Source organism: Hydra vulgaris, chromosome 13 (genome assembly GCF_038396675.1).
Source record: "Hydra vulgaris chromosome 13, alternate assembly HydraT2T_AEP".
NCBI classification, from domain to species: domain Eukaryota; kingdom Metazoa; phylum Cnidaria; class Hydrozoa; order Anthoathecata; family Hydridae; genus Hydra; species Hydra vulgaris.
The window spans coordinates 48,149,096-48,293,274 of NC_088932.1; the positions used below are offsets into that span (position 1 = coordinate 48,149,096).

At 27.8% G+C, this 144,179-nt stretch overlaps 5 protein-coding genes across 9 annotated transcripts; 3 read left to right on the forward strand and 2 right to left on the reverse strand.

Annotated features, from left to right (window-relative positions):
* Positions 1–8,744: 8,744 nt before the first annotated feature.
* Positions 8,745–11,164, reverse strand: LOC136089955 (zinc finger MYM-type protein 1-like). The gene is made up of 4 exons (XM_065816057.1): positions 11,004–11,164; positions 10,599–10,928; positions 10,390–10,495; positions 8,745–10,214 (listed from the first exon to the last, which is right to left on the reverse strand). The coding sequence occupies exons 1-4, from the start codon at positions 11,162–11,164 to the stop codon at positions 8,745–8,747; spliced, it is 2,067 nt and encodes a 688-aa protein (XP_065672129.1).
* Positions 11,165–34,583: 23,419 nt separating this feature from the next.
* On the reverse strand, positions 34,584–35,733 carry LOC105845567 (GTP-binding protein Di-Ras1). The gene has a single exon (XM_065816427.1). The coding sequence runs from the start codon at positions 35,464–35,466 to the stop codon at positions 34,645–34,647; it is 822 nt and encodes a 273-aa protein (XP_065672499.1). The 5' UTR covers positions 35,467–35,733; the 3' UTR covers positions 34,584–34,644.
* A 6,476-nt stretch (positions 35,734–42,209) lies between these two features.
* LOC136089956 (uncharacterized) lies at positions 42,210–44,915 on the forward strand. Its single transcript, XM_065816058.1, has one exon. The coding sequence runs from the start codon at positions 42,210–42,212 to the stop codon at positions 44,913–44,915; it is 2,706 nt and encodes a 901-aa protein (XP_065672130.1).
* A 406-nt stretch (positions 44,916–45,321) lies between these two features.
* Positions 45,322–47,951, forward strand: LOC136090228 (uncharacterized). 4 transcript variants are annotated; one of them, XM_065816434.1, is made up of 7 exons: positions 45,326–45,637; positions 45,733–45,828; positions 45,924–46,491; positions 46,850–47,092; positions 47,231–47,291; positions 47,428–47,596; positions 47,736–47,951. In XM_065816434.1, exons 1-3 carry the CDS (start codon positions 45,439–45,441, stop codon positions 46,205–46,207), a joined length of 579 nt encoding a protein of 192 aa, XP_065672506.1. In that variant the 5' UTR covers positions 45,326–45,438; the 3' UTR covers positions 46,208–46,491; positions 46,850–47,092; positions 47,231–47,291; positions 47,428–47,596; positions 47,736–47,951. The 4 variants fall into 4 exon arrangements, with proteins under 4 accessions (XP_065672507.1, XP_065672506.1, XP_065672505.1 ...); XM_065816433.1 differs by having other exon boundaries at positions 46,850–46,987; XM_065816432.1 differs by lacking the exons at positions 45,326–45,637; positions 45,733–45,828 and having other exon boundaries at positions 46,301–46,491.
* A 16,419-nt stretch (positions 47,952–64,370) lies between these two features.
* LOC100200075 (asparagine--tRNA ligase, cytoplasmic) lies at positions 64,371–112,109 on the forward strand. 2 transcript variants are annotated; one of them, XM_065816436.1, is made up of 18 exons: positions 64,427–64,574; positions 76,815–77,002; positions 78,139–78,389; positions 83,862–83,951; positions 84,957–85,035; positions 87,718–87,875; positions 87,985–88,071; positions 88,932–88,988; positions 89,182–89,222; positions 94,552–94,788; positions 102,730–102,799; positions 103,764–103,829; positions 103,989–104,017; positions 104,090–104,174; positions 111,137–111,184; positions 111,285–111,368; positions 111,457–111,519; positions 111,632–112,109. In XM_065816436.1, the coding sequence occupies exons 2-18, from the start codon at positions 76,828–76,830 to the stop codon at positions 111,830–111,832; spliced, it is 1,821 nt and encodes a 606-aa protein (XP_065672508.1). In that variant the 5' UTR covers positions 64,427–64,574; positions 76,815–76,827; the 3' UTR covers positions 111,833–112,109. The 2 variants fall into 2 exon arrangements, with proteins under 2 accessions (XP_065672509.1, XP_065672508.1); XM_065816437.1 differs by lacking the exon at positions 76,815–77,002 and having other exon boundaries at positions 64,371–64,574.
* The last annotated feature ends 32,070 nt before the right edge of the window (positions 112,110–144,179 follow it).

Genomic DNA, 144,179 nt, shown 5'->3' on the forward strand with positions numbered 1-144,179 from the left:
TAGTACAAAAGTAGTTAGTAGAAAATATGGTAGAAAATAAGGTAACTCCAATAGTATGAGAAATATAAATCTTGCCTGATAAGTCGAAAAGTAGCTATCACACAAAACAGACTCAGATAAATTAAGAAATGATTCGCCAGAGATAAAAAAATGCAGACATAATCAGTAGGCAGAGAATAGTAAGAAAATAAACAGATAAAACAATAAATGAGATTTTTTACTAATAGCTTATAACCACTGAAAATGTAACGTTAAAAACCAACATTGTTGACAAAACGACCAAAAGAATGTTAGTGAACACTGTGTAGTGCAAACCACAACAAACTAACTTAGCAACGTCAGATCAAGAAAACTAGGTAGAAACAAAAAACCTAATGAGATTGTGATATGTCTAAACTTATCTAGTAGTATAGTTCAGTACATTCCAACCAAGAACACATTTGTTATAAAAATACGCCCATACGTATTTTTGTGGAAAATTTTGGCGCTGTTATGCTTCTCACAAATATACGGTCTTATTCACACATTATAACACAAATCTGAATAAACATACAAGGATAAGGTCAAAAAAAGAATATGAACAAAAGTGTATAACAAAGAACAAATATTTGATTTACTGATTTTAGAGAATATTGATGTCTACAAGTGTGATAGTGTTGTGCATTAGTATGTACCGTTTGGTCGTCTCGTATGGTCACGTTATGTTTTCGTTCACTTTCAAATCGGGTGAATAGAAAGCTAAACATAAATAGAAAGCTATCACTGCGCCACGGCTGCTCTAACTTTTATTAAATGTGGGTAAAACAAAAGTTATCTTTTTCTATAAATTAGATAGAACCACTATCATCCCATTGAAATCCAAGTCTTACTACAGATAAAAGTATTATTAAAAGAAAATCATCAGTAAACATTTTAGATAATATATAAATATGTAATATAAGTAATAACTTCTGGCAGAAAACGAAGTGAAATGAAATGACGTTTATACATGTTAATTCACTCCTAAAAAGTCTCCAAGCATCCAATATTAAGTTGAGAGTTACTAGAAAACGAAGAAAAAGAAGAAAAGAGAGAGGAAACGGTTGACAGAAGACTTAAAAAGTTTAAGGTTAAGTAGGAACGAAGTAAAAATACGTCATTTTTCAAGGAACAGTGCTAGTAGTAGCATAATTTTCAATTAAATACCGCGTAGTTATCATAATTTTAAGCTAAGCAATCACAGAGCCGTAACCATAATTTTGATATTAGGGGGGCCTTTAATTCTTTTAAAGGAGGGAGGGGATAAAATTTTTTTGTTAAAAATTTTTTACCTATATATTTTTCCCTATTAATTATAATTTTTTGGGGGCCACAGCCCCCCTGGATCCCATCTCTCCCTTCTTCTTTCGGTGTTTACGGGTCTGAATCACATTCAATTTATAAAAAAGTTATCCAATGATATTTTTCAAAACGCCATATGCATGCAAAAGATCGCAAATAAAGGAAGGAAGTTTAGAAAAATTCGCAAGCAATTACGTCGTATGCATGCAAAACATCGCAAACAAATGATGAAAGTTAAGAAAAATTCGCAAGTCATTTTTTTATGTTGAGCTTTTTGAACGACTAATGAAAAATTTCTAGACTAAAATTAAATTTTTAATTTTTCCAGATTTACAAAAGGTATTTCATATCTCAATATTCAAAGGCGCTACTGCAGTTTCTCTCTGCTGATTGAACTTCATCTCTGTTGAACTTCATTAACCACTCAATAGACCATTCCATTAATACGTCTATATCTTGTTGAAGTTCAATTATTTCATTATCATTTTTTATTGCTCTAAGGATTTTCGTGTCATCAGCAAAGAGTTTACAGCTTGATTTTATTTTATTAGAGATATCATTGATATAGGTTACAAATAATAGTGGTCCTAGCACTGATCCTTGCGGTACTCCACTCGAAACTTCTTCCCATTCAGATGTATTATCTCCTATCACCACTCTTTGAAGTCTGTTTTTTAAAGATCCTTGGCACCAATCCAATAACTATGATTTAAAACCAAGAGCATCCAGTTTTAACAATAATCTTTCATGATTAACCAAATCAAACGCTTTGGCGAAATCTAAAAACAAAACGATCACATCCCAACCATTGTCTACACAGTAAATAAAAAAAACCGGTATATTTTTAAAAAACATAACGGGAGTTTTCTTCGCACATAACGGTTAATTGCCGTTATGTTTAATACTTAATATGTTTGAAAATATCATAACCGTTTTAGCGTTATGTTTTTTCATAGCAAAATTGTTTTGAACGTAACGTTTACATAACGCCAATTAGCCGTTATGTGAGAAGAAAACTTCCGTTATATAACGCGTATTTTACCGTTATGTTTAAAACCTGATATAATGGGTATTTATCCGTTATGTTACCCGTTATGTCAAATTATAATTATTTATTTTAAAGAAGGTTTGTTTTTTGAAACGCATGATTAATAGCAGAAACTGCTAAATAAACAAACTAACCTTGAACATTTTTTATGTTTATAAAAGTTAAATTGAAAAATAAAACAAACTTATGCAGTTTAATTTCCTAATATATTTATTTTAAATTATGTTTCATCGTGAAAATTATTTACAAAATAATTGAAGAAATTAATTTATTAACATTTATTAATTCAAAAATACTTTACATTGCTGTGAAAAGATTGCAAAAGGACAATGTACTTTTTAGATAGTAAAACCAAATTGTCCAAAGCCGCAAATATCTTACAAACAACCCAGAAGCTGCCCAAAACAAGAAGGATATGTCAAATCTAGCAAATAATTAATGGCCATCAAAACAACCACCATTTCATATGTACTGATCAAGGGCTGAACATCCATCTCGACACCTCTACAACTCCTTACTCCATAAGAGTGCCAAGGTTGTATGGTCCACAAGTTATCTATAATAATAAGTAACACAAGTTATCTATAATAATAAGTCCACAAGTTATCTATAATAAAACTCCGTTTTATTATAGATAACTTGTGGACCATACAACCTTGGCACTCTTAAGTATTCATGAATTGAATCACACTTAAATATTATAAATACAAAATAAGTATTGCAACCATAAAAAAAACAACTATTATTAATACATTAAATGGATTTGAATCAATGTTAAGTTTATATTTTATAGAACTGACTTAATACCAAATAAAAAAAAAAAAAAAAACTTACATCAAATTTCATAAACAACTTATCAGTTGTCTTCTTAGAAATAAGTGATTTCTGGAGCACATTAAACTTTCAGTTTGGGTTTGCGAATCAAGAGAAATCCAAACCAACATCTTTTGAATCTTAAGAGACGAATCTTTAAAAATAGGATACAAATGAATCGCTTCTTCCAGCAATAATCCAGGAGCATATGTGACTCTTTTTGGAAAAACACTGAAAGTCTCGTTATTAAAAAGATGTCTGTTTAGAATAGACAGTGTTGAAAGCAGCCGTGGCGTGGTGGTTAGAGTTCTGGCTTAGAACCCAGAGGTCCGAGGTTCGACGCCGGCTCTAGCCCAATAAGCGACATTGGTAAGGAAGGAGGCGTGAACTTCCAGTTAAATGCTCTCCCGCGGTGTTTTGTGATAAGACCTTACGGACTTCTGGGAGCACCTAAATAACCAAAAAAAAAAAAAAAAAAAAAAAAAAAAAAAGCGATGGCTTTTTCTTATTAAATTCATTCTAGGTGAAAGAAAGAGTTATATACATTCTTTATTTTATAGCTATTTAATAAAATAAAGTAACGAGCTGACAATTAATATTAATTATAATATTTCTAAATTTTTTGCATCTAAGTTTACTTAATTAGACTATAATTTCTGATATTAGAAATCATTTTTATACAAAAATTAATAAACACAGAAAAAATCTTACTACAACATCTTGTAATAGCTATGATTTAACTACAACTAATTCGGACAAAATTGGATTTACTACTCGACGGCTATTATTGATGGAACTATTTACAACAGAAAAATGAGGAAATCGCTTTACCTTTAAACTATGACATTTACTAAATTGTCTTTGTCGATGATTATTAGGCAACTTTTTAAACAAGAAAACCTAATAGAAAATTAAATAAATTGAATCAAACAATTTACGTATGCAGCAGCAAATTTGAAAATCTAAAGTAAGATATAAAAACGATGGAAAAGGAAGGAGACCAAAAAAGTATATCAAAATAATAAATATTACAAATTTTAATAAAAAAAAATATTATAGTATTAAAGACGTGATTCTTACCCATTTATGGCTGTAAGAAGGATATAAAGAAATGGAAGTAGACTTTAACTTTGCAAAAAATATTTTTCGTAACAATATTCTATTTTTGATATTACTATGGTAAGGCACATGCGAACAACAAAAAGCTAATTAACAAGACATTAGCTCTCTAGATATCACCTTATCTTCAATAAAAAACTTGCTGCTCAGAAATAGTTTTATGTGAGGTTTTACTTGTATTTCTTTAATAATATAAGCAGAAGATTGAAAACCATCATGAAACCATAAAGACGATTCAGGACAATATTTAATACCATTAATCCGGATGCAGGTATCAATATTTTTTTTTAAAGTAACTTTTTTTTTTTTTAGATTATTCACCTACCCAAGGCCCGAGGGGGGCCACTACAGTCGAGGTGGCTACTCATTTTTTTGTGTGTTTTTTTTTAGATGTTATTCGTGGTGCAACCCTCTCTCAACTCTTAAACTCCGAAACACGAACCTTGCCGAGCAAGACCGCTGCGCGGAGAAACTAAGTTGAGCGCGGTACTTCCAGGGACGTGTTGGGAGTCGAACTCAGAACCTCTCGCTTACAAAGCTAGCGCTCTTACCACTACACCGCTACCGCATGATTTAACTCACAAAGAACTCCATTAATAATATCTCCAAAAGGATTATAAAAAGATGAAACAGTGTTTAAAACCATACTCTTCATAGCACTATAAGGCATATTTTTGAAGTTAAAATGCCTAATATTTTTTATTACTTGGTGTTTCCTCTCAAAAGTCATACACATGTGGTATCATAGTGGACCAAATTGCCTGGATTGCTTAGGATATTGAATAAGAAAATGAAGCTTTGGTATAAACTTATCTGGATATAAATTCATAAAAAGAGTATGATGGGCTGCAACTGCTTCTTCTAAAGACACATTTGAAGAATACACAGCAGCTTAACAAGACACAATAAATGACAATCAATAGTGATACTTCTTAAAAACATTGATAAAATACGACAAATAGAAAGAACTTGAGCACTGCCATATTTCCCCTTAATAACCAAATCTACTATTACAGGTGGTTTTTCACTGTCTTTTAGGTATTGAAACAATTTTACAAAATTGTTTAAGCTATCTATTGTAAAAAAACCTTTCAAAACCCCATGATTCAAGTAAAGTTCTATCTGCAAAGGTACTACACCTTCTAACAAATCATGCATTGGATCAAAAAGAACTTGCTTTGTCACATCAAATTCCTTAATTTCAGATAAACTACTGTTAGATTGAACGCCATATAGTTTTGACCATTTTAAACGTTCAACTCTGGGAAGACTAGCGTTATCTAGTTCTTTGACTCCTATCTTGTGTTCCTCTAAACTCTTTACTTTACACTGAGAATGTTTATTATAAACTAACATTTCTGACCTGCTCGAATTACAAACTCAACAACACCTCAAAACTTTCTTGCTAAAACCCTCTTTAAAACCAGCAATTGCATTGCAAGTTAATGAATTACTAATAAAGTGTTTTAACTTTACAATAAATTTTTTACTGTTAGCATTAGTTAAAGTTGAGCAATCAATAAATGATAGTTTATTTAGAGATTGTACCAAGTCAAGAAGAAGAGATTTCATAAAGCTTTTTACCTTAACAGATTTAGAACCAGTTATTGCTAAAAGGAATATTGAGAAAGATTTACTTAAACAGCCTTGCGGAATGTTTAACAACTGAAAATATAAAACCCACAACTTGTGTTTTCCTCTAGATTTGCCCATTGGATTCGTTACACCTAAATCATCTGAATATATGAGATATTTCTGAAGAATACTCTAGAAACTTATCATATTCATTTGATGTAAAAATAAACTGAAGTATTTCTTTAAATGGAATAAAACATCCATGTAAACTATTTTGGATACTAACTGAATTTGTGGCAGTTTGCAAATATCTTGTTCTAAGATATTCCGTTGATAGTTGTTTACAAATTGTAGAAATGTTTTTGTTTTGTACTTTATTATTAAAAATATTTTGCAAGTTTCAAAAAATAATGTTGACCACATTTTCAGAGCATCGGTATTTTCGCAAATGAAGAGCTAATGCAGCAAGTTGATTTTTTCTATTCTCGTTCAAAAATTGAAAATCTGGTTTTTCAATATTAAAATCAATATTATTATTAATTACTTCAATTTCAGAATCAAAAGGAGCAAAAAAGTTTTTATTGTGAAGTTTAAAACCTTTAACACTTTAAAATTTTGAAAAACAGTTTTCACATATAACTGAACCTTCCTGACCATGTAATTTAAGATGTGATCATTACATATTGTTTACTTGTTTGAAAACTACAATTAGAACAAGATAAAATTACTTTTTGAGATGCAGGCGGTTCAGCACTTGATTTTGGTGGTTTAGCAACTTGCGCAGCAGTTGATAATAAACTTGAATTTTGCAATTTTGAAGACACACCTAAATCCTCAAGTACATCTTCTTCATAATTGGAGTCTTGGTATAATGTAGATTCAGTTGGAAGTTGAGGAATAATGGATTGTTGGTTGTGAAAATCGAATGAAACAGGATCAGAGTGACTATCTACAGCAGAAAAAACAGCTTTAACAGGAGAAAATCCCTTTAAACTTTGAAAAAAAGTGCTAAACTCATTATTTTTTGCTAAGAATACAACTTCCACTTCCAGATTTTGTTCATTTAAAATGGCAACAAATGTTTCAGAATGGACTTCACATCCATTCCACATGATGCTACTTATATCACTGTCACCAAACTTCTTAGAAGCTAAAAAAGTATAATTTTGAATTAAATAGCTCAACCTATGTAATATTTTGAATATTATGAAGGCAAAAATGAACTGTGAAGAACTTGAAGATTGATTAAAAAAATGAAGATTGAATAAGCAAAGAATGTGCATTAAAAAATAAGCTTACCATTAGTTAAAAAGTCTGCAACATTGCTATTACTAGCAAGAACAATTTTTCTTTCACCAAGATACTTGACAATAACAGCCTTTATCATTTTGAACTATTAATTATTGTAGAAATCAGTAATGCAGTTATTATTACTTAGAAAGCTTAAATTGTACAAATAGTATATTTAACATTATCTAACACTTGTAATATAAAATAAAATTAATTTTAAGAATACATATATATATATATGTATACATATATATATATATTTATGTATATATATATATATATATATATATATATATATATATATATATATATATATATATATATATATATATATATATATATATATATATATATATATAAGTATATATATATATATAAGTATATATATATATATAAATATATATATATATATTTATATATATATATTATTATCACTAATTACTAAATAATAATAACATAAATACAAAATACTAATCATTAACAACCCAAATGTCGTTTAAATGCTTGAGAAAATAAAATTAGAAAACTAAAATAGTACAGATCTTATAAACAAAAATTGCAAAGATTCTTTAGATTCGCGCTATTTTTTACTGATAAAATAATCTGTTTAACATAACGGTTAAACATAACGTTTAAGCATATATCTATAAACATAACGGTTACAAATATAATATATTCTAAATCATTAGTATGGTAATATAATAATATTACCATACTAATGATTTAGGCGTTATAACACTTTCAACATAATTTTAAGTTAACATAACGGTTAACATAACGTCAAAATTTTCGTTTACCGTTATAGTCTGGACGCTACGTGTAATTTTTTCTTGGAAATGAAGTGGCGATTACAAAAACTAACTAAATAGTTTAAAGTTGATGTCTTCAATGAGAAAAACTTTACGTGCCTTTCTGAATGTGCTTAAAGGGTCAAATTTGGGCCCTTATTTTGTACTGATGACGTCACGGTAATTTATATTTTTTTTATCAAAGTAAAAAATACAGATTTACGTCAAACGTTAGACATCCTCTTGAGAAAACCTTATAATAAATAACAACATTTTGAAAAAAAACTTACGAGCAATTCTAAAAGTGCTTACAGGGTCAAATTTGGGCCTTTATTTTGTACGTCACGCTGATGTATATTTTTTTATCAAACTAAAAATTACATGTTTATGCCAAACGTTGGACAACCTTTTGAGAAATCCTTTTAATAAATAACAACATCTAAAGAAAAACTTACGAGCAGTTCTGAAAGTGCTTAAAGGATCAAATATGGGCCTTTATTTGGTACTGATGACGTCACGTTAATAACTTTTTTCAAATATATATATATATATATATATATATATATATATATATATATATATATATATATATATATATATATATATATACATGGGCGTAGAGTACTCTAGTTTTTAAGGGGGGCAAAAAGTTGAAGGTTCAATTTTTTTGAGCAATTTACGTTAACTGTCCAGTTTTAATTGTTATTTATATAGAGATAAAAAATAACAACTTTTTCTATCAAAATTTTGGTTAACTAGCATCAAGAAATATAGAAATATATGTAGAGAATTTACTTGGTTTCCAAATAAAACATTCTTCGGCGCGTTTCGTTTTTTTCAATAAACCTATCTAACAAAAAATCCATTTTAATACTCCGGGTAATTTCTTTATGGGTATTTATTAGAGAAACAGCATTCAGCCTTTCTTGGCTTATGGTCGATCGAAGAAAAGTTTTTAGTCTACGCAGACTACTAAATGATCGTTCTGCTGTACAAGTTGACACTGGCTGGACCAAAATAATCTTTATAAAACGGACAATTTCCGAGACAATGCTTCTCAATCCAATTTGTTCTTTAGCACGGATAAAATCTAGAGCTGATTGAAAATCTACTAACTGGACTTTTTTTCTCATAGCTTCGTCAATGAAAAGGTCCCGGTGAAGCTGTAGTCTTTGATAATTTGTAAAATCGTCCTTGTAGAAGTTTTTTATGTAGTCAATACTGCATTCAGTATTATTTGATCCAATAACAAACTCTTCGACTCTTGTTAAATGGTGAGTGGTTTCAGTTGATTCAAATCTATCGGTTAGGCTAACTAAAACTGCATCTAGACTGATAAAGTACAAGTTCTTGTACATCTCTTTTGGGTCATTTGGCTGGTAATAAGTATCCCTGAAACCAACTTCAATTTTTGCAGGTACTTTCCTTTTCCTGGGCAGAGCTGGTTCGTCGAAATCCATTATTTTAGCAGATTCAGTTGCCGCATCGAAAAGTGTTTTAAAACGTGACTCAGTACGCAAAGATCTCAATATTTGTTTCAGGGTCTGAATGATGGATTCAGCCTTACTAAAGTTTAGTTGGCTTCCCTGAAGTTGAATGCTTGAATCTTCTAGGATGGTAAAAATGATTCGAAGAAATTCCAACTTAAAAAAGGTGTCAAAAACCTGAAAAGAAGACAAAAAAGCCATTGCTTCCACTCGGCATTTGGTAAAGTCAGGGTTGGTGGTAAGGTCTTCCAGCCAAACCAAAAGTGATCTGTAGTTACTGGTAATAGATATTAGTGATGGCTTGCGCATTATCCATCTGGTTGGGCAAAAAGGTCTAAATGATGTTCCATTTTGGTGTCCGTCTTCGCATCCATTTTGATCTTTTAGGCTTGAAAACCAAGCGAGCCTCTTTGGTGAGCCTCTGGTAAAAGCGATAAACTTTTGAACGAGTGACATGATGTTTTCTATATCAGGGATGTTTTTTATTTCATCTTGTATTACCAAATTTAAGTTGTGAGCTCTGCAATGAACATAAAGGGCACTGCTTTCTTGTTGAAGAACAAGTTTTTGCAAGCCAGCTATTTCAGAAGACATAGCAGCAGCTCCATCGTAGCACTGTCCCCGACAGTTCTCGAGCCTTAAGTTGGAGCGAAGAAGGACGTCTTTTATAATCAAAAACAAATTCTTGCTTTTAGTTGTGGCTGTCTCATAAAATCCACAAAAATCCTCATTAATTTGGAACTCATCGTCCACAGTACGGAAGGATATCGATACCTATAAAATTTAAAGCTTTTAAAAATTATTAAAAGAAAAAAATTAGGTTCATTTAATTATTGATTTGGCTAATAATACCTGCTCTTTTCCCGTAATATCGGACGATTCATCCATCATGAATCCAAAAAAATCCCTCTTTTTTATCGTGTTTGATAATTCACGTTGGATAACTAACGAAATATCCAACACAATTTAATTTGTGACATCTGGTGATATCCACTTGTACTTCTCTGGTCGATTCATCCATTTTTTCAAGACTGGTACATCCATAGACCTCAGTTCTAAGAGTTCAAACTAGAAAAAATATGATCAAGTGCTTTTCTTGCGTCCTTCATATCTTGTAGATGTTGAGTGGAAAGTTTACTGGAAACTGTAGAATCTTACGTGCTTGTCAAAATCATTTCGTTAGCAGCTCGGTGAAAATGGCTAGCTTCATGACGGCGAAACTTCTCATGAGCTTTCTTCCAATTATTAAATCCATTTATAACAAATCCCAGAGCGGATTTTTTTTCTCTTGATTCAGTAGGCAGCGGAAGCTTCATATTAGTAGCTTTGACACACGAGGAACAAAAGGCTTTTTCTTTAACAGCGTCATAGTTAATCCACTTGAATTCGTCTTCCCAGCTAAAAAGATATCGACGAATATTTTTTTCCAACCTTTTTCCGTTTGCACCTTGTGTTGAATTTGATTTGGATAAAGAGGAGTAGGGAATTCTGTAAAGAAAAAATCTCTTATTTTAAGTTGTTATTTAAAATCTATTATAAGTTATTAAGGAGGTTGGCTGGTACCTTTTTTGTTGGTCCTCACTATTATCACCAACAAAATCTGAACTGTTTGCTTGTAACTTCAACTTATTGTCGGAAAACGATGATACTTGTAAGGCAGATGAAATAGGCACATTGGCATTATTAGAATCATTCTTCTTAGTTCGAATGATAAACTTATCCATGCTGTAAGTTCTTCACACACAAAAGATTTCTAGTTTTTTAACTTTAATTAATTATTTCTTAATTAATGGAAATAATTAATCATTTTTTATAAGTAATCTACAATAATTTGTAATTGACACAAATAATAATGTAAATAAAAAATTATAGCAATAATTGAATTGCGAAAGCAAAAAACAATAGCAATAATTGTACTCATGTAAAAAGTGCTGTATTTGTAAAATCACACATAATATTTACACAAGTAAAAGTAAAGAACTGTTAATTAAAATTTTATTTAAAGTAAAAGTTACTTTTTTAACAGCTGTTGTCCGCTATTCTTAAAGTTTTTTTATAATACTTTGTATGAAAATGTTAACTTAGTAAAAATTCGATTTAAATTTTCTTTTAAAATTTAAATAAGAAAGACTAAAATTCGAAACTTCAGTGACGGAAGTGTTTGAAGTCTTTATAACTTCTTTAAGTTATTGTCAAGCGAATTCACTGGTACTTTGAAATTTGCATAAAATAAGCTTCATTACCGTTAAGTCAAGTTCACCAAGGTACCTTGTCTGACTGGCTTTCTTTAAAGATTTTTTAATTTGTACTTTCTTTTTAACTTATATAAAATCCATTTAAAAACAAAAACGTCGTTACAAAAATTACTTTAATACACTAGGTGGAGCGTGTTTAAAGCATGTATACCTGCGAAAAAATTTTAATTTAAGATCAAAAGACCATTTGAAGTTATTCGAAAAAACGCATTTTTTAGCTGAAAAAAAAGATTTCCTCGATCAATAAGTTTTCCAAGTTTTTATTTAAAAAAAGGGGGTACGTTTATAGCAATGGATTGTTAATTTCTTCGCTTATTTCGGAAAAAACTTGATTTCTTTCTCTGTTTAAAAATAATAAATTGAAATAATATTTATTTTAAGAATGGATAAAATTTCAAGGGGGGCAAACGAAATTTCAAGGGGGGCAAAGTTGACTCAAGGGGGGCAGCCTGCCCCCGTTGCACAGCATACTTTACGCCTATGTATATATATATATATATATATATATATATATATATATATATATATATATATATATATATATATATATATATATATATATATATATATATATATATACATATATATATATATATATATATATATATATATATATATATATATATATATATATATATATATAAATATATATATATATATATATATGCAGCGTGCTTAGAGCACAAGAATACTTTTGTATCAGCCTCTTCGTGACTTGTGTGCAGTGATACAACTTCCTCGCTGGAACCCTTTATGCATTATATGATTTTATAAAATACGCTACAAAAACAGAAAAAACCAAGTAAATAAATAAAAACAAAGTACTAGTTTATTAGCTAAACTGACCGCCAACCTCGCATGTCAATTTATAAAATTGTGACTGGTAGTTTACAAAGAAAACATATCCGGTAAGCTGTGATGCAAATCTTTCCGTATGTGACCATTGTTTTAGTAGGAATGAAATAAGCTCGGTCTTGTTGGTAGCATCCTGCAAATACTTTTGCCTTACAATGTCTTGCTTGTTCTCTCCACTGAATCTTAAAATTTAGAGATCCTTATAGTCTTCTTCGAGCATGTTCGAATGATTTTATCGAGCCAGATTGGCATTGGTCTGTCACAAAATATATTGTGGATCCTTTCAGAATTAGATTTAAAATAAATTCTAAAATATCTCCTAAAGTTTTGAGTTTAATGTTAGCAAGCTGTTGCAGAATTGTCATTTCATCAAAAATATGTGCAGCACTTTGAGGAACCTTTAAAACAAATTCCTCATAGTGCTCTCGATCCACTGGAGTTTCTATTGCTCCTTAAAGTTGCTAAAATTACTAAACTTATACTGAAAATGTTACCTTAATACTAAAATTTAGTATTTAGGTAGTATTTATTAATTATTTTAGAATGACTAATATGTTTTTAACAAACGAACAATTTCTCAATTTTTAATTAGTATCAAAGCTCTCTCTACACATCCGTTGTGGAAATATTTTCTTAATGGTTTTAGATCTTTTGGTGTTTGTTTTTTGGTTGTGATTCCCATGTCATTTTTTAAAATTGAAATACATTTTGAAACAGTATGATTTGTATGTATCCAGCGTTGAATGGTTTCTTCAGACGTACTATAACCTTTTAACCCCCTTAGCATTTCTGATCACGATTAATTGCTTGTTCAATGGATTGATCAGATGGAACTTTGTTAAATGTACCGCTCGTTCTTCTAACGGAGAAGTTTCCATCCCTATTTTCAAAAAGATAATAAATTATAAAGATTTAATTTGAAGCTATTTTTAAGACTAAAACTTGTTGAAATCCGAACAAAATATTTTGGAGTATTCTGTGCCCGATATACTAGCAATGAGTCGAGGGATGCCAGCTTTACTTCCAGCGTTTTCTTTTAACATGTTTGCTGCACTTTCCGTTACGCATTTTATAAGCATTTCACTCCGTTCCTATCTTTATTAGTCTTTTTGCGATAGTAAATGCAACATTCTTCATCCGCAATAATTTTTACTAAAACAGGAAATTATTTTAACTTTGAACTAGCACATAAAACAATAAATAACGTGAAAACTGAGGGTAATTTTCTTTGTTTGCATTTCCCACCCAAGGGTTTTTTAATTTACGTGATCTATCTCTTTTCGATGAGGATGCATCATCAACGACTACACTGACTTTTCCTGCTATATTTTTCCGATGTTATAGAATGTTTAATATTTTTATATTTACATACTTAACATACGTAACATCTTTGATGAAACAAGAGAGTTGTTGGGCACGTATCAGGTAGAATGTTTACAATTTTAAAGTCATTTTGAATTTGATCAAAGTAAAAAAAAGTATTATTATCAAATCCATGCTATTTATTATTTTTTCCGTACCAGCGTTTTAAGCAGTATATAAATAAACAAATTGAGTTGGACATTTAATTTGTGACTTACCAAGCATTCTTCACTTTCGCAAGCGCATTTTTTGTAAAACCATGCAGTTTGTTATTATTATGACCAACTTCTCCTTGATGAAGTATGCTAGCATTTTTAGTTTCTTTTTTAGGAACTAGATTGAGATGCTGCAATTTTTTTGCTAGTCGTTATTATTTACTTTAATAATAATAAATAAAAATAAATAAAACTCATTTATTTAATAAACAGTTTTTGAAAAAAAAAAAATGTTTAGTTTTCCTTTTTTTTTACATGTAGCGACCAGACTATTATGTAACCGTTGTTTTAGCGTTATGTTTTTGATGTGTATTGAATTTGTTATGAAATCTAGAGTCTCCCATAGGTTCGTCACACAACTTTTATTATTACCAAATCCATGTTGGTTTTTATTAACTAGCTTGCTATCTACTAAATATTTCATCATTTTATCCTTAATTATCCTTTCCATGACTTTACAGACTACAAATGTTAAAGATACAGGCCTATTGTTGCTAGGGTTTAATTTGTAACCGTATTTAAAAAGCGGAATGATATTAGCGCATGACCATAAGCTAAAGCGGATTTGCACTCCTTTAAAATTTTTGGGTGAACTTTGTCCATTCCATTTGCTTTATTAGTACCCAATTTGCTTAAGTATTCCTCTTCAACAGAGACATTAAAATCTAGATTTCTACAGAAAGTTTGTGTTTCTATATCTATGATCGGAACAGATGAATCTTGTGGCTTGATGAGTACTGATGCAAAATACCCATTTAATGTATTTGCAATTACCTTTAAATCTGTTACACTACTACCGGTTTTTAGTTGCATTGCTCTTATATTCTCTTTGACTTTAGTTTTATTATTTATATATGCATAAGCTTTCTTGGGTTTAGATTTCGAATTTAAAGCAAGATCATATTCAAAATTTTTGATTCTCTGATTCACCTTATTTTTTAATGTCTTGTTTATCTCTTTGTATTTTGCAAGTAAATGAATGTCTCTGAATTTTTCCCTCTACATTTGATCCAAATTTTTCTTTTTTCTTTCGACAACGCTTTCAATTCTTTATTTATCCAGAGAGGTTTTGTGTTGGTTTGAATATTTCCCACTTTAATGATCAGAATAAAAAGTTTACATCCTTCTTCGTAACGGCTTAGCCATTTTTTGTAGTATTTGTTTATTTCCAAACCTTTAAATTCATCGTTCCAGTTTATAATTTTAAAATAATTATTTAATTCATAGAACTTCCCTCGATTGTAAATGAACTAGTCTTTTTTAAACACACTGTTATCAATACACTTTTCTGTATGACTGTTGTTAAATCTAATAATGTGATGACCGTGGTTAATACCTCCCAATGGTGGAAGGTGTGCCAGTTTATAAACTCTATTTTTATTTTCAGTTATTATCAAATCTCCTTTGTTCTTTTGAAAGGTTGGTTCAATCACATTCTGATGCATGAAGCAATTATTTAAACATTCTAAAAATATTTTGGCTTTTATTATCAAACTCACAAGTTAGTTCACCATAATAATCCTCCGTCCACCTAATTGTGTGGAAATTAAAATCCCCACAAAAAAGGATTCCACTATATTTATTTGATAGTTTCTTTGAATCAGCAATTTTAATAAACTTTGTGATATTGATACAGTTACTTATGTTGCTATTTCCGGTTCTGTAGATACTACCACAAAATATTTTTTCATTTCCTAATTCCATAACACACCAGATTTTTTCTATATTATGGTTTTTTAAACATTTTTCTGATATTTCATAAGCCTTTATATCGTTTTATATATATATATATATATATATATATATATATATATATATATATATATATATATATATATATATATATACATATATATATATACATATATACATATATATATATACATACATATGTACATATATATGTATATATACATATGTACACATAAATATATATCTATATATATATACATACATATGTACATATATATGTATATATACATATGTACATATATATATATATATATATATATATATATATATATATATATATATATATATATATATACATATATATATACATATGTACATACATATATATGTACATATATATATATATATATATATATATATATATATATATATATATATATATATATATATATATATATATATATATATACATACTGATAACGTTTCTGATAACGAAATGTCGAACTTTTATTTTCTTCTAGTTTATTTAGTCTATTTCTTTTAACAAGTAGCAATTTAAGGGTAGCTCTTTCTCTATACTTTAGATCTGGATTAATAAATACTTTATTTTTATATGCTTCGATTTTATTTAATTCTCTAGCAACACTTAAAACTTGTTTCTGATGAATTAACTAGTTCAATAACTAGTGGTCCTGGTTTTTTTTATCCCAACTGTTTAACCCAAAATGTGTAAAAATATTCAATTTTTATATTATTTTTAGTATACCCACTCCTACTATAAACTTGTTCATTAATCGGTATTTTTTTCTCCCTAGGACAGATACAGGTAACGTGGATACCAACTTTACAATCAAACGGAAAGTGTTGCTCAGAACAAATCGAACTCATATATGTACAATCAACCAAGTCAAACAATTTGTCAATGATGAAATTAAATTTTTATTTTTTAACTTTATTTGCACTATTTTGAGAAATCAGACAAACTTTGCGCTAACGATCTTTAAGTCTTGTTATTAAATTATGTTTTAAACTTACTTAAAAGTTACAGGAGGCTTAAATAAAAACTGGCCATTAGCCATTTTTCTGAAAGTTTAAATTAATATCCTGGATCAACTCAAATTATTATAGTTTTTTGTTCCAGCAGCCATTTTATATTTAGTTATACTTTTTATCTCGTAATTTTAAAAATTTATTCAGTTATGTAATATATATCAATTTATGTTTTAAATAAAAAGATTACAACATCAATATTGATAAAAAAAATATAATCCTTTTAACTATTCTTATATATCCTGTTAAATATTCTTATAAAACTATTCTTATATAAAAAATAAAATACATTAAGAATTAAAAGTATACAGTAGCATAGTCATAAATAAAAAGAAACGAAGAGCAATCCTAGCTCCAACCTTTTTTATCCATCAAGTCTCTCTTTGTTTACTAAAAATATTATAAAATAACTTGTACACCAAATGTTTAAAAATGGTATTTGAAAATAAAGTTTCCATTTAGCCATTCGAAAAGTGATTTAATAAAATATATGAGTTGAAGTTATTACACTCAAAACTCGGAAAAAGCCCTCTTTTAATTATTCTGTAAATCAAAATTTTTGAAACAGTTTTAACAACTTAATGTATTATGCTTATCTTGTATTAATTTCTCTAGATAGTTTTACTGTAAAGCTTCTATAATAAGTTTATTGTAGAGCTGATTTAAGTCTAAAAATGTTCAAATTGACCCTGGTGGTTTAAACTTATTTAAATTTTTTGATAGTTCTGAATTTGATATGTTGAACGTCACCATTTTTTTAATAATGCCAATCGTAAATCTGATTTTTCAAGTTTTGACCCGAGTATGACACACCCTAAAGTATATATCAAGAAGTTTTCTTTAAACAAAAAAATGGTTTGGAATGAGTGTATTAATCGGGAAAATTGATTAAACAGATAGCATGTTTCTTAGGTTTAAGAATACATACAATACATGAATTGTGGTTTAACAATATAAACAACTCATAAAAGTTTAAAATATCTTTTAATAAGTTTTAAAAGTTAGGATGTAGATGTTAAAAATAAATACATTACTTATACTTCGTATGACCTAGCATCTGAAGAAATGACAGTTAAAACAGAAAATGAGAATATCTTAATTGGTAGCATATATCACCCACCAAATGCTACAGTACTTACAAATCAAATATAGCAACAAAAAAAAAGTGTTGGTTGCAACAAATATTCAGGTTTACTCTTCAATTACCCAAGTATAAAACGGAATGATGAGAATATCCAAATGGTCTCAAAGAATGATTGACAGACGCAAACATTTTTGGACAATTTAAATGACAACTTTTTGACTCAAAACGTCACAAAACCAACATTTAATTCAGGCACACTGTCAAAAGGCAATACCTTAGATTTAATTTTAACCGATACAACAGAGCGTATCTCAACTATAGGCTATAACCTTCCGTTTTACCGCAAATTAAATAATGCCCATCAGATATTGTATTGGAATTGCATCTTAAAAAAACCAACTACATCAAAAACTTCCTATAGGAAATCAAAGTTTAACTACAAAGCCGGAAACTATCAAGAAACAAAAAATTCGTTCCATAATATAAAATGATCACATCTTTCTCAAATAAAAACGTTGATGAATGTTACAAAATCTTTGTAAATAAATATCGCGAATTACCTAACTGTTATATACCTATAAAAAATTATAAACGCATAGCTTTAAAACCATGGATTGACAAAAAAAATGAAAACGAAAAAGAATATGTGAAACATCAAAAAAGATCCCAAATTATTTTACAGTTATGTTAATTCTAACAAAAAAGTAAAAGGAGGAACAGCTTCAATGTCTGATGAATATAATAATGCTGTAACAAATAGAGAATCTATAGCAAATATTTTAAACACTAGTTTCAATTCAGTTGTTAATGAAGATAAGCATAACATACCAAATATGCTGCAGAAGACTAAAATTATTCTAGAAGTAGATATAAACAATATAACAACTCGCCATACTGTTGAAAAAAAATTAGATGTTTACAAAGCTGTTGGAGTAGATGGGATATATACAGTGCCGGATTAAGGAAAACTGGGGCCCTAGGCACTAAAACTTTTAAGGGCCCCATTTTTGCATTATAAGTTATTTTTGTAGGATTATTGAGTAATAAGGTACGTACATTCATTAATGTAAATGTTTACCAATGCACATAAGCCTTTTCTTCATAAATCTAAAAAATTATGTGATAAATCTGGTATTTATTATTTTTTAAAACATACTACTTTTTTTTTTTAAGCATATTTTACATATCTTTTTTTACGTTTAAAACAACTTATAAAGCATATCACAATTTACGAAATTGACACTGTTATAATCTTTTTATCCTATATCTTTTTTTCGATAAAATTGTTTATTATATCATCAAAATCGATCTTGCGAAGAATGTTTGATTCGATAGACATCAAGCTCAGCATGTCTAATCTCTCCTGAAGCATGGTACTTCTTTGCTCATTTTTAATTCGTTTTATTTTTGAAAACGAGCGCTCCGCAAAACAATTTGTAACCATAAGTGTTAAAAAAATGCGAAGAGCAACTTCGACATTTGGAAAAACTTATGCAAGGTTGTCATGAACCAAAGTTTCGTAAATTTCAGAATAAGAGAACTGAGCTTTTATACAAATTTTAACTTGAAGTCGTTCGAATAAAGATCAACCAATTTAGAAACCTTCTATCAATAGTCATTTTCTAAAAGTTCAAAGTTAGCCAAAAAAGAAAACATCTCCGCAACCTCTAAGTAAACTTTGTTCGCTCATTAATCTCTCTTAAGCCTATAAATAACTACTACAAACCCGTTGATACAAAAATTATCTCGAGCAGCTAATATCACGTATTTGGGCATGAAGTTCTTTAGGTGTTTTTTCATCAATACCTGGCAAAATTGATTTTGCGTTGTTTTCAAATTCATCAAAGAATAGAGGACATTTTTTTTTGTTCTTTTTTACAATATCTATGATACAGATACAAATAATATAAAAAAAGAAAACTTAACTTAAGTCAAGATATTGTTAAGAAATAAAAAATAAAAATAAATATAAAGACCGCGGATACTCAAAGAAGACCATCAGGTCTTCACAGAAAAACCGCTATTATAGAAATTAGAGCGTTTTTTTTTTGTTTTTTTCCTTTTGTTATGGTGTTTACGGCTTTTTTTTTTTTTTTTTTTTTTTTTTTTTTTTGTTATTCACCTCCTCAAGGCCAAGAAGGCCACTACAGATGAGGAGGCTACTTAATAGTGGTAATAACCCTCTCTCAACTCTATAACTCCGAAACACGAACTTTGACAAACAAGGCCGCTGCGCGGAGAAACAAGTTGAGCGCGGTACTACCAGGGACGTGGTGGGGATCGAACTCGGAGCCTCTTGCTTGTAAAGCAAGCGCTTTACCACTACACCACTACCGCATACCACTACGGCTTGCATCAATCTAATTATTGTCTTCCAAACAGCTGACTTATGCAAACAATAATGTCCATAGTTTTCCAGATAAATCTCTTGCGCACACTGAATCTAATTATGTCGAAAATAATCACTGAATCTTTTTAATCGCTATATATTATTCATTATATATCCATATAGCCATATGATGGTTATCGCTGTATGTTATGCCAAATTACCAAATTTCTGTTTCGCTTCTGACAACAAAAACGCTAAACCACTGCCAAATATATAAATTACCGTTTAGGCTTCTGACGACAAAAACGCCAAGCCACTGCCAAAGGATGGTTCACCTCCAAATCTAGCCTACATACATATATTAACAGATACGCGTACATCCATTCCTTTTTTTTCTTTTTCCTATATATATATATATATTTGATTTTTTTTTTGAATTTTTTATTTTTTTATTGTTATTTTCAATGTTTTTATTCTTATTATTTATTTATTTTTGTTCAATATTTTTTTGAAATAATATAATAATTATTATAAATTGAAATAAAAATAAACATACAATATTACAATAGAAGAGTTCTAAAACTTAAAAACTAAAACATGTTAAATAATTCTCTAAAATTAAACATAATTGCCTGTTGATAAAAATAAATAAATAAAAAAGAATATGCATTAAATATATAGATATACTAATATACTAATATAGGGATTTTTAAAAATTCAAAAGTAGATTAGTATATTTTCAGTAGAAAAAATAAGTTTTTTAAGATTTTGTTTAAAAGAATCAAAATTATATTCTTGAGAAAAATCTTTAGAAGTATTTATTCCATAAAAATGGTCCACAAAATGAAATAAAAAATTTTCTAAAATTAGTTTGAGAAAATGGTTGTCGAATTAAATTATCGTTCCTTAAAATAAATTTATTTCCATCTCTTTGTGAATACACGTCACGAAAAGAAACGAGGTCTTGCATTTATACATAAACAAAGAATATTAAAAACATTTAACTCATATTTATTGAGTGCTTTCATATCATATAAAAGAGGCTTAGCGTGAGTAAAACGGTTCTTGAAATTTTTATAGCGTGCTACATGCTTTTGTTGCCGATAGAGAGGTTTAAGTTTGCTTTTATAAGTGCTACCCCAAGCAATGTTTGCATAGTTAACATGGCAATGAATTAACGAACAATATAATTGAATTAAGGTATGTTTATCAAGAAAGTTTCTCATTTTGTATAAGATGCCTATACTCTTTGAAATTTTACTGTACAAGTTAGCAATATGGCTTTTCCATGTAAGATTTTCATCGATATATACAACTAAAGATCTTGTCACTAGAACTCTTTTAATAATTATGTTATCGATGAAAAGAAAGTGTAAGTTGCTAAGCAACGAGTGCTTTTTACTATAAGGATGAAAAAAAATCCATTTAGTTTTATCAATATTTAATTATAGTTTGTTTAATTTAAATCATTCGGAAATTTTGGCTAGTTCAATGTTCATGTTGCTAAAAAGAGTAAGAAGTTTTTATGAGAAAGAAATAAGTTAGAATTATCAGCAAACATAATTGTCATTAGGTTAGAAGCTTTTGGTTGATCATTAATATATATTAGAAATAGGAGGGGTCCTAATATGGATCCTTGAGGAACTTCACATGAAATATTTAACAAATAAGGTGATACGTTATCATCCGCATAAACAAAATGTTTCCGATTATTTAGGTAACTTTTTCGCCAAATTAATATATTTCCAGTAATTCCATACCACTCCAACTTCTTAAAAAGAATTTTGTGATCAATAGTATCAAAAGCTTTTGCCAAGTCAATGAAAACACCTAAAGTAAATTGAGAATTTTCAAACGAGTCAGATATATTTTTTGTAAATTGTAAAATGGCATGTTCAGTGGAATTGTTTTTTTGGAATCCATATTGATTGCTGTATAATAAGTTGTTTATAGTAAGATGATTATAAATTTTGTTGTACAAAATTCTTTCTAAAACTTTAGAGAATACAGAAAATAGTGAAATTGGACGATAGTTACTTATATTCTCAATGTCATCACCTTTTAATATTGGTACGACTTTTGCTAATTTTTGAGCTTGTGGAAAACTTCCCTGTTTAATTGATATTGAAAAAATCTTAAAGAGTATATCTTCTAAAACATCAAATGAACTTATAATGATGTTGCCGTTAATACCATCATGGCCTACTGCTCTGTTAGATTTTAACATTTTAAAGGCATTTTCAAACTCTTCAAAAGATAGTTCAAAAGAGTTCAAGTAAGAGTTTAGAGGAAAACATAGATCATTCATTAAACTGTTAGCTATAGGAATTCTTTTCGCAAGATTTGGTCCTACAAACACAAAATGTTTATTAAAATCTTCCGTAATTTGTATTTTATCATATAAAAGTTCATTATTATGTTTAAACATGCTTGCCAAAAGAGTGAGATGTACATTTTTTGCTGCCGGTAATTTCTCTTATTATAAACCAAGTTTATCGTATTGTTTATATATAATTTTATTTTCATTTGTTTTACATTTAATTAATGTATAACTTTTGTTTAAGATTTTGAAGACTTTCGCAAACCCTTTGTAATCCAAGGCGATTTAATACTTATAGCTTTGAGATTTAAATTAACTTCAGGGAAATTAGTGTCGCAAATATCATAGAAAGTTTAAAAAAAGGACTTATAAACTAAGTTTGTATCACCAGAGGTGTTAATAATGCTCTAACCAATTAGAGATAATTCTTCTTTAAAAGATTCAAAGCTTTCATTTGTAAAAATGCGCCCTTTTAAAAACTCGTTTTTCATTAGGAAGTAATTTATTATCTATATTTATAGAAAAAAAAATAGGAAAATGATCAGATATGCCATTTTTAAATATGCCTTTATTTAAGGGTTCTTAAGGATTTTAAGGATTTTTTAAGGGTTTATTAAGGATTTTTAAGGAGAACTGTTTCGCTGGCATTTGCGTGAGCCTCCTAACGCGTTTTTGATAATGATTTGAGTACTTTTTTGTTTTTGATGTGTTATTTTAAGACATCCCATCGATGCGTCGAATTTGAAAAATAGGTATACAATAGTTGCACGATAGAAAAAAATTCAGATGCAAACAAGCAGCATTGTACAAAAGTATGTCCAACTAAGTTAAACGAATGCGTAGCACATGTCATATATACCGCATTCTCATTGAGATTGTACATTATCGCTTGCATCCCTCTGTATACTCCCGACATATTTGCGGCATTGTCGTAAGACTAAACTCTACAATATTCAAAACCTAAGTGACAAGTTTCGCCTAAACATTTTAAAACCTGTTCTGCCATTACCGCATCGACGTGACTTTTTATAATAAATAGTGTTAAAAATCGTTCGACTGACTTTCTGTACTTCGGCAAAACGTGTCGAAGAACTTTACTCTGTTGGTCAATGTGATCAATGTATGGAGTTGAACCGACTGAAACACTAAAATAGCGAGCGACTAAAATATCTTGTAAAATGTGAGATCGCACTTTTTCTGCCATTCTTTTTGATAAGTAAGGTGGATTTCCTTTACCTTTATCCACATATGTTGCAATGTGATTTTTTAAAAATGGGTCAAACAAAGCCATAAGTTCTAGTAAACCCAAATAATTCCTATTATCTGGAACACCAAAATGCTCGTTTGTTCCGCGAAAAAGTAAATCTCGTTCAGATAACGTTATAATGACAGATATTAGATGTTTCAATACTTCTTTCCAGTAATTTTAAAACACAAGAGAGCTTTGTTCTTTTGTGTTTTAAAATATATTTCAACAAATATATGTCCACATTCATTTTCTGTGAAGAGATCCATTTTCATGTTGATGTATTTGAAAACACTCTTCCAATCATCAAGTTCATCGCTAGTGAGTTTGTTTGATTTTTCTTTAGACACTAAAAGTTTACAAGGGAAAGAGTACACACAACCAGTTATGGGGGTAATAAATGAGCCATTCTCACAAAAACCTTTCGCCATTTTCTTTTTTCCAATAAAATTTGCTCTCTAAAATGTGAACAATACCGTGTTTTTGATTCTGCATTGAAAAATCTACGAGAACACTTAAACGGTTCGGAATGATTTTGACACTCATGTGGCCCGCTGTTAATCCAAAAACTGACGTCATCTTTAATAAAATTGCCCCACTTTCCAGAATCTGTTGAACGACAGTCCTTCTCAATAGTAGATCCATTTCTGAAAGTAAGAGGATCAGATCTAACTATGTGTTGCTCAAGATTATTTGAACAGCTATCATTCTGAGGGTTTGATTTATTTTGATGAGCAGGAGAATCGCTGCTGTTGAAATGATAAATTTATCTGTTTGTGATCAAACCTGCAAATTTACTAACACTGCTATAAATATTTATTTCAAAATGTTTAGAATTTGATGAAACTTACAATAAGTAGCAATTAATTTCATTACGAAAAGTTTCAATTTTTTCTCAGGGTGATAGAAATAGGGAAACAGGCCCATGAAAAAATAAAGTTAGTTAATGAACTTTTCGCATGCAGTTTAAAAATTTGAATTAAGAAAAATAAACAATATAAAATAAATTCTTAACAATACTAAGGATAAAATAAAAAACAAAAAAAAATTATGATAGCAGTAGCAGTAATAACAGTGAAGTAAATAAATTTCAAAGTATTTATTAAATAACTAGCTTAATATTTATTTACTTAAAATTGTTTATTAAATTATTAATAAATTTCAAAGTATACTTTGAAATTTATTTACTTCACTTTTCTTAAACATTCTGGAAGTTTTCAAGTCTCTACAGATGAGAGCGAAGAAGACTTAAAGATACACTGCTTAATTGCAGGATTACCTTGCACAGAAATATTTTAAGTATTTTTATAAATAAATTTAAAAAAAAATAAATGTAAATGTTTAAATCGCATTATTTGCATTTTTAAATAATTCACAATGAAATATTGAATTAAATTATTATTTAAAATAAAAAATATGTTTTTAAAATTTTTGGCGGCCCCTAGGCCATGGCCTATTCAGGTCAATGGGGTAATTCAGCACTGGATATATATGTCTTAAGTAAATCTCAGTACTCTCTGTGAACCATTAAATTTAACATGTATAAAATCGTTGACTAAGAAACAATTACCTGAACTCTGGAAATCAAATATAACCCCAATTTTTAAAAAAGGTTATACAAACAATGCATATAATTACAGGCCGATCTCATTGACCTCTATCCGCGTTCTCTTCTACTGCAACTACGGCCATTAACTCTCTTTTGCGCTTGGCGGTAATGCGAACAGGCCTGACTTGCAAAACAGTAATAGTCATTCGGTTAACAACATTGGAATGAGTAAAGTTGACATGCTTTTTGAGCATGACTTGGGAGGCAAAATATAGGTTACAGTGCTTGCAGATTTTCTGAGACAAACTTGATTGCACAGAGGGACAAAACAGGTTGTAAAGAGGAGGTTTGAATGATTTAAATGATCGAGGAATGGTGCTCTGAACATTGGAAGCGATAAGAAAAAATACTGAAGGAAAACAGTTCTTGCTGGCGATGTCTGAAATGGATACAGCTTTCAAACCATCTTCTGACTGGCTGATTGGAATAGGTGGAGGCAGAAATCGACCAGGAATAACATGGAAGTAAGAGCTTCTTTTCAAAGCGCAACATCTGGGATCTTCACATTTCACAATTTGCGTGAAATATTGACTGGTGCGCACATGAGAGGCAAACCAGTCTTGATCCTTTGATAAGAGATGATGGACGTTGAGCTCCGTCTTTTTGTCTGGATCGATATACTCGGCCACCGTTGGAAACTGGTCAATCATCAGACCTGAAAAGACCGAGGCACAGCTCTTTCAAGCAAATTCAAAGTTTTTTTTTCTCCAAAAGAAGATCCACTGTCCTGCCTTAAATATAAGTCGCAATGCATATAATTAACTCCTTAAGCCTTGTATCTATATTGTATTTTGATAAACAGTTGATATTAAAAATGAATTTGAATACCTTTAGAGTCTAGATGAGGTCTACAATGATCGTGAGATAGGATCAATCCCGCCAACTCTTTACTCAGTGGAGCCATCCTTCTCTCGGCTCGATTGAAAGCACTCCGTCCTGGCGCATTTATCATGATAAATAAGGCATCCAAATCATTTGTAAGGAAATGATGAATTGCTGTAAACAAAATAGATATTTAAATTAGAAGAAACATAACTGTATTGATGGATCGCAATAAAAAATTTGAAAAGAAGGCTATACCAGTTTCGATAACTTTAGCGTATCGTGGATTTTCATCTGGTCCACCATCAACACTGAAAACAACCACTGGCTTGACCAACTTGGTCAAAGGATCTTTTGTGATAGAATCAAACTCTGGCAGAGTCAAAAGTCGTTCAAAGTCCAATCTGTGAGCATACGCTGTCGATGATGAATGCTTATCAGATCGAATAGCAACATAAGTGGGACCGGAATAGGAAACTGCGTCAGATTTTTCAAGCCCGTCTGGTTTGATTGCAATACCTGCGTAGACGGACGGAATGAGTTTGTGCTTTGCAGCGATAAACCAATCATGATCAGGAAGAGAAGCTCGATATTCCATATGCATCAATATATGAGCTTGTTTGTTGGCAGCGGTGATTCCAATAGGGATCCGAGCTTTATCGTCTTGACTTATAAAGCACACATCCTTGGGGCCCAAAAAAGAGCAAACTTCTTCCACATTCTTTATAGTTGCTGTACAAAATGGACCATCCACGTGACTTGAATGGAGGTCAGTTTGAGCCCGCATCAACTTAACTGGAACCGTGTGGACGTGTCTCTTTCCTTCAAGCGAATCGCTCCGTTTTGGCAGCAAACGAGTATATGAAGCACTTCTGCTAAGATTGTAACCTCTCTTTTCGAGCTCAGCACCAAGCTCATCCAAAGATTTGAGGCTCTTTAGAAGTAATTAAAGAATAATCAGTGAATAAGTTCAAAGGCAGAAAAGTTATATTGAGACCTAATATAGTACATTAGAATTATTTATTATCTAAAGTTGTACTCTCACCCTATACAGTTCAGATTGTCTTTTCTCGTGGGCAGCAGATCTATGTTCAGCAAGTTGAATGATGACACGCAATACCTTAGATTGTTCTACCTCCATAGTAGGGCGACCGATTCCGTCACGTACTTTAAGAGCTTTTTTCACTTCCGGGTGGTTAGCGAACACCTACAGTACCGAAAGAACTATACAAATAAGTTAATGTTCATTTTCTACAATATTATTATTGTAACTTATTATTATATGATGCGATAAATATTACCTGGTTCATGACACTTTTCTTTTCAGCCCTTGATCTTTGTTTTGACTTCATATTGCCAATTAACCTGTTTGGATTACTCGTAAGCTCCTGAACATTGGCCTTCTTCTTTTTAATGGTTTCTTCTTCAGCATCGGTCCATAAGCCACTTCTTTTTCTGCTCTTCATAGCAACTATTTCTTGATTCAAAACAATAATCTCTGCTTTGATTTTGTCTTGAACATGAGTCTTGGCCTTCTTCGTCTCAATTTGAACTGTGCTCAGGATGTCGTGTCGAGAGGCATCTGACGTGGTATCAACGACATCTATTGGCTCATTAAATTGATCTGAAAAATGCTGGAACTCTAAGGAGGAAGAACTGGCATGGGAAGGAACAGATTGCTTGGTTGTTCGATGGGCCCAAAATGACATTAAAGAACCTTTTTGTTTCAAGACCATTGAGGTATATTTTTGGATCAAAGTCTTTACTTGAACCTCCAAGTCTTGCTTTTCCTTGATCTCATTCCATATTTTGTGGACTTTTTTTTGACTATCGGCTTTTTTCTCGAATGGATGAGCATTATTGTAAAATTTTATAAGCGAATTTAGAAGACTATTTCTATCCATCTTTTAATATACAACAATGATCATTTACAAAATTAAAAAATAACAAAAAATAAACAAAAAATTTTCAATAATATTCACAAATAAAAATGTGTCACCCACACACACACAAACATTTAGTCACGAAAAGTATAGAGTTTTCATAATAAATGACAATATTAAAATAAGAAAGTAAATCATGTCAAGCAAACACATATAATCCTTCAAAAATAATAAAATTTAAAAAATATTCTTTTTTCTTTCTTCAAAACTGGAGCAATTTTTACATTTTATTTTAATTCTTTTTAATTACCTTCCATTCTCGAATGTTTATTTTCTTTTAACTTTGGTTTTTTGTCTTTCCTTTTTCTTATCTCAATTTTTTCTTTTGTTTTAATTGGTTTTTAATTTTTTTTAGTTTTTGCTTCTTTATTTCTTTCTTTTTCTTTTCTCCATTCTCTTTATTTTTATTTTATTTTATTATCTTTTTATTATCTTCCTTTATTTTAAATTTATTTATAAAATTCGTTACAAAAAAGCATCCGCCATTCCGGAAGTCTCCGCACTGACTTTGAATGAATTTCTGAATCTTTGAAATTCTATCTTATTAACACAAATACTGTAAAAAGTAAAGATGTGTTTTTTCCCGTCAATTTCCTTTTGAACAATCATTTGTAATATTCGCTTTAGACAATCATTATTAATTGCTACGCAAGCAATTCCCTTTGGACAAATGTTTGTAAAACTCTATTTAAAATCATATATGATATTATATCCTATCATATATATATATATATATATATATATATATATATATATATATATATATATATATATATATATATATATATATATATATATATATATATATATACCATATATGATATTATATCCTATCCTCATATATGATATTATATCATATCCTTGGGGACGAATTACGCAAAAAGAATTTGCACGAAAACCCGTAGCGATCAACTAATGATACGTATGATACGAGAAACTACCAAGGGTTGAGCAATATATAATTAATTGTAATATATTCAATATATTTTTTATACAAAAATAAAATTTAAATAAATATCAAAATTAATTTCTTTCCTATATTACGATAGATAAAAGTATAACATTCCCTTACGGTAACTCCATCAAAACACATGTTTATATAAAAAAAATTATATATAGTGACGTCCTTTTCTGATGACCCCTCCCCCTCCCCTTTGTCCTTTTTTGTCCTTTTAATCTGGACCCCCTCCCCCCCCTATTTGCATGACGTCCTTTATGGATGGCCCCTAGGTAGAATACGTGGAAATCTTATTCAACATTTTAAAATTTAAAATGGCCATGATAAAAATCATCAAAAGAATAGTATTTACGACAACACAAATTCAAACGGAAAAAACCTTTTAGCATAAATACCTTGCTATACTTGCATACTAATATCACTTCTTCCAAAATCGAGTTGTAAATGCATGGAACAACATACCATCTGAAGTAATAAAAGCTGCTTCAATAAATAACTTTAAAAATAAACTAGACAAATCTATATCTTTCAGAAACTATTTGTTAAAACATAAACAAAAAACTGAGCTGTTACAGTGAAATATCTACAGTTATTGCACTTTGCAACTGTTAACACCATTTGTTACAGCTATACCTTATTATATATATTATTTATATAACTTTAAAAAAACTATATATTATTTGCATGCGCTAAAATAAAATTGAGTTTACTTAGAACTTGTGCTTTCTTACTGTGCAAATGAAGTTTTAAGATTGCTTATAATTTCAATATTACTACTTGCTTACGAACCGTCTGGCATAAACTGGCCACCATTGTCTCAGTTATAGACTAACTTCTTTCCATCAATTTTTTTCTCTATAAAAAAATACTTACAAAAATTGTTACAAATAAACTTTAAGATTTTTTATTACATAGTTAGTGCAATAAAATAAAAAATCAATATTTTGCACGGATTGTAGAAGCTCTTCAAAAAAATATTTATAAAGTTATAAAGTATTTTTATAACTTTAATCAAAAAAAAGTATAGCAACATTTTTGCATATGCAATACATTTTGGCAAGAAAGTATTATTATAATGCTATCAAAATTGTTATGATAAAATGTTATGATAAAAATATAAAGACAGTTCATAAAAAACAACTATATCTGAGTGTAATATAACAACACTCATCCTGCAATACATACGTGTCTAGCAACTGGTGATCAAAAATATTTCTTGGAAAGCATATCGTTAAATTTTCTTCTACAACAACTCTGAATACATGTAAGTGAGCAGAGTACTTATTAAAAATAAGAAGCTTATCACAAAATACCCAGTAAAGACAGAATCTTATGATGTGATAGATTTTAAAAAATAAAAGTATTTCTTTAGCATGTAATAATGTTAAAACAACTGTATTGCGAACATGATATTGGAGTCCATTTATTGCCAAACTGGTAATAAATGGAATCCAATATCATTTAATAAATGGAATCCAATTTCAAATGTAATAAAACAAATATTAAAAGTTTTCTTGTTTTTTTTTCAAGAAATCTAATGATGTGATCTCCAAACATTCCCAACTGGTAGCATTTTGCAAAAGAGTAAGCAACATTTTTAAAATTTTTAGTTGAAAAAGCCAATTTTTTGAAATACAAATGTTTTGCTTCAAAAAAAATACATCATAAACAACGCAATGGCCCATAATCATTAATAAGTCAAATAATGAAGCATAAAATGAAATTTGGAAGTAAAAATATTGTGAAAAAGTTTCGTTAAGTTTTGGAAAAAATGCTCCGCTAAAAACTGCAGATACGGTAGTACAGGTTTAGAAATTTTTGGTGCAAACACATAATCAGCCACTGTAAACTTCTCTGTAAATGGTACAACCAATATTTATTACACATTGGTATGTCCTAATAATAAATGGTAACAATTATAACATACAATATTTTTGTGAAGCTGATCCAATAAAATTAATAGAGATAGCAAAACGTAAGACAAAATTTTTTTATATATTATCCTTTTACCATATTTCATCCTTTTCAATTAACTTATTAAGCAGAGGTAAAGTTGGAATGTATTGAAAAGTTTCTTGAACCTTTTTATTATTGTCATTAATTAAAGTTGTATTGTCAAAAGCATTTCCAATATTAGTGCAATAGACACGCGAGAAGAAAAACAAAATAGAGTTTGAATGAAAAACCCGTAATTAGGGTTCTTCTAAATACAAAGAACCTTATCGCAAATCAGTAATTTGAACAAAAAGTTTTTAAGAACCATACAACTTCGCAAAGAAACTGTTAGTTCATTGGAGAACCCAAAATAACGTAATGAACCTTTAGGCACTTCAAAGAACTCTCAAAGAACCTTTAAGAATCATTAATATTTACAGTGTATGCTGATCTTTTTACACTTGCAAAACCTTTTTTAATGAAATGAAACTATCAAATTTATTTGAACTCAATATATTTAAAATTTACTTTTTGTATATTTATGGAGAAATGATCTATCCCGTACCATTATTAAAAAAAATTTTAAAATGAAACCTCACAACAAATACAATATGAGAAACATAAATTTTTTAAATGAGTCGTTTTGTCACACAAAAACTAATCAATTTTATATTGTTTTTTGTTTACTTTACCTATGGATTAATAATATTTTACGGAGCTTTAATAAATCTTAAAAAATGTATTCTTTCAGTTGATAATATACTCTATACTTATTAATGTTACGAAAATTGTAATACAAATTAGATTTTAGTACTTTATTTTATATTAAATTATACTTGGTCTGTTTACTTTATAAGGTTCTGACGACATGACCTTCTGACGACAAGATCTTATGATCTCCTTTCAGATCTTAGTTAATGTTCCATTGTTAACAGTTTATGTACATGTACATCTATACATTTGCATGTGAATATTTATAAATGTGCATGAGATTTTTCTTATTTCAATTATATTAAATTAAATTTTATACCTATTTTATTTGTAACACTATAAATATGTGATGTTAATTAATATGTCACAGTGCAATTATATATATGCCATTATATAATTTATAAATTATATTATTCATATATTATATATATTCACACACACACACACACACACACACACACGCACGCACGCACGCACGCACGCACAATATAAATATATATATATATATATATATATATATATATATATATTTATATATATATATATATATATATATATATATATATATATATATTTATATATATTAAATGTTGACATCAATAGAGTTTAATTGCATATATACTTTAAAACGAAACTTCTATAACGGTTTTTTAATATATTGATGATGAGGGTATTAATATTCCCTAGTAATATCGTAAAAATAAATATATTCTTAACAAACAGAGTTAAACCCATTAAAACAAGTTTTATTTTAAACTTTAATATTTTAATATTAAAGTTTAATATTTTAATATATATATATATATATATATATATATATACATATATATATATATATATATATATATATATATATATATATATATATATATATATATATATATATATATATATATATATATATATATATATATATATATATATATATATATATATATATATATATATATGTAAATTATGTTAGTGTATTTTACAAATAGAGTGCTCAATGTTCTTAAAGAACAGAGCAATAAATTCAATTAGTAAAAAACATATATATATATATATATTTATATATATATATATATATATATATATATATATATATATATATATATATATATATATATGTGTGTGTGTGTGTGTGTGTGTGTGTGCGTGCGTGTGTGTGTACGTGTGCGTTCGTGTGCGTGTGCGTGCGTGCGTGTGTGTGTGTGTGTGTGTGTGTGTGTGTGTGTGTGTGTGTGTGTGTGTGTGTGTGTGTGTGTGTGTGTGTGTGTGTGTGTGTGTGTATATGTATATATAAAATTTTGTTTACGTTATAACGTAAGAAAAAAAAAATTATATGCGGCTGTGCTAGATGATCCAATGAGTTTATGAATATATTGTAAACAGTAGTTTTTTTTAATAATTTATTTAATCATTTGTTATCAGATTGTTTATATTTATAAATAAATAAAATATTTTTTAGTGATTTTGTAGTTCAATATATGTTTGATACAAATTTGATGAAGTCTTGTATAATTATTAATAACTTTTAGCGATTATAGTAAATTAATGCCTAGCATTACTGGTGAATCTGGTTTCTGCAGAGAGATAGCAATGATGAATAAATACAACAAAGCCGAAAAAATTAACATTTTTAAGACATACTTACTACAACTCTGCGATGACATTTGGTAGTTGTCTTTATTTAGATTGAAACAGTTATTCACGATTATTACTAAGGTTTGTTACTTTTATTAATAAAACAATGTATCTTAATAATAAAAGCACTTTTTACTGGTTTCTGCTGTAACTAAAATTTGTCTAGGAAAAGTTTGCGGTCGGTTTCGGAATTTGTTGCTTTAAATTACTATATTACAACATTCATATCTTAAGTAACAGATAATTTTGTTGTTGTTGTATAATGTTATGTTATATAATCTTATTTAAAAAAAAAGAAGAAATAACACGGCACCGTTGGAAAACCTTTTAAATAATTTTTTGCCTTTTGTTTCAATATAACTTAGTTAATAACTTACTAAATTATTAATTTTCGGTTTCGGTATCGTGTGTCAGTTGTGTGAATTTAAGGTTCCGGCAACGGAATAAGAAAATTACTAAAAAAAAAAAAAAAAAAAACTTGGTTGGATTTCTTTTTTTGCATAATTTCAATGCCGATTGATCAATTTAGAAATGTCATTACAAATTCAATTTCATTACAATTTTAAAATTTAATGCAATTTTAAAAACATTTAAACATTTTTTTGCAAATTTAAATTTATCGTAAGAGAACATTAAATAAAAAAAGTTTGTTGAGTGAAATAAATAATTATACTAATCATGTTAAATGTGCTTTTCACTATAATCGTTTTTATTTGATCTTTTAAATAAACTGCTACTTTTTTATATTACGTTTGTCAAAACATTTCAAATTTGTAACTTACTTTATTTTATTTTATATATTTTATTTTATATATTTATGACATTCTATATCGTCATTTATGGCGTTCTATATTGGTTCTAATTACTGATATTACATTTTGTTCGGCTTTTAAACATTATTGCAACTAAAGACCACTAAATATTAGTCAAAACGTGTATTTTTACAAATGCTTTAAATAAAAAAAATTTAAAACTTTGACATATATGTATATATATATATATATATATATATATATATATATATATATATATATATATATATATATATATATATATATATATAAACATGCATGTCCGTATGCGTGTGTTTGCATACGCGTAGGTTTTTGTGCGTGAGTGAGTTTATACGTCTGTGGTAAAAATTTTTAAAACTAAACAAAACAATAAATACATTTAAAAGAATAATAATAACTTAGAACTTTGAAAACCGCAAACAACAGCACCATGAAACTAAATTTTTATATTTGGATTTAGAGAGTTTTTGAACTAAAATTTGCATATCTTGAGAACTGGGGGGTAAGCTTTCAACTAACCCATTTAAAGCGTTTTCAAAAGCAAGATGTACGTTAATGTTTAGCTTAGATGATGTAACTACGTGTGTGCATTTTTCTTTGATATCTGAAAGGAACCCTGTCAAGCTAACTTTGAATGAGTCACAAGTGAGATTTTGGTTTTCTAAAACTATAGTTTCAGCGTCTGTATCAATTGAAGGAGAGTATGCAACGTTTTGATGGCTATTGCCGATTTCACATACTAAAGATTGGTGGCAAAGATAAGCGCATTTGTTACTTTTATCGTCAAAGTTAGAATCTCCTTCTAAAGTGGTGTCGTATTTTGTACCGACAACAGAAACAGTAACCTCGCGGTCGCTTGTTTTTACTTTTAAGAATCGTTCGTACAAAAGTTTCATTTCTTTAATTGAACTTTCATTGCCAACTTCATAAACAAACATAACGCTATCAGCTTTAGATAAATATAAGTTTTGCATGGCTGGAAAATCCCAGGAGCCGGTTAAATCTATTATACCAAGGTTAATGAACTGGTTTTGATGGTTATAAGATTTAAGATGAAAATTTTCAACAGTTGGAGTGTAAGTATCAGTAAAAGTGTCTTTCAACCAACGGTTTACAAGAGATGTTTTTCCTACTTTTGATTTTCCTAATAACATTAAAAGAATTACATCCTTCTGTGTAGAAACGCGAATTGCATTTCGACGCCTTTTACCATGTTCCATATGTGTTTAGTTTCCTGTTCTTTAAAAAAAAAAAAAAGCCAAAAAACAAACAAACAAACTATTAATTGTACTGTTTTTAAATTTTCTTCAAATAAAAAATTGCAATATACAAATTTCGGCGCCAAAAGAGTAATTTAGTTTGCATTCGATTTTTATGCGATTTTATCAAGTTTATCGGTAATTTTATTCTTAAGCTGTTATGTTTAGCACGATAAAAAAAATTAACTACGTTGATTTGCTTGCGATAAAAATTTATTAAAAACAATGTACTCTATTTAAATTCAATAAAAATAAAAAATAAAAATTTCAACATTAAAGTTATCATTATTAATATTTATATAAGTGAAAATGTGAAAAGAGGCGGAACAGCTGTAAAACTTTTTATACGATATATTCTTCAAATATAAATTCAACAAACTGAACTTTAAAAAAGAAAATAGAAAAAGAAAAAAGAAAAAGAACAACAAAAGTCTACAGTAAAGTTTTTGTTGTTTTGATTGAGTAAGTTTTGTTTAGATTTACATCTATTTTACGAACTTTAAGTTCAAGTTTCATAACAAGATACAAAGATGCAAATTATTGCCAGTTTTACTAATTAAACGTTCTCTTACAATTTTATGGAGTTGGTAGAAAAAACTTCAAAAATTAAAAATCAATTTGACAATCTAAAAACTTACTTTATTAAACTAAATGTATTTGAAACGATCGTATTTGAATCAAAAATCACTAATAGAAAAGTAAAGAACTTTTTTTATGAGAAAAATGTAACATTTAAATTTTTTTTAAAAAAAACGTTCTGAGGAGTCTTTTATACCGACTGATGAGTCTTTTGCCCCCAAAGATCTCCATCAAAAAATTCAGATAAAACGTGAATTATTAACTACATTTGCTAACTATTATAGATCCTAAAATACGGGATTAATAAAAAATACAACTCGGTGAAGTATTTACACTTTACAAACTAGTTTTGGGTTAATGAAAACTGAAGAGCTAAATATACTTAAGAGAAAAACTCCAACCGGTCGGAAAGAATAAAATCTATTATTAAGTTTTAAATTTTTTAATTAAATCTATCATTTAAGTTATAATTTTTTAACAAAAATTTATTAATCATAATATTTACCATACCATATATATATGGTACCATATATATATGGTATGGTAAATATTATGATTAATAAATTTTTGTTAAAAAATTATAACTTAAATGTTTATTATATTATTTATAGTTAAAATATTTTATTAAATGAAAATTTTTTTGATGCTGCATACTTTATTAATTATTATATATACTTTACAGTTAAAATTTTTTGTATTTATTTAATGTTTAGTTTTGTAGTTAAAAATTTTATGTTGTTATGTATTTGATTTTGTAGTTAAAAATTTTTAATATATTATAACAAGAAAATTTGAAATACTGTTTTTTTTTCTTAAAAAGTTATAGAAAAAGTACGTCAATTTTTAAAGAACTTAATTTGAAAAAAAAATAGAACTGTCTAGTCTTTTTAAAGTCTTTATTTACTTTGACGTAATACTGAACTTGACTAAATGAAAAATATAACAACAAGATGAGATGAGGTGAGACTAAATTTATTTTTTTTAAATAATATTTACATGATATTTACAATTTTAAAGCTAAAAACTTGAGAAAGAGGGGTAAAAATTGCACAAGTTTATACCTGTAAAAGAGCAACAAAAAAAAAAACTAAAGCGGTTTCTCTACTTTTTACACCTTTAAAAATTTATTATTATCATTACTTTGGATGCTTGAATGTCTCTTTGTAGTTTCAACATTTTATAATGGTTTTTTTTTAGTCTATGGCTCAGGCAGTGCTCGAAGCAACTAAATAGTTTTATATAACATCAAAATACCATTTCGCTAAATCATTGTTATATTAAGATAAAAGTTATGTTAAGTATTGTTATATTAAGTAGAAAATGTTACATTAAGTAAAAAGATTGTTATATTAAGTAAAAAGATCTATATTTTACAGAAAGGTGACCGGATGGTATCATGTCGCATCCTATTATACGTTGAGCTCGGCTTAGGGTATAAATAGTAAAATTTAAAGTAATATTAACAAAAGCGGGGAAAGAAGATGACTTTTGTATACAAATGTTATATAACGGATACGTAAGTTACTGAGGTTCTATGTAAGTTATGTTACATAAGTGATTGAGGTATACCTTAGATGAGAAAAGATTTTTGTGTTTTGTGTGTGCATGAGTCTTCATGTGTGAAAAATCTTTTTCAAGTTTTGTAAACTTCAAAAGCTCAAGAAGGTTTTTAGATTAATTATATTTTCTTGAAGAAGTTTCTTGAACGTGTAAGAAATTATAAATAGCTAAACCATCATATTGCCTTTTTTTTTTTTATGAAGTTAAAATGGTTTTAAAAAAAATTTAAACTTTAAAAGATTGTTAAACGTTGGTAGTAGTTTTTAAATTAAATCATTGCTTTATTTTCCTTGAATTCAAATTCATGGCCACAATTCAGTCTTTAAATACAAATCATTAGGTTTCGTGTTTGGATGGCTTCGACCCTACTTTAACTCTTTCTTTAAAACTTTTGCATTTAATTAAAGATTTAAATGGTTCGAGTCTGTGTTAGCTAATTATTGTATTAGCTAACTAGTGGGGTTCTTTTAAACAACCCAACATAAAAATCAAAAATCCATATTAACATCTTAAGATCGTCTCAACAGAAAAGAAAACAACTTTAATACAATAACATAATCCTGTAAATAATATAAAATACTTGATTTATTATTTATAAATTTATAAAGTTGTTTTATGATGTTAAACAATCAAATCATAATTGAATTCTTTCTTAAGTATGACACAAACATAAAACTTAAAAGCAAAATTTTTCTAAATTTTTCTGTGCAAAATCTTTTACAAATAATAGTTTTTACCAAACGTCATTATTGATTCTTAGAAAAAGTATAAGGAGAACGATTTGACTTCTGTGTTGTTAGTGATGACGGTTATCTGTCATAGCTATTCGTAGTGGTTGTTTGTATAAATAGCAGGCCTCCCGTTCGCGGGGCTAGCCCGTTTACCGAGATCTCGACGTATTTTACATTGCGTTCATTTTTTCCAACTACTCGACTGGTTAATTTATCACATAATGGGATTGTCCATAAACTACGTAAAGTAAACTTTCACAATAAACAAAACAAAAAAGTTAAAAATTTTTCCTTCGCAGAGTCTTAATTTAAATACTAAAATCAAAACAACCGATTAAGTTTAACGAAAATCGCCGCGTAAAAGAGGTTAATATCCCCTACTTCTGTTTTTTAAATATATTTTGTGTTTCGTAATTTATGGACAATCCCTAAGCACAAAACAAGCGAGTGCCTATGGGATTAATCACAACACTTTTGTAAGCCAAAAATTTGCCTAAATTTTGCCAATGTTTTACTAAATTTCAAAGATACACAAAGCCGTATTCCCTATTCCCTTGCGCATAAAAACTTACGCAATTTTTAAGTTTTTATGTAAGTTTTTACTTACGTAGAATTTTTCACAACATTTTTTGACAAAATGCTCAGCAAACTTTAAACAAAAAAGTTACGTTTACTATTAACTGATTTCCATTTGGCGTAAGTTACAAGTTATTTAAGGGATTGTCCATAAATTACGCAACGCTAAATTTCACTAATAAACAAAACACAAATGATCAAAAGTTTTCCATCGCAGAGTCTTAAATTAAATAAAAAATCAAAATAGCTCCGCGTACAAGTACTTTAGATCGCCTACTTGCGTTGCGTAATTTATGGACGATCCCTAATTAATAAAATGGCGCTTGTATTATTAAGATTCATTTCGTATTTTTTTGTCCAATATTGACCTGCTAGAAATCTAAATGATATATTTATTATAATTGTATTGTTGAAATAACATAATTTTATGGTTTTTTTTAATTTTTATTAATTTGTATATTCTATGCACACATATATTCTGTATATGTGTGTGTATATTACTAAACACTATATAACAGTATATAAAAGGGCAGGTCGAATAACAACTTTTTTTTGAAACCTTGTGTTTGGCATTATGGAGATATTTTCTAAACGATTCAAAAATACATTCTGAAAAAGTTTATCAAATAAAACAGTTCCTTCATGAGCGATTTTAGCTTTTAAGAAGTGTCCAGAGGCTTTCCACGCAACATTTACTGCGACGTTTCCGATATTGTAAACAAGTTATAACTTCAGGACATAATTATTTGACATATAAAAATATAAATGAGACAAAAAACTGACTCCATAGTCATGGCAAAATAAAGAAAAACAAAATAAAATACCCGCCATTAAACTTTAACTTTATTTTTAAGTTATTATCATTTAAGATATTATCATTTTAAAAATATTCTTTAGCTAAGATTCTCAAAATATTAGAGAATACTAAAAGATATTCTTAATTATTTTGCAGCACAAAGTGTAAAAAAAATAATTACATTTTGTCTGCAAAACTTGTTTCCAAGACTGGTTGTATTGTTTTTGGAAAAAAAACCCGTGATAAACATATTGTGCAAAAATGTAAACAAAAATTACATTTTTGTTTACATTTTGTAAATAAGTAATTTACAAAATGTAAACAAAAATGTAATTTTAAAACGCCAAATAAAAACCTTGGCAACAACTTTAGTGGTCTTGTAACTAACTTGTAGTTAGATAAATACGAGGCTCAAAAATAATCTTTTTTAATTTATTATCTCATGGTCACGTTTACAACGTCATGGATGGAAAAACTAAAAGTTTATTATGAATTTTTACTTACTTTATATAATATGTACTTGTAGCATAAAGTTCCGTTGCTTTGTGCTAACATTTTTGCACAATATGTTTATCACGGTTTTTTTTTCCAAAAATAATACAACCAGTCTTGGAAACAAGTTTTGCAGACAACGTTTTGTGAATGCAACGAATATCTTTGAGGTAAAACATTTTCCAGAAATAAACTTTTATAAAATTTCTTCATCAGTAAAATCTTCAGTTGTTGCTAGTTCATTTCTGTCTTGATCAAAAATATTTATGAGCTCATGTACAAACATCATTATGAATATGTGAACATCATTTTGAACTTCAGTAATTTTATTTATTTGGTTTATAGTTTGACCAACTTTTGATTTGGTTTATCGTAAAATAAATGATTGATACAACTTCTTGCAACTTATTGCTCTTTTCATTGTGGACCATGTAGGAGCATAGACTGAACAATAAAAGTTATCAAAATAATCAACCCAAAATTTATTTAATCATGAAAAAAAAAAAAAAAAGATTGTTTAAAAACAAAAAATTATGTCTTTTTATCTACATGTGCATTAAATATCGATATAGTACCAAGAAAGTATCAATAAAGTATCGATACTGATATATCAGAACAGGAAGTATTAAATGATAATAACGAGTAGTATCACATGCAATTCATAATAATGTACTTATCATACTAATTATAATTGTGTTATTCAAAAAAAAATTTAATATGTTTTATCTAATGATCACAGAATCTGGAACTGTTGTCAAAAGCAGAGCCGTAACCACCGGGGCCTTGCCCCCCCCCCCAATTTTTTAAAATTATAATTATTAGGGAAAAACATATATGTAAAACATTTTTAACAAATATTTTATCTCTTACCTTCTTTAAAAGAACCGTAGCCCCCCTAATATCAAAATTACGGTTACGGCTCTGAAAAGGTACGCAATAAGTGAACATTAATATTAACCAAAGATTAACTTTCTTCCATATCATAATTATTTTTTTTGCTAAAAGTTTTACAGTTATGCTTGAGCTATGACTTGGATAAATATTGTGTAAATAATAAAGATCTTGAACAATCTGTTTATGAGTGGAAGTTATGGTTCCCCCAACCACCACCAGAATTAGAAGAAAAATTTTTTTAATTTAGAAGCCCTTTTGTCAATATGGGAACTTTTTTGTTTTTTTGTTTTTAGCTTTAGTATTAACATTCCCTCGCACCAAAAATTTCTGGTTCCGTCTGAGTGGTTCTGTATTTAAAATAGGGTTAGGGCTTTCACTAAACTTGGTTTTTCTTTGTGTTATTATGTGGTTTACGCTTGTTTGACTTTACTTTTGATGTCATCTTGTAAAAACTTAACTCTTGTTTATTAAGGGGTGTTTAAAAAAAAAAAAAAAAAAAATTCAAAACCTAAATACACAGGTAGCCAAATTTGGGGCGAATGTAAAAAAAACCTTTGCAAAAAAAAAAAAAATTCATAAATATTGACATTGACTATGTGCTCAAGCGGCAAAATACCTCGAAAAATGCCCCAAATTGTTTTCAAATTACTTGACTTTGAGCGCCAGGTAAATCTTAATATTTTGTAATTTTTTTTTCCAATGTGGTCATTATGGTCCAAATTTATTTTTTAGATTGTTGTGTATTGTAGTTTTTTCATAACTATTGTTTAAATTAAAAAAAATGTTTTGCCAAAAAAATACGCAAAAAAATAATTTCAACGCGCATTTAACAAAATAATGTATAATAATTCTGCATTTATATGGCATATGGCATATATTTTTTATATAAAAGTTCAATGTAGATAAAATTAAATATCTGAATATAATTATAATTAAAAATTATATATATATATATATATATATATATATATATATATATATATATATATATATATATATACACATAAATATATATATATATATATATATATATATATATATATATATATATATATATATAGTTTATAAAAAAGATAATGTCTAAATTGGATTTAAAAGCAAGCAACCATTGTGGCAAAAAAATGAAATCTTTGCTGAGTTATATAATTCATTATCAAAGCCATCGCAATTTAGCTAATATTCAGTTTCCTTGTTGCATTCAAAATTGCAGAATTATTTTCAAAACGCATTCAACTTTCAAATTGCATATAAGAAAAGAACATAATAAAAGTATTATTGAAAATAAACCAACAACAGAAATAAATAATATTTCCCAAAGTTTTAAATGTGATATTGCACTATGTAAAAAAGTATGTGCTGGACTATCTCAGTTTATCTTACATCTTAAATTGCATCTTGATTCACTTGACCGCGTTCATTGTCCTTACATGAATTGCAAAAGTTCGTACACTAATCGAAATTCATTTGCATCTCATATAACAAGACGACACAAGCAATGGGATTCAAGTTTTATCATGCCACTGTATGTTGTACATAGCTTAAATTCTTCTAATTTAAACAACAATAAAGATGTTAACACCCTTGACCAAGAAAGCATTTCATGTGGATCTTTAGAACACTATGAAAATAAAGAGTTTCATGATTGTATTGATGATATTTCTTCTGAAAAATATTTGAAGGATCAAGCTCTCTTTTTTTTAAAATTGCAAGTAAAAAATATATTTCCAGCTTCTTGTGTTCAATCTATTTTTGATGAACTTATGGTAGTTAATAATTTGAGTACTCAATTCTCTGTTCAAAGTCTGACTTCTGCAATCTCGAATCAAAGCAGTGATATCTGTGAAAATATTTTAAGTGAATTTTCTAAGTCAGAACAAATAAAGATAAACAGTTTGTACGCTTTAAGTACTAATAAAAAAAGGAAAGCTTATTTTCATAAAAACATGAGTTACATATCTCCAATAGAATTTACTTTAGGTTTTGATGCCAATAAAAAATTTAGAACTGTTCATCATGTTCCAATAAAGGACTTGTTAAAAATGATGTACAATAAACACAGCAATGAACCTGGGTTTTGGGTAAAACATGAGGAAAATTTTGGTATATATTCAGACTTACTGAGTGGATCCCTAATTCAAGATATTGCAAAGTCTGATGATAAAATTTTATATCTTATTCTATATCAAGATTCTTTTGAAATTGTCAACCCAATTGGATCAGGAAGAAAAAAACATAAAATACTTGCAGTTTACTTAACATTAGCTAATATTCCATCACACAAGAGATATGCATTGGAGCAGCTACAGCTGGTACTTATGTGTAAAGATGCAGATTTAAAGTACTTTGGCCTCAGCAAAGTATTTGCACCAATATTTTCTGAATTGGCAGAAATATCTGGTTTTGTTTCAGTTTCTGAAAGTTTATCTATAAAAACAAAACTTCTATGCATACTAGGGGTTAATTTAGGATCACATTCTATAGGAGGCTTTTGTGAAAATTTTAGCACAGTTTCACACTTTTGTCGATACTGTTTAGCAACACGTGCAGAGTTTGATTTTAACCCTCAATTCTGTGGACTAAATCGAACAGAATCAAGCCACAATAATAGCCTGTTTCAATTAGCTCAGAATAATGGTAACAATTTTGAAGGAATAAAATTTAATTCACCATTTAATGGTTTATGTGGATTTCATGTGTCTACAGGTTTGCCACCATGCTTAGCTCATGATATCTTCGAAGGCGTTGCTTCACGAGATATGTATTTATTTGTTAAATATTTTGTTAGTAAGCGATGGTTTTCATTTAACAACATCAACAGAAGAATTAACATGCAGAAATATTTTGAAGGAGATGCCTTGGATAAACCTTGTGAGATGAATAAAACTTCGAGTACTGAAAAGTTAAGTGGTCATGCAGTTCAAAACTGGGTGTTTTTGCGTTTGTTTCCCCTTTATATAGGAATTTACATTCTAGATTTTGAAGATCCTGTGTGGTTATTGTATTTAAGACTAAAAGAAATTGTTGAGATTATATGTTCACCTAAAATTGACATTCAACATATTGCTTATCTGCAGGTTTTAATAAATGGTTATTTGTCTTCTCGTAGAGAATTATTCTCTACTTCTAAACTATTACCAAAACATCATTATTTGTCCCACTATCCACAGCTAATTTTACGTTACGGGCCTCTAATGCGAGTTTTCACTTTAAGGTTTGAACAAAAGCATTCTTACTTTAAAAAATGTGCCAGAAATTTTAACAATTACAAGCATGTATGTAAAACCTTAACAGAGACACACCAGTTGTTGCAATCATACAATAATTCAAGCATACCAAGTTCAAAAATTTATGCGGTCAATTCATTTTCATTCAATGTCAAAAATTTTAGTTCTATCATTTCTGAGGCAATTATAACTACATGTGGACAACTGCCGGATACATTTTCTACCCATATTGTCTATCAAGGTACCCATTACAAAAAAGATTTATTCTTGATTTTTGACTTTACAAAGGATCACGAACTTCCTATTTTTGCAAGAATTTTGTTTCTTTTTTTTGATACACATGGAAACGAGTATGCTCTTATTAATGAGCAGAACACACAATTTGTGCATGAGCTTGGTATGTATGAGGTGTGTAGAGAAAATAATGAGATTCGATGTATAATGATTGCTTCTTTAATAGACTACCTTCCGCTACCATCTTACGAGCACTGCAATCGCTCTTTTATTTCCTTAAAACACTCTTTTTCATGCTCATCGAATAACTACAGGTTTACATAAATAATTTTTAAAAGTTATATATTTTATTTGGCAATATCAAGATTTTATTTGTAAACTATTTTATTTATAGTATTTATGCAGTAAATGTGTGCAGTTTTTTTCAGAAATATTATTTAAAGAACCAGTCATAAGAACCAATCAAAAACAATAGTAGAGAGTATTATAAAAACGTTTTAAGAAAACTTTCTTTTTTAAGAATTTTGCTGCATAATTATATGAATAATGCCTTACTAAGAATTTTGTTAAATTTTTTAATATTTTGTTTTTTTGCTTAGTATAATTTAAAATGGAAGCAAGTATAATTTTTAATATTTTATATATATATTTTTAATTTAATTTTTTTTTTTTTTGAATACTACATTTTGTGAATACTATATATAGGTTTTTTAAATTTAATTAGTTGTAATCTTTTAAATTAAATAACCACATCAAACTCTGTAAAATTTACTTACAATATAATATTACTTTTATTATGATACTCTTATGATATACACATGTTATATATGATCTATTTTTTTAGATAATGGAGGTTATTAAATGTAATATTTTAAGAACACTGCCAAATATTGACGGATGTGTTTTAAACCAGGTTGTGAAAAATTTATGGGAAATAGGTGTTGAAAATGAAACAGATCTCTACCTGGTTAAAGTTGATGATTTGGTTTTGCTAAAACCCATCCAACAACGCAAACTCCTTGAATCTTGGGCAAAGGAAAGCTCTGGTAAAAAAGATTTATGATACTCAAAATAAATATTATTTTTATTATCATATACATTTATATATTTTTATTTATAATATTAATAAAATTTTATGCAGAACAATCCCAAAAATCTGTAGATTTTATTGTGGCCACACAATCCAGCATACAAATGGTGCCCACAGTTGAAGTGAAAAATAACTCAACTAATTCGAGTAAGTTATTAAAAAAAGTTGTTAATAAAATATTTAGTTAGTGTTCTTTATATATTTAATTGCTCTATTTTAAATATTGTGTCAATTTTGTCTAGTAATGAAGATTAAACATGTAAGTGCTGCTGATCGGTATTTGATATTTGTTTTACCTTGGGCCAAAATGTCTAAAGAGGTACAAGATATATTAGCAGCTGGAGAAAGACCTTCAACAGCACTTCAGTGTGCAATTATAAGAATTATAATAAATGATTTCCTTGCTGTTTGCCCAAAGCCATTAAAAAAACATTTAGATATAATTGCATCTTCTATGGTTGCCAAATATCCTAAATCGTTTAAAGATGAGTATGGTACTACAGTGATTCACTACCAATCACTGTAGTACATGACAGTTAAATGTTACAACTAGTAAACCGTTATGACTATCTGCAGTGGCCAAACTGTGTTCCACCATTAATGAGTGTTTTAAATATGGAATCCCAAAAGGAACAATTATCAGTAGATGTTTGAAAAAGAAAAACTGATAGTTATGGTTGCTTGAACCGAGAACCAGTTCTCAGTGTTTCAAACAGTCCTGAAGAACTCGAATACTATTTGTAACAAACTGAAATAAATGAAAAGATGTTATTGAATGATTTGTTGATAAAATTCCCCAATTTATTTACAGTAAATTAAATTAATTTTATTTAAAAATAATATAACTTATATTATTAACCAGTATGTATTAATCTATATTACTACTAAATAGAGATTTTTTTATAGTATTTAATTAGATTTTTGTAGAAGTTTATTTTATTTAGTTTTTGTATATATATATATATATATATATATATATATATATATATATATATATATATATATATATATATATATATATATATATATATATATATATATGTATATATATATATACATATATATATATATATATATATATATATATATATATATATATATATATATATATATATATATATATATATATATATATATATATATAATTAAATTGGTTTTTTCTATTTAGGTTGATGGTTTGCTACATCACTTAGATGTTTTGATGGGTGGAGTGAATGCTGGTGAACTTTTGATGAAAGCATTATATGATGAAAAGTTATATTTATTTTTGCATAGTTGTGGAATAGCAGACCTTAAAGTAAAGAAGGTGATAATAAATTTAGATAAAGCAAAACATGAAACTTTGTCAGATTTAATGGCTTTGATTAGTTTTTTTAATGAAAAACTTGACGCACTCTTTATGTTTGTGGATGTATGTTAAAGATAGTAATCATTAATTTAAAATATATCCAATACATATTTTCAAGCAATTAATTGTGTTTCACTCATTTTATAATAACATGCAATGTAGTTACTAAAAGATATTTAGTAGTAAAAAAAATATGTTTAGGAGACAATGGATCAAACAGAATTGGTGCCAAGATCAAATTCTCCTCATCTATGTGTTTATGGTATGTTGAATTACAAGTTCTAATATGTTTTAAGATTTTGAAAATAATTTAAAAAAAAAAGGTATGAGCTTGATCATTTTTATTTTTATATATTTAAAATGGATTTTTGTTAGGTCAACTTGCATTCTTTTTTTAGGGAATTCGCTATTTACAGCAAATCGATTCATGCTGGTAATTGATTGCATTGTTGTAGTTGATGGAATGAACAATTTCATCAAGTCATTTTGTTGTTTATTTGCGAGTTTTTATATTTTCAATATGCCATATCCAAAAGAAGCTTCATCAATATTAGAATTTTGTCAACGGTATATAATGCTTATATTATGTTTAATTAAATGTGTTTAATTTGTCTAAGGTTTACATAGTATTTGATGTTAATGATATTTATTGATGAGAATATTTTTAAACGTCAACTGCTTATACATATATTATTGACCGTTCTAGTGCATTTTTCGGCATCAATCCTGAAAAAGGGAGCAAAGCAAGGCGAACGAAGAAGACTTCAGCAATAAGCACAATTGTGCTGTCAATACTGCAGAAGTTTGCGAAATTTAATAATATTTGAATTTACCACGTTGCTAAACTTTTTAATATAACTTTGAAACAGTAATTTGTTATGTAGTTATTTATATTTATTTGTAAATTTCAAAAGTTTTACAATGATGTCTTTTGTTTTATTTTTGAATTTAATACATTCTAAAACTCCTACTTACCGAATATAACTATTTATATAACGTCATATTGATATGTAAGAGATTTTAAATTTTCCTTTTATTTGAATTTAATTATATTCATTTAATTTATCTGAGTAACTATTTCTATTTAATATCATGTAAGTAATGTAAAACTGAAAAGATTTTTAAAAATATGACGTGTTTTTGTTGCCATTAGCATATAAACAAACATATGTTAATAGATATTTATAATTGAAGATACAATTTAAAAAAATGTAATTGAAATACAATTGAAATAAATGAAAAAATAAGACAAAATGAAACAGGCGAAACATTTTCGAAAATAGTAAAAATTTTGATTTAAGTTGTACAAAAAATATTTTACAACAAATGAGCGAGGCATTTCTGTAAATTAATCACGGTACTATACCGTAATTCACGCTGTTTCATTACAGAATAATCACGGTATTCTACCGTAAAATAACGGCGTTTTACCGAGATTTATTCACGGTGTCTTACCGTAAAATAATCACGGTACAATACCGGCACTTATGGGTAACGGTATAGTACCGTGATTTTCACGGTAAAGTTTTACAGTGCAGGCAACAGTCCAGATCTCAATATTATTGAGAATGTTTGGACTGTAATGAAGCAGAAGATTGCTGCACATAGCCAAAGTTCTGAAGATGACCTCATCAACTGGATTAAACGCGTGTGGGTGCAGGAGATTACGCCGGACTATTGCAAGAAACTGTGTGAATCGATGACAATAGTTTCAATACGCCAGGACGTATTTAAACTATTCTCAAAAATTAAGGATTTCATTTTAAATACTAAAATATGAATAGACATGCTGTTTAACCTGTATAGTGTGAATAAACATTCGAAATATATGTACTGATTTATAATTTACTACTTGTTTTTCTAAATTTTGAGTGTTTTTTGTAAAAAATTGCAGTGGTCGCAAACTTTTGTCCATGACTGTAGGTTGGATCTATTTTTGTTATTTTTTATCCAATTTTGTAAGTCAGGTATTCCTGGTTACAATTTGGGGCATTTTTCGGGTTATTTTGCTGCTTGAACACGAAATAAATATCAATATTTTTGGATTTTTTCTTGTAGTTTTTTTAAATTATATTTGCCTCAAAATTGATTTCTTGTGTATTTGCGTTTGGAAATTTTTTTTTTGAACACCCCTAGGGTAAACTGACCAAAATCTGGCTCTTTTGCCGATATTTTTTAAGAAAATAAATTCGCAACGCGTAATATAAACAAACAATATTGGATTAAAATAGGTTACTTAACGATGAATACAATTGTATAAAGTTTTAAAAAAAATTAAAGTTAACATCTGTTTAGGTACCAATTTTTTAAATGCTAGCTAAAAGACCTATTTCTAGCGAGAATTAAGGTCAAATGACCTTAATTCTGGTTGTTTAAAGAAATTCACAAATTAAAAGAATTTTTAATATTATACAGTTTTAACAATATTATTTCAATTTCGGTCGAATTTCAAGTTATATTAAAAAATATAACTTGCAATTCGACCGATTAACAAACGTTTAAGAACTTAAACGTAGTCTTAAACTTTGAAAATACCAAACATTGAGTTTACGGAGACAAAAAGTTTAGATTATTAAACATTTCAAATATGTTTTCGAAGCATTGGGAAGTTTTCGTATATTTTAAATTGAATATTTTAAAAATTACTAAGATGAAATATTACTTTTTATTTTATGACAGAACTATTGATTAAAGATTTTAGTGCTTTTGAAAATCAGCTAGAAGGTCACTTTACCCTATTGTTTATCTTGCGCATATGCGTCAATCTTTAATTTTGTACGAAAATGTAAGTGATAAAGATGGCGTTACAAAGAACTTTTAATTATGATTACCAATAGATAAAATCATTTTAGTTCAACCTAAATTTCTTTGAAATAAAAAAGCTTTATCCAAGTTCAATTTAGAAATAGTAATTGAATATATAATAAAGTGCAATCAAATACTTGTATACAAGTAGTTGCCTGATAAACTAAACTTCAAATTGATTTTTCAACACTTTTACACTTTACTTTTTGCATGAATTTAATTGCTCTCTTGGCGCAAATATTACCTCTTTATGTTTGAAGTGCTTTATTGTCTCTAATCCAATGTTTCCTAAAATTGTTTGTGCTTTCTTGTATTTTCTATTTAGTTATACTAGTTTTCTTCTTTGTAAGAATGATCAATGAATCAAACATCAAACCAAGTTCAACAAATCAATTCACAAATTTCAACTAGCCGTTCACATTGGTCTGAAAGTAGCAGAAAAGCAAGTGAGGCATATATTGCCCTAGAGGTCCACCTTGCATTACTTATTTTAAGTAATGCTTTTTTTTTTTTTTTTTTTTTTTTTTTTTTTTTTTTTTTTTTGCCATATAAATTTATTAAAGTCGTAAAGCATAATATAAATACAAATAGCAGGGGCAAGAAGAAGACATAATTGGTCTTATCACCAAGCCCCTTAGTCTATACCGTAAATATAAGACAATAAAAATTAAAAAACGCAACACTATATAATATAAAACGTTTTTCTAAAGACTTAATAGAATAAAAATCAATCTTTAACAAAAAGTTAAAGTCCTACTTTAACTTCTTGTTTTTGTGTTGGTTAAGAAAAATTAAAAAAAAAAGAAAAAAGAATTTGTACAAAGAAACTATATTACTAAAAAGCAAGCAAGTAAATACGCATAATCCTGAAGCTTTCCTTTTACACCAGCATGTACCTTTAAATATGTGAATAATTCTTATAAACCATAATTATATATATATATATATCTATATATATATATATATATTTTTTTTTTCAAACCTCATTAAAACTTCAGAAAAAGCTGAGCGCTACGTCGATCATCTGTAGTTTTTGCTTTAATTTATTCTTAAACTCATTTAGCATAGAAATTGTTTTAAGTTCATTAGTTAATATTTTATTCCATAATTTCGGCCCTCTAGTAGAAATTGAAAATTCGGTCGCCGCAAAATAACTTTTGGGTTGAATATAACTGTTATTTGAAAATCTGGTGAGATATCTATTCTGATTTATTTTGAATAATGGGTAAAATATTTTAGGAGATATATTTTTATTAATTTTGAACATAAATATAAGAACTTGATAGACATTTAATTGATAAACATTCATTATATTTAAATTAACAAATAATGCTTGGGAGTGTGCATAACGGCCCACATTGGAAATGATTCTGATTGCATGCTTTTGTTTATTAAATAGTTTTTTTATTTTATTTTTATTTGTACAGCACCAAGCAATATTTGCATAATTAAGATGGCAATGAATGAACGAGAAATATAAAAGCTTTAAGCAAGTTGGATTTAAAAAAGGCTTAGCTCTGCATAGCAGGCCTATGTTTCTTGAGATTGTATTTTCGAGATATTGTATGTGATCTCTCCACGTCACATTTTCATCAAGAAGCACGCCGAGAAATTTTAAAGTGGTTTCTCTTTTTATGTCCTGATTGGCAATACAAAGTTTTGGAAGTTTCAAGGGAATTTTATCTCGGTCATGAAAACGATGGAAAAAAGTATATTTTGTTTTGGTTACATTTAGAGATAATTTGTTTGCATTAAACCATTCAGTAAGATTTAATAGCTCTTTGTTTACTGACTTAAACAGAATATTTATATCATTATGTGCATAAAATAGATTTGTGTCATCTGCAAATAAAATTGTATCTAGTTCAGTACAAGCTTTGCTTAAATCATTAATAAAAATGAGAAATAGGAGTGGCCCTAATATAGATCCTTGCGGAACCCCACATGTTATGTTCATATTGGTTGTTTTACCTTCATTATAAGAAATGTATTGTTTTCTATTTGACAAATAGCTTTTAAACCACGCAATATTTATATGTTTAATACCATAGTTTTCTAATTTTGTTAATAAAATGTAATGATCGACAGTGTCAAAAGCCTTACTGAGATCAATAAATACACCTAATGTATATTTATTTTCATCAAATGATTTAAAAATATCATGAACAAGATGAACAATAGCCTGATCAGTAGAGTGGCTCTTTTTAAACCCAAATTGCTTACTATAGAGAATATTGTTTAAATCTAAAAAGTAATACAATCTTTTATACATAATGTGTTCTAATAACTTTGAAAAGCATGATAGTATGGAGATAGGCCTGTAATTGGAGACACTAGTCTCATCTCCTGATTTTAGTATAGGTATTACCCTTGCAATTTTAAGTTTATCGGGAAAGATTCCTTGGTTTAAAGAGAGCGTAAATATATGCAAAAGCGGAATTTTTAAATAAGGCATTGATTTAATTACTACATTACTGCTTACATCATCAACTCCATTACCTTTATTTGGTTTAAGTAAGTACATGGCATCTAGCAATTCTGTTTCTGTTAGCATATTATTGTCCATTATATTATTATTAGAGTTTAGGTATGATTTGAAGCAAGTTTTACTTTTATTTATTTTTGATGCTAAACTTGGACCTGTGCTAACAAATGCATGGTTAAACGAATTAGCAATTATTGTGTCGTTAATAATTTCACAGTCATTTATAATTAGTTTTTTTGGTAAACGACTAATACTCATATCTTTTTTACCTATAACCTCTTTTATTATGTTCCAAGTTTTTTGTATATCATTTTTGTATTTTAGCAATTGGCTACTATAGTAAAAATTTTTTGAGCGCTTTACAATCGTCACAATTAATGTAATGATGTCACTTTAATCGTTTAAATAATCGTCACTTTAAATGTAATGATGGGATATAACCCATGTTCTTGTTGACATCGGTAAGCATTTTTCAATTCATAAAAAAAATTGCATATACTGAATTCTTGCACAAAATCATATGATTTATAGGGAGATTTGTTCACCAAGAATTTGATCAATTGACTGCTTTAGGACTAATTCTAACACATAATGTTGGAAAAAGCCTTGTTCTTTAAAGTTCCGTTGAATCAGTACAACAACTCCATTTCTCACTCCAGTATTGATACTTGTAGTATTACAGATTAAAGCTTTAAGGTTTTCCCACAAATGCTATTGGTCTAACACCTCAGTTATTTCATTAATTATTCTTGATGTTTTTTTTATCAATAAGAGTTAGTGCTGCTAGACAACTTTATGGTGCTGAGTTTTTAATGCAATAACATGGATTTTTTGATTGTCAAATTTTATAATTATCAAAGTGCAGAGCCCAATTTTCATTTTTAAGAGTTTCTTTAAAATTCTGCTGCACTTTATGTGATTCTTTAGCAGATGCCTTATATATTGCAGGCAGAGTTGGTGTTGGGGTATCAACACTTTAGTAAAAGGAATTTAAATTGATATAAGGGAAATTTCACTATGAGAACTGCAGTTTCTGTGGTGCAATATTGTTATGTCTATCTTTTTTCGCGGGGGGTTCAAAAGCATATTCACATTCATTAGAATCATCATCAGAGGTCTTTGAATATTATTATATATTTGAAGCAATTTCAGACTTTACATTTCCATTAGAAGAAAGAAGATTACATAGACTAATGCCTGAAGTAATTTCTTGTCAACGTTTGATGAATGCACTTTAACTTTTATTGTTGTTGTATAGCCAACTTCTCCTTGTGATTTAATCTATATAGCATTATATCTTTAATCTTCAGTTGGTTGTTTCTATAGTCCTGCACTTCTAACAAAAAATTTCGATCTGTGTCCTGGTTGAAATTTTTTGAAAGAAAAAGCGAAAACGTACTAAATATCTCTTATTAGCTTGTAATTCAGTTTTTGAGCTGATTATTTAGTGCTAAGGCCGTTGTCAAAATTAAAAAGGAATTGTAAATGAAATAATCCTACTATATTAAATGTCATCATAAACCCAGATATTACAGTCGTTGAAAAAATAATTGATTCTGAAATTAGAAAAGAAAGATATGTATATAAAAAAAAACAACTTCTAGAAAATGAACCAAACTCACCCGTTCGGTGGTGCATCAAGGGCGCAACTTAGTAATCAAACTCAACTTTAGTAAACAAAAAATATAATAAAACAAGACGAAATTAAATTAATTTTAAAATCATTGAAAAAAATACTAAAATTAATTCCGCAAAAGCTACGTAGACAAATACTGGCTCACTAATAAATAAACGTAATGAGCTCATTTAAATTGGAGACGATGCATTTAAAACCCCAAATTATTTTTTATAACAGAAACTCTACCCAAAATTAAAAAAATTGAAATCAATAATCACAAGTTTGCTCGTCAGCAACATCTCATGCCGTAGAGGAGAGTCATGTATAAATATTAAACAATATTTATACTTTACACCCTAAAGTCATCCTTAATAAACCTTGACATATTTTTGTCTATATCACTCAGTTGTGAAACTGTAATAAAAACAAAAAAAGATTTTTATATTTTTACTTATTTTACAGATCACCAAATAGTGATAATGAAAACTACAACTGCACAAATCAGCACAACAGGTTCTATCTGTTGACCAACCTCGCACCCCTTCTTCACCTAGTAGACTGACGCAGATACATTTTTTGACCGGCTGATGGTCAGGTTTCCTGAACTCTGTGGTAGCTCTCAGAGAGGCTGATTCCATCAGCAGCTAAAAAATATCAAAGTATTAACAGTGCTATGTTGCGCATGGATGGTGTCCTTGTTTGTACTTTTGGTGTGCATTGTCAAGGCCACATTTGGGGCCCTTCGTTACGGCTTAGGGTTTATTAATTGTAATGAGGCAATTGCTTGGACTATTAAACAGTGTACTGAGTACTATCTATGCTTTGAGTTAAGTTCTTTACCAAATTTAAAAATGAAAATAGTACTAAAAACTATTAAACACAAAAAACCATTGTTATTACCAAGTTCTCTAAACCTATCATTCACTAATATTCATGGTCTTCAAAGTAACTTTTCTTCGGTTGAGTCTTATCTCTGGCAAAGTTCACCGGACCTACTTGCTCTTTGTGAGACTAATTTGATTTCAGCTGTCTTATCTTGTGATCTTAGTGTTAATGGTTATTTTCCTTTAATTTGTAAAGATTCCAATAATCACATGCTTTACCTGGGCAATTACATTTGTAAGAATTCACCCATTTTTCGGGAAACTAGGTTTGAATCCACAGACTATTCTTTTATGTGCTTTTGTTTAGCATCACTTCACTCTATTGCCTTTCTCTTTGTTCTATATTGCTCTCCTTCATCTCAAAACTGCACTCTTTTCGATTTATTTCTAATCAAATTGACCAAGCCTTCTATTTATCCATCAGCCGATATCGTTGTTGTTGATGACTTTAATCCTCATCACTTTGAATGGCTTGGCTCTAGTATCAGTGACTCTGCTGGCGTTAAAGCCCTTAACTTTTTCCTTTCTCAATCAGGTCAAGCCTCACTCTTTTCCAATATTTTCCTTACATTATGCTGCTGCAATTGCCAATCAAAACTCTTACTTCCATATCTATCAGCAAAACAGTTTTCCAGAAAACAGACGTCTGTTACTGCTGGAAACTATTGTAAAAATGTCTAACTCCCATGCCCACTATACTCAGGTCATGAAATCTCGTGTTTTATCATAAAAACTAGGCTCTCGTGACTTCTGGAGAACCTTTAATAGAATCAATAATAAGGGAAAATCTGTAATTCTACCTCTCTTGTATGGTTCAGACTTTGTCACCTCACCTAAAAACAAAACTGAATTGTTTGCTATGAGCTTTTCATCAATATCATCTCCTGATTCCACTAGTACCTGATATAGCCGTCAAACAGGTTGACCCATTACTTGACATTTGTATCACTCCAGCTTCTGTATATAAAGTGATTTCCTACTTAGACTCTTCTACAGCTTATTGTCCAGACAACATACCTGTTATAGTCTTGCAGAAGTGTTCTCCGGAGCTATCGTCTATACTTTTAAAACTATTCATCAAGTGCTTTTCAGAGTCTTATTTTCCTGCTTGCTGGAAAACGGCATCTGTCATCCCTATTTTCAAAAATTCTGGAGAGCGATCTGATTTGTCTAACTACCGTCTCATTAATCTTCTTCCTATCATAAGCAAGGTTTTTGAATCTTTAATTAACAAACACTTAATCTTTCATCTCGAATCTAATAACTTACTTTCTGATCATCAATATTTCAATATGATTTCGATCTTCTCGTTCTACAGCTGATTTGCTTACAGTAATAACCGATAAGTTTTATCATGCATTAGATAAAGGTGGAGAGGTTAAAGCCATCGCTCTTGACATTTTTAAAGCTTTTGATAAAGTTTTGCATGCTGGTTTTCTCCATAAGCCTTTTTCTTACGAAGTATCTGGTAACATATTTAAGATTATTGAATCCTTTTTTTCCAATCGTATATAAAAGTTGTCCTCAATGAACAGCACTCTTCTTCTTATTCTCTTATTCTGTAACTTCAGGTGTTTCTCAAGGTTCCATCCTTGGCCTTACACTCTTTTTAATTTACATTAATAATCTTCTAGATATTCTTACATCTAAGGCGGCATTGTTTGCTGATGATACTACCGTTTGTTTATGTCATGATAAGAAGCCAAAACTCTCTGATTACTTGGAGGGGGCATTTGAGCTTGAAAAGGATCTCATTTCTGCTACAGCATGGGGTTCACAGTGGCTGGTGAACTTTAATTCAGATAAAGCTCAAATTTTTTCAGCCAATCATCATCGCAATAATTTAGATTTTCCTATATTTATGAAAAGTAATGTACTCGATGAGTCATCTGCCCTTCATCTTCTAGGATTAACTCTAACTCCCGATCTTTCTTGAAAAATATCAAGTTTATTGCAAAATAAGCATTTGCTAAGGTTGCATCTCTTTATCAAGCTCAACACTTTCTTACTTCGGATTCTATTCTCTATCTCTATAAATCTCAAATATAGCCTTGTATGGAATACTGTTGCCATATGTGGGGCTGATCTTCTAATGATGCCTTTTTTCTTTTTAGACAAGGTACAAAAACGCATTGTTGGACCTGCTCTTGCAGTCAACCTCCAACCATTATCACATCGTCGTATGAGCACTGCTCTAAAGAGATAGCGTCTCTTGTGTCATCTACTAAAACTAATTATCATGTTACTTGTCATTCAATTAAGTCTCATCTTTTTTCTGTCACTGTTCCTATGTGCTCCAAAAACTCTTATTTGTCTAGTTTTTTCCCTCGAACACCAGTTCTTTCGAATTCGCTTCCTTTATCTTGCTTTCCTGATTCATAAAACTTCCAATCTTCTGAGTCATCTGTCAGTTGTTATCTTGCTCTACAATCTTCATCTTTTCCCATCTAGTAACTTCCAACTCTAATTAGTGGTTGCATGCAGCCTTGTTGGAAGTGAAGATGTTTAAAAAAAAATAAATTTGTACTAAACTTTTAAACACAAAAGGTAAAATTAACAAATTAATAATCTTGCAACCATTAAACTCTGTCCAACACCCATCTCTGAACAACTATGAAATACCTTTTACTATAAGCTTAAAACTAGTATCAACAAAAATATACCAAAATCTAATATCAAAAGCATAATTCGCTCAAAACGGATTGACTATCGAATACGAAACGAAATAAAAATAAACAGACAAAATATTGCCAATATATATCAAACAGAAATGGTTTAACCTATAACGAGTATTGCTTTTCACAAAACAAAACCAAAACAGCATGTAGAAAAGCAATTGTCGGAGTCGAAAAAAAAACATCCACAACAATAACAATATTGCAACATTAAACTTAGATTAAGCTCAACTATTCAAGAAATATTTTGTTACTACTTTTTTAAGCGTAGTAATTCCTTTTCTTTTCTTCTTTTTTTTTTTGATTTTTATTTGTGTTTTTATGATGTTGTTTCTAAAAAGATTTAAGATTTTTTACAGCATTTTTTTTAAACGCGTATTTAAATTTTGGAGTAATATTGGCAGAAATGGTTCAGTGTTCCCATGAGCCAAGAATCAAGCAAAAGTTGGAAAAATGTTTTACATCTAATGAATCTTTAAAGGTTACATGAAATAGAATCAATCAAAGCAAATCCTAAATTAAAAGAGTTAAGGTAGATTAAGGTAATCTGAACCTTTCTGACTTTAAACAAAAAGTATATGTAGCTTAAAATCATCATTAGACATCATTTTAGTAACCTACATCAAAAAAAGTTTATACATAAATTTTAAGATATCTAAGCACTTATTTGAGTTGTATTCTGCAGGCCCACATCACCTCGTTTAGTGTGGTAATATGGGTCTAAGTTACATTCTATTTTTAATATACCAACTTATAGTCAAATATGACTGAAGCCATTGAATATTTTTATAGATATTTTAAACGCAAAAAAACTCGCTCAATGCGCTAAAATAGAAATGTAAAATCTATACTTTTTTCTACTTCTGTTAGCTAATTTTTAAGAAATGCAAAGGGTCGACAACACAGGGAGGCCAGTGGGGGTACGTGCTCCCCCACTTTTTTTCTAAAAGACCTTTTTTTTTTAAATAAAAAAGAAAAGTTCTAGATATAGAGGACTTTTTTAGAAATTGACTATTGTGCCCCTCCACTTCGAAACCTGTGTCATCGGCCCTGATGCAGAGCATTCTTGCGGTTCAATATTCATAGTTTTTATTTTACAAATTTTCCTAATATATAGAATAAATCATATTGTAGTTCTCCAAATTAAATATGTGATATTCAAATTTAAAAGTCAAAGTATTTATAAAAGCCAAAGCATTATGAAATTATGTTTAAGTCTACAAAAACGGCATGTTTATATAATAAAAATTCAATGTGCAATCCTTCAAAAACTGCCATGCTGCGTTATCTACTAGTTTTAATTGAAAATATGATATCATTACATCTTTAATGATCATCTAAAGGAATCCCTAGCAACATGACTCCAGAAAAATGAATCCACAAACATAGTCAGACTTCTAATTTATACTAATTTTCATTTTAAAGGTACTTATTAATGTGGGTCTTTATTTTACATTGACATATAGATCCACATTACCCCACCCAATTATGTTGCTTATTTCCAAAAAACTATGCATCATTCCGTCAAAAAACTAATTGAACCTAATAATTTGGTAATTTTTTTTCAGATAAAATATTTTCTATGAGTTAGACCCCGTTTTTAATGAAGCTTAAGGTTTTCGATAAAAATCCCTCTTTAAATGTATGCGCAGCTTTGAATAAAAAATATACTTAAGAATTTGCCTAGTAGGCTGATAATCAACATTTAGAGAGCTGTTTTAACCACCTATAAAATACAAAAAAAAACTTTTACCTTAAACCGTTCTTCTGCAAAACAAATAAATGTTAATAAGAACCACATTACCCCTTAGAATGAGGGTCATTACCCCACCCAACCCGAATAAAAAAAAAATGTACCAATACATCACATCGTCGGTGTTAGTGCAAAACCGCGTAACTAGTATTGAATAATACCACGTATTTGCACTACAGATGTTTTAGTGGAGAAAGTTGAAACTTAATATTTTTTATTTAAATTATTTAAACAGATTTTTGGCTAATTTTAGTATAAAGAGTATTATTCATGTTTTTTGTAATGTCAACAATAGATATTTGGTGTTAAAATTATAAATACCCAAATATAGTAGCTAATGCTAGATTTGCATTATTCCCGACAATATGTTAATGCTAGATCTAAAAACCGACACTTGACGAAAGTTAAAATCTAGAATTAATAAAATAATACAATTTAGTGTTTGATTTAATTTCTACAACACAAATAATAATTTGTGTTGTATAAATTAAATCAAATAATCTGTTACAAAGAAATCCAGCAAAAAAATTGCTGCGAGATTTTTATCGGAGTCAGATATTGAGTCATTGATTTGTTGTTGAGCTTAATAGTTTGGTAATTTTTGACATTGTAAGAGAAAAAAGTTTTCAATCATTAACTAACTAACTTTTTTTATATCTTCAAGTAGACAATACAAGAACTGAAGCTAATTGATATCCTTTAAAAAATAATTTTTCGTTATGTTTTCAGGGTTATTTAAATTATATATAGGTCTACAGCTAATTTTGAAAGCCAAATGTAGGTTGATGCTAATATATTTTAAAAATGTTTTCTCTATTTTTTTTTCTCAAAATTCCAATGACAATGTTACCCCTCATGGTGTATTTAACATTTACAGCATAAAACATATGAAACCCTATATAGGGGATAACATTGGCAGTTGAACCACAACAAATTAATTAATTATCTAACAATAATATTAGATAGCTAATTAAATTCTTCATCAGGTTATGACAACAATATCATTGGTAAACACTATTAATTATGCATACCAAATTTACTTGGTCACAGTTAAAAAAAAATTATTTTCAAAAGATGTGTCAATGTTAGCCACTTTACCTTGTAAAAGTTGAATATAAGTGCATAAAAGTCAAGTATAAGTGTATAAAAATCAAGTTTATAGACAGTTAGATAGATGACTTCCAATTATTTTGCACAAAACTCTCTCAACAGTTAAACAATGACTTGGAATGACGTTTTTAAAATGTTGCAATTCCTCATAAAGAGTTATGCTTTCAATATTACTTAACATTATAAGTGTATTATCAAAAGGCTTTTTCTTCGCAATGCTCCTTTTTTTCTTGAACTTAAAGCTTTATCAAGACTGTAATCAAGTCATTTGCAAAGTCTATAAAACGTTTCTCCTTAAAAAAAGATATGAGCTAGTTCAAATGGTTCACATCTAGGTCCATTTTTATGTTTTCCTACTGCAATATTCAGCTAATTACATTCACTTTGACTAAAATGTCATATCATAATGTCAATCCCATTAAATATTCTCCTGTTCTAAAATTGTCATGTATCAACATTACTCCACTTTTAAGTTCTACTATTCACAGACTACACCAGTCATTTGGTAGCGTATTTCCTTAATACTGTTTATCTGACACTAATATTGTGTTTCCCTAGTAGTTTGGGTGATAAAAGAAGTGCATTTTTTTGAAATATACCCCATTAGTGGTTTGGGTGATAAAAGAGGTGCATTTTTTTTGAAATACACCCCACTTTGATGTTGAGGCAGAAAAAGACTTGATGGAAACTTTAAAACTGAACGGAACTTCTTCTATTAAAGTTTGTGCAAAACCTTTTTCAGTCTCTAATTGTGAAGTTCTTCTATTAAAGTTTCTGCCTAGCCTTTTTCAGTTACAAACAATTGTTCTTTGTGGCTAAAATCAAAAGTACATTCAAGTGTTCTGAGTAATGTTTTGCTTTTTAATTTTTTCAGCAATACTATTTGTCATTTTCTGTGCCGTTGGGGGCTGTTCAAATAATACATTATACTTTTTTTTGCCGTTTTTATAAACCTCCCTCCACTATGTGACATTTTGTGGCATTTTGAAGAAATGTGTGACGTGACGTCTAAAACCTTAATTTGTTTCCAAATCGAACTTTGACCTTCAAGTATTGGAGTTCCATGTTATTCAATAATTTTATCAGAGGTATCAACATTGTCCTGATCATATCAAATTACTGTTTGTTTGTCCGAATTTAAAAACACATACATGAGTTCAGATAGATGTTGAGCAACTAGGCAACGAGGTCAAATTTTTTGAATCTCATTTAAATATCCAATACTTGAGCAAACTGCTTTGTGTTGTCTCATTGATTTGATACTGGCAAAATATAAACTGCAATTAGCACAAATTCTTTCTGATAAAGAATTTCGAATGCTTGGACATGATTTGTCAAATGGCAATCCATTGGGATACTTTTTTTACCTGTCGTGAGCAAAATTGTTTTGCCAAGTGATAAGTTTAAAAAGAGGGATGCAAAGTTGTTCTTTGTATTATTGCATTATAGACCATCTTCTCCTTGGAACAAAGAAATTGGTGGTGAACAAAAACCAGTTGTAATAAGATGAAACAGTGGGCTGCAACAACGAATACAGCAGTTTTGATCATTACATTTTAAAATTTAAAGAAAGTATTGACTGTCTCTGACATGTTTAGCATCGCACTCTGCTCCAAAATGTTTGAACTGTACATATTTTTCAGAGTTAGGTTTTATGTACTCGGCTTTAGTTTCAAATCCATCAATGACTGTGGTAGACCAAATTTGTGCGAGAACTTTATCAGCTTTGGCAAAATTTGTCTTCTCCATAACTTTGTCTGTTGTTTCTCCTCTTGAATTAAGATGGCTTCTAAAAAGATCAAATGGAAGTAAAATTCCTTTTTTTCCCTTTAATAATGACTTCTTCTTACTTCTAAATGCCAAATTTCTGCTTGCTAAAAATCGAATTATTCCCACAACACGTTGCAGCACTTTAACTAATTTTTGTTTCTCTCATTTATTCTTTTGTTGACATGCTGCATCATCAAAGTTGAACCACTGCATCATAGTTTCACAATGGTATTAAGTGTTGTCATATCCTTTAGTCTTTCTGAGAGATATTTCCAGTCACTGGAACAATTTTTGTCAACCAAAGCGTTCTTTGGTTTTAATTGGCTGAGCAAATATTTTACACAAAATCGATCTTCTTGACATTATTTCTCAATTTTTCAGCACATGCTTATAGCGTTTTACTGAAAATGACCTATTGCTTAGATCTTTAGGAAATTGCTGGATTTTTATTTAATTTAAGTAGGGCCATGCTTAACCATGAAGATCCAGAAATTATCACTCAAGATGTTTGGCAACTCTTTTAGATCTAGAAAACTGCTTTTATAATCTGTTTTTATAAAACTGCTAGGCTTATTAGGACAGATTGTGTCAAGGCTTGTAATCTCCTGCAACTTTTCTATTGGAGTGTGATTATGACTTTTGCCAGTGCACTATTGTTTTCTAAAAATCACTATTGCCATTGATAACCTGCTGCAACTCATCTCTTACCTTATCTTGATCACTGCAAATTTTTTGATTGCTCTCTTCTGGCTGGCAATAAATTCCCTTTTTTTATTTCTTCATGCCACCTGATGGATATTTGCTATATCTGTCTTTTTCCCATCTAGGCATGACAGTTTTGTTAAATCACAATAGTAAAATGAAATAAAAGTAACTAATAGTAGTAATTACAACTCTTTTATCATTATTTCTTATGACTGGTCTGATGGGAAATAAAAACACACACACAAAAAAAAACAACAACAACGCAACAACCTTCTGCGTAAAAAACATAATTTTATTTTGAAAAACTTTATTACAACATAAATTTACTGCTATCAGCAGCGCACTACAGTCATTATACCGCTCAGGTACTGCTGGTGTATCATACATTGAACATAAACCAAATAGTTTTCGAGGGTCCATTTTATCGCCACATTTGTAAAATATCTGCGCTGAAAGTATATTAATGTGTAATCTATAACAAATTGTTACAGATTGCAAAAATAGAGCAACAATAAGTAGCATATACACATTATCGCTTATGTTCACAATATAATCCTTTAAAGTCCTACTCTTTGTGGCCTACAAGAATTAGTTGATAAAGTTCAAGCCCATTGCAAAAACCTTTATATCAAACAGAACATTAAAAAAAACCGAGTTTAGTACCTCAGATAAAAGTTCAATTACAAATAACACAATTCAAATAAACGATTCTTCCCTACATCTCAAAAATAAACTACAACGTCTCGGATTATTATTGGATAATCAAGACCATATACAAAATATAGCTACTCTCAAACAGCAAATGTAAACGAACACATTATTCAATTTCAATCAGTCTACAGAGCTCTTATAAAATCTGGTATTCTTTTTTACCAGCAACTAATTATAGTGCATTTATTCAAACCTCTGGCTGTACCGAATTTATCACACAACTTAAATTTGTAATTATAACAAATTTCTAAGCCGTAAGACTGCTGAGCAATCCAACTTGTTTCTTCCTAATTTTGACACATATATCAAATATTAATAAGGTTAACCACTTTATCAACGAGGTAATGCAAACTTGCAACCGATTGGAGCTAAACTTCGCTAAGTGTTTGAAAGACGGTAAAAAAATCATTGGCAAACGTCCAAATGCTGACGTAGAAGATAAAGTAGTGGCAACTTAAATTAGTCCTTCAAATTCTAAAAAATAAAATATTTATTGCTCCCTTCTGGCTGGCAATAAACTCCTTTTTTTTTCTTTTTTCATGCCACCTGATGGATATTTCCTATATCTTTTTCTTTCCTTCTAGACATGACAGTTTTGTTAGAACACAATAGTAAAATGAAATAAAGGTAACTAATAATAGTAAATACAATAAAAGAACAAAGAACCATATTTAAAAATTTTATAAAAGAAGATATTCCAAAAAAAAATTTAATACAAATTAAACTTCAGACTAAATTGTATAAATTATTAGTTTTATACACTTGATTTTTTTTTACCTAATGAAAAGAATAAACAAATAAAAATAATTTACCGTCTAATTTTTTAACTCAACGATTAATATGTCGTGATGGTGGTTACGTAAACGACGTTAACGAATTTCATCATAAAAAACGTGAACGTGTTACATCATTGCGTATTATTTAATTACAATTGCTAGACTCATTCCATAAGTCAGTTAAAAGCAGTCCTGTTTTTTTTCTCTAAAATGAGTGATGTTACAGAAGATCTAAAAGATATATCAATATCTGGTAAGCTGCTCAATTCTTTTTTTTTTTTACTAAGATTAGAATCTTTAGACCACTCAACTCAATATATACGTAGAAAGCATTCTATAAGATAAAATTAATGACACAACATTAGTACTTCAGGGTTTTATTTCTTTTTATACTTTAATCGTTTTTATATAAATATTTTATAAACTATTATTTGCAATAGTGCTTAAAAGGAATATCAGGTACATTATTTTTTACTATTGGAACTATAATTTAATTGTATGATCACGTAGTTCAGAATATATCGATTGTTTGATAATATTCTGAAAATGTTGCAGAATAGCAGCGTAAAATCATTTTATTAATTTGCTTTGAAAAAAATCTGTGATGGAGTTTAACTAAAGCAAAAAGTAACTCATTTCTCTAAACAAAGATGAACTATTTTTATAAAAGTTTTTAAAGCTTGTTTTTTAACAGTTTTTAAAGCAAACATAAAAGCTTGTTAAACGTAAATAGCGACGACAGTTTGGTACATCAGAAGATCTTTTTACATCTTATCTTCATGAGTTTATTTAGCATCAACGTTTTAAAATTTTCCTTTGTTTTCAGCATTTATATTTGTCTTATCTGTCAATATTCTGTTAAAACTGTAACATAATCATACAAATATATATCAAATTTAATTAAATAAAGTTTATTAACGTTATTATTTATAAACGGTAAAAAAGTAATTGTGATGAAAAGATTTAAAAAGTAATAATAAAAAAATCAAACAAAGTATGTAACGAATTTTTAAACTTGTTTTGTACTAGACTGTTATATATCTTTAACTGAATGATATTACAAAAGATTATGAAGTTTCAAGTAACCGAATTTTAATATATAATTTGTTAAAACTTTGGTTTTTTGCAACAAAAATTGTTATAATTTTGCAAACTTTTGTGTTAATGTTAATAACTGGGTGTCAAAAGATAGTTGTAAGGTTGGAATACTAATTTACATTGGCCTTAAGCTGCTGGCCTTAACCTGACTCTTAATCTTTTTCACCCAGAAATACTAATTTCTCTTATATAATAGTAGGCAGTTGCATGAATAATTTAAACTAAATATTTTGACTTTAAAGTATGTTTAGATGAATGAGGCCATCAAATGCTGCACATTGATACCAAATTTATGTGTCTAGCCTAATTAGAAGCTCGTTGTTATTTTGACGTCATAAAATTTTAATGACTTACCTTTATTTTTTTTTATTATTTAAGGACATTAACTTATTTAAACTACGGCTATAAAATAAATTACTGCAAAACAAGTTTATTTTAATAATTAAGATGAACAAATCTAGAAGTGTTATTTTGTAAATGTAAATACTGTGGAATGTCTTTTTTTAGTTTTTGATAATTAAATTTACTATTACATTTTTTATTATCATTCAACATTAATTAATTTCTTTTCTCGACATTTGTATAAATGAATTAAAATATGTGATTATTTTTATTTTTTTATTGTTTCTTAAAATTACTGCTTCAAAAATAATGATTTTTTACTTTTAAAAAGTTATTAACATACAAAAAATATTTCTTTTTGCAAAGAAAAAAACTCTAGTTAATGGTTTTTTTTTGTGACAAACAAAGATTTAATTTTCCAAGTGTCATTTATTACAGAGTATATACCGTTGTGCCTTCACTTGCCTTAAGATAAAAAAAGTTAAACGTACATTTTATAAATATTTTTGATGCGATGTTATAAGTTATAACATGTTTACATAGAGTTTTTGTAAAAATAGAAAAAGAGGAAGAAAAACCAAGAAAAAAACTAAAAGTTATTTAAATTTAAAACTTTAAATTTAAATAACTTTTTAAATCAAAATTCTTTCTTAATTATAAGAAAATTTGTTTTTACTTTTTTGATATTGCACAATCTGTTATTTATAGAAAGCTGATTAGATTAGCTGATTTATAGATTAACTGATTTAGCTATTAAAAATATTATTTTTCTAAACTATTATTTTTGCAAAATAAAACTTGTAAATATAAACAAAGACATTCCAAGAGCTATATTACTTCAAGCGTAAATTCAAGCAAAAAAATTAATAATAGATTTATATCCATAAAAGAATTTTTTTTTTCAAATTATAAAAAAATAAACTGTTTATAAGATGTTGTTTAAAGTTTGTGATATAATTAATGCTTTTTCATTTTTTTGATAAAATTAATCATTATATCAAAACAAACAAACAAAATTTTAAATGTAAAAAGTGGCGCTAATATATAAAAACATTTAACGAGTAGCTAATTATTTTTTGTTTTGTTTTTTATTATTTTTTTAAAATTGGGTAATTATTTTTGTTATTGTTTGTTATGAGAAATTGCCTTAATAAATATTTTTGCTCTATTTATGTTTATCTTATGATTTCTTTTTTTTTATGCGCCTAAAACATCTTTTTTTTTTTTTTTTACTGAGCATTTTTGATGGAAAAGTTAGGTTAATAAAATTAAAATTTTCTTTGTTGTTTCTAAATAGCGCAAATATTAAATGAAATTGTCATGCAAATTTTTTTACATAATCGTCATTTAAAGTGGTTTTAAACTACTTCTTTTATCATATCAATTAAATGGTTTCTTTGTTTAAATATTAAAGACTTGTTTAAATATTAAAAAATGAAAAAAAATGGCTTATGTTAAAAATGAAAAAAATGGCTTACCGGTTATGTTAAATTAACGTGTACATAAAAGTGTCATTTTTAAAATGCTTTATGCTTTAAAACACGGCCTGAATTTATATTTTTGCTTTCCTTTTCAAAAAGCAAAACAAATAAAATATAGGAAAATCATTCTTTTTAATGTCGACTTGAAACTTTTTTTTTTTGTGCTTGTTTTATCCTATTTTGTTGCTAAAAATAACAACCACTCTAAAGTAACAAAAATAAAAACAAATTATTTAAAACCAGCTGTCCAGATCTGTAAAATATAGGTGTTCATAAATCTATTCCACACCAACCTTTTCTATACTTATTCCTTACTTCAATAGTTTTTAGTAAGCGATAGAAAAATAACTATATACATATAGAAAAACTATACTTATTGTTTCCTTTTTAAAGGTTTGAAAAAAAAAAAGTTTCTAATATAATTAACTTTTACAAACTTTGAATGTTTCGGTAGCTGTTGCATGAATATCAATGGATTGGATATTAGTACCTGTCTAAATATTATTTAGAATACCTGCTATTTATCAATGGATATTAGTACCTGTCTAAATATTATTTAGAATACCTTGCTATTTATCAATCAATGGATTGGATATTAGTATCTGTCTAAATGTTATTTAGAATACCCAGACCCGTACCAAGGGTGGGGCCGGCCGGGCCGCGGCCTGAGGTGCCAAAATTGGGAGGGCGCAAATTTTAATAAATTAAAAAAACAATAATCAGTTTGTGAAACTAATAAGAAAATTAATTAAAATTCCGCCTCTTGACACAAACTCTTAAATATTAAAGCTCATATACTGAACAAAAAAGAGCCCTATAACACTAACATACCTTTGATAACTTTTGAGCATTATAATTCTGTTATAAGTCTAACCCAAAAGTTATCTGGTGCTGAATTTAAGAAGAAAAGAAAACAGCGCCAAGAAAGTGACGAGAAACTACAAAACTGTTTCAAAAAGTGGTTGGTAACCAACTCAGTGGAGAAACAAATTATTTCACAGGATATTTGTATTGAAATTAATGACAATTCAACAGATCCTATAATTGACTTTAATTGAGTTCAGATCATCATTTGGAATTAATTGAAGAGGAGATTTTCATCAGCCAAAGTCAAGAAGAATTTTGCACAACTGATTCAGAACCAACCAGGGAAGATGAAAATGCCTAGCTTTCAGGCCCAGCTGAAATGGACGAGGATGAACCTCATTCAGAAATCTTAGAATTTCCAGTGGCCTCGGAAGAAAATTTTCAACACAGGGATCCAGCAACATGGCCTAAAATAACGGACAAAATAATATGCTTTTTGATTGAGCATAGGCCAGAGCAAGACAGAAGAGAATTTTTCCCAAACACTCTGACACTGATAAACAGAGAGTTATCAGTGGAGAGATGAAAAAGCGGAGAGACATCTTGAAAGTGATTGTTGATGCAATTTTTGTCTGTGCCAAGAACAATCTTGTTCCCCGAAGTTCCCTGAAGGGCAAGCCCTTCGGGGAACAACAGAAGACATCGGTCAACAAAACAGTGGCATTTTTCTGAGCTTAATTGAGTTGATAGCCATTATTATCCTTTAGTGGCTGAACACATTGACTGCACTCCAGATACCTCCCACAAAGAGCAGATAACTCAGATCATCAGGTATGTCCGCATCAGTGATGAAACCTGCACAATTAAGGATAGCTTTGTGGACTTCATTGAATCTCACCAAAAAACCGGAAAAGGTCTTGCAACAGAGATAACTGAAAAATTGGAGAAGGATGGTCTAAGCATTTCCGATTGCCGGGGCCAAGGCTATGACAATGGAGCCAATATGTCTGGAAAATACAATGGCATCAAAGCTCACATCCATTCTCTTAATGAGTCAGCAAGATTTGTTCCATGCACAGCTCACACTTTAAATCTTGTTGGTGTTCATACTGCTGAGGTTTCCCCACTCATGATTATGTTTTTTGGAAAGGTTCAAGCCATCTTTAACTTTTTTTCAAGCTTCACGTCAAGATGGGAAAAACTGATAAAAACGTTGACAATCTCATTAAAGGGAAATAGTGACACCAAAAAAGAAGCAATTACACCATTGCACAGACAAATCAAAAATGTTCTTCAAGTTTTGGAATCCATTATCCACAATCCCATGACAAATGCTGTCACAGTTAGCAGTGCAAAAGAACTTCTCATTCATATTGATTTCAGTTTTTTGTGTTTGTTGGATTTCTGGTGTCAAATTCTTTCTCTAATTGACCGGGAAAACAAACTGCTTCAGTCAAAAACCATTTCAATTGACATTGCCGTAAAAAAAATGAAATGGTTGAAGGCTTCCATTCAGAATTTTTGAGATGTTGGGGTGGACAATATTATCAAAGATGCCACAGAAAAAGCTAACCAGAGCGGAATTGATGGTGGCTTTCCAATTAAGATGAAGCGCAAAGTGAAGCGAATAGCACTTTATGAAGCTGAAGATGACTCTCACCTTCTCACAGCAGAAACAGAATTCGGATCTCAGTGCAACCTTGTGTTTGACAGCATTATTACACAAATAGAGTGGCGGTTTGAGGCTGATGTCTGCTGTATCCTCTGATATTGGCTACCTCAGTGGGCATTCACTCTCTAAAAGTTCAGTGGATGAACTCAAGAAAAAAGCTGCAAATTTATCTCAAATTTACAAGGCAGATTTAGATTCTTCCGATTTCCAGTCAGAAATGGCAAGCTTTAAATATCAAGCTGCCGCAATGATGGCCAACTTTGAAAAATCTAGCCCGATCGACATTTTGCAGCTCATTCATAAATATTCTTTGACCGATGCTTATCCCAACACAACAATTGCTATTCCTCACCATACCAGTCTATTCATCTTCCTCACCATACCAGTCACAGTTGCTACGTGTGAGAGAAGTTTCACTAAACTTAAGCTCATAAAACACTATATGAGGTGAACAATGGGCCAAGAACGTTTGTCTAGTTTGGCTATAATTTCAATTGAAAATGTAGTGGCAAACAACATTGATTTTGATGATGTCACTAGTAAATTTGCCTCAAGAAAAGCCAGAAAAGTGACATTGAACTAAAGTTTGTGCAACCTTAATGACAAATTTTACTTATAACTTGATGTGATAAATTTTTTGATCAATAAATTATTTTTTTCGTTTAATTTTCTTCTCTTTTTTTTTAAGGAGGGGGAGGGGGAAGGGAGGGGAAGAGGGGGGCGCAATTTTCTTTTCTTGCCCGAAGCGCAAAATTGGCTCGGTACGGGCCTGAGAATACCTGCTTATAATGTATTAATTAATTACCATCAGTATAAAAAGTTTTAAAAAACATGAGGAAATACACTTGAATACGTGGAATAACGGATTTACCATGACCCGTATAATACTGGTCATAGTAAGTCTGTTCCACACCAACCACTTTATTTGCTTTATTTAAATAAATTTTAAAAAAGAACAAAATATAAAAATCTTTGTTTTGAGTTAACGATTAATATTCAATACTTTATTGTAAACTTATTGTAAACTTCTATAGAAAAAGTAAAAAAAAAAACAGGGACAGACCTTATAATTTTTTTCTTTAATAAGTTTCTTTTTTTTTTTCAGACCATGCGCAGCTTATTAAGGCTCTTGCCTCGTTAGTTTTAAAGAAAATTAAAATTTGCATGTAAAATCTATTATCTATAAGAAAGAAAGTTGTCTCTTTAATGTGTGTTAAATGAGCAGACTAATTACATAAGCACATTAATAACATAAGTATCTCTATCATGACATTTGTGCAAAAAATTTCCAACAATGTTTCCATGTTTTTAGAAATTTTTAAAAACGTTTTAATGTTTTTAGAGATTTTAAAATGCTTTTTAAAAAACTCTCTCCATTTTGTTTGTTATAGTATATAATATCTTTATATATGTTGTGCATATTATATCTATAGGCCTTTAAAAATGTTTTACTTTTTATTCCAGAAAATTAGAACAGATTAAAAAGACAAAAATTAAGTGTGTAAGCGAAAGGAAAATCACGTTGGGCATGTTTTTATAGAAAATCACAACTGTTTTAATTGTCACAATGTTTTATATAAATGTCATTTTTATTTTAAATGAATGTCATGTTTGTTTTAAATGGATGAAAAACCTGGTAAATGCTATAAATCAAAATTAAAAAGATATTGCCACATAGAAATTTTCAAGTTAAAGTAAATCTGCAAAATTTGATATAATTTTTAATAATTTACATAACTTGAAGTTTATATGTTAGATATTAGCTTAGACTAATGTTCACATAGATAAAATACAAATCATTACAGATTGTGGTTTCAAAAAAATGCCTAATAGCTTTGTAAAAGATATTTTTATTTACATAATTATTACCAAATTAATAAAACATAACAAATTTCAATAGTTTTCAATTGTATCCCAATTGGACAAACATGTCATCTGATTAATCTAAAAAAAATTAATCAAATTAAAAAAAGGAAAAAATACCACATCTATTAACTGCAAATCAATTTATTTATACATAATAGTAAAACAAAAAACATATAACAAAGTATATCAATTTACCTGTCGCTGATGTTTTTTAAAAGTTAAGTAGGAAATACAAATCCTTACCTAAAATGCCTCGGTTAAAAGCGCCCAATTTAAGTCTATTATACATATATTATACAGAGTATAATACTATTTTAATGGTTATCTAAGTTCTGTCATTGTTGTGCATTCAGTTTAGAATGTTTAACGAGGGCGTGGTATAATAGCTGTAAAACTTTTTTTTATACTATTTTTAACTTTTTATAATTTTTCAAAATTATAAATTTAATAGAATAGTTTATTTTAAATATAAAATCTGACTTTTTAATTATGTTTTTAATGAAAACATATTTTTTAGACCCCCCTATGTTTTAAAAAAGTTAACGTCGCCGCCTGGCAAATGAGGAGGAGGCTACTTGTGGTTATAACCCTCTCTCAACTCTATAACTCCAAAACACGAACCTTGATGAACAAGGCCGCTGCGCGGAAAAAACATGTTAAGCGCGGTACTACGAGGGACGTGGTGGGAATCAAACTCGGAACCTCTCGCTTATGAAGCGAGCACTCTACCACTACACCACTACTGCATAATACCGTATTTTAGAAAAATTCGAACCAGGGCTTCCACATTAGAAGCCCGGCGTGATAACCGCTCGGCTTTGTATGCATATCCAATGAAAGTTTTGAAAGCATATAATAAATAAAAGACTTTATAAAACCGAAATAAGTGCACCAGATCAAATCTTAAGGAGATTTTGCCGCAATGCAATTTTCAAATGAAAGTAAAACTTCATATATGTTTTAGTATGTTTTAACATTACATAATTTGAAGTTTACGTAAGTTAGATATTTGCATACACTTTTATTGACTTTGCTTATTAAAAAAAGTGCTGTGACTTTTTCTCACTATTAGCTCAGTTGCAATGGCTGCCAAAAGTACTGTGTCAAACACGTTCGAATGAGTACTGCTATTAAGTTCCTTATTATATTATACTATGATATAATTTTTTTAAAAATAATGTTTTAAATAATTTATTTAAAATATAATTTTTTTTTTAAATTTATATTTGTTACAATTTCCTATTTTGTTAGTTTTGCTTTTCTTTGTTTTTGAAACTTAATTTTTTCCACAACGTTTAATATAAAAAAAACTTGCAAATGGCCGTGACCAAGTTATCTAAAATAAAATACTCAAGCGTTGACATACAAGACGCACCCATTTCCTGGAAATGCTTGCAACCTGTTTCTCCGCACAGTGGCCTTGTTCATCAAAGGTTTATTTTTGGGAGTTAAAGAGTTAAGAGAACATTGTAACCACAACTAAAGTAGCCTCCTGAACTGTAGTAGTCTTCTTGTTTGGCAAGGAAGGATGAGTGAACTTTCTGAAGCACTTTAATTACTAAAAAAAGAAATAAAAAATGTGTAATGTTTACACACACTTGCGTAAAAAATAATTTGTTCTTATAAATATTTACATCTTTACTATAGCAATTATTATATATTAACAAATTATTCATAAAAATTTTATTTTAATAAATTATGTTTTTCCTCCTCCTCCACCTACCCCCACTTTTTACTCTTTTTCCTCCCCTCCTCCTCCCCCTATTACTCTTTAATTTAACCTAAAACCTAAAAAAGTTTAAAAAATATTTTTAAAATAAAAAAAATTACAGCTGTAAAAATAAATTACCAAAGCAAAACTTAAATTTGGCTTTGGTAAACTAACATGTTTTAAAGTTCCAATTGCGTTAAAACAAAAAAGATCAAAGGTTTTCCCTCTCAGAGCCTTAATTTGAATAAAAAATCAAATAGCCCATAAAGTTTAATGAAAATCACAGCATAAAAGAGTTTAAGATCTCCTATTTCCGTTTTTTTAAATAACTTTAGCTCTGTGTAATTTTTGGACGATCCCTTGGTGAAAATCTGAGTATATGAAAGCTATTTTTTTTATATACATGATTTTCATAGTAACCACATTTTCATCGTATTTAATGTAATTTGACATATAGTGTTGATTTGAACATCTTCTTGTGTTGTTGCTAAGACAAGAGTAAGATAGTTCACAAATTCACAAATGCTCAACATTAATATGATAAAGATTTTTTATTTTCTGACCTAATAGTTAGAAATGGAGGGAAACTCTCCCCTCACCTATCACATTCTTTTCAAAATTTGCGATTACCGCTTTATTTGTCCTATTATTATTATGATAGATATTTCTTTTAACTTATATTTTTATTTTTTATTGCCTTTTTTGCATTTTTAAAGTTACAAGTGAGCCTAATAGAATACTTTACTAATGGAAATTCTGCTTTAGGTCTCAAACTTCCATCCTTTAGCTTTACTTTTATAATTTCTTCTTTTTTTAACGTAAAATGTAATTACCTCATTTATTATTCAATAGTATGGTTTTTCTGAAGTTTTATGTTGTTGAAATATCTAATGTAATATTGCTAAACTTAAATTTTATTTAGTCACATTTGTCGGTATGTTGATTTATATTTTAGCATGCAATTTTTGTACTATTGTAATGGAAATTGATGAAAGCCTATAACATTTAAAATAATTTCAGCATCAAAATTAAAATAATTTTCACTCTCAATACAACTTCGATAAAAAAATAAGGGCTATAAAAAATTAAAAATATATATATATTTTTAGCTCTTATTTGTTTCACATTCAAGTATTTAATTTTTTAGATCTATTTTTTATATTATTGTTTTTTTTTCTGCTCTTAATATCTAGGTAATTATTTGCTTTATTTTAAAAAAAAAATCATTTTTATTTACTTGCATTTTAATAAGTATAAAAATAATATTTGAGTTATAGATTTTTTAACTCAAGCAGTAAAGAAAATTTTAAAGTTTTTTAGGGTAACTTAATTATGTAAAATAGTTATAGTAACGATTTTTTTCAAATAGTAGAAACATTTGTAGTTAAGTAAAAAATTAGTATTATTTATTAGGGCAGCCATAAGAAACATGTGGTAAATTGGCCATAAACAAATATGTAAATTTATTTGTTATTTTCTTTGTTGTTATCTACTAAATGCATGTGTTAATTACATATTAGATCTAATTTAGTAGGCTAGGTGAATAAGAAAAAGCTATTGCTTTTACTCAGCCTTTTTGGAGTAATTGCTCAGCTTTATGTGAATAAAAATTTTAGGGATTTTGCTCTTTACATGAATTTTTACTCATGTAAATCTGAGTAATCACTTCAAAAATGCTGAGTAAAATAATTGCTTTTTTTTATTCACCCGGCCTACTCACACTTACTAATTTATTAAATCTTTAAATTAGCAAACACTATATATGTAATCCTATTTTGTGCATAGTGGAAAAAAAAAAAAAAAAAAGATTAAAATGATGATTAAGTGGGTACATATACTTTAAAGGAAGGTATAAATTTTGTCCATAAATTTTAATCTAATAAGTAATTTTTATAACCAAAAATATATCACATCAACAACATCAATAATATGTACATCACATCAATAATAAGTACAAAATAACATCAAGTTATTTTGTACTGATCAATATTTATGAAAAATGTTGATCAGTGCAGAAGATCTTTTGAGATCTTCTGCACTGATCAACATTTAAAGACACGTTAAAGCTCTAAGGTGTTTCCTTCAAGAACTGCATTTACAGTTTACACCAGATTTTCTTAAAGAATTCTTTTTTTTTTTTTTGCAAATTGTTTTTTTTTTGTGTGCAAATTTCTCTCACTTAGAGTTTTTTCAGCACAATTATTGTTGTTTTGAAATTTTTTTATATTCATTTAATCTTATCTATATTTATTTTATCTAAAACTGGTTCTCTAGATTTTTATCATTATTTCACTAAAGATAAAAAGTTTAAAGTAAATTTAGTTTTTGCAAAGTATTATAAATAAAGTATCATAAGTTATAGTTACAGTAAACTGTTGTGGGGAAGAAAATCAGAAATTTTATTAAAATAATTAAAAGTGCTTAAGAATTACTTATTAATTGCAAAGAAAACTCAATGCAAAATTTGGTTTTAAATCTTGTAACTTATGAGGAAATGATTCATAAGTTCAGAACCTCTTTTCAAATATTTTTTCTTTATTTTAAATCGTTGTTCATTCTTTTCTAACATTTTAATCTGGTTTAACAATTATGTTTAATACCTTTGAGATTTAAAGTATTTAAAAAATTTTGAATTCAACTATTCTTAAGTAAAATATTTTCCCTTTTTTTAAAAAAACATTTAGCTTTTTTTAAACTAAATGTTTGACTGTGGTGGCAATATCAAGAGCTATTCTAGGAAAATAATTATAGTGGTAGTACCTTCCAGTACTGATGCATGTATTAAAGATACATTGATGGAAACATTGCCAAATAAGGCATTTTTTCATAAAAAAAACTATAATTGTCAAGAAAAAAAATATAAAGAAAAATTTTCAACTTCTGAATTTAGATATCCAATCACCCAAATATATTCAACACTGTTGAAAAGGGTCTATAATAGCTCTTAAATATGATAATGTTATGATGCAATAGTTATTTATCTTGTTTATTTTTATTAACCAATTGAAAAGTTTGTTTTGCGCTTCACCTGCGTGAATTTATTGTAATTAAACATTTTGCTTGGTTTAAACAAATTTTTTCTATGGTTAAAGCTGTTTTAAATGGTTTTAGCAAATTTAAAATTAGCAAATTTTTGGCTTTCTGAATAATTAACATGAAATAATTATTAAATAAATTATTTCTGAATATTTTTTTACAAAATGTCTGGTTTATAAGATTTATTTTTTAGGAAGCTTTTGGACTACTTTTTCCTTTTATTTAAGTTTTTCTACTGAACCATGTACTTTATTCTTGGAAATTAGTTGCTTTAAAGATGTTAGAAATGCTATAAATGCTGTAAAAAAAATCCTTTATTATAAAAATTTACAAAAATTTTTTGTAAATTTTTTTATGAAAAGAATCAAGTTATCATGGATAATTAATTGATATGTTCCAACAGCTTTGATTTTCTCAAAAATTATTGCTGAATACGAAAGATTTATTCCTTTTCAAAAGACTTATCTCTTTTTTGATTAGATTCCAGTTAATTATGTTGTATCGACACATTTCTTCTAAATTTGCTTGCTTAATAAAAGTATCTTCTTTACAACACATAAGAAGATCATTAACAAAAACATGTGGATACCATAAAATTGAGTTTATACCCAACAGAATTATTTTCAAAGAGCAAAAATTTATAGAGAGAACATTTAGCTCCTATAAAGGTTAGTTAAAAGCCCAAAATTCTTATAATTAAAATAGTTAATAAAAAAAAACTTATAATCAAATTGATAAAGTTTAAATTGAAATTGGGCATTTAAAATCAGCCATAACTTAACCATAACATTTTAGTTCAAAATGGACTGTATTTTTAAAATTAAAAAAAGTTTAATAAGAATTTTTTTTACATTATTTTTTTTATCAACTCCAAGGTTTTTTTTACTTTTGTTATAATTGTTAGTTAAATAATTAAAGCATTGATTTTAAATGCTACTTTTATAAAGTTTGCAAAATAATAAAATAACAGAAGCTTTTAAATAACACTTTTAATAGAGTTGCTAAATGCTTTACTTTATTTATCAGAAATTATTAAAAACATTTAGTTCTATATAGTAGAATTCAGTATATCTGAAGTTACCTTCAAAACTAATAAAACCTTTTTTCCCCTTTTTATAAGTTTTATTGTTATGATAATATTTATATATTTAATATAATAGTATTAATAATTTTATTGTTGTTATTGTTACTTTTTTAAAAAAAATCTCATGATTGTTTATTGCTATTATTTTGATACTTTTTAAACTAATTAATAGAATTAAAAAGATTTCAAATAAAACAAATTATATTGTTTTATAAATGTTAATTTTAAGCATTACTAGGTAAGTAGGAATAGGTTTTTTTTTTTTCAAACTTTCGAAATTTTAAATTTTTTAGTTTTTTTCTTATGGTTGTTTTTCGATTATTTTACATTCATAACTTTTAATTATACAACAATTGTTTTTAGAATATTTCTCACATTAAAATAAATGTACATAAAGAGTTTTCCTTGTGTAATGTTATTTTTGCAGAAATTGTTGTAGAAAGTTTTTTATTACATATACCATTTTTGAGCTCATTTTTTTAAGGAACATTTTTTTGGGGTTAAAAACCTAAAAATTTTGTTATATAACACAAAATTCTATATTCAATTTAATAATTATTATTCAGTCATTTCATTTTGTCCTATTCATATCAACCTTAGTCATTACAGTGATTTATTGGAAATTATAAAATTTATAGTTCCTTAAAGTAAAATGTTTTTAAGGAAATAAATTAAGTCTTATTAGAAGTTGTAGTAATAAAGTTTAACAATATTTTTTAGATAAACCAGCAGTATATACATCGGAAAGTACTGGTAGTGATGAAAATGGAAATGGGACTGAGTCAGCACCATTCAAAACTGTACTTCAAGCAATGAAACATGTTGGTCAAGAACCGTTCCCAGTTATAATGGTTGATGCTAAGAATTCAGAATCCAATAAATATGAAGTAATAGCCAAAGCTCAGTTAAAGAAAATGTTAAAACTTTTTTCACAGGAGCAACGAAAAGCTGAAGATAGAATAAAAAGAGAGGTAACTCTATATAATTAACTCTCATAATTTAAAACAATATGAATAAGTTTAATCAAAATAATTTTAAAATAATTTAATCCTAAGTTTATTATTATTTATTACTATATTTATTAGATTCGCATAGTTTATTTGATAGACTTATTGTGTGTGTGTGTGTGTGTGTATATTTATTTATATATATATATATATATTTATATATATATATATATATATATTTATATATATATTTATATTTATATATATATGTATATATATATATATATTTATCAGTCTTGGTCAAGAAGATGTACACATTATTCGCACTCTGACCATGCAAATAATACTTTGTTTTTTGTGTTTTGACATGTTAAACTCTAACAAAATGTGCTGAAAAAACATATCTAAACTTAACTAAAAAAAGAAAATAAATCTTAACAAAAGAGAAAATAAAAAGTAAAAAAAAAAAAGGAATTAAAAAGAACACACACAAAAAAAATATATATAAAACTCAACTATAATAAAACTTAAAAAACTAAAATGCTAAGATAATTTAAATCAAGTTTTACTTTTACTTATAATGTTTTTTTATTAATAAAGAAAATCCTTTAAAATAAAGTAAGAAGCTCTAACAATTGTTTAATAGTTACACATTTAATTTACTTTTTTTTTTTACTAAATAATTACGCCTGTAAATTATTACGCTATAAGAAAAAATTCCGTTAGTAATGATTTTTTATTTTTATCTTAAAGGGCTGTTCACAAATTAAATTACATAATAGAGTTGGGGTGGGGGTAATATTTTGTGAAAATTTGTTACAAGGGGAGGGGAAGAGTTTCCAAAATATGGAAAAATTATAATACTTGTTTTCAGTATTCAAAACAGTTCAATACCCACATTGCGTGGTATTTATAAAATACATTTAAAAAGTTCAGCCAAATCCTTAGAAAACTTGATGAAAATGAAAAATAAAATAGAAAAAGAAAATTACACATTTTTCTTTTTTTATATTATTTTTTTTTACTTTTTAATATCTAAAAATAAATGTATTATTTAAAATATTAAAAATATTTTATCAAGCAGTAATAACTCAATAATTTAATGTTCTAAAAATAGTAAAAAATATTAATGGATTTAATATATCAAAGTTCATTTGGCTTCCTCCCCAAAAAAGTTTTTTTTGGCTTCTTTTGGGTTGGAAAGAAACCATATTTGTTAGGGATTGTTGTAACTGTGTCTTTAGGTTTTTATTGGCTTTTTCAGCAACTTCTTTATTCGATGATCTGACATTGACACTATCCAATACTTTGGTAAAGTTTTGTTTATTTGACTATATTTTTTGCATATTGAATAATTTCTGACTTTGATGAATATTTGAAGCCATCATTAATTTGTGACATTTAAATTAGGATTTTGCAATTATCTCATTAGTGACACTAAATCTTTGTTGCATCGCTCATCGTATCGCTTTTTGAGGAAATCTAACATCACTGCACTTAAGTTTGACATTTGTTCAGAAAATTTGTGAATAACTTCACTGGTCGGAATAGTTGAATTATCCTTATTTAGCTCCTTAACAGCCACTTCAATAGGTTTTAACACTTTTAAAATATCTTTTAAAACATTAAAATCAACTTCATCATAAAAACAATTTGTTCTAATGTCCAAAACTGCTTTTTGAATGTATGATTTTAATTTTACCAATCATCATGAGAACCAAAGAGTTTCACCAAGTTTTAATGTCAAGTTTTAGCATCAGTTTTTTATTTTCTTGTTTGCAAACATGCTTTTGCAATATGGAGCTACGAACGCTTGACAATTTTAAAAATTTAATCAGTTTATGTGAATTATTCAATACAGACTTGATGTCATCTCGAAATGTTCTGTTACTGCTTCCATGAACAGTTTTCTCTATGATATGGTTAAAAATATTGCTGCGATTCAATCTCTTAAGATAATCATTGTCATTATAATCAGAACCTAAATATTTATTTTCTTCCAAAGTAAGATTAAAAAGAAGTTCTTCAGAATCGTTTGCTTTATTATATTTATCTGCGTCTTTATTTGATTTGTCACTCAAACATGTTCAGTCGTTGCTGGTGCATAAATTTTTGAAGAAAACATCGGTTATGGCCAGATGAATACTATGATTGTGGCACAGTTGCCTCTCTACAGAATTATTTGTTCATATTTTTGCATTACTGCAGCACCATCGTGAGTAGAAGCAGTTATGTACGTAAAATCAGTTATGTACGTAAAATCTAACCTAAATTCTCTCAATTTTTGTTTCACTAATTCTTCGGTTGTGAAAACATCACAGGAACCATCAGTTTTAATAAGACCCAACTTATAAGCAACTTTATTATGAAGTTTTTGAGTTACATTTATATACCTTTTAACGGAGATGTCAGTCCATTCATTAACTATTATGCTGAACTTTTCACCATATTTTTTCAAAATAGAAATTTCATCACACAGATCTTGTTTTTTTATCTCGTAATATAACATTATTAGTTTTGCGACTGTGGTTTGACTTTTTGGAAACACTTTTTTGAATAAACTCTCTTATTGCATCGAATTTTGTAATTGTTCTTAAAGATATGCCATCCTTTGCTGCAAATTATATAAAGTAAAGTAAAATAAATATAACGCAAATAAAATTACATTACTTACTTGTATATTATTTATTTATATAAGTAGATATATTAACTATTATAATTAAATGTATAATTTTTATAATGCTAAACAATTTATTGTTTAGCATTATAAAAATTATTAAAAACTTAAGTTAACACTACAGCTATAATATACCTTCATTCATGAACTTCTTCATGCAAAAATAATGTCCAAGGGAATTGTAATGTTGTAATTGTTAAAACTTTTCCAAAAATAATCATACAAATTATTCAAGGGAAATTGTAGTGTTGCAATAATTACAATACCACAAAGTAACTAACTAATAAAAACAAACTTGTGGTTTGCAACAGCATAACAAAATAACTTCTATTTTTCATTTATTTACAAAATTCAAACACAAATAGTACATTAGTGCAAATTGCTACCTTTATTAAGTTCAATTTATTAAAGTTTTAAAAACTGTAAAAATCGCTATTCGGAAATGGCTTTGGTATTGATAAAATTTAGTTAAATACCGGTTTTCAATACAATGATTGAAAACTGTGGAAACTCTAAGGAGGATATTCAATTTTGTGGTGCAAACTTTTTTTTTCAAGTTTTAAATCTAGAAAATCTTTTCTATTAATTAAAAGAGTGCCTAGTCTAAAAAATAAACACTCAGTTGATGTGCACTTAACTGCGGCTATTCCAATTTAACATAAATTGGAATTGGTTTTTGAAATTGTCTTTTTTATAAATCAACTTAAATTTTAGTTGATTAACATAGACTCTTTATGAGTCAATGATAAAGCCAATATATCATTGATAAAAAAAATAATTGATAGTTATATAATTATTAAATAAAAACTGTTATATAATAATTATTAAACAGTAATAGTTGTTAATACACATTAGCATTAATTATTATAATGTTAATATAACCTGCACCGTCAGGGTTTTTTTTTTTTCAAGGAAATGTTTTTGAGTGTACTAACTTTAATTATTCTTATACAAAGTAAAGAGAATACTGTTATAAAAAAGTTGTTGTTTATAAAATCTAAATAATTAAATTTTTAAATATTGTTATAATAAATAAATACTTACATAACTTACATTGACTTATTAAATTTGAAAATTTAAAAAAATAGTATACAAATTTCATTAATGCTTAACACAAAAATAATTATTAATAAATTGTTACTTTATTTAAAAGTGTTTTAATATAAAAACATTAGTTAAGATACAAGGTTTGATGTTATCTATTTCCAAAACTCTTTTTTTATAAGACATGCTTATACTTATAATAGTCTCTCATAATAATGCAAAAGGTATTTGAATTTTTATACCACACACTATTATGTAAAAGTCGTATATAAACATTTTTGCTGCAAACATTTTAAAAATTTAATTTTAGTTAAATTTACTACACTGTTTATTTTTTGTTAAAAGATATTCTTTGTTATCTTTTTAACAAAAAGTAGACTATTACTTATAATTCTTATAAAAACATTTTTTTTTGAATTGGAAAACTATTATATTATATTTATTATATTATATTGTAAAGGATAAATACAGTTATAAAGTTAATGTACACAGTTTGTGTTTCCTAGGTTAAAAACTCAGTAGACTTTTTGCCAATTTGTTGCCGATAACAAGCTCTTCAAGAAATCTAATCTTTACAGAAAAAACAAAACAGTAATAAAACTATTTTATTTAGCAAAATAAGCTTTTTAGAAAGACATGTTATGAAATCATGTTATAAAAATATCTAAAAATAATTATCATTTTTATTGCAATATAAAAAAAACAATTTTTTTCCCCATAAAATTATAGTTTTTTGGTTTAAATACTATTTATTTAATACTTATTAAAATTAAACAGTGTGTTAATTAGTAGAAGAGATACTGCTACTTATCAGTGTATGAAGTAGCAGTAAAAGATGTAATAGATGGTGATTGAATATGTTTTTATGTTCAAAGTTTTGATCAAAGTTGTCAAAACAAAATATTATTTGTGTGGTCATATAATCGCCTGAACTTGCACATCTTCCTGGCCAAGTCCTTACAGTTTGTAATTAACTGCAAGCATTATTAAGCTGGTGTGCGCAATTTTAAAACTTAATTATGTAAAAAATATTAATGAAAATAAAAATGAAAAAGAAAAAGTTATTAAAATTCTGAATAAAATAATTGAATTTAAAATAGCAAAAAAATAAAGTTTATAATAAATTAACAAAACAGTTAAAATAAAAATAGCAAAACTAACATTTTATTTAAATTAAAAAAAAATGTTTTATTTAAAATAAAAACAAAATAGGAACTTTTTATTCATGTTTATAATAAAATATTTGATACAAAAAGGACACAAGAATAATTTAAATTCTAAATAAATTAAAGCAAAAATTGCAAAACGTTTTATTGAAATTCAAAATAACATAGTTATAAAAATGGAAAAAAAAGTTTTTTTTTAAGTTCCTTATAAAATTTCTAGAATAAAAAGGCAAAACATATTTAAATTCTAAATACGAGTCTTTTATTTAAATTGAGAGCAAACAACAATTAATAACAAATAATAAAAATGGAAACAAATGTTTAACTAATTCTAAATAAATTAATATAAATAAAATTGACAAAGCTAATTTTTTATTTAAATTCCTATTAAAATAGTAAAATGCTGCATTTATTTTTCAAATTTTTAAGCAAATGCAGATGTTTGAAGATAATATTGGTGCACTCTGTGTGTGTGTGTGTGTGTGTGTGTGTGTGTGTGTGTGTGTGTGTGTGTGTGTGTGTGTGTGTGTGTGTGTGTGTGTGTATATGTATATATGTATATATATAGTATAATTAACTTTCAGTATAAACAGTATAATTAACTTTCAGGCTGAAAAAGCTGCTCAGCACGAAAAGAATTTAGAGGAAGCAAGAGGAATTGTTATTGTAGAAGATAAATCTCTTCCTGCTGCTAAACTGGTTTGATTTTGTTTTTACTAGTGTTCAAAATTTCAAAGATAATTTGATTTGAGGATAGGTTTGGTTTGTAATAATAAAGATATTTATAACAGGTATTTTCAAAAAAATTGAACAATAGTAATACCCTTATTTTAATAGTTATAATAATATTTTAAATATTTTATTTAATGCACCAACTTTTAATTGATTTTAACAATAGCATGCTTTTGCAATGCAAAAGATTTTTCAAGAAAGAAGACAAATTCAAGTGTTTTATCATATTTAAATATAAACTTATATCTCAAAAGTAACTGTCAAAACGCTAATAATTTTTAAAATCAAGTTGATTGATTCTTAAATGTGCATTTATAGTTAATTAGTTCTTTTTTGGCAATTTACAAGACAAATTGTGTTAAAATATTTTTTAGTCAAGCTTGCAAACCTTTGTGCTTTTTTTGACTGAAATGATTTTTTCAAACAATACTTGATTCTTTCACTCAATTGTAAAATAGTTTTGACTTTTCCTTTCTGACTAAAACATTCAATAACCCAAAAAATTTGAGGAAAATGCTGGTCATGGAAACACTTTTCTTTTAAATTTAGTTTTTCTTTTATACTTAAGGTTTAAAGAAACATTCTTTTGACATTAAGTAAATTAAGATTCATCATCCAAAATAATTTTTTTTTTTTTTGCTGTTCAGGCTATTTTGTAAATGATTCTGGGTGACTATTTAATGCATTTCTTCTTAATATTCATGTGTGTGTCCATTTTTTTAATGGTTACATTGGGATTCCTAAAAAAAGCAACAAACTGGTTTAATTTATGCGAAGTTCTATTTTTGAGAGAAAACCTGTTATCTTAAAATATATTTTTAACAAAGGTTTTTAATTATATTTATAAAATAAAAGTATAAATATAAAGTATAAAAATGTTAAATTTTTATGTCTATTACCGAAATTTTATTTCGGTCACTTTACCATTTGTTTGTATTATATGGTTTTATAACCAAATATTTTCAATAATAGATTAAAATTCGAAGCACCAATGAGCATAGAGAAGAAAGGGTTAAAATTTATGGTTGGGTTCATCGTCTGCGTCAACAAGGTTAATATTGTTTCACTCTCTACTCTCTTTCACATTTTTGTAAATTTTACCCTCATTAAATAGAAATATCTTTGTAAATTAATTAGACTTAGGTATTGTTGCACATCAATACATAATGACTCCATCTCATAAATCTCTTTATATTTAATCTATATTTCTAATAATACCATCAGATATAATGAGAAATATAGATTTAAAATATAAAGTGATTTATAACATTAGTGAATTGAATTAAGACAAAAAAAAAATGGAGCATAATAATAACCTTAGCAGATAATATTTTATTAGAAAATAAATCCAATCCAAAAATATTCCCCAAGTAGATTCTCTTAAGAAGATTAGATTTGATTCGAAAGATTTGAAATTTGAATATTTACATATACTAGTAGTAAAAGTTTTCCAAAAACATACAATTTGACATTACTATTAAAAGAAGCTCTTCGTATATTAATCAAAAAAAATTGTATTCAAAGTTAAACTTTCCTTCAATTGCCAAATGTGTTTAGTCATAAAAGTTCATTCCTTTGATTAACTAAAAAAGTGGAGTAAAAAAACAACTTTAAAAAAGTGCCATTATTGCAAATAAATTGATGCTCAATAAAATTCAAGTTAAAGTTACAGTTTTTTAAAATATATAAAATATTTTTAATTATTTTATACTTTTATTACATTTTAAAAACTTTAAAATTTTAACTTAAAATCAAAAAACTACAACTACACTTGTTGTTAGTATTAAAAACCAGTGTGGTATAAATAATCTGAGTATTCAAATTTGTATTTACTTTTTTTCAAATGTGTATTAAAATTTTTTCAAAATTAATAGATATCTTTATTAAATATTCAAGTAGACACATCGCAGTTAATAATAGAAAAGTGACCACCTCTACAGGCCTTCAATCTTTTAAAATTTTCCATTAAATATTGACATAATTGCAGTTCAATTTGAGTAATTTGCCTAATTATGTTTTCTTACAGATATTGAATGGTTTGAGGATTATTAGTGTAAACCTTTCTTTTTAGAAAATCTCATAAAAAGAAATCTAAAGGTCACATCTTGGTGACCAATTAACAGATCTAGTTTGAGAAATTATTTGATCACATTTTAAAAATTGTTTCTGTTGCTTCATGACACTGTCATACACAGTCGCACTATGCGCCACTAAAGGGGAATAGGATTTTACTTACATTTTTTAAAGATTTTTTCAATATTGACTTTTTAAAGAAAAGGAATTAAATTAGTAGTTGCTAATTAAAAAATACTTTGTTTTAAGTTTTTTTAATTTTTTTTTTTAAGAGGGGAAATTTTAGAATTAAAAAAACTCATGTTTTTGATAAATTGAATCACTTATGATAAAAATCAAGCTTTTGCATTATACTTTTTTTCACCTAATCGCAATAATTTAGATCTTCCTATATTTATGAACAGTAATGTACTGGATGAGTCATTTACCCTTCATCTTCTAGGATTAACTCTTACTTCCAATCTTTCTTGGAAAACATATATCAAATCCATTGTAGAATTAGCATCTGCTAATGTTACATCTCTTTATTGTGCTTGACACTTTCTTACTCCGGATTCTATTATTTATCTCTATAAATCTCAAATCCGCCCTTGTATGGAATACTGTTGCCATATCTGGGGCGGATCTTCCAATGATACCCTTTCTCTTTTAGACAAGGTGCAAAAATGCATTGTAAACATAGTTGGACCTGCTCTAGCAGCCAACCTCCAACCCTTATCACATTGTCGTAATGTTGCTTCTCTTTCTCTCTTTTACAAATACTATTTATAATTATAAAATATAAAATACTATAACTCTTATTCCTTTAGTTTTTTCCCTTGAACATCAGTTCTTTGGAATTTTCTTCCTTCACCTTACTTTCCTGATTCATGTAATTTGCAATCTTTTAAGTTGTCTGTCAATTGTTATCTTGCTCTTCAATCTTCATCTTTTCTCTTCCAGTAACTTCCAACTCTAAATAAAGGTTGCTTGCAGCCTTGTTGGAAGCGAAGATGTAAAAAAAAAAATTGTACTTAGATATTTTCAATTTAATAATATATTAAGTTAATTAAAAACCAAAAGAAGCCATTGCATTTACACATCCCTTAACTAAATAAAAAATTAAATTTTGAATTTAAATATTAAGTTTAAATATGTTTTAATAATTATTTTATTGAAAATTTTTATAAATTGACCTACGGAAAAGACTTAAAGAAAGGAATTTTGCCTTATGAAGGAATTTTATTGTTTAAAATTTAAGCAGACTAAGACTGTGCTCAAACTTGTTTCTCCATGAAACGGCCTTGTTCGTCAAGGTTCGTATTTCGGAGTTATAGAGTTAAGAGATGGTTATAACCACAATTAAGTAGCCTCCTCGTCTGTAGTGGCCTTCTTGGCCTTGGGGAGGTAAATTAACACAAAAATAAAGTTGTAAAATCCGTTGATGCTCTTAATAATTCTATGTGATGATCTTTGCATTTATTGCAATTCATTGCAATCATATTTTAATCTCAAAAATTTATTTAAATTTTTGAGATTAAAATATATATTTTTACATATCAAATTTTTGCTAAATAATTTTTATTATAAGCAATCTTAAAGACTTTATTTAGCTTATATTCTTCCTTTTTTTTTTCATAAAAAAAATGACAAAAAACAACATTTTTAAAATTATTTTTAGGAAAAAATCTAATGTTCATTGTGCTTAGAGATGGAACAGGATTTCTTCAATGTGTTTTAAATGATCAGCTTTGTCAAACATACAATGCTGTCAGGTTAAGTACAGAGTCATCTGTACTGTTGTACGGAACTATACAAGAACTTCCTGAAGGAAAATCAGTTAGTGTTTTTTTGTTTATTTGTTTGTTTAAATAGCAACTTAAGATGTTAATTAAAGTTAAGATATTTTTTATAAATTTAAGTTGATTTTGCTATTGATTTTGTTTAGGCACCTGGTGGTCATGAAATGATAGTTGATTATTGGGAAGTTGTTGGATTTTCTCCTGCTGGTGGTCTTGAAAATGTTGTAACTGAGGTATATAAACTGTAGTAATATATATTGACTTAACTGAGTAATAAACTGTAATATATATTGACTTAGATAACTGAGTGATAAACTTTAGTTGCTGAACTATACAAACTGTTCTAATGAATGTGTATTAATTATGTAAACAGTATTTAATAGGTATACAATCTGTGGCAAATAAGCAATATGGCTCGACCAAAATTAGTTAAATGACTCAATAAATTATTGAGAATAACTATAAAAATGCTCAATAGTCAAGTAGATGCAGCAGTGTTGTAGTGTTAGAGTGCTTGCTTCATAAGCGAGAGGTTTTGACTTTGATTCCCACCATATCCCTGGTAGTACCACACTCAACTTGTTTCTCTGTGAAGCAGCCTTGGTTGTCAAGGTTTGTGTTTTAGGAGTTTTAGAGTTAAGAGAGAGTTGTAACCATAATTAAGTAGCCTCCTCGTCTGCAGTGGCCTTCTTGGCCTGGTTGAGGTTAATTACAAAAAACAAAAAAAAAGATGCGTTTTTAGAGAAATTAGCTTTTAATTAGATGGTGGAAAAAGTAGGGCAGTATTTTAGTTTAGAAAAGTTATGTTTTGTTTTTAAACTTAACATATTGAATAATTATAATTTCTGCAGGTTTCTCTAAGAATCAAATATTGTTTTCATCAGTCTCTATGTAACAATTTTGATAAATTAAAATTAATTCTAAAAAAGCAACTAAAAAAAAAGCAAAAACTTAAAACTCAAGTTAATCTATTAAAATGTTTTCATAATCTTTTTATAAAGTTTTTTTTTTTTAATTAGTCTGTTGGCCTAAAATTTATAAATTAATGTTTAAGTTTAGAGAATTTGTTTAAATTTTTACAATATTTTTTTAGCAATCCAGTATTGATACACAACTTGACAATAGACATCTTACCCTACGTGGTGAACATGTAAGTTGTTGTTGTTTTTGTTTTGTTGTTGTTGTTGTTTTTTGTTTGTTGTTGTTGTTTTTTTTTTTTTTTTTTTGAGTAAAGTCTCTCTTCATAGATTTTTATATGTCTTTATAATGGCTTACTTAAACTATTATTAATTGAAATAGTTATTTGGTATAAAATTTAAATATAAAATATTTTTTTGTTTTAGTTGTCAAAGATTTTAAGAATAAGATCTACTGTTACTCATTGGTGAGAAATATGTGTGTTTTTTAATATCAGGTCTTGTTTTAAAGCGTAAACTGGCGCACCATTTATTAATGCCCTAAGCCATTTAACATAAGCAGTAAACCATTTCACCTAAGCCATTTTTTACACTTTTTTAATATTTAAACAAGTCTAAAGATATCATTTAAGTGGTAAGATAGAAGAAGTAATTAACGTTATAAAAGCCTATAAAGTTTGAATGACGATTATGTAAAAAAAAATTGCATTAAAATTACATTTGATATTTGCATTATTTACAAATGTTTAAAAAAAAATTCATTTTCATTATACTAACTTTTCCACCAAAAATGTCCAGCAAAAGAAAAAAAAAGATGCTTAAAAAAAGAAATCATTAAAAAAAACATAAAAAAAACTTATTTATAATCTTGTAATTGCAAGAATATTTATTTAGACAATATCTCATAGCAAACAATAACAAAAGTAATTACCAAATTCTATAAATAATTAAAAAACAAAACAAAAAATTATTAGCTAAAAAATAGTTCACATTAAATTTTATTTTATATTAGCGTCACTTTTGATATTTTAATTTTTTGTTTGTTTGTTTTGTTATAATGATTGATTTTGTTAAAATAATATAAAAAATTGTTACAAACTTTAAACGACATCTTATAAAGAATTTTTTTTTTTTATAATTGAAAAAAACTTCTTTTATGGATATAACTCTATTATTCACTTTTTTTCTTGAATTTATGCTTAAAGCAATATAACTCTTATAACTTTTGCAATGTCTTCGTTTATATTTATAAGTTTTATTTTGCAAAAAATAGTTGTTAAGAAAAACGATTTTTTAACTTATAACACTGCATCAAAAATATGTTCATAAAGATAACTTAAATTTTTTGCCTTTCTCAATTGCAAGCACAATGGTATATATTTTTCTAATAAGTTGTACTTGGAAACTTTAATCTTTGTTTGTTACAAAAAAAAAGCACTGGTAAAGTAATTAACTTTAAGTTTAAGTTTTTTCTTTGCAACATGTATTATTTTTTGTTTATTAATAACTTTTTAAAAGTAAAAAATCATTATTTGCAAAGTTACAATTTTAAGAAATAATGAAAAAAAAAATTAAGATATTTTAATTCATTTTTACAAATGTCAAGAAAAGAAAGAAATTAGTTTATGTTAAATGATAATAAAAAATAAATGATAATGATAATAAAATGATAATAAAAAATATTAAATTTAATTATTTAATATTAAAAAAAAAAAAATTGAAACAAAATAGGCATTCCACAATATATATACAATTAGAAAATAACACTTCTAGTTTTATTATTCTTAATTAGTAAAATAAACTTGATTTGCAATAGTTAAAAAAGTTAATGTCTGTAAATAAAAATAAAAAAAAAAGATAAAATTATGATGTCAAAATCACAAGGAGCTAATGAGCTAAGCCATTTTTTTAATATTAATTTTTTCTTAATTTTTCGCTGAAATAAAAGCCAATATAGCTTTTTAGTTTGTCTATGTTGACATCAAACCTTATGCAGGCCTTGTTAAGGAGCAATCACATTTTATGTACAAAATGGGAATTTTACCTACGTGTTAAACCGTTTTTGTTATGCCAAAGCTTTTTTTAAATTCAATATTTAAACAGTCTTTGAAACAGTTTATGCAAAAAACATTAAGCAGTAAATAGTTGTAAAAAAAACTTTTTAACTGCATTTGTGAAATAACTTTTTTTTTAAATAAAAAAAAAGATTTTTTTCCTACTCTCTCTTTCTAAAAATTTTTAGCTTGAATTTATTTTATCATATTTAAATTAAATTTATTATTAAATATTAATAAATTTAAGTTTATTTTATTAAATTTAATTTGATAAAATAAATTCCATCTAATTTTGTTGGTAAATAATATATCCTGTCGGCAAATTTTTTTTAGAATAAAATTGTATTAATGAATTTTTTTAGTAAACTTTATTAAACAAATTTATAAAAAATTATTTTTTTTTGTTTTTTGAAATTGTTTTTTAAACAAAAGTTTTTTCATTATCATTAATTGATCATATAATAAACCTCAATTAGAAATGATTAACTAGTTTATGAGTAGAACAAGAAGATTTTGTTTCAGCCAAAAAAAAATTGTTGATAGATTTTTTTTTTTTGACAGTTAAAAAATTCACCTATAAGCAATTGCCCCCCTTATTTAAAAAAAAAAAAAAAGTTTGAGAAAGTAAACATAAGATGATAGTGATGTGTGTTATGAATCTTTTAAGAAATTAATAGTATAAGTTTAAATAATTATAAGTTTTTTGAAATAAGGAAATATTTATTTTTCCAAACAGCATATAAATTTTATTTATAAAAAAGTTGTTAAATTTAAAAATATTTTAAAAAGGTAAAGACTTAAAATGATTTTTAAAGTGGTTTGCAGTACTTTAAAATATGCAACTGGCATAGTTTAACTTTTAACAATGTAAATATGTAAATTGAGTAAAGTTTTATTTACTTGTGTTATGCTTTTCCGTTATTCAACAAAATTTCATTACAAGGCCTGTTATGTTGTTAATGATTGCATGCATTATAATTGAGTTAGTTTCATTGTGAAATCTATATAAGCAGGAGTGGAAATAAATGTTATACATCGGCATCCCTCAGACTGCATTTGAGACCTGTATGAGGGAGGCAGCCATCCATTGTTTATTTTTTCTGACAAAATGAACATTAGTTGATTGTCCTTCTCTAGCAAATCATAAGAATGGTCCAAGGAGGTGCAATGTTTTTTACTACAAATCTCTGAGTAGAAACAAATAACTTTCTACTACTATTTTAAAGTTAAATTTAGTATGTTGTACTTTATGGATAAGTACCTAACACTAAATTTACCTATAAAATAAATCATAACAACTGTAAAAATAAATTTCTAAACTTAACTAAAAAAAAAATACTAAACTTAACTAAAAAAAAAAACTTAAATAAATATACTTAATGTGCTTAAAGACATTTATTTGCCTAAGGTAGCCATAGCAATTTACTTGCAAAAGTTTGCAAAATTTATTGAATATATTTTGTACTTAAAAATGCAAAATATTAAATTATTTATTTTGTATTTAAAATTTATGTGTTATTTGGCTTATTGTCTCAATTAACAACTCTTTTATTCACCAGCAATCGTATAAGACTTGTTGTCCTTAGAATAGAAAAAATGAATTTTTCTCTTGTGACATACATAATAACAGATTTTTTAAAAACTGATAAAAGTTCAAATCTTTTTAAAATTGTTCTTTTAAAAAATTACTCTAATTCTGTTCAATATTTTTTAAAATCTGAAATTTATGTATTTACTTTTACTTATGAAAATATCAATCATCTTGTTATACCAAAATTTTTTCTTTTGCTTTATTTTATAGCAAAACAATTAAATGAAAAAATTGAATAGAAATATTAACCTAAAAACCTTTTGAATGAAAAAATTAAATATACTTAGATTTTTAATATGCTAGATCAAAAAGCATTAAATCTAGAAAGACATGAAATCTAATGAGTTTGATATTTTTTAGAGTTTACAGGTTTTCAAGTTTCAAGGTTTTTTTGTTTTATATTTGATTTCTTTTGGTCTTCATTCATTGTGCATATATTTTTGTCATCAATTCTATTTTAAACAGTTTTTTTATAACTGTTTAAAGCGTTTTAAATAATGTAATATTTGGGTTTTTAATTTTATATTTTAAAGCAATATGTTAAGTAAAAACAATAACTAAAAGTAATATTGTAAAAGTAATTTATGCATTTCTTGCGCATTATAACAACAACTGAAGCTTTAAATTGTAACATAAGCTGTAAATTATAACAGTAACTTGAACTATTTTAAACTGGTCAAATTTGAATACTATGAGATTATGCAAATATCAGCGGTTTTATATTTAAAAAAAATAGAAATTGCAAAATAAAGTACAAACAATGCAATTTTTTTACTAATCCAATCCTTGTACTGCAAAGCATGGTAGATTTAAGCCTAATAATTTTTGCAAATCTACTTCAGTTTAAAAATGTTTTCTACTTTATAAATTTTTTTTATAAAATTTTTTCTATTTTATACTAAAAAATGTTAAATGCATAGGTATTTTTAAAATACTATGTTTTTAGAAAATTAAAATTTAATTTGATAATGATAAAAAATTGTTAATACCTAAAAATAAATAATAGAAAAATAAAAAATTGATTTGATAACTCTATAATTTTTAAATAATTCTGTAAAATTAAATAATTATGTATTGAAAATAAAATAGTTATCTGAAAATGTTTTAATACAGTTTCCGAATGTTTCGGCTGAGTACTTAAGATTTTCTAATTAATATCATGCATAACTGATATATAAGGGAAATCAGGACTAGTTGCAACAGAGGTAAGTTGCGACAAGGATGTATTTTAAGTTAACCAAAAAAAACTCTCAAATAATTATTTTAAAACCAATTTAAAAAACAATCACCTTAATTCCTATTTGTTTACAAATTGTTTTATATTTATCCATAAAATATGCAGAGTTGGTTGTGCATTCATTTATTTTAAATTAACCAAAAAAAAATTCAAGTATTTAAAGTTTAATGTCATGTTATGAAATTTTATATTGATCTACTTTTAGTTCAACACACGTTTGAATATTTAACTATATCAAAATCTGCTTTGCTTCTCCTATTTATCCTGTAGAGGATAATTAAGAATTTTTTATCAGAAGATAATTTTTTTGGAAATGAAATCCATTAATCAATAGTTATTATGTTAGAACTAAAAACTAAAAATAATTAAAAAACCCCAATAATAATTGTAAAAACCATAAGGAAAATAAAACATTGTTATGCCTCAGTGAACAAAAAAAAACTAGTCCTGCATGGGTTTTATGTTGATTCCCATGAATCATGCACAGAACCAATATAAGAAACCATGTGGGACAAGCGTTTTTTTTTCACTGGGTATTGTATAGCTTTTTTTTTTAATTTACCCTATATTGATAATGTGTATTAGTTACTTTTTACAAACTCATTCTTGCTTTTTGCATTTCTACCCAAAATAAGGATTAAAAAATTTTCCTGAAGAAAATACAAAAATCTTTTTTCAAGCAAAAAGAAACTGTTTTTAGTGCCACTATCATTTGTATCAACTTTGCTTATATCTAGTGAAACTCCTTTCTAAAGTTTTATAGTTTTTATAGTTAAACCTCTTTAACTTTTTTTTCTATATATCTAATTTATATTGTAAAAAAATTAAGATTTACAAATATCTGAATAAAAAATATAGTTTTAGGTACAAATATTTTTACTTCTTATATTTATTGTGAACATTTTATACTTTAGTTTTCGTGAACATTATTTTGCAAGAGGTTATGTAGAAATAACTCCTCCTACATTAGTTCAAACTCAATGTGAGGGAGGAAGTACTTTGTTTAAATTTGATTATTTTGGAGAACCTGCATACTTGACTCAATCTTCCCAGTTATACTTAGAGACTGCAATTCCAGCAGTTGGTGATGTGTTTTGCATTGCTCAATCGTACAGAGCAGAACAGTCAAGAACAAGAAGACATTTAGCAGAGTAAGCTTAAGCAATTTTATTGGTATTTTTTTATAAAGTAAAACATCTGGATAAAGCATACTGTTAAATTTTATCTTTTATATTTTGCGTATTTGTAAATTTTATCTAATTTTTTTTTTTTTTTGAATTGTAAAGCATGTGCGGAGTGTTCATTCTTTGACTATCTCATAGCCTGCTGCTACAAGGAAGTGCTGCTAAATTGACTGAGGGTTTTTTTGGGGCAGGAAGTCTCTCAAATAATATAAAAACTTAAAAAAAAACTTTTTTCAGTCTTAAAAACAACCAGCAAAACAATTCTCCAGAAAACAGACGTCTGTTTATTACTACTAGAAACCATTGTAAAAAGGTTTTGTCTATCGCCCAAGCCCGCTATTCTCAGGTCATGAAATCTCATATCTCATCTCAAAAATTAGGCTCTCGCGTATTCTGGAAAATCTTTAATAGTATTAATAATAAGGGCAAGTCTTTAATTCCACCTCTCTTGTATGGTTCAGACTTTGTCACATTCTGGAGAGCGATCTGATTCGTCTAACTACCGTCCCATTAGTCTTCTTCCTATCATAAGCAAGGTTTTTGAATCTTTAGTTAACAAACACTTAATCTCTCATCTCGAATCTAATAACTTACTTTCTGACCATCGATATGGATTTCGATCTTCTGGTTTTACAGCTGATTTGCTAACAGTAATAACCGATAGCTTTTATCATGCATTAGATAAAGGTGGCGAGGTTAAGGCCATTGCTCTTGACATTTCAAAAGCTTTTGATAAAGTTCGGCATGCTGGTCTTCTCTATAAGCTTTCTTCTCTATAAGCTTTCTTCTTATGGTGTATCTGGCAAAATCTTTAAAATTACTGAATCCTTCCTTTCCAATCGAAGTATAAAAGTTGTCCTCGATGGACAGCACTCTTCTTATTCTGTAACTTTAAGGGTTCCTCAAGGTTCTATTCTTGGCCCTATACTCTTTTTAATTTACATTAATGATCTTCCAAATACTCTCACATCTAAGGTGGGATTGTTTGCTGATGATACTACCATCTGTTCCTGTCGTGATAAGAAACCAACACTCTCGGATTGCTTGGAGGGGGCATCTGAACTTGAAAAGGATCTCACTTCTGCTACAGCATGGGGCTCACAGTGGCTGGTGAACTTCAATACAGATAAAACTCAATTTCTTTTAGCTAATCATTATTGCAATAATTTAGATCTTCTTATTTATGAATGGTAATGTTTTTGATGGTTTTGATGATTCATATTTATGAATGGTAGTGTTTTACTGTTATTGTTCCTAAGTGCTCCAATAACTCTTATTCCTCTAGTTTTTTTTCTCGAACATCATTTCTTTGAAATTTGCTTCGTTCATCTTGCTTTCCTGATTTATGTAATTTGCAATCTTCTAAGTTGTCTGTCAATCGTTTTCTTGCTCTATAAACTTCATCTTTTCTCTTCCAGTAACTTCCAACTCTAATAGTGGTTGCTTGCAGCCTTGTTGGAAGTGAAGATGTTGAATAAAAAATTATTATTATTATATGATTGAGTCGAGTTCTATAATTATTAGAAATGTGAATAAAGTAGTAAAAGATATTAATATAAAACCATCATTATCACCAATAATTTCAATATACTCTTTACTAATATTCATAGTCATGGTCTTTTCATCTTACTTTTTAAAAAATTTGCTGTTTGTTAGACTAATTTAAATTTGGCTGGTTTACCTCTGAAACTTCGAGTTAATGGGTATTATCTTTTGGTTTGATGTAGTCACAGTTATCACTTGGTTGGACTATGTGTTATACATGTTATATATATGCTCTTATTTGTCAGGTTTAAATCCTCTTTTTTCTATCATATGGCTATTCTAAAAAGTCATCTTTCTTTTTTTTCTTTATTGTTTTCCATTTCAATTCAGTGTAATGAGAAATTAAATACTCATTATGCTGAATTGCATATCTGGCTTTAATGCTCTAAATTTTTGTTTCTATGTAAATCGTTGTTACTTATTTCCCAGACAACCCTAATCATTTACCCTCACTCCTTGATTTGTGTCTTGTTTGTGGTTGGTTTCTATTTGTTCTAATTCATGTGATGAATTAGATTCAGATTATGTATTGATATGATCTCACTAAAATTTTGATCTCTTACTTCTTCTACATCATGTGCACCTTATCATCACACCCTATCATCATGCCTTATTATACTACTACCTAAGGCTGACTGGGATTCATTTTTTATTTCATTATGATGATCTTTAGGCTGATGCCTTTTGTCTCTCTGCAGAAAATTGCACTTTTTTTATTATCTCCTGAATTCAGACAGGCATGGAAACTTTTATTTGTCACTTTCAAGTCAATCCTTATTCTCTTTGTGAGGCTATTTTAAATTCAGCTGTTCCTCCTTCAGATTTCAGTATTGATGTGTACTATCCTTTGATTCACAATGACCCCCATAATCACCCTTTTTATATATATATATATATATATATATATATATATAAAAAAGGGTGTCCCAAAAATATTTTTTTGTAAGTTTTGTTATGGTCACATGATATCACCTGCAAAATTTAAAAAAATTTTTTAGACAAAGTCATAAAAAGTCAAAATAGTAATTTAGAAAAAATCATAAAAAATGTGTAATAACTAATACTCAGTTACTGAACTTTTTCCACATATTTACCATGTTGCTTACTTATTAAATAATATAAATGTATAATAATATAATGTTTAATAATAATATAAATCTACATATCTACAAGATAGTCATGCCTGCAGTGTTTAAAGTCATTTCTGTGTTTTTCAACCACTTGCAGCAGTTGTTTTTGTTTCTCATTCCAATTGTCTGCAAAGCCACATTATAATTATTCAGTTGTTGTATAAGCAAAATGTCATTGATTGGTGCATCAGTAGCAATTCTGCTGGTGAACCATAATTGGAAATATAAACAGACAACAAATCTATTAAGTCGCTGGATGCCCAGGAGTTCTTGTGCCATTAGCTTGAAAACATCTTCATTAACATCAAACAGAAGTTCCATCTTAAGAGAGTAAATGGCCTTTGCTATCCAGCGTGCTCAGTGCAGTGCCCCAGGCTTCCTTATTGTGGTGTTGGTCTGCATACCAAGCATTGCACCAGCAAGAAAGAAGCTCAAAATAGTCATGTCTTGGATGACTTTCAAGATTTAACTGTCTTTTAATAAAGGTCTTCAGGTCATCATGATCATTAATCAAAGGAGCTTGACGATCTATTGGAATGTGATGAATTGCAGACCACTTATCACGAAATCTCATGAAGATGGCCCGGTTGATGGTCCAAAACACACGCCAAATGCATGAGAGTAGGACTTCTAGCATGTGGTGTCTGCATGCCAACCATAGCAGATTATGTCCAACAGCAACCTCCAACAGTGTACAAGCTCCTTTGTGTTTTCTTGTATTTGACGCAGTCGTGTCAAAGCATATACTGATAATAAGACTTTCACATTTCCACACACCAACAGTTCATAAACTATATCTGCTGCAGTCTGACCAGAGCCAGAAGTCAATTTTGGCACTCCTAGGAGCTTGATACTGCCATCAACAAAGGATGAGATCAAAATAGGCAAGTGATCCAACTGATTAGTGTCATCACCAGTTAAATCAGGCATCAACTTCCCATCTCAGTGTACTACTGGCTTACAGTGTACTACTGGCTGGCAGCCTCACAACATAAATGTTGACGCTTCCAATGAACTGTGCTCTTTAACAGAACTGCAAATGATTTTGCAGATTGCTTCTGCTTGGCGATGTAACTACAAAGTTGTCATTATCATCTTCCTGTTTTCACTGCCTAATAATGCTGCACAATCCATCTCCTGACTTAATGTGGCTGCTGCCGCTGATGCAACTTGCTTAGTAAACTGTTCCTGACGTTTTTCAGAGTGCTTCTCTTGAACCAAGAGCTTTCTTTCAACTGGTCCAATACAACCAGTTCTAGATTCTTGTTGAAATTTCAAAAACAGTCCATCTTCCTCATTACTGATTAGCTAAGCTGCATTTGCATGGTTGATATCAAACTGGTTATCAAGTTTTTCAGTGTACTGTTTTTGATTCTGTGTATACTTCTCATTACTCCTGGCCCGAGAGCTCATCAAGCGTTGTTGCTCACTATACAGATCTTTGATTTTCTGAATGTGTTGCTTCTGGCGAACGGGTAGCCTCAACTTTGTCAAAAATGGCATTAATTGGTCATGCACTTTATAATTGTTTTGCAGTCAAACATGGAAACATATATAAACTTAAGAGTTCTCAAAATGACTAAAAAATCTGGCCGGTTTTTCGCAAATAAATATTATTTGCGTGGTCAATTATTGAGTGTGATTGCACTCGCTTCCTGGCCAAACCTGAGTAAAACGTGTAGAATCTACACTTTGAGATCTTTTTAATGATACCAAACATTCTCATATGTTGAATAACAACCTCATAAACCTTTCACAGAAATCAATGCATTGGACTCTATTTACACCAACAGTAAAAAGACCATAAAGAAACTTTTAGCAGGGTGAGACTTAACATTTTTAACAAAAAATCATTTGCCTAATGTTTCGGGCAGCCTTATATACAGTGGTGGCCAAAAGTATGGAAACTTTTCAAAAGTTCTTTTTATTTATTTATAAAAAATGCAACACTTACTACATGTTATGCATATGTTTATTGAAGTGGTAATACAACTTTTTAATAAAATAAAATATTTTTTTTTATTAACATATACAAAAAAAAAATTAAATTTTTAAATTAGGCCTGGTCATAGGACCAAAAAACTTGCAAACAATAATCTACCGATCTTATTTTTCTTAGAGATTAACGGTTTTTTGACAGCCACTCTTCCAAATAAGACTGCATCATTTAACCTTCTACGAACTGTCCTGTCAGATGATAAAACTCCATGCTGTTCCAAGATTTCTTCTTTTATATCCTTTGATGACTTTCTAGGATCTTTTGTAGAAGTATTTTTTATAACTTTATCCAATCTTTCTGTTGTTTTTCTTGGTCCAAGTTTCATTTTCACTTCCACCGTTCCCCTTTCTTTGAATTTTTTAATAATTTTTGAAACTGTACCTTTTGGAACTTGAAAATTTCGAGAAATATCAATTGGTTTATTACCGTTTTTAAAACACTCAACTATTTTATTTTTAATATCACTAGAATAATATTTTCGCGGTGTCATACTGATTAATATAAAAGTAAACTATGATGAACTAACAAAGATGTCAATTCTAACACGTTTTAATTCTAAATGATAAGATTTGTTTATGTTTAGTGACAAGTTTGAACAAGTTTCCATACTTTTGTCCAATCGAAATTAAGAAATATTAGTATGTAATAAAATGTCTTACAAAAGACAAGTTCAAACTTGTAGTATATATAAAGTAGACTATTGCAAGTACACTCGGGTTAAATAATTTTGGTTTTATTTAATACAAATAAAAAAAAATGTAATTTTAAAAAAGTTTCCATACTTTTGGCCACCACTGTGTGTGTGTGTGTGTATATATATATATATATATATATATATATATATATATATATATATATATATATATATATATATATACACACACATATATATATATATATATATATATATATATATATATATATATATATATACACACATACATATATATATATACACATACATATATATATATACACATACATATATATATACACATACATATATATATATATATATATACACATACATATATATATATATATATATATATATACACATACATATATATATATATATATATATATATATATATATATATATATATATATATATATACATACATATATATATATATACACACACACACACACACACACACACACACATATATACACACACACACACATACAGTAGGCACAAGCAATTTTTGTAAAGTTTTTTTTTTAACTTATCCATTTACTCATGTTTTTTAAAAACTGTAAAAAGTATAAATGTACATCAAAGAGAACTACTATTATTAAGATTTTTATATGTACTTGTGCATGATTTTACTAAAGGATTATTGTTTTTAAAAACATTAAAAGCACACAGGTGTTTTTTTTCGAATTTTTGTGGGGAAAAAATAAACTTTTGCTAAGTTTAAGTCTAAAACTATATTTACATATAAAACACATAAGATATTTACATATGTAGCACATAAAATGTAAATGTAAATCCTGAGTTTTGATTAATGGAATAAACTTGTATAATTTATAGCAACATGCGCATTGTAAAATAAGATTAAACAATTTCTCAAAGAAAATTAGTTGTGGATTTGCTAAATAATGGTAACAGGTACAGAGAAGTTAATAAGCAGACTGGAATACCTTTTTGAACAGTCGACTACATTATAAAAAGGTAATATTAAAATGGGACTACAACTGATATAGCAGGAAAAGGTTGTTGAAAAATATCTGCTGCCATTGATAGAAACATTATTTTAAAAGTCAAGCAAAACAGATTTGAAGCTGCTCAAAAGATTGCAGACAAAGTAAAAAAGGACCACAAAATCATGATTTCAGCTCAAACTATCCAAAATAGAGTCCAAGAGCAATGATTTTATGGTATAGTATGTGGCAAAAAAAAACCTATTTGGCTCTAAGACATATAAAACAAAGTTATTTGTAAAAAATAATGTTGACAAGACTATCGAGTACTGGAAGAAAGAAATTTAGAGTGATGGATCTAAATTTAACCTGATCTTATTGGATAGACAGCAAAAAGTTTGGCGAAAACAAGGCGAGGCAAAAAAATTGAGTTGCATGAGAGGAACAGTAAAAAACAGTGGTAGAAATGTCATGGTGTGGAGATCAATGGCCTGATGAGAAGCTGACAAATTAACTTTTATTGAATCAACAATGAACGCCAATTCATATATAGATATTTTAAAGCAAAATTTGAAACCCTGTGCTTGTAAATTTAGATTCGGAAATAACTTAGTCTTTCAACAAGACAATGATTCAAAAGATCCTGTCATAGTAAAAAAGAAACATTTTCGAAAGAATTATATTAATGTGATGGAATGGCCTGCCCAGTCCCCTGACCTTAATCCGATTGAGCATTTGTGGTACATTCTAGACCGAAAAATTGGAGGTTGAGCTTACAGAAGACAAAATGATCTAAAAGTAGACAGTTTAAGCATGGGAGACAATAACTCCAGAAGAAACCAAATCTCTAGTGGATACAATGCCTCGACGCCTGCAAGCAGTTATTTTGGCACAGGGTGGCCCTACTAAATATTGAAAAGTAATTTTTTTTGTCTAAATTTGGAAATTTTTCTTATTTGTGCCATTATTTTTTTTGCAAGAAAATATTTGATGAATATAAGTACAGTTGATTTTTCTAAGTCATATGAGCTTTTCTAAGTCATATGAGCTTATATTTTACAATTTTTGAGTACAATATTTCAATATAATGCTATTTTCAAATAATTGATAATTTTTTCTCTTAAAAACAAAAATTAACTACCTCTTTTTGATCATTATATGAATTATATGAAAAATGGAATAAAATTACTTTATAAAATAACTTTTTTACTTCCTCTTTTATTAATAAATGATCTTCATGTCTTTCAATAATTTAATTTTTTTTCTTATGTAGTTTTCCATCTCTTTTCATCTATTTCATCTTTTTTTTTTGGTTTTGTTTTGTTTGAGAAAATAGATCTGAAAATTTTTTTTTTAATTTTTTTTTTGTTTAGTTTTTCATTTATTTTTTATTACTGTATATTTGTATTTATCATTACTTTTTTGTTAGAACTTTTTAACAATTTCTTTTTATATAAGTTTTAATCCTTCTTTGTTTGACTGTTTAGTTGATTATTTTAATATACTTATTTAGATTAAGTTTTGAAATGTTTTGTAATTTTTCTTTCCATTATTATGTCTTAGTAAAATAATAATTGATTATACTAGATATACTCACGTAGAAGGAGAATGCCCTTTCATTGATTTTGAAGAGCTACTCAATCGAATAGAAGATTTGGTACAGTTTTTTTTTAGTGGTTTGGTTTTTTTTTTTCATTTGTTGTTATATTTATCACTTTCTTAAATATTGTTTAAATTATGTTTTTATGCCTCAAGAGTTAGGCTGAATCAAGTTATGTTGAAAAGACTTTAGCATGAGTTTTTTATATATATTTTATGAATGTCAATTATGAATGTTTTTGCTATATATTTTATGAATGTTAGTTGGTTATAACTAAATAACTTTCTAAAACATTTGTTTCATTTAATTTCAAATTTAATTATTTAATAAAAGTGGTTATTGAAGTGGTTCAATAAAATATGTACCAATGAGATGTCATCTCCTTAATTAATCTGCTAGGCAGAATTTTGGCGTGTGCATGTCATTTTTGCATGAGTTTTTTGATAAATTAATTGAACATAAATTTAAATGAAATCGTTTCATGCTATATACAAGTATATTCCGCTGTTTCATAAATTTGTATTTTTTTTTACAGAGCTTTTACAAAAAAAATTTATAAATATTACGTTTGTAACTGTTGATGCCATAAGTATAACAATACATATTACAAGCTATAAAAGCTTATATAGATGATCAGAAATCAATCAATTTTCCTAATCCTGCAGTTATTATTTATTAATTTTATAACAATTTATTTTCTATTAGGTTTAACATAATAACAGCTGTTGCACCTTTTGAATCGTTTTTTATTTCATTAAAATTTAATTGAAAATTAGAAAAATAATTTGTTTATAGAAATAAAATATGCCTGAAAAATTTATCAAATTTATGCTTTGATTAGAAATCTTTTATTGATTGTATAAAATCTAACAAGTAATACGATCAATATTTTTATTAAATTTGTTGAAAATTTATTTATTTGGTATTGTGAAATCTTGTTAAAGTCTGATTAAACTAAAAATAAATGTAGGTTTTAAAAGGTATGGGTAATTAGTTTTTTATATTATTATATTTTTGTTAGGTTTGTGATGTTGTTGATAGATTTTTAAAGTCAAAAGAAGGAGCATTGTTATCAGAATTAAATCCAGTATGTTTTTTGAGAATTTTCTTTTACTAACTTTTCCCCATAAGTCTGTATAATTGCAATTATATTATAAATGTAAATTTTCTAGTGTAAATATTATAAATGTAAAATATCCTATACATTTATATTTTTTTATATTAACATATTTTGTTATTTTTTTAGGATTTTAAAGCTCCGAAGCGTCCATTTAGGTCAGAAAATTATTTTACAATATTGAATCAGAAAAAGTTTTATATATATATATATTTTTTAATGTTGTTTAGGCGTATGAAGTATAGTGAGGCCATAGAATGGCTAAGAGCAGATGGCTACAAAAAAGATGATGGCACTTTTTATGAATTTGGAGAGGTTTATATTTTATAAACATTATTTTTACATAAATAAATTTTTAAGTAAATATACATAGGGGGTCATCCATAAATGATGTCAGTGTTTTTTCTCAATTTTTCTACTCCCGCTCCCCCCTTTGTCAAACTGTCAATTTTTGGCCAACCCCCTGTTATATATGATGTCAGTTATTGTGTACTCCGCCGCCCCCCCCCCCCCTAAAAAACAATAAAAATGCTTAAAAACCATTGATTTTTTTTTCTGACTAAATTATACATTTATATAATAGTAGATCTCATCAAATTATATTATATAATAGTCGATATCTCATTAAATAATCAACTAAGCAAAAAGTATTATATATCTTTAATATAATCTTCCCATGGGTTGTTAAAGTGATCATCAATTCAAACAATAGGTAGTGAATGCTCTCCGCGCTCTAAAAGATATTGTATTCCTGAGGTACAATCAAATTCGTTGCGTCAACTTCATTTTCATCTAACCATTCAGCAGTTTCCAATCTCTTCTGCAAGGGGATGACTGCCAAAAATTCTGTCTGACGTTTGGCAGCGATACAAACAGGTTGGACCCTTTTGATTAGAGGGAGTGTTATACCAGAAGAATGGATAGAAGCGTGCTTTTTCAACATATGTTGAGAGGCAAAGTAGATATTGCACTTTTTACAGATTCTATCAGCTAGGCTAGACTGAATTGATGGACGAAACGCATCATACGGCAAAATTGGAAATCCTTTGGCAGTACGAGGAAAAATACTTTCAATGTTTGATACGATGAGCATAAAGACTGATGATGGAAACAATTCTTTTGCTCCTTCTGAGACATCTGCTGCTTTGAGCCTGTCTCTCGTTTGGTTGAGGGACTGGTGGCAGAAAAAATCTTGCTCTAATTAGAGTAAAGTAAGAGCTTCTAATAGTCTGACAACAAGAACGGTTTTCACATTTCACAATTTGAGTAAAATATTGACTTGTATGAAGATGATCGGCAATCCAACGTTGATCTTGTAATAAAAGGCTCCTTTTATTACAAGACTATTATTACACTCTAGCTCTGATTTGACTGGATCAATATACTCTGCAATGGTTGGATAACCGTCAATTTGTAGATCAGACCAAATACCAGCCAAAGCCTGTCCAGCAAAACCAAAGTTCTGTTTTTCTAAATTTTCATCTACTGTCCTACCTGATTTAAAAAGATATGTTGGTTATTATAGGTTAAAAATTATATTAATATTTTTACAAATTAACTTTCGTCAATGTAATTACCTTATGAATCAAGATGAGTTACGTAATGGTTGTGCGGAAGAATTACCCCAGATAATTCTTTACTTAGAGGTGCCATTCGTCGCTCAGTTCTGTTGAATGCACTGCGGCCTGGAGCGTTCGTCATGATGAAAAGAGCGTCAAGGTTCAAGAAATGGTGAATCCCGATTTCAATTACTTTCTGGTATCTCGAATTTTTGTCAGGTTCTCCATCCACACTAAACTCAACAATAGGCTTAACCATATTAGTTTGAGGATCTCTGGTAATAGAGTCGAATTCTTTGATATCCAAAAGCCGCTGAAAGTCTAATCCATGAGCGAAGGCAGTTGAGGATGCATGTTTTCTTGATCAAACAGCAATGTTGGTAAGTCCAGAATAAGTAACTGTATCTGTTTTTCCGAGACCATTATTTTTGATCATAGTTCCAGCGTATACAAATGGTATAAGCTTGTACTTAGCAGCCATGACCCATTCATGGTCCAGGAGAGTTACCCGGTACTCCAAATGCATCAACAAAAACGCCTGTTTTTTGGCTGCTGTGATTCCAATTGGCACTCTAGCCTTGTCGTCTTGGCTAATGAAACACACTTCATCTGGCTCTAAAATAGAACAAACTTATTCCACATATTTTATAGTTGAACTGCAAAAGAGTCCGTCAACATGTTTTAAATAAGATTCATTCTGAGAACTGATCAATCTAACAGGACTGTTTTGACATGCCTTTTGCCTTCTTATGTTCCGTAACTTCTCGGAAGTAGACGAGTATAGAAGGCGCTCTTGCTGATTGCAAATCCAATTTTGTTCATCTCGGATGTCAATTTGTCAAGGGTTTTTATGCTCTAAATAATAAAGAAATATATTTGGATATAATTAACTTTTTTACAGAAAACGGGATTTATTTCATAAATTATATTCAAATCAAATCTTGAAATTAGTTGTTAACATTTTAAGGATATTTACAATAGTGCAAGTACTAACTAAGAGTAAAATTCTAACAAATACGATATTAACAAACATAGCTAAGCTATCATTACTCGAAGAACCTCTGACCGACGTCTTTATAAACGAGCAATATCCATAATATCCCAATATCCATGGAGAGCAATATCCATAATCGCCTTCAAAAGAAGAGGTTGATCTACTTCTAATGGCGGTCGATCAGGTTTTTTTCTGATTTTTAGTTTTTCTTGTACATTTGGATGCTCCAAACAGGTTTCTTCCATAGTAGCTTTTTTCAGTTTTCTAGTTTTCTTCTGTTGAGCTTGATTATACTTTTTTTTGGCCTGTTCTTTACATAGATGAGCTAGTTTCTTCTTTTTCTTTTTCAAATTATCCTCTTCAGCTTCAGCAATGAATCCTCTTCTCTTTCTAGTTCTTCAGTAGTCTTTCTAGTCTCAGAATTGAGTCAATCTTGAGCCACTGTTCTTGCATTTTTTTTGATTTTTCGTGGTTAACAAACTCATAGTTAATGCACTTTGTTGATCATCAATAACAGGTCGCTCATTGGTGGGCTCAACAAACTGTGAGGAATTCTTGTCAAATTCAAGTGGAGTATACGTAGGGGCAGACTGTTTTGGAGTATTGGCCCAAAATGATAATTGCTTGCTCTTGAACTTCATTGCCTTTTCATTAAATAAATTGATTAAATACATTACTCTGGATTCAAGATCCTTATGCACCAGTTTCTCTTCTTTTAATGAGTTCTATATACTATGGACTTCTTTCTGGATATTAACCTTTTTTTTTATTGGGATGAGCATTTCCATACGAGACCATCAATAAGTTATGTAATGCGGTTTTATCCATATTTTAATATTGATTTATTAATATTGTTTACATCACAATCAGAATAATGATTTTGCTCATCGTTAGCGCAAACTTTTTAAAAGAGTTTCTTCAGCGTTTCGAATTTTCAATAGGCTTTATGTGTTTGCATTGCATCACGTTTTACAATCAACTAGAGAGCAATTAGAGTTTGGTATTTGAAATAACGTCAATTTAATTTCAAAAAATGACAAGTTTATGAGTTTACTTTTATGAGTTTACTTTGAACCATATTTTACTATCTGCCCGGGAGCGAATAACAATCGTGAATTTTATACACAAAGAGTTAATATTTCTAACATAATTTGATTCGCAGTCAAATGGTAATATATTAATAAAACAATAGTAATTTTTATTTTACGTTAGTAGTTGTTATTTATTTAATGTCTCTGGGAAACTTATTATATTAATTTATAATATTATATTATAAATAATTTAATAAGTTATAACATCAAATTCCCCGCATTTAATAATAATTTCCCCACAAACAAAACATCTTTTCTATACCATTTAGTAGATGTAAATAATGTTAAAATTTACTCATTAAATCTAAAAAAATAATTTAAATTGACATCATTTTGGCCTAAACACCTCTCTCCCCATTGTCAATTAGTGTCAAACTTTCTAGCACTCTCTCCCCCCCCCCCCCCTATATTTAACGACATCATTTATGGATGACCCCATACTGTGTACTGCACTAATATGAAGCAGATAACTTTATAAAACTACAACTTAGGGTAACCACTAGTGGTCGACATTTTTTTTACCTAGTCATATATAAATAATAATTTCTCAATCGTTATTTCATAAATGATTGATTTTAAAGTTTTATAGTATAACGGGATATTTGCTCAATACAATTCACTTAGATTGAATGATGTCCAAAAATAAATAAAGTAGTTATAGCCCCCAAAATGTTGAATGCAGGACAAGATCTTAAGATCGACATTTTTGTTTTTGTTCCAGTATTTAACACATAAAATTCTTTAAACACAGGCACTTATGGGGGTAGTACAGTAATTAAAGTTGTAGCACAGTAATTAAAATTAAAAAATCATTTTTTTTAAAAATTCCTTTTTATATGAGTAAAGTAATAGTAGATTCCTAATTTTTATTTAGATTGCAATAAAAACTTTGGTACCTACATCTAATCTTTGTTTAAAATAATTCAGTATCAATTTTTATCCATAGCAATGTTTTGATTTTTCTGTTGCGATACATTTTTGTGATGATTACCACAAAATGCAATAAAAACACCTTTATACTGACTGAATAAAACAAAGTATCGTTATTCACCTATTGCTTCTTGTTTATTGACTTGATTTATGCGCGTTCATTGTGCACAAGGCAGCTATTTGTACTACTTTATGTTCTCTTATCATGGTTATTTGTGACTCGATACCTTAGTTTTTTTAAATATCTTGTTTAAATAAAAGTGCCATAGATGGATCAAAAAGAAAAGTATCTTCAAAAAATCTTTACCAAATGTAAAATCAAAGTTTCATGAAAACAGTGATAAAAGGGTTTACATTTTTAAAGAAACCACTGCTATACTTTCAGACTTAAGTTCAATTGAAAATATTCCAGGCTCATCCTCCTTCAATAAGTTGTCAAACAAAGAAGTTGTACAGGATTTTTCAAATATAAATGAAGGTTTTAATTTTATTATGAGATATGAGATGAGATCTTACCTTAAAACATAGTTATGCTTCTTAAATGTCTAGAATGTGAAGATTTTGTAAACTTACAATTTGATCCTTCTAAAAAAGTTTTTTTATTTTCTAAAAATTTATTTTCTAATTTATTTTCTAAAAATAAAAATTTATTTTCTAAAAAAATTTTATTATGAGATTATGAGATGAGATCTTACCTTAAAACATAGTTATGCTTCTTAAATGTCTAGAATGTGAAGATTTTGTAAATTTACAATTTGATCCTTCTAAAAAAGTAAGCCTAGGTATCGGGCTAAAAACTTGTTGCAATGGGTGTTAATGAGAAACTGTTTACCTATTTATCTACTACTATTGCTAAAAAGAACTCTAATGCAAACAAACTTAGTCTAGTTAAACGTGTGTTTGACACACATTTAACTAGACTAAGTTTGTTTAACATCAACCCTAATGTTGTAGCATTTTGTGAATTGGGTAAAAGATTGCCAGAGTTCCAATAAATCACAAAATCAAATTATACAAGATGTCTAAACTGTATACATGTTGAAAAAACTGCTCTACGTATTGAAGTAGGATCAGCTGTTCTAAATTCTATGATGAATAACAATTTTTAAATACCTTTTTAATGAGTTTGAAATGGCATTTAGTAATAATGGGCAAAGTTGTAGTTTATGTAAGGACACCAAACAATTCTCCAAAGCAAAAAAGCAATGTAACCATAAAACAAAATCAAGAAAAAAAATGTTATTAGAAATGCAAAATAGTTTTTGTAATCAAACTAAAACATTAGTTGGTGTAATGTAAAAGAGTGAAGATTTTTGAATTTAGTTTATTTTTTTTATTTTTTTTACTTGCATTTTTTTCAAATACATGTTTTTTGGACTAGTGACAGAGATATTTTCAAAACTAATTATCGAATTGATTTGAAATTTGGCCCACTTATTTATTGTATTAGTATTTACAGCATAGACCATTCACCAGACATACAATATACACCAGCTGTAGGTGTGTTTTTTTTTTAAAGGTTTGTAGATTCATCTCATCTATTTCCGTTTCAGTATGAAAACAAAAAATTTCAAATAAAATTACATTTGTCATGCGTTTTTTGTGGTTATCTGATTACACTTATGAAAATTGTTTAAAGAGTAAAGGGTATTAATTATTCCGAGGAGTTAAGGAAACCTTTATTTGGTCCAAATCATCGTATATGTTTATTTTTATTTTTACAATAAGCAAACATCCATCATATATAAAGAAAAGATTTCAGATATTTCAACACTAAGTTATTGTTAGCTCAGCATGTTTTTTAGTAACATTGACGGCTGGATGGGCCGTCGACCACTGGGTGGTTTTACCCTACTTTATACTGCTTATACTTTATACTAATAAATATATTAAAACTAATTCCTTTTATTTACAACTTGTTTGGATTGGCTAATGTTTATATTTGTTTGTGTATATATTTTATATTTTTATTTATAGTTTATATTGATTTTTAAGATATTTTTATTGATTAAATTTATTTTATGCTTTATGCCATTTCTAGATATTTTTAGGTCTTTGATTTGTATTAAATCAGCTGGCCATTCATCATCAATTTTATTATTTGATCATGTTTTATAATAATTTTTTTTTTAATATGATAATATTATACAAAATATATATATCAATAAAAACCAAATTATGAATCGCATAGACTGTTATGGTTTGATAAGTCTCGTCAAAAAGTTTGATTTAAATATCTTGATATGTTTAAAAAAGAGTTAGTGTGATTAGGGCATCATTATTTACCATCAAAAGTAAACTTTCAATGCCGGTTTAAAATTAAGTGAGATTTATTAAAATACTTCATTTTGAGTAATGAACTACGACTGTAAAGTATTTTTTATCAATAAAGTAATTTTGATCATAAATTATTATTACTTTTTGTTCTATTAGAATTTCTTTTTTACTTTGAAACACTATGACGTAAATTTTGATTTTAATTCCACTATTAGCTCCATTTAAGCAGAAAAATAAAATTTGAATAAAATATTGCGATCCAGGTTTAGCATTGAATGCAATAGATCCAGATCCGCGTTTTTCTTGTTTAAATTTTTTCTGATTTCGTCCAATATGATAGGTTTTCTGCTTTCATCGAGTATGATTTTTTAGGTTTTTTGCTTTTGTGTTTGATTTTAGTTTCTTTAAATAATCTATTTCATCTAGGATATTCCTGAGATGCCAGAAAGACGAATGACTGATACTATCGGCGAGGTAAAGTACTTTTTGTCTGAGTGATCTTATAGAGCTAATAGTAATCTAAACCTTGATTCTAATAAATTTTTAATTATAATAAAGTGTTTATTTTGTTTAGCCTATTCTTTTGACACATTTTCCTGCTGACGTTAAAGCCTTCTATATGCAGAAAGATCCAAAAGATAGAAGAGTCTGTGAAGCGGTATCTTTTAATTTTAAATATTTTTTAGTTGACAATTTTGTTTATTCTTTAGTTATAAATACCTAATATTTTTTATAATTGAAAAAAGGTTGATTTGCTTATGCCTGGTGTTGGCGAAGTACTTGGCGGATCTATGAGAATGGACAGTTATGTAAGTTTTTTATAATTAAGCTTTTAAATTAAACTGTAGTATTTAGTAACTATAAGTAGTTGTTCTGATTTTATTTTTATATATTGTTCAATAAAAACAACTTAATTTAAAGGATGAGCTAATGGAAGCTTACCAGAAAAAAGAATTAGATCCTACACCTTACTATTGGTATACTGATCAAAGGAAGTTTGGCACTAGCTCGCACGGTGGTTATGGTCTTGGTTTAGATCGATTTATTACTTGGTTAGCAAATAGAAATCATATTAGGGATGTATGTTTCTATCCAAGATTTATAGGAAGATGTACACCCTAGTGGATAGTAAATGGAAATCATATTAGGGATGTATGTTTCTATCCAAGATTTATAGGAAGATGTACACCCTAGTAGATTTTTAGGAAGATGTACACCCTAGTAACATTAAAAAAACTGCACATGTATTTATTCAAGTGTTTTTTGTTTTATATTTTCTCGATTATGTTACAAGAATGAGTAACTGATTTTAAAACAGTTATTGATGTTATTGTAATATAAAATTATTGAGTTTTATTTTGGTAAAGAGAAAACAAAATGGAAAGATGATTATTAAGTATTTCAAGTGTTTTTACAATTAACTATACGAAGAAAAAAACTTCGTTTTTTTTTTCTTCGTTTTAAAAAAAAAAATCTTCGTGAAAATCTTTTTTTTAAAATAAAATTAAAAAAGCACATGGTATTAAAAAAAAAATTAGCTCAACTCAGTATTTCCCCTAATTTTCTTCAGCAAGATGGTATTCAGCAAGATAGGCATTAACCGATAAGTTTTTTATTAAAATAAAAATTAAACTAGTTGAAATAAATGTAATAAAGTTTATTTATTAAATTAAAAGGACGCGCAGATTTATATATATTAAGGTAATATTTTCTTTAAGAGAAAAAATGTTTAACTCTAATTAACAAAAGTTCTGATAAGAGATAATTATTGTAAGTTTTATATAGGCCCCAGCGAATACTATTTTCATTAAAAGAATAGCAAATAGTAATTTAATAAATATTAGTATTCGTTATACTAATAGTAATAATTTGTTGCTTTTTTTAAATAAAAAATAGTAAAAAATAAAAAGCGAATAAAAATAATTTCGTATAAATATGATCAGAGGTGGGGCACCAAATTTTCAATTAAATTTTCATAACAAACAAAAATAACAATTCACTTTAAATAATCTATATATTTTGCGGTTTTATTTCGTATTCGATGACGTTAACGTTTAGCGCTAAAGATTTTTCGTACTTTTATATATATATATTCATGCACACATACTTTAAAACTCTATTCACATCTCGAAGGAACCTACGAGATGTAGAAACACTTACAGGACTCGTATAACAATCCATATGACAAATGTGTTCTAAGTACAGAGAAGTACTTGCCATTTTTTATGTAGTTATGTTATATACCTTCTAGCATTTTACAGAGAAGGATTAAGGATTGAAAGGTGCATATAGTGAGGCTTATACAAAGTTTTTTTTTTCTACCACTAACTTAGGGAGACAAAAAAGCAAGAAACCCTGTCGGTTCTATTGAGAAATATTCTTGGAAACAAGTTGAGTGTTTGGATGAAATTTCATCCTACCCTAATGGTTTTAAAATAAACTTTTCTGAACCTGCACGTAAATTTTCTGTGACAAACAAAAAAGGCAATAGTTTAAAATGTCTGCGGTATAGTATATTTACAAAAATAATAAACGAATAATAAATGTATTATGCGGACAAATTAGTTTTACCATTTTAACAATAATGAGTACCAATAAAAATACAAGAATTTTAAACAAAATAATTTTTAGGTATTACACCCGCAAACGGAGGTCAAGTACTGAAAAAACTTTTAGAACCCATGAACTGTGATCTAAAAAGACTAAATCTAAAAAGAAAAATGTCATATAATACATACTTTGATGCTACTAATATTAATAATATACAGTATAGAAGAAAAAAACTATTTATTATTACCTTTCCTTCGCTTATCATTAATAAGTTAAACTTTTCAAATTTTATTAGTCATTCATGTTTAAACTCATTTATAGGTTAAACATGCCTTACATCAGAGATATATCTTTGCCATACGAGCCAACTTATAAAAAAATGAAGCAGCGACTCGAAAAAAAATTGACGATGGAACATATAATTCAGGGGAAAAGAATGTACCCCAAAGAAATGAAAAAGTATTTATATCATTTGAAAATCAAGCAATTACAAAAAAAGAGGTTCATTTTGAAGGCAGAAAAATTTCCTTGAAAGATATAAGACTAAATATGTTCAAAGACCGTGAGATTTTTATGAATGTTTGAAACGATAATGAACTAGAAGCACTTTCTCAAATGCAAATTGCTGATGCTCTTGATAATATTCAGGAATATAAAGATGAATATGACACCTTAACTAAAAAAGAGCTGATAAATATATTTAAAACTTGTGAAAGAACAAGGAATTTAATGTTTTGGCATGATTGCTCCAGTATATCTAATCATACTCACTTTCTTGTTACTGTTAGCGTAATGTATGATACAGCCATATTTTTAAATAGCTTTGAATATAAACAAAAGTATAGGGAGGATATAAATTTTCAATCAGAGGTCGAAAAGCCTTATTTATACATACTTGGTCGATGTCCTTCCAATGACCAGCAACTTTTGTATAGCGATGACAGGAGTAATGACATTTTGCAATTGAGCAATCCCTTAGAATTCAAGGGAACACCAATTTTAGGTGTTGCACGAATATTCAAAGGTGACAATCCAGCGGCACAACTGGAAGCTGGTCATTAGAAAGGTGGTAAATATTTTTGTTAGGCATGCAGCATGCATGCAGATCTTTCTAATAATATATCTATATCACTAAGCTTCCCATACACTTCCTTACAAAATCGTATAGACCATACAAATGCAAGTAACACCTCACAGCTGGCAGTAAACCAAGGAAAACCCAAATTATCTTCATTTTAAAAAAAAGATCAGATTGAACAAGAGCTTTATGTAAGAAATATTCAATTTCCATTAAATACATCTGTCAAAAAATTAAAGGAGCTATTGGTAAATGAAATGCATGGAGTGCAAGGATTGCCTGCCCTTCTTTTTAAAAAAACTGGTTTTTCTTTAACACATTTAAATCTTTTACACTATGAAATTTTAAATAATGAACCAATGCATGATATTTCAAATAATATAAAAATATATTTGATGAATTGCCATACTTAGTAGAAAAAATAGATAAAAAAATTGTAGAAAATATAATTAAAAGCTCTTTCAATAGCATTGAAGCAAAAAATGCTGCCAGCTATCGAAAAAGTTTATTAATAGTTACTAACTTGTTTCTAGAACATTACAAGGTTGGTCACTTTGTTTTTAAATTTTTACTAACTCTGTGCGAAATACAAAACATCTTTTATATGCCAGAAGAATCTAGATCAACGTATTCTTCGTTGATCTAGATTCTTCGAAGAATACTTTGATCTAGATTCAGAAGAATCTAGATCAAAGTATTCTTCGTTTAATAAATACCACATTTGTACATGCAATAATTATAAAAGAACATTTAGAAGCAGATTTAAAAAATAGCAAGCGAAAATTCTTTGGTGCATACTATCACTCAATCACATCCCATGCTCCACTGTCTACAAAAACATCTTCTAATCATCATTCAGATAATGTTATTTTTAATGCAATAATCCGCAACCAAGCAAAAAAATATTTAAAGATAGGAAAAAAGTTATGTGATGGTGTTTCAATACTTTACAAATTCTACCTACCATTACATAGTCTATTTAATGACACAAAAGTATTATTTACTTGCATTGAAAAGAATAGCAATGAATATCAAAAACTTTTAGAAAAATTAGCTGACTATTTAGTAGAAGGCATTAATCTAAGGTGGAAAGAAGTTGAAGATGGAGTATTCTTTGATATAAACTACACCAATAATTCGAAAAAAATATTTTCCCATTTTCGTTCCTCCTCAATGCAACAATAGAGTAATTAGAAAAATGCTGGAAACATTGTTTGGAAAACAAACACAAAGTTCCTGCTTATAAAATCACAGTTAGCGCAAATGTGTTTTATTTAGACACACTTCAATACTTTCAAATTTTTAACACTAAAAATATATTTAGAAATAGTATTATACCACTAAATTTAAGTATTAAAAACAGTTATATAAATAATACAATTATTCTTAATAACAACATCTTATGTTATTATTATTTTATTATAAAAGAACTTAAATATTATAAAAAATATGTTTATAATGTGTTTACAACATTATCATTATGTAGTACATAACCATTGTATGTACAGTCAAGTGCACAATCATAGTACCATAATTTTAGCAGTATGCATACCATATTATGCATAATAACGTTATTATATATATAACGTTATTATAAAAAAGACCTAATTTAAGTGATGAATGCTAAAACTTAATTATGTAATAAAATGCTTAAAAATAGCTCTCACTTGTTTTCAAATAGAATAATTTTATGTTTAGTCAGTTTCAATATTTTTATTTTTGAGGTGCTCTTTTATATGCGCTTTCGCTTTTATTACCTCAATAACAACAAGCAAATTTAAAAATCTTTAAATGCATTCTTTTCAATGATTTTTTCTAAAAATTTTTCCTTCATAAAAATAAAAAAAATGTCAGGTGGGAAAGATATTTGTTGCCCCTTGTGTCGTTGGCCCTGATAATGTTTTAATTTTTAACACCCCAACGTTATTGGGATTATACAACTGCTGAAAGTTTTAAAGCTCTAGCTATTTTGGAGAGCAGTACAAATTTAGTTGCAAGGTTTTGCAGCAAAAAAGTGGGCACGTACAATGCAACTCTTCCCGGGTCTTTGTCCCTAGAAACAATTTTAACATAGAAGCTCGCCAGGACTATACAAGCGCTGAAATTTTCAGAGCTATGGCTAGTCTGAAAGGTAGTCATAAATTAATTGCAAGATTCAGTAAGAAAGGACAACGGCCAAACAACACTTAAAGATCAATTAAACATTGTAATGGAACCAAATATTTCACTAAGTTTTTATATATGAGAAGATAAATAGTAAACCTCCATTTCTGCTAACCCAAAGTCAATAAATAACCGAAAGTCGGAAGTAAACCAAAGTCGGTACTTGATAAATATAAATATATATAAACACTGGGATAGAGACATGTTGCGGAGGGAGCGTTTTCCTTTCCCTCAAAACTAACTCAAAGTTTCAGTTTTTTCTATTTAAATTTTAGCTGCGTTATGCCCCCTTAATTTCTGTTTCAGCACCCCCTTCTCTATTTCTTAACCTTTCTAGGTCACTGTAATATATATATATATATATATATATATATATATATATATATATATATATATATATATATATATATATATATGTGTGTGTGTATATATATATATATATATATATATATATATATATATATATATATATATATATATATATATATATATATTAAATTAGTAAAAAACACTTATCTAACTGTTATCTTCTACTTTAAGTTTCACCATTGCTGGATCATCAGGAAGAGCTACTAAATCTCAAAAAAAACTCTATTTATAGAAAAAAATATTTTTCAGGAAGTTATAAATTATTATAAACAAATTTTTAATTGCTATATTTATAGTAATTAAATATATATATATATATATATATATATATATATATATATATAGTGTTTTTTACTAATTTATTATTGCTCTGTTCTTTAAGAACATTGAGCACTCTATTTGTAAAATACACTAACATAATTTACATATATATATATATATATATATATATATATATATATATATATATATATATATATATATATATATATATATATATATATATATATATATATATATATATATATATGTAAAAACTATTGAAGAATTAACAACATTATTTTATTTATTTAATAAATAATAACATTTTTTTGTATAACAATTAAATAAATGCTTTCGAGTCTATTCCGTAAGCGCACATTCCGAAACGCTCTTTCCGTAAGGATCTGTTTCGCAAGTATTCTTTCGATATGATTTTTTTCGCAATTTTCTTTTCGTAAAGGGTTATTGCGGAATAATTATTATTTATTTTTTTCGTATAATACGTTACGAAAGGTGAATTTGCGCAAGTACAACTTCCGCAATACCAACTTGAAATAGGGAAGATAAATATGCGAAATTTTCGTAAGTTTTTATTTACGGCGAACAACCCTAGTATGTACGTATATAAAATAACAATTATTTGTAGTGATTGTAGTGCCGAATAAGATAAATTATTTTAACTTAGTTATTATTAGTTATTAATCTTATCTTTAAAAATAGGAGAATATGTTGGCGTCACTTAAGTCAAATAAGTACTGTTCAATTGTTGCTTTAAAATAATGACTTCATGTTTTTTTTTCTCTTCAAGGATCAAATTCCATAATCGTGTCTTCGGAATAAGATAGAGAACTTAGCTTTTTTGAGTGAAATCATTAGAACTTTAATGTTGTGAAAAGAGTACTTAGTTGAATATTTGTGATGAATGAAGGAACTGATTTTCAAAGTATTTTGACAGCAAGTCGTTTAGCAATTGAAATATAAATACTAAATTTTGGAGGAGGTTTAACTCATAAATATTAGGAGCTCAATTTCCCTGAATAATGGTTTGGCGTGGGCACATCTGATAACATTGCATACTATTTGACACACTTTTGTTTTACGTATACTTTGTTTAATGTTTAAAAGTTTGTGCTTGCCCAAACAATATTGCAATACTCGGTGTAGTTATAAATTTCCGTTAAATGATCAGGTCTGTGAATCATGAAAAGACGAAAAAAACTAAAATGATAAACTTTGCCCTAACATAAAATGAAAATGTTTGTAGCAAAAAAAACTAGACCAAAGATTTTTTTTTTAAATCTTTTTAAATTACGATCGCTTGTTCAAATTTGAATAAAATTTTAAATAAGTACGCTTTTTAGGTAAGACGAACATCATAGTTTAATAATATGATCTGTTCTGATTGTTTATTGGAAATTTTTCTCAATTATAAGCGCTTTCTTTGTCAGAATTCTAATATTTTTTGTGAAAATTGATAGAAATGCTGTGTTTTGACAATTATATTAAACTAATATGTGCTAAAACAGATTACAGCTAGGATCTATATAGATTAAGACACTTTTTCAAAAATTCTCAGCCAAAATTAAGTTAACGCTGTTTAGCACAATTAATCTAAAGACTCAAAAATAGTATTCTTTAGATTCACAATTAGAAGTAATAAAAATTTTTTGAAAATTATATAAAAAAGAGAAAAGTTTCTTTAAACATTATAAAATCTTGATGCAATAAAAATTATAGCATCTAAAGCTCTTGCTTAGACATAATACGCTGAAAATCATGTTAGTTCTAAATAAAAGAGTTCGAATAACTTATAAACTGCCTTAATTACACAGAGTAGTAGATATAACTGTGAATAAACAATTAGTATATATATTTTTAAGTAAGTTTAAAGGTGTTTTATTTTATTAATGATGCCGATTGGGTTAGAGATTTTATTTTCGATGTGCACTATATAATTCTTCCAATTCAAATTTTCTTGTAAAATTATTCCCAGGCTTTTCATTGAATGGTCTCTTTCTATATTAATGCTCTTGATCATAAGCTGGGTAACTTGAAGTGGTAAATTAACAGAGTTAGATGGTCTGTAAAATAAAACATATCTAGTTTTGAGGATATTAAGAAAAGTTTATTAGTTTTGAACCACTCATTTAAGTTCGTGAATAACTTAGAAAATATTGTATTTGAGTGAGTAAAGAATATATTTGTATCATCAGCAAAAAGAATAAAATTAAGAATGTTTGAAGTTAATTAGATATCGTTTACATAGAGCAAAAATAGTAAATGTCCAAGAATGGAGCCTTAAGGCCCACAAAAACTAATTGTTTTTAACCACGTGCATGCTGAGTTGTACAATACTCCTTGTTTCTTGCTATTTACGTAACATCTGAACCATATTAGATTTTTGTTTGTTACTCCATATAATTCTAGCTTGTTCTTGTTCACTAACGCACCAACCAATTAAGTTTCTTGCGCATGCCCGCGAAATTACATTGTTTAAACAAATACGGCATGCGCTGAATTCTCTTGCAGCTCTTCTCTTCTCGTGCATCTTTTACACTTTTGCACCCCTTTTACCTTTATTATCTTCGACTTTTGGATTCTTGTATTTTATGTTAATCTAATTTGAGTTATCTTGCTGAGATATATAAGAAGTAATAATTACATTGCAGCTTTGTTCTAGAAAGGAAAAGCTTTTTAGGTTGTGGTAAATTGTATCAAATGATTTGGTTGAATCAATTAACAAAGCATAAGCATAATTGTTGTTTTCAAAACCATTCAAAATTTTGTTGACTGAATCAATTATTGCATGATATGTTGGGTGACTCTTGCAAAAACCAATAAAGAATATTATTTATTTCAAGAGTTACATAATATACATGAATTAATATGATAATTAATATGATATTTTCAAAAGCTGTTAACTTTATAAGTCAGAAAAACATGGAGACTGGAGAGAGTTTCTAAGTATTGATACAAAAGACAAAAATTGATGAATAAAATATTCGAACTGTTACAATAAAAGAAAGGCATTTTTCATAATGAAAATTCACACAAGATTGAATTTTGGTTGATAGAACATGAGGCGAGAACTTGCTTAAACAGAAATCATTCTATCATGGTAGTACGTTTAGGAAAAAAAGATTAGTCTAATAAATTTATTGTTAAGAGCTCATTTATGTGTTAACTGCTAGTCTAGCAGTTAACACATGAGCGTTTCCAATTCATACTCTATCGTCGTATGTAAACGTATAGCTAACGTTACCCGAAGAAATAATTTTTAGTAAAAAAATCTGTTAGAATTTCAAACTTTTAAACTTAAAAAGTCTGTCAGAATGTCAAACTTTTAAAACTTTTAAAGAACAACTAATTATTGGTATCATTAACTATTTTAATTAATTTTGTGATTTTTTTGTCAAATCGCTATACAGAGAATACATGATACGCTATACATAAAATACATGCCAAAATCCGGATTTTGGTATGTATTTTTTCAAACAATACAAAAAAAGTTTTTGTAACCGCACCACTAACTATTAAAAAATTGATGAGCTTTGAAAAATTGATGCACATGCCGTTTTTCTTGCTGTGCAAATATATATTACTTAAGATATCAACAGTATATTTTGATAGGATAAGTGGGGCAAGAAGAAGATTTGGTATGTTTTGTAGCAAAACCCCAAGATTTATTTCGTAAATAAAAAAAACAATTTTTTTTTGAATTAATAAGATGCTATGAGAAAGCCAAACGGTCTAATCACAGTAAAAGCGTAGAAACAATTAACCAGGTTCTTCTCTTATTCATGTCGATAAAATAATAAAAGATAGATGTGTAAGATAAAGGTCTTGCTGAGATAAAAACAATTAAACTAATTTATTTTCATCAATTAACTCAAAAATATTGTTACCGCGATCAACAATCGCTAGATCAACAGAGTTACCCTTTTTAACTCCAAACTGTTTATTATAAAGATTGTTGCTTATATTTTAAAAAATCATTCTGATGATTTCAATCTTTTATACATATTATACTCTAATAAAAAGCAGTACGAAGGTCTGTAAATTTAGACACAAGTCACATTACCAGATTTTTGGACAGTTATTAAACTTGCAACTTGTATGAACAAATGCATAATTAAACGAGTTGGAAATTAAAGTTTAGTAATTTCATAATTATCTATAATAAAGTTTTCACGATAACCTTTTGTGTTTTGTGTTTTTTTTTTTTTTTTATCTATACCCTTCTTCATTATGTGCAACGTTTATTGTATATCATTTTTACATTAAAGTAATTGGTTTGTATAATATAACTTCTAAAGAACATTATAACTGTCTTCAGTTTTTTTTTGTATGAGCTTTTTTGTATAAGCTTTGCTTTACTTTTTTTTATTGAGAATTTTATGATTGGTTTTATCCAAGGATTCTGATGGGTTTTTTGATTGATAAACTTATTGGCATTTTATCAATTAAAACGTATCAGCATTCTTATTTTCTAAAGTAGATTTTCAATTTGTGGTAGATATATTTTTTTATTGAGGTGCTGCAAGAAGCTCATAGGATCTTTTCTCAGAACACAGCGGAATAGATTTAACCAGGAAGTTCACGCCTTCCTCCTTACAAATGTTGCATATATGGCCAAAACCGGCTTAGGACATCCAGTTCTGAATCTAGAGCTCTTACCACTCCAATAGGCTTGCTTGAATAATATAAGATTGTTAAAAAATAAAATAGAACTATCATTAAACATATGCTTTTTAATTTTACTTTTCCAATATATTTTTAATGCTTTTTTGAACCCAGATGCCGAGTCCTAAAAAGACTTCGAATTTGAAAATTACAAAAAACTATTTCTTCCCTATTTTTAATAGCCAGAGCTCTAAAAACTATGGAATACTTTTAGAAAAAAAATTAAAACTTTTAGGTTAGAGGAATAATCAATTTTTGAACCCGGAGTCCTTAGATATAAAGGCGGCAAGAAATCCAGAACCTCAGGACTCCGAGCTTAAAAACAATTTGTTCCAAGTCAGTAAATCTTATAAATTTTTTCTTATTGCAGGTTAAAAGTCGCCCAACATTTTTAGAGCTGCTGGACACAAGTGACCAGGCAAAAATAGACTTGTATAGCTAGAATCCATTAAGGTCTCCGATTCCTATTTTTGATAAATTATAAAAATGAAGGTCTTTATTCCTCTTGGAAAACTCAGGGTGTTTAAACTACACTCAAAATCTTTGAAGAGTTACAGCAGTTACTAAAATTAAATTTATTTATTTTTTAATTTAACTCTTAGACTAATACTTTGTTTTTATTTTAGTCAGGAGACCTTAAAAAAATACAAAGAAAACAAGAAACGAAAACAAGCGGTTTTTATTTCACAAAAAAAAAAGAAAGGTTAGGTCAAACTAAAACCAATTTAAATATATATAATGGGAACTTTGGGTTGATTGGTTGAACATTGTTGTAGCAGTAACATGATTGGTTGAACATTGTTGTAGCAGTAGCATGATTGGTTGAACATTGTTGTAGCAGTAGCATGATCGACTCATACATATTCTAAAAACAAAAAGAGCCTTAACTCAACGTAACGCAAACTTTAAATAAAATAACATATATAATCAAAGAAATGTTTGATCATTAATCAACCACTCTACATTAAATAACAATTTAATGAAAGTAACAACCAATATTAATTAGGATAGGGTGGGACAAGATGTCCATAAGGTCAAATCCCCGGTGCATTTGATTAATATTGTTTAATTTCTTTTAAATATTATTGTTTTAGTTTTATTTAAATATTATTGTTTTAGTTATATTTACAGTTTCAAACAAATAATTGGTTTTCATCAAGTTATAACTTTTTAAAGGATTTTGTTAGTAAATTACTAAAAAAGTTATAACTTTATATACAAAACTTTAAAATAATGGAATGCAAGGAATTAAACAATATTAATCTACCTAGGTCTCGAAAATGCACAAGGGACTTGACTTTAGAAGCATCTTGCTCCACGAAAAGTTAAAAAAAGTTAGTTGTATTATTATTACTTGTGTGATTATGATAAAAAAATGTTTGTTTTGTGGGTAATTTATTCCACAATATTCAAAGTATAAAAATTCTAAAACTCAATCAATAAAACTAGTTTATTTGCAATTAGCTAGTTTTGGGTGAAGGAAAATGCTCTTTTATGTGTGGAGCAAAACTTCCTGTGATTATTTAGTTTTAAAAACTTTTAGGTAAGTTTATTTTTTTTGAAACAAAACATAAATATTAAAACTAAATATTTGCAGGGCGTTTTACCTGACACATAAAAGGTCATTTTCCCTTTTTTTACTAAATACTATGTTATTCTATTTGTAAAAATTTTTTTTGAGACAATATTTGTTTTTGTAGATCTTTTCCTAGCCTTGAGCAATTAATTCCTTTTAGTAATTGTCTTATTGTATGTTTTTTCATTATATATATAAAAAGCTCGCTTAAATCAACCACAAAAACACTATGTGGTTGGTCAGCGCACACGCACACTTTAAAAATTACTTAAAACAAAGGAAAACTTATTTTCCGCTCACAAATTGAACGCAATAATATTTAGTTGTATAATTATTGTTGTATTATTATTTTAACAAAACTATTTTTAGAAAAAAAGCATAACTTAATATCTTTAATTAGTAAACTCATTTCAATTATTATAAAAACCGGACTATATTCACTCAATTTAAAAACATAATACACTCATTTTAAAAGGAGTCTTTGTAATGAGGAATTAAATATCATTTTTAACAAATTTAATTGATAATTATTTTTTAAATTTGCTATAAAATGACCTAAAAGCATATTAAATCACGTATTAATTTGCTTTTAGGGGTATGTCTAATGGCATTTCCTTATAAGAAAGTTCTTATAAGCATTTCCTTATGATACAGTGAGCAAAAAAATTAATCATGCACCATAGTAAAAACTTTTTAAAACTGAATTTAAACTAAATTAAGTTAAAATTTATGATTTTTATATTAAATAATTAAAATTTATATATAAATTTATCGAAAAAGGAACTAAAAAATTACATAATAATAATTTAAGTTACGAAAAATTACAAAAGAAATAAAAAATCAAAAAACCAAGGCAAAAAAATTAAACATGCATAATTTAAAAAACTAAATTAAATTAAAAATAAAGAAAATTAATATAAAATTAATAACGCGTAGGTCCACCATTTGATTGAATGACGGCTAAACAACGTCTACGCATTGAATTTACCAAGTTTCTGGTAATATCTGACCCGATTTCCGACTAAAAACTCGAAATTAAGTTTTTCAGTTCGGCTTTCTTCGAAATTCGCGGATCTTTTAATTTTTTCTCAACGTGAGCCCAAAGATGCTCAATTGGGTTTAAGTCTGGTGATTGAGCAACCCATTCGAGCATTTTGAACCCTGAGACTTTTAAATATTCGACGACCGAACGAGCCGTATGCTTAGGATCATTGTCGTGTTGAAAGACAAAATCATCTTTCAACCCGACAATTTCTGCAGATGAACTTAAATTATATTGCAGAATTGATTTATATAAATATTGATCCATTCTCTGATCAATAAACGCCAATTTCCCGACTCCGCTCGCTGCCATACATCCCCAGACCATAATATTACCGCCACCATGTTTAACTGTGGCATTCAAACACTTCAATTAAAGCTCTTCTCCTGGCTTCCTCCATATCTTTACAGCTCCATCAGAGCCAAATTAATTGAATTTCGACTCGTCAGACCAAATGACTGAGTCCCAGAACTGTTGTGGCTAATCCACGTACTTTTTTGCCCATTCGAGCCGCTTCGTTCTATTGATTGGGCATATATACGGCTTGTTGCGTGGTGTTCGTCCATGTAAATTCGATTCATGCAAGCAATTTCTAATTGTGTGAGGTGTGAGAGACAATCCAAAACTCTCCTTCATCTCTTTTGTTGCTGCTGTTGTTGAAGATCTTGGATTAATTTCGAATCTTTTGATCAAAAACCGATCTTGACGCGCCGTAGTCTTTCGTTTGCGTCCTCTTCCAGGTTGATTTTCGAGGTTTCCAACTTTTTTAAACTTTTCCTCGATGGATTGAACGGTTTCAGGCGATATACATAGCGTTTTAGCTATTGATCTTTGTCTTTGGCCATCTTGCCATAACGCAATTACTCGTGCACGAAGTCCGATCGAATGAGATGTGTAGCTTCTTTTAGATTTTTATTTTCAATGCTGGTCATTGCTGGAAAGTTTATTAATATAAAAATATAGTTTAATTTAATATAAATAAATAATATAATTAAATAAAATATAATTTTTGATACTTACCATTCAAATTTTCTTGTTGCATGATTAATTTTTTTGTCAGGAATTTTCAATAAAGTTAGTTCTTTATTTTTTTAAATATAACAAATTCAAATTTTTTATTTTCAAACATATGATTTTTAATGTATTTTTTAAGCGCTGTCTTTTAGTGAAATCAGTTTTTCAAAAAAGTTTATACTTTTTGAGAAAAATGCATTTTTATTAATTTCTATTGGCTGCATGATTAATTTTTTTGCTCACTGTATAAGGAAATGCAGCTTATACATATATAGTATAAAAAAATTAGTTTAGGAAACAAAACCAAGCTTTACTTAATCGTTTCATAAATATCTAATCTAATATGACTTATCAACCTTGCAAAAAAAGGATCTATTTTGAGGATATCACAAAGTCTAGTTCAAAAAAGCGACACGAAGAAGAAATATTGCAATCACAACAGTTGCAATTGCAACCTTATTTATCTCAAAGTTCGTCTGCATCTAAATATGGAGAATCAATTTCAAAAAGAAAAAGATCTGTAAATCCTACAAAAACGACGAAATCTACTATGCAGACAACAAGTGCAGCGTTGACATCATTATCGGCAAAGTCTTCAAATAATACTTCAACTTCCAATATTTCTATTCCTCCTATTTAGCTAGACTGAATAGGAGGAATAGAAATATTGGAAGAATATATTTCACTACATCTGATACGCGAAAAAATAAATCACAAGATGGCGCTGAGTTTTTCTGCATATTGTGTAATCAAAAATTTACAGCTTGTATTGGTCGAACATGCAACATTAAGAAACATTTACAAAGAAAACATCACGACATTTTGGGTAAGTGGTTTGACTCATACAACACACTAAACAAATTAAATAAAAAACGAAACGTGCTTGATGCCGGTATTTTGAACGCTATCAAGTTCTTTATACATCGAATTGCTCGATTAATGCATTTAATAATCACTTTTTGAGGAAAATAGTCGAAGTTCCACTTCCTTCTGCAAAAAGTTTTAGAGAAAATTTGATACCGAAACGATGACAAAATTATCAAATATAATTAACGAAAAATTAGACAATGCCCTTGTTTGTCACTTTATTTAATGATATATGGACATCTCCTGAAATGTTGGACTTTATTGAGGTTGGTGCAACATTAACGAACAGTGTTTTAAAAAAAGAATTTATCATTATTGGTTTGGAATAGATGACGTCACAATGCAGAAAGTAATAAATTAGGAGTTGAAAAGATTATCAATGCCTTAACCTTCAATAAATCAAAAATAAATAGCAATTTTTTTTAATTTTATAGCTTTAAGTACTATTAACACAATAAATTTATTGATTACTTAAGTTATATTTATTTAAAAGCTATTGCATGTGATGAATGGAGCTCATTCGTCAGATTGTTTAAGGAATTATTTGAAAAGTCTCAAGAAGAAAGAATTGATGAGGCGAAAGTTGGCGATAATGCATATAAAGATGTCTATTGCCCAGAAGCTCAGCAGCCTAATTTACAACTTGAAAATCAATTTACTTGAAATCAAAGAAGAAAAACTTTATTTTTTAAGCAAATCGAAGAGAAAGGAATATCTGTGTATCCTTCTTATGATCTTTTGTTCGAAAATTCTAAAATGCCAATGTTACGTTATTACGCAATGTTAAAGCTATTTGTTAAAGCTATCTTACTAAATATTCTATCTTCAGCAGCTTTTATAGAGAGATATTTTAGTACTTCTGGTTTTGTATGTGAGAAGAGACGAGGCAATATGAATGTTGATCTGATAACCAGTCGCTCATTGTTAAAAGTAAACTTAAAACTTCTTGAAATTCAAATGATTTTTCGGACCACGATCACTCAGATAGTGAAATATTAACTTATAGTATAAAGATAATATACTTTTTGAACTTGAAAAGCACAAACAATAATTGAATATGTAATGCTACAATTTCAATAATAACAATATTTTTAATAGTAACACAACGGTTCAAATAAAAAGTTATATTATATCTTTGAATTAAAAAATAAAAACTACTTAACTACTTATTAGTTCGTGTTTTCTTGAAAAGATACATTTTTTAAAATAGATTAGGTAAGTCGCGTTTGTGTCAAGTTCGCAAACGCATTTATACGCGTAAGTTGCGTTTGAGTTACGTTTAAAGACGCATTTTATATGCGTAAGTTGTGTATTAAATGCGTGCGTAAACGTAGTTATTTGCGTAAATTGCGTTTACGTAAGTAAACGCAGTAAACTGCGTCAAATGCGTTTGAGTTTGCGTATGAGTTTTTATTTCGGAACGCAAACGCAAAATGCAGTTTTGCGTTCCAATGTATGATTACAATACTTCACAAGTAGAATTAATCATGAAGTCACTAAACAAAAATGTTATAGTTATGTACACTCACAGGCAAAAATCGAGATCATCTATTCTTCATAAAACTGACTCTTTATCAAATATATAACTAGTTGTTCAATTAGAAAATAAAATCACACATAATGATATCATTAGTTAAAAATCTTGCAAACAAATACCAAAAAAATATTTTTCATTAGACCATACCGCACGCCATCTGAACAAACATACTTTTACATACAACACCAAACTCAAAGAACAAAAAGAAGTAAACAATGAACTTGAAAAAATTGGAAAACTTAACTCGCCCTTTCGATATGTTCTCCGCGGTAAAAGATTCCGCTACGTTGATGTCACTAAGACCCTTCTCCTTAATAGCCACAGTAAATACCCCTTTGCCATTAAAGACGCAAAGGAAACTCTTATAAATACATAGGCAAAAGCTTCAATTTTAAACGTTAACATTCAATTCTCCAAACCAACAGCAATTACAGTCTCAACTAAATGATAACAACTTATTCTATCACCAATTTAAATTCATGTATACCTACTCCACCTCCTTAAACAGAGTAAAGCTCTTTGAACTACAATTAATCGTTGAAATTGAAAAGCCTCATATTATATTTATTACTGAAACATGGTTTCGTGATGATTAAATTTGCAATCTCGACGGATATCACCTATATAATTTAAAATCAAATTCTCAGTATGTTGAAGGCGTAATAGCAGTCTATGTTACCAAAAATTTTATTTCGTCTTAAGTTGAAAGTATATCTCTTAATATTAACTTAAAAATCATCGCTTCTGAACATATCTGGTGCTCTGTTGACTCCAACAATAAATCAATCATTCTCGGCTGCATTTACAGACCACAAAACTACAACAACAACCCTATTATTTAAAATTCTGCAATTGATAATGAAATACTAAAAACTATTACAGCCGCAAATAGTTCAGTTAAAAATAAAAAATATTAAAGACATCTCATTGCTAGAGACTTCAATTTCTCTTATGTCGAATGGTTCAATGAAAATCATGTATGGATAAATGGTAGCGAAACTAGCAACAAAAAAAAATTCATTGACATTCGTAACGATGAAGCACTTTCTCAAGCAATCGCTTTTCCATCTTTTCTAAATTCTAATACCTCATTTAATTACTTTTTAGACTATATAATATTCGAATCTTCTGAGCAAATCAGTGATATAACCAACTCTGCTCCACTTGACTCAACAAAGCAAGAACACATAGTTATTTGTTGGAACTTTAGCGTAGTAAATAGTAAATTATACAAAATATCCATCCAAACTGTCAATTTGAAAGATTTATTTTCCAACTCTAAATTCTAAAACCGAAATTGCAAACACTCTTAACAAGCAATTTAGTCCAGTTTTTGAACAAGTAAATTAAAATGATTTCACGTTCAATTTTTAGCTTTCGCACTAATGCTGTTCTCTCAGATCTTATAATTACACCAGTTACCGTTAAAAATATTTTACTTAATTTAGAGGCGGGCAAACCAATTGGAATAGATGGAGTTCATCCACGTGTACTAAAAGGGTGTGCTTCGGCCTGGTTTTTACCACTTGTACTTCTGTTTCGACTATCACTTGATTCGGGTATTATTCCTAATGAATGGTTTTGTGCCAAAATTACACCACTCTTTAAAAAAAGGAAATAAAACAGATCCAGCCAATTACAAACCGATCTCTCTAACATTAGTGACATGCAAGATAATGGAACGCATCATAAAAAGTGTTATAATGAATTATCTATATGCAAATAACTTAATACATCTAAGTCAACATGGTTTTGTTTACAACAAAGCTTGTGTAACAAACCTCCCAAAAACTTGATTTGCAACTGAATCAGTTGCAAACAAAAATCCTGTCGATAAAATCTTTATTGAGTTTAAAAAAGCTTTTGACAAAGTCTGTCACAAAAGACTTTTAAATAAAGTATACAAAAATGGAATTCAAGGCAAAAATTCACAAATAGCTAAACTCCTTTTTATCTAACCAAATACAACGTGTCGCTCTTCGTGAATCAATTTTGGAATGGGGTGATATTGTAAGCGGTGTTTGACAAGGCTCAGTTTTCGGTCTAGTATTATTTGTTATTTTATATCAATGACCTTCATGACAATCTCTCCAATTTATGTTAACACTTGGGCGAAGATTTGTGATAAGACCATACTGACTTCTTGTAGCCCCTTAATAACCACAAAAAGTATAATAGCAGTAATAGTAAAATTTATATATTTTTTATAAAATATAAATTCATCGATAGGTTTTTAATTTTATCGTATAATCTTACATTGCTTAAAAGAAATGAATATGTAAAGTTTACAACTCCGTCACTCTATGTATTATTTGAACAAACATTCAATGGAGAGATACATTCACATTGTTATCACTGGAGTTTTCTTATCAGTTGCTTAGTAGAAAATTAGTAACAAATAGTAAGCAACCGGGATTGATATTTGACCGGGGCCAGGTCAAATATCATCATCATCATCATCATCATCATCATCATCATCATCATCATCATCATCATCATCATCATCATCATCATCATCATCATCATCATCATCATCATCATCATCATCATCATCATCATCATCATCATCATCATCATCATCATCATCATCATCATCATCATCATCATCATCAACATTATCATCATCTTTATCATCATCCTCATTATCATCATATGATCATTTTCTTCTTTGTCAAATACTACACCATATAAATACTAAAGTTTATATAAATATGAAAGGATATTGTAAGCTAGCATCTAAATAAATAACAAACATATATGTTTATATCCATAACATGTATGCATAAACTGCATTTCGGAATGCTGCTTTATTAATCATTTATTTTATCTTTTTTACAAAAACATCTCTCTTAAGAAAAAATGTCCTTTTATTATTCCAAGAAGCCAATGTAAAAAGGTCCCATCCGCTTTTTAGCTCTATTATTCTCAGTTTACTAAATCTCGGATCAAATGTTAGGTTCTAGAGACTTTTGGTAGTCTTCAACAATGTCATTAACTAAAGTAAGTCTAACATTTAATCTCTTATTCATGGGTCTGATTTTTTTACTTCTCCCCAGAATTAAGTAGAGTTATTTGCAAAGGAATCTTACTCTAATTTGACTCTTGAATCTAATGGTCACTATGCCAGTGAAACAGATTAAGCCATTGTTAAACATCCAAATTACTCTGGTTTCCAATACCAAAGTTAATTCTCACTTCTACAGTTTGCGCTTCAGACAAGATTTCCATCATAGTCTTAAAAAAGTGTTCTCCAGAACTCTCTTCAATTTTTGCTGGATTTTTAAAAAGTGTTAAATAAGTGTTTCAAATTTTTTAAAATTCTAGAAAACACTTTGACCTCTTAACTATCCTACGATTAGTCATCATTCTGTTATTAGTTTCTTTATATAAAGTTTTTGAGATTATTAAACTATTACTTCTAACTGCAGTATTAAAGTTATTCATGAAAGCCTACACTCTCCTTTATTTCAAGTAACATTAAGGGTCCCACAAGGTTCTATCTTTGCTCCCATATTGTTTCTTATCTATAATTTTGACCTTCATTAAAATTTTACATCTAAAGTGACTCTATTTGCTGGCTCAACTTTATACTCTTGTCTTGAAAAAAATCTTCACATTTTGCTTAGAACAGGCAGCCAATTTTTAATCTGATCTCTCTTCTGTAACAGCCTAAGGCTTGCAGTGGCTTATGGATTTAAATTCTGGACTTAAAATTCACAATTTTTGTTAGTCAACAAAACTTTATTTGCTGAAAAATTGACTAAAAAAGTTGTTTACTGCAAAAAATTATTGCAGTAATATTGGCATTCCAATATTGATGAATAACAACCCTCTTATTCTCAGACAAAGTCTAAAAACACGTTGTAAATTTCACATTTCTTCCTTTTTTATACAAATACCATCATGGTCAATGCTCACGAGCTACTATCTCTATTACGATCAACAAGTTGCATCCTTTTACAATATCTGTCCCTTCATGCTATAAAAACCTTTATTAATCAAAATTTTTTCATTGCACATCAAAAAAACCTATTAACTCTTAGCCATCTTCATTATTTATTTTATACACAACCTGCAACTTTTTAAGTCTTCAGTTAATCATTTCCTAGTATTTTTAATTATTCTCTATTCTACAGTAACTCATAACTTAATAATGGTTGCTCGCAATCTTGTTGGAAGTAAATTAGAGTTTGAAAATGTATAAACACATGACAGTACTTAATAGATAGTAAATGTAAGCATAAAATTATAATATATAAGATATTATAAATTTTTTTCTAGCCCCAGCTATTAACCCCTGCTAAACTTTATAGTTTTTCAGGTTTGAAAAAATTCTCATTTTTAGCCGGGGACGGGGTCGGGGCCCCGGTCACTTACTTGTGGCAGACGCTATAAATGGCAACCTAGTCAAGACGCGATATCAATGTGATATCAGAATGATATCAAAACCTCCTTAAGCTATGATATCATAGTGATACCATAACTTTAGGAAATAAACTTAATTTATAGCAGAATTTCATATATTATTTATAAAGCACAGTATAAGTTGAGTTTTTCTCTTTTAATGTCCAAATAGCAGACCCGTTGCCACCGTGGGGGGAGGGGTAGCAGGGGCATTTGCTTCCCCGATAATTTTTCAAATAAATAATTTTAAAAAAATTGACTGAGAAAATGACAAAAAAAAAGGTCCTTAAAACTATTTCTGGACCCTTAATCCAGCACTGACCCCATTTTTGTTCCAACAGGCCTGAATAGTAAGTTTTGATTTATGAACTCATATTATGATATCATTATGATATCAAGAATTTGTCATGCTATGATGTGAAATACAAATTGCTTACATTAGTACTACTTTGCTGGAAAACTTCTTACAAGAATTGAAAATTACTTTCAAGATGGCTTAAAGGTATGCGAAAAAGTATCAAAAAAATGGTAAGACCTAGTAAATGAAGGTTGTCCCTAAAATGCGAGATTTTAAAAAATTAAATATCACACCCGCGGATAAACTTTTTCTTATGTAGATTAAATTCTGAGTCGAATGAGGCAACACGCGAAATGTCGCCCGACCAATACCTGCTGAGTTGTTAAACAAAATGCAAAAAAACAAAACGTTTTTACAACAGCAGCAACGCATTTTTACAACCACGGAATGTGCTAAATTAATTCAAAATTAAATTTTTTATTAGAAAAGGTTTTACGACTACTGCACCAAGTCCTATTAAGATATCAATTATAGTATATAGGGCGTAAGTTATTGTTGGGTTTTCCCCGCATTTATATCGAAATGAAACAAGGAAATGTCCTATATTTTTGCGGATAAACTTATTTCTTACTTAGAACTGAATTTTGAGTCGAATGGTGACACGCAGAATGTAGCCCAAACAAAATCTGTTGAGATATTAAACAAAAAACCAATCAAAATAACTGAAAATCTTGTTTACAACAATAACGATGCACTTTAACGCCAGCGGAATGTGTTAAATTGAATCAAAATTTAATTGATTAAATGCAATAAAACCGTTTTTACAATAATGGCAATGCATTTTACCCGCGGAGAACGCTGATTCAAAATTAATTTCTAAGATAAGTGCCATTACGCAGAATGTCAGCGAGTTTGTTATACGGAAACCGTAACAAAAACCTATAAAACAGTTTAGCAAAAATTTAAATAAGTTTAATAATGGTAACAAACTGTTTTTATAATGAGTTTGTTTTTAATATAAGAATGTTTTTTTATGTAAAAAACAACTATAAATAAGAAAAACATGTATTAAGTATTACTTTCTAATTGCGTCATAGTTAGTTTCTATGTATACTACGCCTAAAAACACAATGAACATTTAAAGTAAGTTTAGCTACTGTTTTTTGGCAGCCATCGTATCACGATATCAAGTATATCCTTTACCTTTATAGTTTACAGGATGTTTTTTGCCATCAATTGCGCTTTTTACTGTATAACAATCATTTATCGGTTCATACTCAGCTAAATCTTTTTTTAGAATTATTGATGCCAACGTTTTAGCAGATTGCCTAAATGATTTACTAATGCCAATCTGAATTAATTTCATTAATTCAGATTTTTGTAGCTACGATTAAAATCGTTAAGAAAATAAATTTGAAATTTATATAACAACAATACCATAAAATCTAATGTAAAAGCTCTTTACATTTTTGAAGGTCTTTAATTATTCTATTCAAACGTTCTGCAATATTATTTGTTGGATTTAAATTATTGAAAGCTGAAGAAATGTGGTATATTGATTTATTGCAATGGATTTTAATGTCATTTTTCAAATCTTTGTCAAAATATTTAAGAGAAATGGCTGACTATTTCAGTTTCAATCTTTCATAATTGTGGTCAAAATTGTTACTTTCACATAGTTCTTCAACATTTGTTGTGAACACTTTGCAATCATCTTTATAACCTTTTACTGTGCTTATATACCTTTTTACGTCTTGAAGAATATGATTTCTGCTAAATATTATGTTCGATGAACTATTTGAGTTTCTCATTATTGAATTTACGATTGATTTTTCGCGATCTATTAAAGTTGGAATGTTCTTTCCGAAATTATCCAGTAACAAAAGACGATTTATAAAATTTGACCAAGCCATATCGTGCGTTATTTCATGCTTTCTCTTGAGTATTACAAATATCACCGGAAATATTGGTTCTTTTACAAAATCAGTGTTTCTCATAGCTAAAATTAAAGCATAAAAATCCCTAAATTAAAAGTTGTATCATAAGATAACATTTGTTTTAATGACGGATTGGCAATGTTTTCTATTATCAGTTATTAGCGAGCTCCAAAGCCTTTGAATGAGCCAAAATTAACATCAAGTCACGATGAAAAGCAAATTGCTCGATAAAATCATATAAATCTTGATTTTCTAGCTCTTGGGCTTTGCAAATTTCATCATTTTTAATTCTCCATTTTTTTACTTCGTTATATTTGATATTTTCGGTTTGCTTGGTGTTGAGTGGTGAAACCGATGCTTCAGTATCAATAAAAGAATGAGGCGTATTTTTTAGGTTAGTCTCTTTTTTTGATAGAGTTGAAAAATTTTTGATTAATTTTTGTGGTTCATTAGCTAAAGCATTTGCCTTCAAAAATTTTTTTAGAGGTGCTGTTGAACGGGTAAACGGTCTTTCACAATTGCTATTTCCGTGAGAAAGTGAAACTGAAGCGCGATGATCTCCAAAATAGTGAACTATCATGTTGCTTACAAAAATTTGTTTTTGAAAATCATTGTTGTATTCACTTGTTTCGCCAATTTGATTTTTATAATAAGTTTTTGTTATATCAAGTTATTGGTTTTTCATTCTCCCACTATTTCGAAATCGATAATGATCGTATAAATAGTCATCGTCAATTGAACTTGACGATGACTATTTATACGATCTATTTATACGATCTCACTACCTATCTTCCATTGAAGTAACAATAAAATATTATTTATTGTAAACCTAATCCTAAGCTTTGCCATATTTTCTTAAAATATATATAAAAGGTGACAAGCATGCTTATATTTTTGTAGAAAAGCGCCGTGAAAGGTTTTAATTAGGTTTGGCGCTGTGCTACCTTCGTAAAAAGGAGGACGTTGGTCAACTTAAGATATCGTCAGGCAAAAACCAAGAGGCCGTATGTCCACATTTTGTGTTTTTTTGACTATAATAATTAAATGTTAAACATTCTATGGGGTATGTGTCCAGTAAATCTAGTCTCAAGAATGATACAACTTTTAAAAAGATTAAAAAAAAATCGGACATTCTGGCAGAAAGTCTTTCCAAATTAAATTTTAAAAATTGAAATATATGTAGTTTTAAATATTTTTGCGACTTCACATTTCTAAAATAAAAGTTTTTATTCGGAAAGCCTAAAATCAATCGCACAATTTTTTCTATAAAATTGTTTTATTGATTTTTGTTAGGGTTTCCGTATAAACAAGCTCGCAGACATTCTGCGTAATGGCACTTATCTTGGAAATTAATTTTGAATCAGCGTTCTTCGCGGGTAAAATGCATTGCCATCGTTGTAAAAACGGTTTTATTGCATTATAATGGGGTTTTTGCTTCATAGCTTTACACTTTAATTTCGAATTTAATTTCGAATCAATTTCATTATTTATTTTTCGAATCAATTAAATTTTGATTCAATTTTACTAATTCCGCGGGTGTGAAAATGCATCGTAATTGTTGTAAGAAATGTTTTTTTCGCATTTTGATTGGGTTTCTGTTTAATAACTCAGTAGGTATTTATCGGGCGACATTCCACGCGTCGCCATTCGACTCAGAACTCAATTCTACATAAGAAAAAGTTTCTCCGCTATACAAGTTATACAAGTAAAAGGTAAAATATTTTAATTTGTGATGTTCCAGCTAAAGCTCTATAACCGTCATTATAGATGGGATTGAAAGGTTAAAAAAACCTATAATGGTTGATTGGTTGAATGAATTTTTATGCCCACTGGTACTCACTGCTAAAAAATTTACAGGAAAAAATCATCACAAGGATATCAGTGTCTTGGAGTCACTTAAAGTAGATATGGTGCAGCAGTTCCCTCTCAACACAATTCATTGCGCAGACCTTGCTTGTACCATAAATACACATTTTATTTGGAAAAAGGGTTGCTTCTTCTTTGATTATCATCTAGGCAAATTAATTTATTAACTGTTTGCTTATGTTCTTTAAAAGAATACGTTCATATAGAGTTTAATTGTAAACCATGTTGTAAAACCAAGTCTAAAATATATGAAGTAGTAAAAAGCCTCTGAATTCATAACTTTTCTTTTATATTGTGGGCAAGTGGTTTAGAATTATATACAATGCAAAGAAAAATACATCCATTTTTTAATTGTTAATTTAAGTGTACCAATTCATTACTGCGAGGAAAAGATTAGTTCACTCAATAGAAACTTTTAGTGACTTTTAAAAACTTTTGGTGACTGCTTATTAGTGTTTTTTAAATACTAAGGTAGACCTAGTTTTATGAATGTGTTTGAACTTTTTCAATTAAGTGTACCAATTTATTACTGTGAGGAAATATATATATATTATATATATAATATTTATATATATATATATATATATATATATTATGTATATATTGTATATAAAATATATACATTATATATATAATATATAATATATATATATATGTATATATATATATATATATATATATATATATGTTATACATAGTATATATATGATATATATATATTTTATATATATATATACATATATTATATATAATATATATATTATATATAATATATATATATTTTGTATATATATTATATATTATATATATATTGTATATAAAATATATACATTATATATATAATATATATATATACATATATATATATATATATATATATATATATATATATATATATATATATGTATATATATATATAATATATAAAATATGTATATATATATATATATGTTATATATATAACATATATGTATATATATATATATATGTTATATATATAACATATATATATATATGTTATACATAGTATATATATGATATATATATATTTTATATATATATATATTTATATACATATATTATATATAATATATATATTATATATAATATATATATTTTATATATATATATATTATATATTATATATATATTGTATATAAAATATATACATTATATATATATAATATATAATATATATATACATACATATATATATATATATATATATATATATATATATATATATATATATATATATATATATATATATATATATATATCTATATATATATATCTATATATATATTATATAAAATATATATATATATATATATACATATATATATATATATATGTATATATATATATATATTATATATATACATATATATATATATATATATATATATATATATATATATATATACATATATTCATAAATACAATATATATATATATATATAAATATATATATATATATATATATGTATATATATATATATATATATATATATATATATATATATATATATATATATATATATATATATATATATATATATATATATATATATATATATATATATATATATATATATGTATATATATATATATGAGTGTTCTATATATTTCTATCTTAGTTCTATTGTATATTTATATTTTAAAATAACAGGTCATTTGAACCTTTTGAATTTTTTGAACGAAGTTAAACTATATAACATCTTTTAGAAACTTTTGGTGATTGCTTTTTAGTGTTTTTTAAATACTAAGGTAGACCTAGTTTTATGAATGTGTTTGAACTTTTACTGAAACTTATACAAACTGCACTATTTTTGCAACATTTTTCAATGCTTTTGTAAAAATTTGAGATATAATGTAATGAGCAATGGTGTGATGGCAATATTTTACGTTGTGTGACATGATGGCAATATTTGACGTTGTGTGACGAATGTGTGATGGCAATATTTAACTCTTATCAGAAAAAATTACATAAACTAGTTTCAGACAAATTTGTTTGGTGGCTAATATTTTTGTTTATTATTTTTAGCTCGCGCCATTATTTTCAGACGATAAATAAATCTAAATTTTATTTGGAAAAGAAGTAGAATGCAACTTTCAAAAAGTGACTTTTAAATCAAGTCTTTATATCTGTCAAAAACCCAATTGTAAAGTTGAAACGATGCTACAGCCTCGCCCATATCTATATCTTTCTGAATATGTATCTGTCAAAGACCAATCTACAAATTGTGACATTTTTCTGTATTTCTTTTTGTTATAGCCTTATCTAAATATTTGCTATGTATTTTTTTTTTTTAAATAAAACTCGTATTAATTATATTCACTTTTTTTCTAAGCGTTATGTAATAACGCTTTGAAAAAATATAAATTGAATTTATATTTAAATATATATAATATGATATCTATCAACTATACCAAAAATGTTTATTTACGCGATATAATTTAACTTTACTAAATAAACACAAAATTATTTAAAATAATTATAGAATATTATTTATAAAAATATAATTAGTTAAAATAATAATGAAATATTTTTTTATTAAAATATAATTAAATTAAATAATTATAGCGGAAATATTGTAACATGTTTTGCTTAAATTTCTCATATTATAATGTCAGGCCCTGAGTTCAGAATGATATCAATGAGTGATTTCATTTTGATATCATATTGATATCATAAACGTCTTATATCATGATATCATTTATATCATAGTTTGATATCATTATGATATCAAATTCCTGACTGGGAAGCCGATAACTTTCCGACATGTTAATAGTGTCTAGTCATCAGCTAGCCTTTTTTGGTGGCTGCCACAAATGGTCTACTAAGAAACCGATGGCCAAAATTACAAAGGGTTGTTCAAAATGTCTATATAGGTTCACTGAAATTCCGCTATAGAAAGTTTACTGGGTAGTGTTCAATATCTAATTTATATAGTTGAGAATCTCGACTATATAAATTAGATATTAAACACTACCCATCAAACATTCTATAGCGGAATTTCGGTATCTCGACCTCAGATTCTTTTTTTTATTAAACCAAGCAGAAATGGAGAACTAAGAGTTTAACGTGTTAATACTTTATGAATCGAAACTAGGACTTAAAACCAATCATATCCTAAAATATAATTTTTATATCGAATTTTCATAAGGTTTAAATAGACATTTTGAGCAATCCAATACCCTTTTCAGGGTATTTAGTTGATACTATAGACTACAAAATATCAAAATATGGAAAAGGTACAAATTGGAACAAATTTTAAATTCTGCTTCAATGTTAAAATTTAGTAGTATTGTAATGAATTTTTTACTTTCAATGCATAAAAATTGTAGAACCAACTTTTTCAGAAAATGTTTTATTTTTAGCATATTGGCCATGTGAATTCCTTTTGTGCAGTGGGTGTGTTACCAATGTATCAAGGGTTTGAATTAGAGACCCCTCAGCCAGTTGGTTGCCAACAACGCTTGCATATTTTGACGGAGCCCGATATGATAAAAAATCTTGGGCTTCTAGAGGTCTTTCTAAAGAGAATGGCAAAACCTTAGAGTACCTATCACCTTTGGTAATTCTATCATAACGTGTTTTTTGAAAAACAATACACTAATATAAAAGATATAGGAAGTTTGCTGTATTATTACCACTAAAATAAAAAATACATCAAAAAAAACGTAAGTTAGAAAACAGTAATATTTTTACAATTTACAATTGAAAAACAACTGGTTTGTAAAATCCATTGACTGTTTAAGACTTTGCAGCTATCATTTTATTTATGGTAAAATTTTTACAGTACTTGGATAATTTAAATGATTTTAATTAAAAAATTTTATGGATCTAAAAGCTAAACTTTCAATCTTTTTATATCCAGCTGACCTTCACAAAATTAATAGAGTAACAGAAAAATCTAAAAAAAAATTATTTATATTCCTCGCATCCAGAGAAAATTTTGAAAAAAACAAAGTTTGAAAAATAAGACAAAATATTTTATTTCTACGTTTCAAATAAAAAAAGTTAAAACATTTCTATATTTATTTTATGATTAGATTCTACCACATCATAAATCTCTTCTAGATTTGGTCCTAAAATTTTGCTGTAAATAATAAAATTTCCTACCAGGATGTTTTAACAAAAATTAAACTTGTTGTCTTAAAACTAAAATATAATAACAAGGAACCAGGTTCCATAAAAACTCGCCAAGATGTACTTTGTGTGCTAAAAAAAACAACAAAACCACGAAAAAATGACTTAAAAAAAAAGCAATCAAAGCAATTGCAGTCGATAGAAACATAAAAATTCATCCTATTGATAAAGGCCCTAGTCTAGTTTGAATTAAAACTACAAATTCGCTCCTAAAAATAAAAGAACAAATAAAAAGTAAAAAAATAGGTAGTAGGTGATATAAGAATTTTTTTGTCATCTTATTTTTTAGAGTTTTATAACAACATAAACTTTTTATTTGTTTAGTTTAATTTATTTATTTTATTTGCCATTAAATATTTCTTACAACTAGATTTATAATTTTATACAGACAGGACTTCAAAAAGACCGTAACGATCTTGTCACGAAGCCTATAACAAAACTCTATTTTCTTCTACAATAAAAACATCTATAAACTATATAAAATAAATATATACTAAAAATATATAATCACTAAATATATCATAAATTTAATACTGTACATACTTCAGAAGTGAAACTCAAAATAAAACATAACAAATCAATATGCAGTATAGCAACTGAAAATATTTAAAAAAAAAAAAAATCAAGAATATTTTTTGTTAAAAAAATGATTTTTTAATAGATTATTTGAAAAAGGACTAAGTCAATTCAGATAAAAAAAAACAAAATTAAGCCGTACTATTTCATTCCAGAATATAGGTTCACGATAAGATATTCAAAATTGAGCTTGTTTATTTTTGCAAAAAGGTTTTTCTAGAAAATCTTATTGCGTAGGTTATTTTGTTTTGGTTTTTAATTTTGTAAAGGTTTACAAAAGCATGGGGGAAATAAGATCTTTACATTTGTACATAAAAAACAAAACATTAAATAAATTAAATACAAAGCGGTTCTGAGTTCGAAAAACGATTTTAAAGTTAATTTTTCGAGCTGCGTGTTTCTGATGCCTATAAAGAGATTTAAGTTTAGTTTTATGTGTATATATATAGTATCTATATAATATTTGCATAATTAATTTGACAAAGAGTAATATAATTGTGTTAATTGCTTTTTGTTTAAAATACCACTAGGTTTGTATAGATTTCCAAAGCTTTTTGCAACTTTATTAGATATATTATTGATGTGTGATTTCCAAGATTTTCTTAAATACATAAAACTCCTAAAGATTTTGTCAACTTTCTCTTTTTAGGATGATAATGTCGATAAAAAGACCAGGCATATTTACAGGCAGTATCTGTTTTTATAGCTTAGATAGAAAAGTATCCATTTTGTTTTTTCAATATATAAAGCCTATTTTTTTTTGAACGAAAATGAAATTTTTCTAAGTTCTCTGCTCATATTATCAAAAAGTATGTTTATATTTTCATGTGACTAATATTTCTATAAAAATTATAGTCTTTAAATTGGATGCTTTGTTAAGATCACTTATATATATATAATGAAGAGAAATGGTCCAAGTATGGATTCTTGTGGGACACCATATGTTATGTTCATTAATGTTTGAGATTGGGAATCTTTGTTAAAAAAAATTGCTTTCGGTTGAAGAGATAACTTTTGAACCAACTTTTTTTTGAGTTTTACCTGCTAAGCCATAGCATTCAAAATTTTTAAGCAAAATATTATGATCAACTGTTTCAAAAGCTTTTGACTAGTCAATGAAAACACCAAGTGTAAATTTTAGATTTTTGAAAAACTCATTAATAGAACGTTTTAATTGAAGAATAGCATTTTCGGTTGAGTTGTTTTCGTTAAAACCGAACTGATTTTTATAAAGGAGTTTATGGGTAATTATTGAAATTGGAATCATACCAATAATAGATTGACCAACTAGAATAACAAACCATTCGTTAATAATATATTAACCGCAGACTATTTTAATAAATCTCTTAAAAAAGATATTATAAAAATTTGTGTTTCTGATCATTTTCCCATATTTTTTTTCTATTAAATCAGATTATTAAATAAAAAACGAGGGTAGAATGACAATAAAAAAGTGAACTGTTAACAATGATAACTTAATATCATTCAAAGATCAAATTTTACAGCAGGACTGGAATCACATTAACTTTAATGATAACATAAACATTATCTATAATATAATACTTTTAAAAGAAGAACGTTTTCAATAATATTGTTTCTAATAAAAACTTTATTGCTGTTGTAGAAGTCAATTGACATTGAAGAACGCGGTTTTCTCAAGTTGGTTGCAGTTTTCTTAATCAATCCTTGTAATTAAGTTTTACTACTTATTTTGTAGATTTATTACTTTTCTTTATTATACATTTCTTTATGAAATTTTAACAATTGTAATATATAATGAGTTCAAAATTTTTACAATAAAAATGAATTTTGATGATGGTCAATATTTAAACACAGGTTTTTGGAAACCAACGATGCGTTGTATTTAGATAAAAAAACTGAGATTGTTACAATCTTTACTTTTAGTAAGTTTTTTAAACGTGTTTTTAAAGTTTTTTTTGAAAACATTTAACAAAAAACGTTTCTTAATATTTAGTTTTAGAGTTTAAATAAAAATGATGATACCGTCTTGTGGTCCCGAAATAATACTAATAGGGTAATTCCATGTCAAAACATTAAGTCGAAATAACCCACCATCTCAGAAATACTTGATTTTTGGCACAAATGCAGTTAATAGTATCGTTAGGAATAATCAAAAATAATTTGGAGCCAATTTCATTATTTTAAGAGTTATGGGTCTTTAAAGTTTGAGATTTTTTACATTTTTTATGTTCTGCGCTCTTAGCAACGTCTATAGCAACACTAAAATGTAAAAGTATACACAGTTGTGTTAACCATACGTTTACAAAATTTAATAGGTATAGAAACTTTTGAAGAAAGAAATCAAAAATTATTACTTAAAGTTATTAGATCTTATATTTGATGAAAAACTTTGAAATGCAAACCGGGTTTTTAACAATTTTTCAGTAAACATGTCTAGTTTAAAATTAATTGCAGAAAAGGTATTGATCTATTCATTTTAAATCTTTACAATAATAGTTTATATATAAATACCTGTTAGAGGCAAAAATTATTTCACTGTTTTTTTATGCACTTATTTATCTTCTTATTGTTTTATTTTTGCAATTTTATTTTTGAATTTTTGTTTACCGTTTTGGTTATAATCTCCATATAGAGATTATAACTAAAATAATTTCTCACAAAAAAAAATAATTTCTCACATAAGTATTATTATTAATACTCAAATGTTAAAACCAATTACTCCATTTAATTAATTAAACAAGAAACCAGCAATTCATTTTTATTTTAAACTAAATAAGTGTAATCATAGCTATGACTACACTTATTTAGTTTAAAATAAAAATGAATTGATGGTTTCTTCTTTGATTAACTAAAATGTATCAGTTGGTTGTAACATTTGAGTTCTGATTATAATACTCACGTGAGAAATTATTATTTATTTAATGTTGGTTTTAGAAAAATAAAATATTGAAAATAAATATTTTTATAATGGCTGGAACATCACAATGCTCAGTTGGATTGATTTTAAAATTAAATTGTCACAAGTTAACGTTTACAAACCACATTGGAATAAACTTTTTTCAAGATCTAGCTCTAGATGAGCAAAATTTAGTTTTGATTATTGACTTATG

Bases quoted from the DNA above. Each gene is read 5' to 3' on its own strand.
- LOC136089955 (XM_065816057.1), bottom strand. From the start codon at position 11,164: ATGGATAAGTTTATCATTCGAACTAAGAAGAATGATTCTAATAATGCC. The intron at 10,929-11,003 runs GTACCAGCCAAC...TTTTCTTTACAG, and splicing joins AGTGAGGACCAACAAAAAAG to AATTCCCTACTCCTCTTTAT. The intron at 10,496-10,598 runs GTAAGATTCTAC...TTGAACTCTTAG, and splicing joins GAAATGATTTTGACAAGCAC to AACTGAGGTCTATGGATGTA.
- LOC105845567 (XM_065816427.1), bottom strand. From the start codon at position 35,466: ATGGAACATGGTAAAAGGCGTCGAAATGCAATTCGCGTTTCTACACAG.
- LOC136089956 (XM_065816058.1), top strand. From the start codon at position 42,210: ATGTCTAAATTGGATTTAAAAGCAAGCAACCATTGTGGCAAAAAAATG.
- LOC136090228 (XM_065816432.1), top strand. From the start codon at position 46,447: ATGTTATTGAATGATTTGTTGATAAAATTCCCCAATTTATTTACA. The intron at 47,093-47,230 runs GTATGTTAAAGA...AAATATGTTTAG, and splicing joins CACTCTTTATGTTTGTGGAT to GAGACAATGGATCAAACAGA. The intron at 47,292-47,427 runs GTATGTTGAATT...TTCTTTTTTTAG, and splicing joins TCCTCATCTATGTGTTTATG to GGAATTCGCTATTTACAGCA.
- LOC100200075 (XM_065816436.1), top strand. From the start codon at position 76,828: ATGTTGTATCGACACATTTCTTCTAAATTTGCTTGCTTAATAAAAGTA. The intron at 88,072-88,931 runs GTATATAAACTG...ATATTTTTTTAG, and splicing joins TTGAAAATGTTGTAACTGAG to CAATCCAGTATTGATACACA. The intron at 88,989-89,181 runs GTAAGTTGTTGT...TTTTTGTTTTAG, and splicing joins TTACCCTACGTGGTGAACAT to TTGTCAAAGATTTTAAGAAT.